Here is a 142,581-nt window from a genome sequence, read left to right as displayed (position 1 = left end):
GCTGAACTAAACTCTGTCTTTATGAGGACAGGAAGGGTTTTGCAAACGCGCAGCAGCTTTGCCGTGAGTGTTTTGTTCTGCAGAGATTTGCGTTCCCCGTCCTCAGCATATCATGCGGTATTCAATCTCAGCAATACCCTCCTCTAACCCTGTCATCTGGCAAAAGCCCTGACCTCAGTGGTTGTAAATGTGGATACAAAAAGGGCTGTGGGGGGGGGGGGGGGGGGGCGACAGGTGTGACTCAGCACCGCCTATGAATGATCCTCCCAACATCAAGGGCAACACATCCCTTGTGCTATAAAATAGGGTATAGGGTCTGGTTTTTGTTCATGTTTGTTTTTTTGGTATTTCCATCTCCAACATTGCTTGGACTAACTCTGATGGAAGAAAGGCTGTCAACAAGGAGGATTTGGTAAACATCTCATTGGGAGATTAAGAAGAAGGGAGTCTTTTCTCTGTGTGTGCGGTGCAAGAGAGGGAGGGAGGGGGGGGGGGGGAGAGAGAGAGAGAGAGAGAGAGAGAGAGAGAGAGAGAGAGAGAGAGAGAGAGAGAGAGAAAACTTCCCAGCATGGGCCAGAGGGAGGGGGTGAGCCTGGTGGAAGGGACTGAAATGTCCTTCATATAAACCGGTGACAAAGTGGCGAGCAGCGGCCCCCAGGAAGCAGAGATCACAGCCAGCACAGAGCGAGAGCGAGAGCGAGAGAGAGAGAGAGAGAGAGAGAGAGAGAGAGAGAGAGAGAGAGAGAGAGAGAGAAGGAGGAGGAGACCAGAGTACCGCGTACAGGCGCTGGATTCACAGCAACACATCGGAGAGACGCGGAGAAAACACTCACCGACAGAGAAGCAGAACAAGAGGAGGAACTAATCCGGACGGAGCATCCTTCATCCCAAAGGTAAAAAAATGAAAACATCCCAAGCTGCGTTAAATGACGCTTAGAGTAAAAATGAGACGGGTCGATATCACAGCAACATTGCGTGCATTCATTTAAGAATATGCTCTGCTTCAGCAGATGAAACAAAAAATAGCACAAAGTGCCTTGAGGTCAGTGTAAACTCAATAATGAGCTCCACCAGACTCCATAGGGAAAACTGGATATTTTATTTCCCCCCAACTGCGTGATTTGAAGTTGCAGCTTTTGTAAAGATGTTCCTGATATGTTGTCAATTATAAAGGCTGCTGTCTGAGCGTTACTTGTACATGTTCTGTACAGAGCTACTGATACCTTTTTTGGTGATAAATTGCTTATTCTTTTTATTTTATTTTCAAGATTAGGTCAGCTGCTTCACATTTAATACAACACCAAACATTCGATTGGTAGAATATTGTGGAAAAACTGCGACAAACTAACGATTTTGTTATTTTTAAACACGTGAGCAGGCTATAGTCTGTATGGTTACAACTGTAAGGTGAGAGTAAACTAAAAGTTTCCCACATTTTCTGCCGATTTCTTATTTATTTATTTTATTCAATTTATTTTCTGCATATCTTAAAACAAATCAGTCAATCATGTTGAACAGCTTTGTCTAATTCGTGTCATGTGGGGCTACACATCGGCCAGCCTCTTGTCAGATTAAACAACTACGCATGTCATCTCATCTCAGCACGGTGCCTCTGTCTCACCTAATTAGGCTCAACCTGTCTACTAGGTCACCACATGCGGAGCCCGCGCGGCGCTTAACAGCCCGCGCTGGACGTCTAAATCACACACACATATGCCACGAAGATTGAAACTATGGAGCCCTGAGGATAGCTGCGATTAAGGATTTTACACCCAACGTATTTATTTCTGTATCATCAAGAATAATTTATTCTGTCGACGTAATGTATGCTTTATATTAGCCCATATCACACTCATTTGTGCGTGCATTGCCGTTGATTGCTTGAGATTCAGGTGCGAATATGTTGTCTTTTGTCTGCCGCTGTCCAACGTGCTGAACTCTTTCCCCAGACCTGTTTGCGGCTGCAGAGATGGGTGTCACCTCTCTCCCTCTGCTATTGGTTTGCACGTATTTGGCGGCGGCGCTGATTGGCGGGACCCGCACGGAGGGCGTGTGTCTCCAGGACGGCAAGCACAAGGCCGCGCCCGGCCCGGAGCCGCACCTGAGGGAGTGCGGGCTGTACGCTGACAGTGAGTGACCGCCGTTTGTCTTGAGACGCTGCGTGTTTTAACGGTGTGAAAGACAACCTGTGATGGAAACGGAGAAGTGAATTTCCTGACTGACGGCTGGCTGCAAATGTTTGTCCTGTCCTTGCTGCCCACAGATAGCTGCTGCACAGAAGAAGACATCCAGGATATCTCCCATGTGCCCTCTGATGTCAATAAGAACGAGCCCTGGGACAAGTGCGGGCCCCTGAGCTCTGAGTAAGTCTCACCCAGTAGGTGATCCGGACTCACCTTCAATTTCACCTGAAATCACCTGTAAACAAGATTTTTTATAATAACAATGGATCACTCAGCTACATGTCTGTACGTGTCGCTCGTAATGACGAACCCACAGAGAATAATCAATCTGCAGTAGGCCTGTCACGATAACTACTTTTTATTTTTTTACCAAACACGCATGCAAACACAAAGGGCAATATCGAGGTCAGCAAAAATTATCAATGTAAAGTCCACATATTGTGAAATGAGTTGATGAATGATTGAAGTCGTACAATAAGAACGTACAAATTAACGAGATCATATCCATATATAGTACGATAAGTCGATAACAACGTAAATACGATCGAGGTCATGTCCATTTTTGTTCCGATAATACAATAACGTTAAATTGATCGACGCCATGTCAGTATATTGTAGACCTAATCTGTAGTTCAACTCAGCTCTACGGATAATTACATCAACTTTCAGCTTGTTGTGTTTGTTTTATGGCCGGCAGCTTTACTCTCGGAGTCTCATATTTTTTACGAAAAAAAGTTAGAAAAAATCAACTGTACTTTTCCTAACTAAAGTAATTAGTAAACACCGTGGAGCATTTAGCCGTCAGAAGGTCTGATATTTCCCTCAGGAGTTGGTGGAGACCAAAAACAGAGCTAATAGCAGAGTGAATAGAAGACTTACATTTGTCAAGTGTCCGGAAAAAACGACGGCAAATAAATTCTAATGATGCTGTCTATCTGCTATGTAAACAGGCAATATTTATGTTTTGTATAGTTACAGATTCCATTGCCTCAAAGAGGCCAAAACTCAGTTATTGCAGGTTTGAGTAGCTTCAGTGTAGAATCTTTTCCTCCATAGCAATATTGAGTGAAATATTTAAACCCACAACAGAAAATTACTTTGAGATTTTACATCGTTCTGGGAAATGAACAATGCAACATGCCATTGTATAGCGATTCCAATGAAGAAACACACCCACACGAGATATTAGACAGCATGACAATATCAATATCAACTACTGTGTCGTGTCAAGGTTTAATTACAGATGTCATCATGTTAGTCATCATGTTAGTACTAACTGCTCTCCTCTCTCCCCTCAGGTGCGAAGGCTTCCTGAAGCGCGTGTCGTGTTTTTACCGCTGCTCCCCCGATGCCGCGCGTTGGCCTCACCCCCACCGCCGCTCCTACATCCAGGCCGTGCCGCTCTGCCACAGCTTCTGCCGTGATTGGTGAGTCTGCCAAACACATCTAAATCAAGATCAGCATGTGTCCCCCATCACCTATAAGGCTGTCAAGAGCAAGATGACTATCCGGCTTAGCGTACTGTGCCATCCACGCTAAGACTGAGTGTCCAATAAACTGCTTTTTATGTGTAGCCAGAGGATTCCTGAGTTTTCTGGTACACAACATGATCAAATATTCAAATGAGAGAATTAAAGTTGAATGTTTTGCCATTTCAAAAAATTTACCCACCTTTTTCCCAGGTTTGACGCCTGCAGGATGGACATGACGTGTGCTCGTAACTGGGCCAAAGACCCCAGGGGACAGAACTGCACCGGAACATGTGTTCAGTATCAGCAGGTAGGCTGTGATCTGGCACATCTGTGATCGGCTTTGTGTTGTTGTTTCGAGTGTGTTTAGCCACACTAGCAGCACGGCTTCATGGGTGGTAATTTAAGTCCCTCCAGCACTTTGGACCAGACGGAAATATCTCAACAACTCTTGGATGGATTGGAAATTTGGTTCCCTTGAGGACAAAGTGTAGTACAGTTTGTGATCCTATTATCATTCATCTAGTTCTGTCATCACCAGGTTTACATTTTTTTGTATTGTCCAATACTTTTGGTTTATGACCAAATACCAGCAAACCTAGTGGCGTTCCCTCAGCTGTACTTTATATTTGTGCTAATTAACAAAGTTAGCATGTCAAACAAAGATCAACTAAAGCCTTGATCATACTGCAGGACGAACACGGACAGCGGCCACCATTCGGATAATTAGTCTTGTCACACAGTTATATAGAGCTTTCAATATAACGGCTGCTGTAACAAGCTCTTTTAGCATTATTAAGAAGATAAACTGATGCATTATGTGAGCAGAGTGCAGTCACGCCTTAGCTGAGGAAAGCAAACTACGTGTCAGAGGTTTGAAATCCCACTGATGTCATTTGAGCCATGTGCTGCAGGTAGAAGGTCAGATACTGACTGTGTGTTGGTGGTCAAGCGAGTGTGCGGTAAGCGAAGGGTTAATAGCGCTGGGGCCGGCTCTGTGGGCTGAAGCGTGAAAAGGTTCGGTCCTGCTTCAGCGGACAGAGGCCAGCTGGGTGATTTAAAAAGAGGCAGACTGACCGAGGGGCCGGTGTGACTGTCACACACCACATGCCATGGCCCTCTATCCATCCATCCATCCATTTATTCATCCACCCATCCATTCATCCATCCATCCATCCACTCATCCATCCATCCACTCATACATCCATCCATCCAACCACCCATCCAACCACCCATCCATCCATCCATCCACCCATCCATTCATCAATCCATCCATCCATTCAACCATCCATGCATTCATTCATTCATGCATTCATGCATCCATTCATTCATTCATTCATCCATTCATTCATTCATTCATTCATCCATGCATCCATGCATCCATTCATTCATTCATCCATGCATCCATTCATTCATTCATCCATGCATCCATTCATTCATTTATTCATTCATCCATGCATTCATCCATCCATGCATCCATGCATCCATGCATCCACCCATCCATTCATCCATTCATCTATCCATTTTCCCTCTTTCTTTCCTCTTTTCTCTCTCTCTCTCTCCACCACAAATGAACACAAAGCCCCAGACACCAGACCTTTTAGTAAGGCTTTGTGGATGATTACTGGAAATGACCGATTTGTAGTAAGAGGGAGACAATGTATCCTCAGAGGGTGCTTTTTGCGTTTGTATCGGTCCATTTTCCTGTAGGGCGACACTAATGGCGCAAAAAAAAAAAAGAGGCTCCAATGAATTTAAGTAGTGTTTGAAACAGTTCCCGAATACAAAGAAACCGCATTCAGCACATTCAACCGATCGGGCCCTTGAAGAGAGACTGCAAACAAGTGCTCGCCTCTTGCAACAATTGTTTTTTTGGAGGTCACAGCAATAAAGCTTCGTTCTCTCGTTTTCTGTCGGCCTCCTCAGGGCTGTGACGTGCTGCACAGGGAAGCAAAACTGCCAATACGCACAGACAATCTCTGTGACTGAAAACCGCTCACAACTCTGAATTTAGAGATTTCTAAGCTTTACATTCAAATGGCTTAATCCACACATTCTCTGTGAGTGGAGAAAATCCACATGAAACATTTTCTAAATCCTCGATGGATTCCCAGTTCCGGGAAAGTTCACCTGATAGATAGGAACGAAATGCAGGTGTCTATGTGTGTGTGTGTGTGTGTGTGTGTGTGTGTGTGTGCGTTGCAGAATAAATATGCACACATACAGTGAGGATTTGGAAATGCTGACTGCAGTAGGTGTCAATTTGCATAGAAACAAGCTAATGCATTTAAAGGCACACATAGGCACACACACACATCCACTGCATAAGAAAATCCCTTCTGGCACTCTGTGTCACACTTTGTCTTTGTACTCATTGGTAACATTATTTGCCAGCCAAGGTCTGATTTATCGCGGCATTAGACACTCTCTCCGCTCCGGGTTTTGTGGGAATGAGGTTACATCTGCAAAGAGAGGCCATGTCCGTGCCAGGCGCTGGCACAAAAACACACCTAGAGCGGCATCTGTGGATCAGATATAGTGAATTAATGGTCTTAGTATGGGGACATCCGTCGGATGAGGTTACTGAAGGTTACAGCCTGCAAATTACTATGTAAATATTGTGTACATAAGGTGTACCAATCAGATACTTACTGGGTACTTATCTGTAGTTAGGGAAGAAGTACAGAGAATGAGAGGGTAACAAATTTGCGATTTGGCTTGACGTAGAATTAAACAGCCCCAGTCGCCAGGAAAAAAGACATTGTACATTTTTGCTAACCAGAGATGCGTCGAATGTGGATGTTTTTGCTTTCGGTCAGAGCAAGCGAAGTAGGACAACGAGCGATTGAAGTATATTGAAAGTTACGTGGTATAAAAATCATGTGGTATAATCAAGTAGTAAATTTGTTAGGTTCCGTTGTTAGGCTACGTTGTTAGGCTACGTTGTTAGGCTACGTTGTTCCGTTCCGTTGTTCCGTTCCGTTGTTCCGTTACCATGCTCCGTTACCTTGTTCCGTTACCTTGTTCCGTTATTAGGTCATTTTAAATGTGTGTGTTGTTCAATATATCCCTTACTGTAGTCTTTTGTTCTCAAATCTGGATCCTTTCTACTCAGCTGGTGCTACATAATGAAACTGACCTTTTTCTAATTCTAATTTTGACCCCTGGCCAAAAGAATCATTGCAAAAGACGATTGCTATTCTGCTATCTTCAGTCAATGTCGCACAGATTTAAGTCCTCTCTTTTCTCTGTCTTTCCTTTTTCACAACAGGTGTTACGTCGTAGAAGGGCAGAATTGAATAAGATAGGGAAGGGAAGGACAGGATAGAGCCTCGGGAAATTTCTGTATCTCACTTATTCGATCACACCATGTCGTCTGGAGCCACTTGTGCTCGTACTGAATTAGCTTTGGCAGCAAACCATGTCTGCCTGGGGAAGGACAGAAAATTGTGTGTGTGTGTGTGTGTGTGTGTGTGTGTGTGTGCAGCCCTGTGTGTATAATGAGGTCGCTGCAATAAGACCTCAGCGTCAGGCAGAGAGTATATGTAGTGGAAACAGCCGCCATCCTCTTTGTCCTTCGACCACGGTAAATATATTATGGCTTTTTCTTCTCTGAGCACCCTGTGTGACTTAGTCTTAATCCCCCAACCGACAGCAGGATGAAAGGAAGCAGACGTTGGGGTGGGGGTGTGCTACAGAGAAACAGGGAGAAGAAGAGAAACAAACAAACAGCGAGGGAAGCAATAAGAAAGAAAAAAAAGATACGATAGAGCGGAAGTTAGGTGGGGCACAAAGTGAGCTGTAGACGTGGCAGCACGTCTTAATGACTGCTTATGAGGCCGACAGTGAAGAGAGAAAACACAAAAACATCCTGTTTGTGTTTGTCCCTGGAACTTCACTAATTAGCTCCCCAAACTATTTCAAAGCGTGTAGGCCCCGCGCCATTCACGTTAAACAGCTTAAATGTTGAATTGTGATTTGTTTTTTTGCTGCGTTATGCACAATCCCTTTTTAATCCGCGCGTCTTACCGTATTAGAGAGGAGTATAATTTTTCATGCTCCAGAAACCATAAAGCCGATGTCAGCAGTAATTGGAGTCTTGCCTCAAAGTGTAACTTTGACCGAGCGTTGTGATGCGTTTCCTGTCAGATAGCGTACACAAAAGGTGCAAAAAGTGACCTTTTCTGATTAGTTTAGATCTGTCCGTTGGCTTTGCGAAGGCTCTGCAGAATCGTCGTTCTACCGTAAAGACGCCACAGAGATGGATTCTTTCAGATACCACTGTGAGCTTTTTCAAGGTCATCATGTCTTGCTCTCAAGGCTGGTGGAGACCAGGTGAGGCGAGCGAGAAAGAGAGAGAGAGGCAGACAAAAGCCGTTTGCGAGAGCAGCTGCCAGGTGCCTGCAGCTCCCTCTAACACCTGTAAGAGGGTGTTTGTTTTCAAGGCTATAATTCATGAATGTTAATTTTTTTTTAGATTTACTCCAAAATACCATACCAGTTTGGACTTAGTCCAATTTGACAAGTCATTAGCAGTTACTGAATTGCTCTCCTGACTCTAATAATAATTATCAGTGGTGGAAAGTACATTAGTGTCTCTCCAATTTATGCTACTTTACACTTCTACTCCAGTGCATTTCGGGGGGATATATTGTACTTTTGAATCCACCATGTACAGCTATAGTTACCAATTGATTATGTAAGAGATAATGTACAGCGCGCAGGTCATTTCAGGCACAGACGGATTATTGAATGGGTCTACTGGGCCCCCTGGCCTTCACCTACAAAATGTCAACTCCAAGAGACATGTACCAGCCAGGAAGAGACTAAAATAACAACATAGAACATAAAACAAACCAAAAAAAGAGACAAAATAAAACTACAAAGAGATACAAAACAGCTGCAAAGGAACAAAGGGACCACAAAGAGACTTACAACGACTATGAGAAGGGGAAAAACAACCATAAAGAGACACAAAGTAACTACAAAGAGCAAGATGCAAAACAGCTGCAAAGAAACCAATAGACCCCAAAGAGACTTGCAACAACCACAAAAAGGGGCAAGATAACTACAAAAAGACTACAAAGAGACACAAAGCCGCTAGACAAAGACACAAAACTACTACTAAAAGGCGGCAAAACATCCACAGAGACACAAAACGGCTACAAAGAGACTAAAAACAACTACAGAGAGACACAAAATGACTACAAAGAGACTCAAAACAACTACAGAGAGACACAAAATGACTACAACGAGACTCAAAACAACTACAGAGAGACACAAAATGACTACAAAGAGACTCAAAACAACTACAGAGAGACACAAAATGACTACAAAGAGACTCAAAACAACTACAGAGAGACACAAAATGACTACAAAGAGACTCAAAACAACTACAGAGAGACACAAAATGACTACAAAGAGACACAAAACAACTACAGAGAGACACAGAATGACTACAAAGAGACGCAAAACAACTACAGAGAGACACAAAATGACTACAAAGAGACGCAAAACAACTACAGAGAGACACAAAATGACTACAAAGAGACGCAAAACAACTACAGAGAGACACAAAATGACTACAAAGAGACACAAACTACAGAGAGACACAAAATGACTACAAAAGGTGCAAGGCTGTACTAAGATTTGTGTGGGCTGTGAGGTCACCATGTAATACCAGGGATGATACATTTGTATCCTGTCCTGCAACGAAACTAACAGAAGTATTATGTTGTTAAATTTGTATTATCTTGCGCATTAGACTAAACAAGATATATACAATTTAGAGTATTTGTACATTGTGGTCAGAGGAGGAGGTAGAAATCTCTTTATTTACAATAAATATGTTGTGTGTGTGCCTGTAGATGTACCAGCACGGCAGGGACCTCTGCGAGAGCCTGTGGGGGGACGCCTTCATGACCGTGGAGGACGAGCCGGAGGATGCCGGAGAGGCCGGCGAGGTCGGAGTGGAGGGCGCTGGCGGTCGCCCCTGCGGCTGCCTGACCCTCAGTCCCTCGGACAAGGACGTGATCGCCGCACTCAGGGCCCAGCAGGACGACCCGGAGGAGCTGGACACCACCAAGGCCGGCTTGCCCCAGTACCGCGCCCCGTGCCAGACCAAGCTGCCCCTGCAGGCCAGGAGCGGCAGGAAGGGCAACTCCGTGCTGCGCAAGCGCTCCATCATGTACGACGTGGAGGGGAGTGGGAGCGGCGTGTAGGGCGGAGCGATAGGCGACAATATATTTAGAGATCGTTGTCTAGATCCTAATCTATCTCTTCAAACAGAGTTGTAACCTCGATCATCTAACTAACCTTACCACACAGACCTAAACTGGCATTATCATTATCGTCACATTCTACATGTAATCTCTATGGTTTTAAATAGCACATCTGGTATAAGATAGACTGACAAGCTTGCAACACTCTCAATAAACACCTGGTTATTTATTTGAACAACCTAAATTGCCAGGATTTAAAAAAAAAAAAAAAAAAGATATCACTAATATAGGCAACATCCTTAATTCTGCAAGGGCTCTGACTTCAATAATAAATATATTGATTATATCCCATAACGGCTGCACAAAAGTGAAGACTTTTTTTTATTTCAGAAGTCAGGTATTTGTTTTGCTTTGTGAGGCTCTGTAAAACGCATCGCTGACATTTTGATATGAGGCTGTTAAAAGTCCTAACAGCGTCAGCGCGTGTGCATGAATCAAACGCGTCGTCAGAGGACTTTTCACGGCAGTATCGTAAAAACACAATGTACCCGCAGCCAGTTCACCGACCCCGCTTCTCTTCTCAATCATTCTATAGGTGACTTTTAATCTGTGCGCTAGTCAGTTGTTAAAAGCAGATCTCGCCGTTGTGATGCCGTATCGTGCAGTTCTACATGTCTTAAGGTCTATGGTAGCGGAGAAGGCCACGCAGAGTAAAGATAATAAAAAAAAAATGAATGTAGCTTTCTACCAGAGATTACTGGTACCGGAACGCGGGGGATCGGGTATGATAACGACTATGGAGCGGCACGCGTAATACCTGAGCGGAGGTTTAATACTCAGAAACACATCTGCCCGCCACAGTAGATCCGCAGAGGCAGCGTTCATACCAATGAAGGTTGCTGTGGTAGTTTGGAGCACGTTGTATGTCGCCAATGTATCGTGGATGTTTCTTTTATAATTACGGCCTGTATTCTTTTTTGTTAGAGCGAGGCACTGTTAGATGTACGTGTTTTGTAAAAAAATAAAAATAAAAGGGAAACTGAGTTGTCAGATTTACGGTAAGCTTGCTGAGATGGGTGTTTGCTGTGCTTTACGTTCTCAATAAAGACAATATTTCTAAATGCCAACCTGAGCCTGAGTCACAGTTCTTCTGGCTGCACTATTGCAGTCGAGCCCTTTATCATCGGAAAGTCCCACACAGAGAGCATGCTGTGATACAATGGTTACCTTTCATTTCTGATGTCCCCTTACAGGACTGTCATGTTCCAAATATGTTCCTTTAAATGGAATTTAACTGGACTTTATTAATTATATAGACATGATTACAACATTTCCATGGAATTTAACTGTGACTGGTTTGGTTGGTTTGACTATTTCAACTGATTATCTATTACTTTATTCAACTATTTATTCATTGCTTTTATAACAATATCACGTGTTAATCCATAACTAATTATTTCAACTTCTCTTGCTATAACTAGTTTGCACACACTGGTCTTCATTAAGCGTAGGTCATGAGGATACCGCCACTGCCTGGTTTGTTATCACTGGTGTGATTTGTATGGAAACATTTCCACAGTTTTATCGAGGAAAGTTTGGAAATTAAACAACCTTGTTTGTAAAGCGGAAGATTTCTGCATCTTCTTTTTTCTTTTTCAGAGAAGGTGGATTTTTGGAAAGGAGTAGCCTTGGTTAGAAATGCTTCTGTAATCCTTTCTTCAAACACCAAAACCCCCAGAGCAGAGCTCAGCACAGTACGGAGTTGTCCTGCATGCATCAGAAATATATAAACAATGTAGTTTGATGATCTACTTGTTCAAAACGAATGAAATCAAACCCTTATCAACCCTATAAATCAGAAGGCCACGAACTGTTGTCATGCTGAGAACCATTTGACTGCAGTGTTGGCGTCTCAAAACAACATGGCCCCCACCTCTGTTTACTGGAGCAGACAGTGTCCATGCAACGTCTTCTCACCGCTGTCAGCCCCAGTATTACTGATACAGCCTGACAAGCGTGTTTACCAGCTGTCACTCAGTCTCGCCCCTTAGCCGACCATCGCTTTAAGGGAGATATTCAGATGCCCTTATATTAATAAATGCAGAACTTTTAACAGTGTCAAAGTCAGGTTTAATTAGACGGGCCACATTTAAAATGAACGCCTTTTGGGTTTGGACAGATTTACAGAGATTCAGCTTTGCAGCAATTGAACTGACAGCGAGGCTACGTCACCTGAATCCAACAAATCGACATCCCCCATAAATCATGACCCGTGAATCTTTAAATGAACCGTCAATATATAGTCTTTAAAAAGAATCTCATTAAAAGTGACTAATACTTGGAACTTAACACATAAGTCGTCTTGGTAATGTGCTTCTCAGTGGAACAGTGTGTGCCCTCTGCAGGTGAGATTGCAGCGAACACACACGCTGTGCGTCATGCTGATAATGCCACGCACCATTTGACAATTCTTTTTTTAAAGGATAGACAATGAGGCACAGTGTGTGTGTGTGTGTGTGTGTGTGTGTGTGTGTGTGTGTGTGTGTGTGTGTGTGTGTGTGTGTGTGTGTTTGAAGCTATTTCTGCAGCCAACTTGTGCCTTTTTGATGATGTTAGTTAATAACGTGTCCTTCGAATAAAAGTCATCATCACAGCAAATGACAGAGCTGGACAGAGGGGGTCACAAATGAGTGTCGCTCCGCACACACACACTCAATTAAGCTGATGACGGCGACAATGTGAGCGCTTCAGTGATAAGACTAATTGTAACACAGAAGAGAATGAGGTTATCTTTTTAATGTGTTTCAGCGTCATTCCGGACTTTGTTCAAGGCCAACACACACACACACACACACACACACACACACACACACACACAGTTCATCTGAGCGATGAGTAATGTTGCCTGCGTGTGTCTGTGTTGGATTTCATCCTCTACTTATGGATTACCTTCACATCAAGGAGGAAACATCCTTATGGATAACACAGTTCATACAATACTATATATACTATACAAAAAGGAAAATACAACGCAGTCATTTTAGGGACTGTATAAAAATTACCCTCCAACTAAAAGAGGCACATTTACCCTTAAAGCTAGGGTTTGTAATCTTGACAAACTAGAAAGAGTACGCTAGATACGAAAAAATTGATTTAACCGAAAACCCAGCCCAATGTTGCCAACTCTTTTCCGATGAAAGTTGCTAGCAGTGCTAGCTCCAAAATGCGCTAAATCTAGTGCGAAAGTTATTGAGTCAGCAACACTGACAGCCCGTCCTTTCAGGCCTCCCTCAGAAGCCACTCCCCCAAAAATTATCATCATTCAACTCTCTAAAGTCAGAGCGTGTTTAAGTCCCGCCCACACCGGAGGGGAAAACAATTCATTGCCTCCTTATCACTATTGTCAGCTAGCAAACAACAGAAAAAATGCCTAATGGCTGCTGTGTGGTGGGATGCACTACCGACAGGGTAAAGAACCCAGAGCTAAGTTTTTAAAAGGTGCAGAACCAAAGAACTGAGAATGCAGGAAATAAGTTGTGAGGCATCAACGTGTAAAATGGGGAAACTGTGTGATCCTGACACTCAGTAGCTTAACGTTACGTGTGCAGCAAGCATTCTGTCCAAATGTCAGTTTTAGGCTAACTATATTTCTGTAAGTTACGCTAACGCATTTTGACAATTGTAATATAGTGGAATGTGGATACATCAAAAAGCTATGCAGTTTTATGTTAGCAAGTGCCTCAGCTAACTACAGTAGCTTGCCATCACATAGCTAACATTAGCTTGCTAACCGCTAACTCTTCCCAGTCCACCATCATTTTGGATGCTAAATAAATCCTTTGACATGCTAAAATCTGAATTTCTTAGCTAGCTACAGACATAAGCGTGAGCGTGGTTGCATATTGTAGCACTGATTGTTTACCCCCCCCCCTTATTTTTAGAGTATGACATGTGCCCTGTCCCTGCAATGAAGAAAAACAACAAACATGGCTGTTGTTAGTACTGACGTGCGATTAGTGCATGGGCAGAGTGCACGCAGGTAGGCAGGCAGGTCGCCCTTTCAATTATTTAATTAGGGCCCACCACACCTTTTCAGCAAAAGAAAACAAAATACGTAACCCTCTCAATTTTCTGACATTCCCGCCCTGATCATTTTCCCACAGTTCCTTACTGAAATTAAATACTGAATTGTGATCCTAGAGGCTGCGCAGACAGAGTAAGATGAATAATGTACGCTCTCTTCCTGCATTAGGGAACTTCTATGAAGATTGCATGATTTCCACATTATCTCCTGTTAAAGAGGAATGTTTCATATTCAAACAATATGAGGAATAATCTGAATTTTAATCATCCCATCTGACTACACAAAGTAGGACAGCTATTACGGGCGCTAAAGCTCTCCGGCTTGCGGCTCAAGACTTTTGGCTGCTGTTCCAGTGTTAGTCCACTAGATGACGATGTGCGCCTACAGAAACCCTTCAGACCGCGCTGAATCACTGGCTGGTTTACTCTGTACAGTACTGTATGTGTGAACCTAAAACCTGCTTTCCAGGCCACTGCTCTACTGTAGTGTTAATACACCAACGTGACCATATTTCAACAAACGATGTCTACATGCCAATTCATTGTATATTCAGTCACAGTGTTCAGTATGTGACAGCTTTATCATACATTACTGTTACTATGGGCGGATTATGAGACAATGGGCACAGACATGCAAAAGACCCCACTATCCCTCAGGAGGAGGACACGCATACATATAGTTGTTTAGCCTCTTTTTGATGTTGTTTTGTATCATTTTTTTGGCATTTTGCATTTCTTTGTATAATTTTGCGTGTCTTTGTAGTCATTTAGAATCTCTTTGTAGCCATTCTGCATCTCTTTGAAGTAATTTTGTGTCTCTTTGTAATCATTTAGAATCTCTTTGTAGTTATTCTGCATCTCTTTGAAGTCATTTTGAGTCTCTTTGTAGTTGTTTTGCCCCTTTTAATTGTCATTGTGAATCTCTTTGTGTTTCTTTGCAGCTGTTTAGTGTCTCATTGTAGTTGTTTTAAGTCTCTTTGCGGTTGTTTTATGTTCTTTGTGGTCGCTTTGGGTCTCCTCCTGGTTGGTACGTGTCTCTTTGAGTTGACATTTTGTAGGTGAATGCCGGGGGGGGGGGGCTCTGACACTTTGGGTCCCAGGGCTTGTGCACGGTAGTCCTGTTCACTAATCCATCCATGACTGTTTCTGGCAGCATTGTGTCGAGAACAGTTGGTGTCTGACTACGACAATGTGTTGAATTAATGGGACGGATAATTAATGAATCATACTTATTTAAGTGTAAACCACTTCTATTGTCGTCATACATATGGCCTATAAAGAGTCATTCATATAGGCTTCCCACACTTGTGATACTGTACTATGATCAAAGTGAAAACACATACATTTTACGGCCTCAATACGCGCAACAGACTGAATAATTTCTTATGTATATGGTTCAAATGTTTCTTTTTATGACTACAACAAACATTTCCCAAACAAGGTCACATGAAAGAAAACATCCCCTTCCCTGAATCAGTTCTCTATTAGCCGTCTAAAACTTGTGATCCAACTTCTGTGAGAAGCTCAGATGGCTGCGGCAAGGTGGGAGGAATATTCATGCTTTTCGTAAAGTTAACAGAAGACTGGAGAGAGGGAGAGGATGAGTGATAGAGAGCCAGGCCAGTGTGTGTGTCTGTGGGAGGGGATGGGGGCTCGTGGAGAGGAAAATCAAACCCACCCAGAGCTCTTCATACGTCACCGTTCACATCACAGATGTTCCAACAGACACTCAGTGTGGGTTGTGGGCCGAGGCGTGTGGAGAGCCAGTATGGCTTCAATTGGCTTGTTTTGTGTGTGTGTGTGTGTGTGTGTGTGTGTGTGTGTGTGTGTGTGTGTGTGTGAGCGCATAATAATATGTAGGCCTGCTGTGTGCGTAAATGGAGACTTCAATGCTGCAGTGATATTTAAAAAGTATTCCTTTGAGTAGGAGCTGTTCTGCTTGATGCTTGTGAGTGCAGAAGAGGTGTTATTGGGTTAATGATACTCCATATATTCATGAATATTTGAGAGAAACTAAAATATTCTGCCATGCTTCAGAGCCACTGCCATTCATTCATTATCATACATATTTTAAACTGTTGAACACGGCAAAACAGGCACTGAGATAAGCACAAAAATAAAATAATGTACATCCCCTGAAATCTAGTCTTCTTGATGAAAAGGAGAACTTGTGTGGGCGTGCCCGGTTCAGTTTCCACGTCCATGGCAGAAAAGTTAAATAGGGGAGTTGTTATTGATGGAAATTAGGCTATTTAAATACGTCAGATGAAAAAAAGAGGTTAAAACCTCTCCAAAACAGCTTGAGGTGAGAGTGCGCGCCTAACCGCAGCCCTCACTCCTTCGCTCTTTTGAAGTGGTTTTCGTGAGTACCGAGAGAGAGAGAGAGAGAGAGAGAGAGAGAGAGAGAGAGAGAGAGAGAGAAAGAGATAGAGAGAGAGAGAAAGATCTTCCTTTCTGAGTCCATGCCGGCTGTCTTGTTTACTTGCACGTCACAGACTGCTTTAACAGGACAGAAATCCCCCTCAGTTTTCCTGAGACCAGCTTTGCGCACGACTTCATAAACGCATCTATGGTGTTTTTTCACACACTTTATTGGCTTCACATATTTCCCCGATAATAAGCTCCCAAATGGTCCCCTAAGTCACTTTAGTGCACAATTAACCCTCCCTCCCATCACATCCCCCCCACTTTACATTATCATTGTTATGTGCGTCTGGGGCCCCGGGAAGAACGTTTAGTGACCCCTGGGTAATAGCGTGAGTGCTTTAATGACTCATTCACTTACACCTAACGCAGGACCCCCTCCCCCCCTCCATCCATCCATCCATCCATCCTTTGAAACCCCTGGTGCCGCACATATTTGGCCTCTGATGCGTCCCACAAGAATGTTGTCCTTGGCAGCGCGCACATCTCCGTCCATCCACACAAGATGCTCCCGCGCGCTCCGGACGCCCACTCTCGCCTACCGCTCTGCCAAGCGGCGTGGCATCTCGAGACGCCCCCGGCATTCCTGGAGCCACTGTCACTTCTCCTCCTGCCAATCTTTTTTCTTTTTTTTTTAAAATCATACTAACGCCTCAAATATGTACTGCGACGGCGACGAGTATGTGCCAACAACAGGTTGCTCCCGACGGATTTGAGAATGTAATTAACGCTTTATATTGATCATTTTGTAATCACAGTTCGCGTTTCACGATGAAAGCGGTACTTTAAATGCTTACTTCCTGCTGTCATTTAGCAAATTATCTGAAAACAACAAGCTTGTTAAGTCTAAAGTTGCATAATAACAAAAGGAAATTCCGCCACCCTCGCGGAGCTCGCAGCCTTTATCGATGCAATAGGAGGGAGCGGAATGGAACTAGTGTGCGTTACCTGGGCGGGGGTTCCCAGAAACCCTCCCATGTGACGGAGTTTTCACCAGCATGCCCGTATATGGTCAAGCCCGTGCGTAATAAGGAAAGGCCTACGTGCGCGTGCTACACGCTCTGTGCGTAAAAACGCGGAAACCCGAATGTGCCTGTGTCAGGGCTCCTCACCGGGAGCTATGGCAACTGTTATTGTCACAATGTGGTAGTACAGAAACCCCGTTTGTGATCGTCTATCCCCCTCCACTCTGTATGTGAGTTGCGTGTTGTACTGATGTGAAAACAAACACTCAAGTCCACCATTTGTTCGTTTCATTTGGAGACACTTTACTTAAATACACATCACAAATAAAAAACAAACAAAAAGACAGTGTAAACATTGGACGTCATTGGTTTGCCCGGATCAACCGGACAAACAAAAAAATAATTTACACATTGAATAAATGCAGCATTGCATGACATTATCGGTTGCAAAAAGTACAAAGAAATACACTCATCATTCCCACTTTCTACCATTAGTAAACCCCGACTCGTGGGTCTGTCTGTGCACGCGACGCTGCTCAGTGTCTGCTCGGTCTGGATGCTGCCCCGCGGTGTTAGGGGTTGAATGGTGCTTTGAGCGATGTCCAGCATCCGGAAGTACCATTTGTAGTCAGTCTTTTCACCCCTAAAGCCTAAAGAGTTTATTCAACGCACAGCCTGGCGGGCCTGTGCTGCTGTCCGTGCTGACAGCACACCAGCCCCCGGTGTCCCGGTGCTGCGCGTGCAGAGCACGACTCCAGTGTTATTACTTCTCAGTCAGTTAGTAGTCTCTGTCGTTTTAAAACGCCTCCAACTTGCTCGTGAGCATCAGCTGACAGCCGCTGCTCACGTGTGTCAGGACCTTCTGCTTGAGCTGCGCGACCTGATCCCGGAGCACCGACGCCGTGTTTGAGAGCCCCACGTTGTCGTTCTTCAGACCCTTCACCTTATCCTCCAGCCGGGCGATGCGCTCCAGCTTGCGCCGCCGGCACTTGGTCGCCGCCAGCCTGTTCCTCAGCCGCTTGCGCTCCGCCTTGATCCTCTCCTGGGTCTCCAGGTCGATCGGGGACATCGGAGGCGAGCCGTCGCTGCTGAGCAGGTCGGGAACGGTCTGGGGCTCCTCTTTCAGTGAGACGAGCCGGTGCGGATGGAGCGCGGAGCCCGGGAGAGCGTGCTGGAACGGGTGCACGCCGTGCGGTGCGGACTGCGGGTGGCTCTGCTGGTGCGGCGGCAGGTAGCTGATGGTGGCCGTTGGGTAGCTGGACGCGGAAGAGAGGCTCGTGTTCGGGCAGTAGGCGTTCAGTGTGGTGTAGATGGGAGGCTCTGGCTGCAGGGCGGAGCCGAAGACGCCAGAGGCCGCCGCTGCCGCTGCCGCCGCCGAACACGTCGTAACTCCGCCGGCTCCGATGGACACGTTGGGAGGGGGCATCTGGTTCATCTTGTGCAGCTCGTCCAGGGCTTTCACGAAGCCGTCAGCGAAGCCCTCCTGCTCATCGGTGATGCCCCGGTTGTAGAAGTACTGGCCCGGGGTCGGGGTGGTGATCACGCCGTTACTGTTCTGGATGATGAGCCTCTCCAGCTCCGGGGACGCGAGCTTCAGCGACCCCACGTCTTGGTGCCCCCCTTGGTACGGGTCTATCTCGGCCCTCAGCTGGGATTTCAGGCTGCGGTAGGGCTCTGTCAAGTTCAAATTCATATTCTGCTTTAGCAGTTTGTAGTCGTGCATGGCTGCGTCCGACTGACCGTAAGCCGACAGAAAAGAGTCGTCATGGTAAAAGGGCTGTTCCATCTTTGTAGACATAAAGTCGTAAGGAAAAAAAGTGAGCTTACCAGCTGCTTTTTTTATTTTTTAGAAACACAGTCTCTCGATAATCAATACAATGTCAGTGTCAGCAGAGAGCGTGCACCAACTCGTTGTCTCTCTCAACAGTGTCCCGAGTTATTCAAAAAGGGAATTTCAATATCACTCCCAAAAAAAGAGTGAAAGTCCAAGGTCCAACAAACAGCTCGGTGTCAGAAGTCTTTCTCCAGGGTCTGATTGCTGTTGTCTTTTCTTCTTCTTCGCAATCCCGCGGAGGAAAAAAAAGTTAATAACTCTGTTTGGAATTCCTAAATTTTGCTGATGCTTGGCTCTCGGGCGCTCGTTGAGGTGTGTTCGATCGGGTCGGAACCGTGCCTTTTTATATAGGCATACAACACGCGCTCTCGCTGCCTGGGCAATGCGGCGTCGCGATTGGCCGAGCAGCTCGGAGTCCACGCCCAGCGAGTGCGACGTCGAGTGACGCTATTGCCGGGAAGAGGCGACTGTAAACAAGCCTGTAGGCATGAAAGGGAGAGAGAGGGGGAGAGAGAGGGGGAGAGAGAGCGGCATCGCAGCGGAGACCGTCAGAAATAGAAGAGTCCGCTTTATTTATCTTTATTTATACAGCCCTGTAGGTTGAATAAGCGGCCCGTTGGATAAGCGAAGAGGTGAGGTGTCTCTGTTAGATTTCAAACCAGTGCTTTTTAATTCACCCGTCCGTGTTGTTACATTGTAAAAAAATAAATAAGAGCGCTTATTATTTGTTTGAGTTAATCTACTTTTACAAATGTCACATTGAATACGTTATCGGCTCTTGTGCGCGCGATGTTCGCCCCCATTAGATATGAATTATGTCCTCTATATAAAACGCCGGACTGCTGTGCTGTTTATTTTGAATCCACGCTGCGGAGGAAGTCCTAAGTCCTTATATGGGCACGGTGACGTTCCGGTTTCCTCTCCGGGAGAACCGGGAAGCCACGCCCAGCAGGGCCTCATTCCAGCGGCAGTCCTGCTCCAGCTCCTGAATAAAAAATAAAAAATCCATGTGTTTGTGACACAATCGGGGACTTTCTGTCTTGGCACACACACACACCCACACACACACACACACACACACACACACACACACACACACACACACACGCGCGTGCCCACCGCGCACACACACACACACACACACACACACACACACACACACACACACACACACAGACAGTATCCTGACAGGTTTGCGAGGTACTGCTGATGTCGGGCAGTAACCTGAGTGGCCCTGCTTTGATCACGCGTGGGAAATACAGGAAACTTTGTCCCACCACGAGCCGAAACACAGTCAATTATCTCAAGCAGGAAGATTCATGTTCGATAATTGTTGCCTTTTGATCTATAAAGCCTGTTTCACAAAAAAAGAAAAGGAAAAAAAACAACCTTCAATTGGTTTTGCTTTTCAGGTAATTTGGAGTTTGCGGTTCTCTCTCTCAGAGCGCAGAGAAAGGAAATGCGATTCCTCAGTCGCACACCTGTTTCAGTTGCGGAGAAGGGAACCTTTGTCTCCTGTTTGTAATTCTTCCAACGCCCACGCACAACACAAGTGCCTCCGCCGATGTAGCCCACATCGCCGCATCAGACAAAACGAGTCAGGTAGGATGCTTCGCCAGGCGCTGAATCCTCCGGCTGCACCTGAAGGATGACCAGGAAACACATCAATAACAGATGACTTATTTACAGGTGTCGGCTGCAGACGAGGCCAGAATACATTCACTGAGTAATGAAACATGGAAACAGGCAGGAAGCCAGACTGGATCAGTGTTCTACCTTTGTTGTTGTTGTTGAGACATATCCCCGCAGCTCTATCAGAGGAGCTCGAGGCCCCCATTCAGCGACACTGACATGTTCCAAATATGTTCTCATGAATCTGGATGTTAACACTATTAATTATACAAAAGTGGCAACAATATTTTCATACTATTGAATTGTCAATACCACTTAGAGTAACAGTAGCTGGACATTTACATTTAGTTATTTCAACTGTTTATTCACTCTACTGCTCTTTAGTTAAAGCTGCTACAAGGAACTTTTGAATTGCTTTGATTTTGGCAGTCCCTGTGGGCTTAACCGGTAGCACCAGAGACCCTTTAGAAAACCTCTTTTTCTTTACTGCAGTAGGGTCTGATGGTTTTTGCCCAGCTCGGTCTTGGTTCTGGTTCTCCCGGGGCTCCCATTCCCTCCAGTGGGCCCAGCGTGGTGTTGGTGCCCAGCGGGGACCGGCGGTGCCGCGAGGCGAAGCTCTGCTCCCGGACCGAGGAAGGAGACGCTGCTGCCGGGGGGCGGAGCTCCGACTGCAGGTTGAAGGGCTGGATCTGGGTCTGTCCGCGGTGGGCTGGGTGGTGCTGGAGGCCCTGATGGAGTCTGAGCTGAAGGAGTTTCTGGCGAACATGCATGATTTTGTTTGATTTTGGCAACAATCCAACCCGGTGGTTTCGTAGACAAGCTAAAATAACTGAATAGCCAATCTTCTCACCCATGGTCTCGTTTACTTACATTGGTAATATAGAGGCAGCAGTATTACATTGAAAATGTTTCATAACTAGTTAAAAGTTCCTCACATAACTTTAAAATATAGTTAATTACAAAATAGAACCCAGCAAACTCCCAAATTAAACAAGAATAGCATCATATTTTAAAATATTACAAAACAAGTGCAGCCCCACCCTTAAATGTTTAACCATTGCCGTTCTCATCCACCAAATTGTCAGTCGGTTGTGGATCCAACCTGTGCCGGAGAAGGGGGGGGGGGGCGGGGGGGGGGCTGGATCTAGCTTTCAACAGCTTTTCCCTTTGGCGCTGAACAGGTACCCTGTGACAACATGTACTCGCTGTAAAAAGCACATGCAGAGATATTTGCTCAGACAGACCCTGTTATCATGTTAAGGCTTAAAGAGGGAAACACTCCTGTTAGGACAGAAGTTACTCAACGTCTTTTTTCTAATATGACAGCGAGGAGAAGACAACTGTTTACCATCTTCGCGACGTGACTCGAAAGCTGACCTGAAAGTCTGAAATCCCCACTTTTAGGGCCTGATCATAATGACCTAATGTCAAGTAATTCTCTGGTATTCTGAGCGACTATTTTAATTCCATGCCTTTTTGTCCGTTTCCATGGGAATATGAATAAACAGAGGAAAACAACGGTTCCTGGCAGTGTTATGCCTCTACTTTGCCACCTCCCTTATAAATTCTATTCTCTGTGCAGCTGCCTGCTTCTGCTGCTGCCCTGCTGCTGCTCGGGTTTACGTTTTTATTCAGCGCTGCGGTAGAGGCTGACCACAGTCCCAGTGACATTTTGGCAAAGCACAACAGTATAGGGTCCACAGCGGTGAGTGTTTACGGGAACACTCGTGAGGTGGCACCGTGCCATCCTGCCAAATGTTAGTCGAAAAACACCAATGTTACCCAACCAGTGGGAGGGACAGACGTGTGAACGTTTAGACAGATGTACGGCGTGTTCCAGATAAATATGTGATATTGTCTTTGTCCCGAACAATCTCTGTTGATCACCACATCGCGAACAATGGTGCTGTGAATTTTGGGCGGATTCGGCTCTAAACAACGACATGTGGTGATTAGTTGAACATTTCAGTTATCAGGTTTCAGCTTTTGCGAAAAAAAAGAAGAAAAAAAAAAAAAAGGTGTCCGACGTCTTAGTCACATCTTGATTAGTCACGTCTCTGTTTAGATTTAGAGTTCTTCTGTGTACTCAAGTACAAAAATTCCTTCCTCTGACTTCTCCTTTTTTTTTTTTTCATCTCCTAAATAAGCCCAAAAACTGCGCCAGGCTTTTATGTTCATGTTCGTTATGCATATTTTTTTGGGCAAACTTTCAAAGAGTTCCAGGGCAGGACAAGCTGCTTGGCAACAGACTCGGTTTAACAGTCGGGATCACATGGACGAGTGCCAAAACCAACTGAGTGTTACCTGCTCTGGTTCCTGGGTGAGTTGGGGAAAGGCAAGGCCTGAGGGTGGAAAGAAGCTGTTTACCGTAAGATTAAGTAAAGTGTGTGTGTGTTTGTGTGTGTGTGTGCGTGCGCGTGTGCGTGTGTGTGTGTGTGTGTGTGAACAAGCACGTATATCACTTAGGGTGGAGTATTCATGAGTGTAGAATTTGTTTGACCACAATGTGAACATCTGCTTGAAGGGAAGAGATAACAAAGATTCAATGAAATGGTTATCCACCATTTCCCACATCTCCTTCTCTGGAAAATATTTTTAGTTCTCATTAAAGTGGGGCTTTTTTTCTGACCCCCATATATGTAGAATGAACTTTTGACATTTTGTGGCTTCATTCCAAAATCAAGTAAGTAAAGGAGGGGCATGTTCGAAAGAAATGCAGCCCTCTCTGATGCCCCTATGGTAGATAAACATAATAAAGTGACCTTTAGAGTGCCCTTCCAGTGGAGAAAACATGATAAAGTGCCCTGTAGGATGCTCCTATTGTAGATAAACATAATGAAGTGCCCTTTAGGATGCTCCTATTGTAGATAAACATGATAAAAAGCCCTTTAGGATGCTCCTATTGTAGATAAACATGATAAAAAGCCCTTTAGGATGCTCCTATTGTAGATAAACATAATGAAGTGCCCTTTAGGATGCTCCTATTGTAGATAAACATGATAAAAAGCCCTTTAGGATGCCCTTCCAGTGGAGAAAACATGATAAAAAGCCCTTTAGGATGCTCCTATTGTAGATAAACATGATAAAAAGCCCTTTAGGATGCCCTTCCAGTGAAGAAAACATGATAAAAAGCCCTTTAGGATGCTCCTATTGTAGATAAACATGATAAAAAGCCCTTTAGGATGCCCTTCCAGTGGAGAAAACATGATAAAAAGCCCTTTAGGATGCTCCTATTGTAGATAAACATGATAAAAAGCCCTTTAGGATGCCCTTCCAGTGAAGAAAACATGATAAAGTGCCCTTTAGGATGCCCTTCCAGTGAAGAAAACATGATAAAGTGCCCTTTAGGATGCCCTTCCAGTGGAGAAAACATGATAAAGTGACCTTTAGGATGCTCCTATGGTAGATAAACATGATAAAAAGCCCTTTAGGATGCCCTTCCAGTGGAGAAAACATGATAAAGTGCCCTTTAGGATGCTCCTATTGTAGATAAACATGATAAAGTGCCCTTTAGGATGCTCCTATTGTAGATAAACATGATAAAGTGCCCTTTAGGATGCTCCTATTGTAGATAAACATGATAAAGTGCCCTTTAGGATGCTCCTATTGTAGATAAACATGATAAAGTGACCTTTAGGATGCTCCTATTGTAGATAAACATGATAAAGTGCCCTTTAGGATGCTCCTATTGTAGATAAACATGATAAAGTGCCCTTTAGGATGCTCCTATTGTAGATAAACATGATAAAAAGCCTTCAGGATGCCCTTCCAGCGGAGAAAACGAGATGCAGTGCACTAATGGGTGCTGTCAAATGTAGAAAACTTGGTGCAGTGCCATATAAGCTGCCCTACATGCTAGACATCTTTCTGCACACTGGTGCCCTTTTTATTAATTTTTCCGCCCCAGCCACTCAGACAGCCTGAGTCCTCCAATGTTTCGTAGTACTTCTTTTTGACAATGTCACCAATGCCTACACACAGCAAAATCCCCTTAATTTCTTCGCCCTATAGACTCTGTCTCTTAAACAAAGCAGGCTTTCACAATAAGGTGCTTATGGTGGGGATTGAGCTCTCCTCACCTCCTCCTCTCAAACCGTCCCATTGTGCCTCGCCACCTCTGCACAACTCGCCTTTTGTCAGCGCCGGGCAGCAGCCTGCTTGTCGTCTGCTTCTCCACAACGCAGGGCCCCATTCGGTTGCTCCATCTCCGTGACTCAGGGCGGCCGGGGCCAATCCGAGGTCAAAGCCCCGAGCTCAGTCCTCACTTCAGAGTCTTTCCCCTGACCTTCACAACTCCTCCAAAACACCCACTCAGCAGAAAAGTGTCGGGGCAAGCGCAGGGAGAGCGGGTGGGCAAGGGGAAAAAGAAAGACAGGCTCAGTCAGATGAGGTTTGTTTGTTAAGTGCCCTCTTGACAGAGTGGCTGACTCCTTCATTTGGACATAATGGGGCCTCTCATCCATAGCGTCGCTGTTCTCCTTTGTGACTGCGGTCACTGTGTTGCCAGGTCTATTAATAGAGGGATCCATCATCGTTTACATCATCATCATCATCATCATCATCAGCAGCAGCGTCCTCGTCAACATCACATGACGGCCCGATGGTGTTTACCTCCGTTCCCCTCTATTAATCCCGAACTGACAATGTGGATCTATTAACATTTAAGCCTGCTGATGTTGCTGACAGCTTCAACTTCATTTTCGCCTTTGCGCGCCAATAATTTGAAGGCTAAAGTTCATGATCTTTCTAATCAGAGATGCTTGATTGATTCCTAGCCTGACATGCATCAGTGCGTCTAATATTGGAGCGTCTTTGAGGCCTCGCATTCGGCCTTCCCATGATCTAACTGTACTGGGACTTGTTTTCAAAAAGCTAATAGACTAATTATAGAAATAATCATGTGTTATGGGAAGCATCTTGAATAAATAATACCAGAGAATTTCAGTTTAGTTTGATTATGATCAAATGTATTTTTAGTTACAGTAGCAGCATGGCGGGATGGCGATGGCAGGCTGTTTGGTCGGTCTGCTGCTTTTGGTCCAGAATGAGATATCTAAACAGCTATTGGATCGACTGCCTTACAGACATTCATGGTCCCCAGAGGAGAAATGATCACTTTCGTGTCCCTCTCAGGATGATCCCGTCATTGTTCGTTAAATGTCATCATCAGGCCAATATTTGAATTTGTAAATTTTTGACCAAATATGTGCAAAACTGATGACATTCCCATCAGCCTCGGCAGTACTTTGTTTTTTAGTCCAAATTAAAGGTTAGCATGCTAACACTCTAAACTAAATAAATTGACACGTTAGGGACTTTACAAAATGATTTGTTCTAATTTTGAAATAATTATATACTTCAACTTGTTCAAAAGCAAGGCCCTCCCCGTCATTATCATGTTTTTGGAAACTGCTTTGCCCTTCACCCACTATATTTATGACAAACGCTCTCTAATTTTGAACAAAGAGGACTTGTAAATAGGATTTATTAACATCATTTAAACCCAAGTTTGACAAATTGCTGGACTGAAATCATGAACGTCAGGCTTAACAGCAGACATGTACCAGAGACAGTGATGGACACATATAAGACTCAAAACGCTGCCAAAGCAACTAAAGAAAAAAAAAAATCTTATGTGAAGGGATTTGGAGTTGGAGGGAAAAAGACTGCGCCTACGATCATGGCAAAGTACCGAGGACGTGCACAACGTGGTGGAATCCAGATGAGCTGGAGTGTAAATTCTGTACATCTAGAGACGCATTTGATATGTCAATCTGCTCATCTGTGATCATTTCAGAGTAAAAAAAAAAAAAAGGACAACTTGTCTCTTACTTCCCTGGCGGACTTGTAACCTCTGCGTGCATCAGCGAAGGAGGTGGAGGGCCGGGGTTAAGAAGCCTGGTGGGGGTGAGACGGTCTCACGCGCAGTGCTGTCCGTGGCCCTGCTGATCTGGTCCCACGTCCATCCTGCTCAGTGAACCTGAAGCTGCCCTACGGGAGCCGTGAGTCAGGTAGCGGACCGGAGCTTCTGGGCGGGGGGGGTCAGCCTCGCTCGCGGGCAGTGGGCCACGTTCTGCAGAGAGACGGCGGGGAGAAAGAACCGTTAGTCAGTCAAAAGTGTGGGTCACCGATGTCAGCGCCGGAGGTCAACATGTCTGGCTTTCCCGTCCTCCGCCTCCCTTCGCTCTTTCTCCGTTTATTGGTCTATATAGCGCACGCACATGCAATCATGGTAATGAATGCAGAATGTGCTCTTAATGGTCTTGCCCTGTGCAGACTTATAAGTTAAAAAGCCATGGAGCCTGTAGCACAAGAGGACATTTAGCGCAGCAGAGGGGAATGCGGGGGTTGAGGGTGTTGTGGCATGAGAGAACAATTGGCTCCAGATCTTTGTGTGAGAGTGTGTGTGTGTGTGTGTGAGTGTGTGTGTGTGAGTGTGTGTGTGTGTGTGTGTGTGTGTGTGTGTGTGTATGTGTGTGTATGTGCGTGTGTCATGAGAGTAGGGCAACTAGAGGCAGGGATTTGAGATAGCACACATTTTCTCTGCATAGTCTTGAAGTGGCAAATCATACGCCGCGCCAATTCCTCTTCTCCACCAAAGCCTTTCGCGCATTCGATCCCGGCGACTCGCTCCCGCCGGGCTGTCGAGCGACTTTGACGTTCCCTTTGAGTGGGTCTTCTCGGTTATGGTTTGGCTCGGTCACACAGCCTCAGCCGCTCGGCGATGTGTGTGTGTTTCCTTTTCCTTCTTTATCTGCCACATGGTCGAAACTTAGCTTTGGCTTTTAGAGCATTGCCATGTCAGCCTCCATGGAGCTCATTATCTGTTTTGTTTTTTTAAGAATGATATAAATCATCCACCCCAGCATTTGTTCCCTCTCTACGGAGGTTTTTTTTAGCCAACACAGCCTGATTTGAAAGCAGCTGCTGCTCTCATCGCAAATCTTAACTCTTTGATAAACAATTAAATCTTGTTTATTAGAAATGTGTGTGTGTGTGTGTGTGTGTGTGTGTGTGTGTGTGTGTGTGTGTGTGTGTGTGTGTGTGTGTGAGAGAACAATCACATATGCTCTGCAAAACTCCCCTTTCCTCTTCCCCTGTCAGCAGTTGTTTCTTGCCTGTGTTGAGTCTCATCCTCAGTCTGGTCCACTTCCTGGTTTCCCTCCTAGTCAGAGTCCAAATAAATAAAACGGAAACTTTGCAGCGCTAGACAGCAGGACGTCATAGCGTAGGTAAAGCCAGACCAGGGAATCCCTTCAGGGGAGAGGGGTTGGGGGGTATTAATGATTGTGGAGGTCATGACCTTGACGGGAATGACGTCACTGGTAGGCAAAAGTGATGAGGCGCAGAGTTCGAGCCGATGACAGGGGAGTGAGTAAGTTTCAAGTCACACACACACACACACACACACACACACCCTCGAATCCTCATTACTATAAACAAACAGCAACACAATCAGTCACACAACACACATGTGCTTTGAGTCTGCTCGCGACAGAAATCCGCTGGGATTTTTCTCAGGTTTTTGGGATACTTCAGAGAAAAGCTGCGGCAGCAGTTTCTGGGGGCAAACGCTCACGGACGAGCCTTTTTTTTTTCTCTTCAATTTAAAGAGACCGCAGATTCTCCGGCTTTTGTCTGCGTCGGCAACTCCTGTTCAGCCTCGGGCAGCCTTTGCCTGATCCCGTAACCCGAGTGCCATTCCCCGACGTCCGGGACCAGGCACGTCTTAAACAGGCCCGGACACGGACGCCCCTCGGGGTGAATCAGTGCCTGTAAAAATCATCCGACTCCCCCGCAAAACACCCACATATTTCCACCACTCACACAAACACTGACACTGCGCTCCGCTCTCGCTCACAGTCACACTCTTGCTCACATATGTAAATTTTCCTTTTTTTTTTTTTTGCTGGTGCGCCACCTCGTAGGCAGCTTGAAGTGATGAGACACACACACACACACACACACACACACACACACACACACACACACACACACCTCGTAGTGCCCCGTGCCTCTGCCCGGCCTGCTATCAGACATGTTTTTGTGTCTCACCTCAGCAATTACTGTTTGCGTGTTGTGCGCCCCGGACGATGATCTCGTGCAGAGCAGATGCCGAGGTTAGCATTAGGAGCCGTCTGCAGGTCCTGTTGGATGGAGGCAGGCAGGGACAACCACAGGCAGCACAATTAGCAGATCTCGGTCTGGTATGCGGCGCGCTAATTACCTCACGTTTAATGTAGTTTACCTTAAGTAGTGCATTTAGGACGCTCGGCTCCAGATATAGACTCTCCGTGGGCAATTAAGGAGTCTTGTTTGTTCACAAATCTCTAATTGTTTGCACGGCAGAGTTGTTTACGAGTCTTTCAAGAACAGAAGGTATCTGGCTGGATTTGAGATGTTTGAAGGTCGTTACAACTTAAGAGATTTAAAGGAATAGTTTGACTTTTTTGAAGAAAGACTCTTACCAGCATTTGTTTTGCTTGCCAAGAGTTTCATATACTTTCATATCTGTACAGTAAACTTGAAGCTACAGCTAGCAGACGGTCAGCTTAGATTAGCTAACCCCTGTTAAAGCGAAAGTTTACTTTTTGTCCTCCTGATTAAACAAATAAGATATAACCAGCTGCTGGCAGTAGCTTCATATTTACTTACTCTTTCACCCAGAAAACAAAAACCCACAACTCCCCAACTGTCCATCTATTCCTTTAATCTTACAATCATGTGTGAGACGTTTTTATAACGTCCATACAACGTGTATCGATTTTGCACAGCTCCCCAAAAAACACAGGAAACAAACGTGTGCAGCATCAGAAGCCTTCAGGCATTTTTTTTTCTTCCCTGAAGTCAAGAACAAACACGTTCCCCCTTCATATCTCACTCTGAAAGTTTGGACTTAGTCATCTTCACAGTGCCTGTCAAACAGTTCACTGATTTGTCATTGCTCATCACCGTGTCAGTCTGGGCAAAGTCAGAGGTGTCCTCGTTCTTTTTTCTTTTTTTTTTATCGCACCCACCTCCGTGCTGAAGAAAAGTTTGTTAGGCTGCGTTTTTTGTTTTTTTTGCAGAGCTGCAGCGTTTAACCTCTGTTCTCGTCAACAACAAAAGAAATAACACATTATTTTGTGAAAACGATCTCGAAGAGGTTCAGAGTTCGGATGTTGCCTCAGAAAGCACCATTCGGTAACGCCTTCTTCACATGAGCAAAAAAAGAAAAAGAAAAAGGAGAGTCTGATGCACAGGGTCCGATGTTTCCTGTCGTGGCTGCTCGCGTTTTTCGAAGCGTAGCTTTTAATGGGGCTCTTGCTCGGTGTTTTACTGTAAAGCGCGAGGACAGAAATAGCGGAAAAACAAATGCCCGGCGGCTAGAGGCTCGCATCCATAATGACCCCAGCCTTGTGATTGAAGAGGCCCCTCTAAAAGGCAGAGCAGGTGGAAGTGTAGGTGGTCTCCCCCCAGCACTCTCCTCCACAACCTGCACAACAACACACGCGCACACACACACACACACACACACACACACACACACACACACTGCTGATAGATGTTTTTCACTTCACTCCCTCACTTTCTTAACACTCACTCATAGATTTCACTGGTTCCTTTCATACCCTCACAAGTTTCAGCTACCGGACCCCCTACACACACTGAGCTGGCTAAAGAGTACTTAATTCTATTTCTGGGTCCCTTAATGGCCTTCATGGGTATTTTAATGTGATTAGAATCCCTATGAGCCCCTCTCGAGAGACTGATGGTAATCACCTACTCTGTATGCACTTGTAATCCATGTCCCTCTCATTTTATTCAACATTTTACAAGCGCGTCTTGCATCTGACGATTCCCTCCGTCAAACAAAGCGTCTGTGTCAACTTTCTCTACTGCTGAGTAATAAGGAGAGTTGTGCTCCCATCCCATCCGCAAGTGACTGTTTGAGAGCATCTCTGTTCTGCCTATTTGAAAGTGCTGCAACGCCCCCATGACGCTAAAGAGGGAAATGAGTTTCGGTGTCGGATGTGAACGGAACTTTAAAGCGTAAACTTTGGCCGGCATCTGCGCATTCAGTTGACTTCGTCTTTATCCCACCTCGAGCACTCCGTAACTGACTTCTCAGCTCAGCCTTTGCAGTTACTCACCCGGAGAACTGTACCAACTGTGTGTACGTGTGTGTGTGTGTGTGTGTGTGTGTGTGTGTGTGTGTGTGTGTGTGTGTGTGTCCAACTTTCATTTGATGTTATCTGGCTGTAACCCCTGCCAAGACCATGAGCATTCAAAATCTGTGACTCACAAAACACTCTTGACATCTGATCCTGAATATATGGACACGTGTATGCTGGTTCTGATCTGAAATGGAAAAGTAATTTATGCCTTTAGTTGTGGTATCGGATGAGTAGATCGGTTTCTTTGTGCTTCTTAACAGATAAACGCGGATGTTGTGTGCAGATGATTGCATGCAGGTGGATTCACGCGCAGATGTTTTCTCCCTGCTGAGTGGGTCCGAAAAACACGCACATGCACACTCATAGTGGCTTTCTCTCCCCAGCTGCTCCCCCCCCCCCCCCCCCCACCATCACATATACACATATATCCACTCACAGTCACTAAAGCCCGAAATGACAGACTGGCAAAACGTTAGCAATTAGCTGGTGAACATAGTGGAGCATTTAGCAGCTAAAAAGACACATTACAGGAGTTGGTGGAGACCAAACCCGAGCTAAGCAGAGTAATGATTGGACTTCTGATAAAGATAAAGATAAAGATAAAGAGGTTTTTATTGTCATTGTAGTGATACAACGAAATTTCGTTTGGTAGCTCTCAGCAGCAAACAGTAGCAATAACAACAATATACAATATACAAGATTATATACAAAAGGAAATACAAAATATAAAAGGAATAAAAACATTACAAAGTAATACAAGTTAAGTAATAAAATCTGTGCAAACAGTGCAGTGTAAACATGTTTTGGCAGTGCAAACAGAGTTTTTAGCAGCTTGATGGGGGGGGTGGTGTTAGCTGTTCAGGTCTTAGTTACAGCTCCAGTGGTGACTGTGTGTGTGTGTGTGTGTGTGTGTGTGTGTGTGTGTGTGTGTGTGTGTGTCTGTGTGGAGGGGGGTGATGGAAGCTACAGCTCTGGGGAAGAAGCTGTTCCTCAGTCTGCGTTTGTAGATGTTTCTGTTCACCAGGTGACCAGAAACATATTCATTCTAATCGCTCTGTATCTGCTGAATAAATAAGCAACTGTTTGCTAGCAAATTCAGAACTGTGTAACATTACTATGACATTCAGAGCATTAATATAGCATAACTATTTGCTGGGCCGTGCACGCCTTTCTGTGAATGTAAGGGTGCCCCACTGGCTAGCTCACGGCCGCTACGTAGCACTGCGCTGATATGGCGGTTACAGCTGACAACGTCGTCCTGACTGACGTGTGTCATAGCATAGCCTCCGGGTTCCCCCCCCCCCCCCCCCCCCCCCCCAAGTCTGTTAGCTCTGTCAGCACTGTTGCCGTTGCTAGCACTGCTAGCGCTGTAAGCACCGTTAGCTGCCAGTCGCCGGCTCAGCCGTCGCCATGTGGAAGCACAATATATGCTCTGAATTTCGAATGTAGCACCTTTGAACATACCTTTAGCATTCGCCACTACTACAATCTTTTTCTAAACATACCGTAGTTGCGATGCGCAGATATTGCAGAAAATACGAATCTTTTAAACTTTGGCATTGGCCTCTATCTATGCGACCCTTTCCGTTGTTTACTGTAGTTTGTTTTTCCCCTCTTCCCTATCCTCATTTCACCCTTCACTATCCCTGTACAACGTGCACCTGTGCTTCAATAAAAAAAACCTAGCCCACCATCTCTGGTCCGCCCACCGGATAACACAAACCACCTTGCCAAAAGCCTTGATCAGGGGCACCGTGTGCTCGCAACCACGTTTGCTCACAGCAGGAGCAGCGCTTCAGACTGATGCGTGCGTGAGTGCAGCCACTTAAAATGGGCCATTCAAAGCCATGTGGACCCAGCAGGTGCCTCTTCTACCCTATTTTCTGCATACACACGCCCCCTCTTTTTTACTCCGCTTCTTCATCCCCGTCCCTCTCCCCACGCTAGCTTGCCTTAGCCATCCACCCACGTCTGTGTATCAATTAGGAAGGATCAGAGGGCAGAACGTTGCCCTGAGGCAAATCATCTGCAGCATCGAACCTAATCACATTAGCAGTGACTCTTTCACACTGGTTGTTACCCTCGTCAGCTGGCTGAGTGTCTCCCGTGGGAATGAATGGATGTTATCTAACGCCTGTGCACGCTTTTCATCTCCCAGCTTGCATATGGCAGCCAGAAGGAAGTTGCATTGAACACCTATATTATGGATTGCAATATTTGCGTGTTTTTTTCATTGAGCTCAGATCGCTGTAGGACGTCCCGACTAACCCTTGTGTCCTTCCTCGCAGACGTGGCTTCCTGTGCTGCCTTGGTAGAAGGGGTTTCACACAGGATGTTGAGGGGGCAGAGAGGATGTTCAAATTCTGATCGCATCCTGTGGTAGTGTGTGTTTGTGTGTATTCTTATCAGGTGTTTATTTCAGTGAAGGACGTAAATGACAAATGGCAAACGTAAATGCTAACGTGACAACTGATTGTGTGTGATACGTGCGTACTGACATCAAAGGACGCACAGCTGTACAGATTAATAACGACACATTTTCCGCAGGTCAGCCTTTTTCCGACTCCTTCCAGTTTAACACAACCGAGGTGTTGTATTTTTGTGGGTGTATGTTATATCTGACAATCATTCGACGCAATGATTTTTAGACGTTTCAACATTTCAACACTTATTCCACATTTTCTCAGGAACTAAGCAGATAAGCATCGGAGCACTTGTCCAGCTGTGTGCCTTTCTCAGAACAGAGTGTTCCGAGGTGTACGCAGATTTGGGGACAAACCTGAAGGCCAGCCGAAACCTCCAAAAAAAACTTCCACCAGATCGTTTAGTCTTTGACAGTCAGGTAGGAGCACAAACCTTTCGACTGAGTAAATACAATAGGCGACACAGGAATCTGACGAGGACAGCAACGTCCAAGATCCAGCTTGGTCCCATCAGTCCCAAATCGCATCCAGAATTGCCCAATGTGTGTCCCTGCCAAGTTGTATGGGAAACAAAAAAAAAATGGCTCACCTGGTATCATTCAGCAAGTATTCGTAATATACTTACGTCTGCACTTCAACTTCTGTTTTAACATCGCAATGGTCATATTTTGTTTTCTGTTTATTAATTGTGGTAATAGAATACTGTTTGGTAATACACACAGGTTACTCAGGTTGGACCCAGTGCTCTACCAGTGAACTGAATGCTCTCCTCCCAGCAAAGTAGTTTTCTGGAGGACGAAACAAATGTACAAGTCACTTTAGTTCTAATCCAATAAACAAACTATCAAATCGTAATCGGACCATACGGCCCCCGGATGGTGACACAAACACACAGATGGCTAAAGTAACTAAATAAAATAGAAGATTATCAGATAGCAGTGTTATTTTGTGCGGCTCTCAAGAGTTTCAGCAGATTGGTGGAATTTTGCGTATTTTTTTCCCTGCCGCTGCTTAGTTGTAGGCTTTTTATTTTCTTATTTCTTTAGAATTTATAATGGCGTGGTATCGTATGGACCCACAGAGGTGAGATGTCGCACCTGTCATCGCAAAGACGACGGCTTTCATAAACCTTGATGTTTCTTAAAGTAAAGCATTATAAACCGTTATACGTGCTTAACAACAGCATTTTCATTGTTAGCTTTTTATGCAAATACATTTTATGCCTATTCATGAACACCAAATTAGCATGCGGCTGTGTAATAATGCCGACAGGATAAAATAGGTAGAGAGAGACACACAGCCGTGATTATTGACAGAGAGCCGATAGAGACCAGCAAGAAGCCAGACAGACAGGCAGGCAGACGGGCAGAAATGCAGGCAGACGGGCAGAAATGCAGGCAGACGGGCAGGGACCCAATGAGAGGAGGCCGACAGGAAGGATGCAGGGCCACAATGCCTCGTCTGCCAGAGTGCCAGAGTAACGGAGACATAGGAAGGAATGCCATGAAAAGAAAGGAAGAACAGGAGCCACGGGGTCAGACAGCACACAAACCTCAGACTGGAATACTTTACGCAGTTTCCATTCTACCAGCCTTTCTCTTTCCACCGATGCCATTGTTATGGAGTGTGGCCTTGAGACGACAGGGCTGAAACTCCACAGACGGCCTCGGTCAAAACAGGAGAAAGGTCATGTTTTCTTTTCCCTGACAAAGGGCTCATTGAGTCAGAGGTGATCATAGAGCGTTGCCTGCTGATGATACCAGAGGGATTTACGGGAATGTCGAGAATGCCTGCTTAAATGTATCGCTGGTTGTTTGTGTATTTCTGCGTGTGTGTTCAGTACTGCTTGTGTGTGTGTGTGTGTGTGTGTGTGTGTGTCATGGGGGAAAACGTGCGTGGGCGTGCTCCAGGCCCTAGGAATAGCATTTGCGTCGTAAATGCTCTGTTTAAAGCAATCAATATCCACTCCGGTTGATATGCAGTAAAAAAAAAAAAAAAAAAAAAAAGTGCATGAAGTGTGTGGTTTGATGTGTGTGCGTGTGTGAGTGTGTGTGTGTGTGTGTGTGTGTGTGTGTGCGGCTGATGGGAGCCCTGATGCGGCAGGGTGAGTGTGCGTGAGCGTGTGTGTGGGCTGCGGGGCCACCCTCTGATCGTCTCCTTGGCAGCCGCTGTGCTGAAGTGCTCTTTGGGTGCTGAAGAGGCCTCCCAGAACGAGAAGAAAACGCACGCACGAAAACACACACACACACACACACACACACACACACACACACTCCAAACTCTTTATCCGGGCTGACAGCCTCTTTTTCTTCCCCGCGCTTCTTTTTTAGTTTTTTTTTGGAACGTCGTAGCCCAGATGCATCTCGGCCGTGTTGTGCCGTGTTGTGATGCGCGCACGCCGGGGCGCTCACACGCACTTTCGCGAGCATGCGCACACTTGAACCCAACCCAGCTCCCTCCCTCCACCCCATTCGCCCCCCCCCCCACCCACCCCCCACCCCCCACCCCCTTGTGTTTGATGTGGTCTTTGGAGAACCCTGTTTAAAGAAATTCTTCTCCCAGCTTTGAAGTCGCTCTGTGTTTCCCACTCTCGCTGTGCTGTGTTTCTTCTTTTATCTTCTGACAGTTTTTCGAGTTGGGAGGGAAACAGGCCGGTATGTGGAACAAGATACTCGCCCCACATACGCTATGTACCATGTGTTGTACCTGTGAACTTGAGAAGTTTCTTGAGTAGAAGCTATTGTTTCATGTAAGATATGGGTATACCCCGCCACCCCCCCCCCCCCCCCCCCCCCCCCCTCCCCGCACCTTCTTGCCAAAACACCGCGGTCGCCTCCGACAGAGCGCTTCTCTTTGAATAAATGCCTCGGGAGCAAAGTTTTGATGTCATTCCTGGCATTTATCGAACCACATTTGTGAGGGGGAAGCGGCACTCAGCCACATCTGGTATGCTTTGACAAATATGCCGGGTGTCAGTACGGCTTCTTGCTCCACAAAGACACAATCACTTCAAAGCATTCATCCGCAGCTGTAAGACTCTAAGCTCCACTCACTCACTCACTCACTCACTCACTCACTCACTCACTCACTCACTCACTCACTCACTCACTCACTCACTCGCACATGTAAAAATCATTCGCAAAGCGGGGATTGACAGCACGGAGCGGAAAAGTCCCTCTCACAGACGGGCGAGAACAAACGATCCACCGATGCTGACGTGACCTTTGACATGAATTACAACACACACTTTGTTTGGATAGGTTAATGAGGAATTAAATACATCTCATGTGATGCAGATGTTGCAACGCTGAGATGACTGTTCCTATTGAACGAGGTTGTTGTGCAAAAGCCCAACTGGATAAAGACAGCACAGCTGCAATGAACCGTTCGAGGTTGAGAAATCTGCATCTATTCATTCTTTCCCGAAGTGTGACATTTTGGGAAATAGCCAATCCTCATGGAAAACCGAATGTACAGGTTTTTTTTTATACATCATGTCTCACCATGCAGGTCTGTATCATCATGTCGGCTTGCAAAAGCGCCCTTAATCGTGTACCCTGGTCTGAAACACAGTGGCCTAGTAATTACAGAAATGGTCTGTGCACTCTCTGGGACTCTGGGGTCTAATTTGCTCCGGCTGACTCGCACTGACCTTCATTTCCACAGGTCGACGGTGCCCACATCAATGTTTACGGAGCCCATGCCGCAAATTATTAATTATGCCAGCGATCCGCGCGGGCTTCATGAAACTTCAAACTTATTACTACGAGAATATTATTTACAGCGCACGTGGCAGGCTGGAAAACAGGCTGCCTTATCAAAACTGCGCAGCTTGGATTCTGTTTTTTAATGAGAGGAGAAATCTCAAACCACCGTCCTGTAATTAGCCGTCAGTTACAGGACGTCTTTTAACCCTCTAGATCAGGTGGGGTCCTGTGATTTCTAATCTGTGCGGATATATTTAGGATTCCAAAAAACACAACAAGGGACGAAAACGGCATCATTTTATTAAACTGTGGGTTGAGGCCTTCAGGGTTGTGAACAGAAATTCACGTGACAATTGAGCGTTCCCTCTACCCCTCCAGTGATTGTCCAATCATAGCATAGTAACTGTGACTTGGCACAGTAGGTCTGTGTACCACTTAAGGGGGACTGTAATAAGAGAGGTTTTAAAGAGTTTGTTCATAACATCCTTTTACAGTTTTCCCGTTAGCATTAGCTTAGCTACAGCTGATACAACCTGCCAGCGCCACAGACACCGGATGTCCACTTCAGGGCCGCATCATTACCATTCGCCAGCCTGTTCTGCCACCATCACGGCCACCATCACCCCTACCCCTGCTCTGTGGCAACACAGACAGCCAAACAGGAAGCAGCTGTTGCCAGGGAAACAGCCAGAAGATCTGCTGTGCTACAGAGAGTGAGAGTGAGGTAAGAAAAAAAAAAAAAAGACAGAAAAATGAGGAGGGGAAAAAGGATTGCTGTGGTGGTGGAATCTATTTAGGCTGTGACAGAGGATGAAAAGGGATATTTCCAGCTTGCGTTGATGGAGTGAGAAAATGTTTGTTTCGTGCCTGCGAGTTATATACGCTCCCATTTGCGCAAACACTGTACCTGCGTCTGAGCCTCGGAATAGGCCGACTGACGCACGGAATGACAGACAAGCTTTGGAGTCCTGGCAACCCTGCTATTTCTCTCTCCCATCGCCCTCCTCTCCCTCTCCATCTCTTCCTCCTCCTCGCACACCCCCACACACCTCCTCCTCATCTCTAATCCTTCTGTCTCCTCTCTGCCATCTCTCCTCCACGTCTGCCTTTTCTCCCTCGGCATAAAGCGATTGCATATGGATCGTCACATAATCCGATTCCGTGGCTGAGAATAGCTTTTGCCGCGTTGGATCACTTATCCGTGTAAACGAACAGGTCGGACACAGAACCGCTACCTTAGTATTCACCGCGCCGCTGTGGGGATTTTTTTTTTGTTTTGTTTTTAACGGAGGCTGACACGGCTCTCACCTGTGAAATGGCGTTACGAAAGTGGATAGTCTGGTTTCTGGATCAACATTAAAGAGCCCGCTCCCTCCTCCGGGCCCTTACTCGGCACTGTCATACAATGCGAACCCCCTACGAGCTAATTTAAAGGCCACCTGACTTTGATCTCGTGCCGAGAAAACAAACAGGAATCTATCAGGAGCTATCCACTTTAAAGCTTTTTACGGTTGAGTAGACGCACACATGTTTCGCACACACACACACACACACACACACACACACACACGCGCACACACACACACACACTCAAGGATAACAAACAATGGATGTGTGGAGTCAGATAGCACAGGTTGGAATGCCAAACACAATACATAATTTTTCATCTGATCTTCATCTCACCATGGTATGTGTTACCTCCAGCCATTTAACTGTATAAATTATAGGTTTACAAAAGACCACCAGTTATATTTCAATCTGGAGGCGAACACAATGCTGTGTTTTCCATTGAAACAGGAACATAGCTTCTGGATTTTCCCCTTGTTATGGCAAAAAATCCCTTTTCCTGTGTTTGTATCTTTCCGTCTTTCCCTCAAAGGGCAGCCGACCATACTCTCATTCTCGCTGTGAGAGGCCTGGGCAGCGCCCCGATGCTTTCACAACTGATTTACGAGAGGACTCCCGAAAGCGGCGGCTCCTGCGGCACGGTGCCGAGTTCAATACACTCTCACAGTGCCTTCGGCGAAGGTGGTTGCAGCGCAAGTAGTTTTGGGTGGATAGATTCAAATGATGTGCAAAGGGTTGGACGAAATAAATGAAACACCTGGCAATGTAGTGTAATACCAGCACAAGTTACAACTACAACAACACTGAAGGGCGCCGGTCAGAAGTGGCCAACTTGTTGGACAGTGAACCCGATTTGGAAACCCTCCTCCTCCCACACCTTTCCGATGTTTGATTCACACCGATTTCCCAACGTTATTGGCCAGCTGTGCCGAGGTAAGAACGTAGGCACTGTTTGAGATTCTCAAGCTCTCTTTCTTCATTTGTTACACAACAATTTCTGTCATTTTTCATGTGTACAGCCAAGTGCAACAGCGTGAATGCCTTCAGGATATGAACTACTTCTTTTCCAGCATAACCCAACCCTTATGCTGTGTTCAAACTATGAGCAACACAACAACAGGCTAGTTATTGAGACCTTTCACTCAAAACCACAAAGGTTAACCTCATGGTGGTGCTGGAGGGAAAGTCGGGGGATCACCAGAGTCAGGAGGATTTGTCCTCTGGGGGCCACGAACAAAAAAAAATAAAATGAATCGCAATCTATCCAATAGTGTGTATCCAAACAAAGTGGTGGACCGACTGACCAACCAACATTAGCATTGCCGCTAGCAGTAGTTACATCATCATTCTGTAAAGGAGTTTAATTTTGTTCATTTACTCTGTGGTGTATTTATCCGTTTGTGGTGTTCATCTGATGCAACACAGAGCCTCAGAGTGTTATCTGAAACAATTTGCCTCTCCAAGGCCCTGGCGGACTTGACGCACGCACACACACACACACACACACACACACACACACACACACACACACACACACACACACAGAAGGAGTTTTCAGAAGTCGAGTCATCGAGTTTAAGTTTGTGTACGTCAATGGATGTTGTTGCTCAATCATCTCACAAACCACAAATCGAGGAAGGTGTGACCTTACTAGCACTCAAGTTTGCGCAAATTAGCAGAGACAAAGTGCAAAGTTTAGATCAATATATAACATTTTCCAGCAAGTAATAGAGTAATAACAACAAGAATTGCCTCCTTATGTGAGTCATGCCACTATGTTTGTTTTTTTTTCCGATCAGAAGGTGGTGTTAAATATTTCTTGATAAACTTCCACTTTGTGAATGTATCCAATGATTAATGGCTCCAGTTTGTATACTAGTAGATACAGTACATGGAATGTGTGAGTAATCCTTTTTGACCAATCTGAAAACAATCGCAGTTAAATGAATAAACTGTGATGACATAAAGCAATGACAAGTCACTCTATCAACTTCTTTTCAACATGCACGGCCTCTCACACCTCCTCAACACGCAGGGACCTTGGGTGGATCTGACCATAACAGTGTTATTTTTGGCTGAATTCCGACTACGTTTGCTAAAAATAATGCAGAAAGGAAGTGATTCTGTTTTAAGCTCAGACGTCAGTATCAAGAGGAGGTCAGCTGTGACATGAGATAGATGTCCCGCACGCAAAGAAAAAAAAAGTCTACCTTTAGCCTGAATCCTCCCCGAGTAAAGAAATGACGTGATGACATGATCATATTCATGTTCCTGCCTGACAGAGGTGGAACTTTCCTCTTCCTATTAAAGAAAATCTTACAGTTCTGATTTGTATTTTTCCACATTTGTCATTGGGCAAATGGCAATAGAAAACAACGTAACAGAGAAAAACAAAGACTATCTTTTAAAAACTGATGTTACAAATAGGTTTATATCTGAATATAGATACAATATAAACAGATAGTAGCTTTGCGTTACACCCCTACTTCTTAGAGCACTCTCATAAAGTACTGCAGTTGGTGCTTATATTTCACACCCAATTCGTGTTTGTACTTTTGCCCCAGTTCTTCTTCAGTGAGATGCTGCAGCGACCGGCAGCAGTGGCGTGGAGTTTGTCGTTTCTGTTTGCATTGTTGTTGTTAATTTTTATCAGGTTTTATTGTTTAAAAAACCAATTAGCATCTTTTTTTCAGATTTTGCAGTGCTGTGGGTTTCGTGGGGATCTTCTGTGCGTTCCATCTGGGGACTTGACTGATCGATATCTCAGCCTCAAACTTCAACGATTTTTCATGTTCCGGTCCCTCGCCTACAAATTTCCTGCTTTCCAGAGAACTTGCTTTCAGTTCAAAAATTGTTATCTCCAGCAAGTTTCAAGTGTCTGCAAATTAATTTTAACGCTGTACTGGCGTGAGCCTGAAACAAAAAAAAACGCCCTTGATCCTAATCTAGATACTTGGGTATGCTTTGATAGCGGTGATGTATAAGTACACAAACACACGGGGGGGGGGGGGGGGGGGGGGGGGGGGGCATACTGGCAGAGGTAAAAAAAAGCCCCTCTCTCTTTCTCTGTCTGTGTGTTCTCTGACCCGGTTAATGTCTGCGTTCCCCTTGTTGACCTGGAGGACCACACGGATGTCAGACCACCTCAGTGATGATGTCAGACCACCAGAGATGTTCAAGAGAAGGAGGAGAACAACAAAATAAAAAAAGGTGAAGACAGGAGAGGAGTGCAGGGAGGTGGAGGAGGGAGAAGCTCTTGGTGTGATTGGATTAGTGCAACTGAAAATCAACCAGGCAGAAAGAGGTTTGGTTGTCTTGGAGCGAGCATGTGAGATCTAGATTCAAGTTCAGGGACAGACCCAACTTTTCATGTTGTACGTCACTGAACAGTGCTGCTCACTAGAGATTATTTTAGTGTTAATTATTTATATTCACTACTGTGGTTAACCAAGCTGGCATAATACAGTACCTTGTGCCGAGCTAGTGAGCATTCGCAAATAAACCTGTGCGTTAATGTGTCTAGCTTGTGTGGATTATAAGCTCAGGCCTATGACAGATGGAGAAATCCCCCATCATCAGGGGAAGTCATATTTTCTTCCTCACATGGTTGTCAATCACTTCCCTGGATTCCAAATCCTGGCGTCACTCAAAACACAATATTTACATCCATATTTTCCGTGTGTTTGTGTCGCCGTGTTTGCATACCTGGCTGTACATGACAAGCATCGGCACCTTAAACACATTTGCATCATATCAGAGTGTGTGTTTGAGTCTTGGATGAGTCGTGCGATGTGCATCCTTGTGAGTCGCGTGAATGAGTCACGGGTGGAAAAAAACCCCCCCGGAGCTCCACTGTGGTCCCCGTCTCATACCAGGGGCCTCTCTGTGGACTTTTCAAACAGGATATGGGAGAGTTGAAATCGCTCCCATGGATTCTGACTGCTGCTTTATGGCAAACTTGTCTCACTTCCTCTGCCTGGCCCCAACCTGAAACTTGACTCACATGGATGCAGCAGAAGATTCCTCTGTACCCATGGACCAATCACTGTGTAGAATATAGCTTATCTTAATCAGAAGATGTCACTGTCTCTACAGTCGCTACCAGGTTTTACCAGCTTGCTAATGCTAATGCTAAAATTAGTTGGTTGAAAACTTCACTACTGGCTTTTTAACGCCTCCAGGTGATTTTCTAAGATTGGACAATAGCTGTTTGGTGGTGTGGTTTAGCTAAGCCCCGCCCCCCCGCTGCCCATCTGTCAAGCTGCCGTAGAGCCCACACTGCCACTAACTGCGCTCCAGGATGTCAAACTGATTCACCAGCGAAAACATGCAATTACGATAAAGATGGAAGCTAAAGGCTACGCAGATCACAGTGTAAAGTGAACCTTCACGTCACCTGGCTATCAAGACAGAAGACAAGGAAATTGAGAGACAACACCTTTCCTGTAAAACCGGTTTGGTCTTTATTCACTATCATTTAAAAGCAAAAACAGCATGTGTTGACATTCAGTATACCTCCAGCTAGCGAGGCATAGTGCTAACGCATGTTGATAATGTGCTAACCTACTCTGCTAATGTTAGCTCCAACGCTTTTTACGTAGAAACATAACGTTTTAGAAAAGTATGTCTCCTTCCAACCTCTCCGGGTAACGATTATCACTACTACACAACTTTGAAACATGACTACAAATCCACAAAACCAGCTTGAAAAGAATAGGCCTATGGAACAGAGCCAGACAGTGGTCAGACCCTGGTTGGAGCTGGCCAATGCTACGCTATGATTGGCCTGTCTGCGTTTGAGGGCTGGACTTAGTTTAGGGTCCATTTCACCTATATTTTGACCTTGAATGACTCAGTTTTTCCTCTCTTTTGGACTATTCTATACTTTACTATTCTACAGTATATTCAGGGTATAGAGGTGGGTGGTTGACAGAGAGAGCGAGAGTATGTGTGTGTGTGTGTGTGTTGTAGATTCTCACTTACCAAGAGAGGAAGTATGAAAGAACTAGATAACAGCTTAGAAAGGATGGATAAACAGCCAGATAAGACTTTATGATTCTCCAGGGGAAATGCAGGCGGAGCAGTAGGAGTTGTCAAGAGAGCTTTCAGACATTACTTTTTACGTTCTTCATCTTCCCTGCTGCTAAATCCCAAGGCTCTGCATTAATGACCTGCACATGCACAGATATTAAATTCATCATGGCAATCATGTGCCGTACCCTCCCCTCTCTCTCTCTCTCTCTCTCTCTCTCTCTCTCTCTCTCTCTCTCCTCTGAATCAACCACTCCAGGCCACAGCTGCCAGCTTCTAATGGCTTCCAGATCCACATCTCACCCTCCCTTCATTCCCCTTCCTCCGTCTCTCTGTTTTTCTGAAGCGTTTTAGATGAACGAGCCAAAGTGGAAGTGGAAATCCGCTGTACTTCTGCCAGTGAGTCAGCTAGCAAAGCACCCGTTTGAAGGAAAACCACAGCCAGGGGTTTGGAGAAGTAATGGATTTTGTTTTTCATAAATCACGGTAGAGGTTGTTGAGGGTTTTTTTTTTCTTCGTCTATATTTCAAACGGAAGGTCTTTGATGAGTGCATTAGTCAAATATGTGTGTGTGTATGCACAAGGGAAAACATTCACAGAAACGCTGTTGAAGTTATTTACCTTTACTGGAAACGGATAGAAGCTTGTGTGTAATTGCCATGGGACAGGATTTGTGCTTTTAATTCAGGCTTATTAAAGTGTCCATTTGAGTAAGTGTGAGAGAGTGTGTGTGTGTGTGTGTGTGTGTGTGTGAGTGTGAGTGTTTGTGTGTTACTAGGCCTGAATTTACTTTCAGTGATGAGAAGAGCGATGTGTTTTAGGCTAAATTTGTGTGTAATGGGGATTTTTGTGTCTGTTTATTGCAAAATCAATGAAGCACACACACTGGAGGGAGATGGGAGGGGGGGGCACCATGTTGCTGTTGTTATGACGATGGATATGATGATGGACAACAACTGGCACGTTTAAAATGGAGCCTGACAGGTGACACCGAGCCGATAAGGCCCCTGTGTCACATCCAAACCAGCCAACATGGAGCACACACACACACACACACACACACATATTCCCAGCCACATATGTGACTGCGTGCATGAACTGCTTTTACACAACACAAGCAGGCTGACCGTCCGCCACAGCTGACGAGGGCGAGAGCAAACACTGCCTTATATCAAGTGCCCGATGGCACTTTAATGGTAACGACCATCTTTGTGAAGCAGGCCAGCTTCTGCGACTGTTTTGATTACTCACTCTTAGTCATCAACAGCAGCAGCAGCAGCTACAGCAGCAGCAGCGTCAAGGCCTCATGTGCCACATACCACGACGGCCGCGCCGGCACAAAGAGCCCAGTAAGACTGAGGCCTATCAATCAAGTGAGGTCACTGCGGTCGAACTAAGAGGCGAGCGGGGCCGGCCGGCCTTTTGTTGAGCGTTGTTGTGTTGCGGCCGGTGACATCATCCTTTGTGAAGTCTGTCATTTAAAAGTGATAAATATCCTGTGTGTGTGTGTGTGTGTGTGTGTGTGTGTGTGTGTTTGTGTGCAGCACCAAACGGTGGTGAGAGAGAGAGGCTCGGTCCCTGGAGCTAAATGGCCCCTAATAGAAGGTTTGAGGGTGTTTTTGTGCGGCGTGCAGGGGGGCCCCACTGGGGAGAGTACCTGACCACAAAGTGATGTCGAGGATCAGTTTGTGGAACCGGGCTCTCAGGACCAATGAGTGGTCACACAAAAGAGCTGACACAAAAATAGGAGAAGAAAGTAGAGCAATAAAATCTGCGGTGAATCTAAGCACTTTCCATTATGAGGTGCTCCTAAAACTGCTGCAGGAGCTCCTATATTTGAGCCCTGTCATCATTTTACAAGCATTGGTCAGCATGTTATTGTCACACAAGATGGAGTTAGCAAGTAATAAATTCTCAGCGTGGCATCAACTGACTCATCTCACCCACTGTATTTGACCTGATCACAGAAAGTGTTGAACGCACACTCTCACAAGAACAAACCTGAGTGACAAACCGAGGATCTGAGCCAGCAGCGGTTCAAGTCTTTGCATGCTTCTTCTTCTTCTTCTTCTTCTTCTTTTTTTTTTTTTAATGCTGTAAGTCTTAACTTGTTATCTCCTCAGGTTTCAAAGTGAAGGATCCGTGTGTGCGCCAACAAAGAGAGCTTATGACTGTAACAGCCGCGCAGACAGCTGCGACTCTGGCAGCAGCGTTCAACGCGAGAAGCTTGTCGGACCTCCAGAGGGCCCGTTGAAAGCATGACGGGGCAATCGGCCGTGGAGGTAGATTGGAGAAAAGAAAAAGTGATGACTCACTAAACTTCCCAAAATCCCCCCTCCCTCTGCTTTCCTGGTTTACGGGAAATGGAATGCTGTTTTTTTTTTTTTTTTCTCTCTCTCCAGTCTCAGACGTTCATCTTCTTGACAGGCTGCAGGGTCAGGGCCTGGGTTAATGTTTGTCTGTGGGATTGTTTCATCTCTCTCTGAGGGGGCCGATTCCGGCGTACGGGTCTAATTATGCGAGGCGGACATTTGAAAGTTTGTTAGCAACGAGGGGGAAGACATGAATAGATGTCACTCATGAAACAGATAAGCCTTTGTTCCGCATCATACCCAGGCCTTTTATACTGGCGGTTTGTACTGGTGAGGCTGGGATTTACCAACTGCCAAATTAACTCACTGGTAATCTAAAAGGGATTAGAGAATTGTTTCAAATGAGCTGCTTAGTTTTATGTTTCCTAAAGAGATTTTAATAGACCACACTGTTTCAAGCCACTTGAACAACTTCATAAGCTGTTTTCTTTGGCCTGTGTGCATTTAAAGACACTCCTGGGGGCTCAAACAAGCCATTTACTAAGTAGTTAAAGTGTGATTTTATGGCATTTAACCTACATGGAACCAGTGTGCATCAGAGTTAGAATCAGAATTGTTTATTTGCCAAAGTACGTTGCACATAAAAAGGAATTTGACAATCAACACAGTGCATAATACAAGGCATGTTGTGTGGGACACAATAAAAGAAACACCCAAGCGATGTAATCCAAAACAATAATAGGCGTGTGTGAAACTTGTGATGTTATTACAGTATGTGACATAATTTCAACTCGAGGGCCATTTCCAGTTTTTTCAGAGCTTTGAACCGCTTCTCACGGTCTTGTTGTATAAAGATGCCCTTTTGCTTCCCCTGCAGAGGAAGGCCTTCTTGACCTTCCTCTGGCCATCCACTGACTCCTCGTGACCTTTGACCTCTTCACGGCTGACGCTGTGAGCATGTTTTGGTCTGGTGATCACAGACAGCTGATGTTGTCGGTTGCCGGTGTTCATTCAGCCTCTTGTCCAAAGTCCTGGCTGTTTAACTGACTTTTTTTCCCCCACAGCTGTTTCATGTGATGTCATAATGATGTCACACACCACTTAGGTTCTCCTATTTAGGGTGGATGCCTTGAGGGTGTGCGGTAACCAATGTCAAAGTAATGAATCAACCACTAGCTGCTGCTGTAAATAAACATTTCAAAGAGGCAGCACATGCTACCTACCTAGCTGGCTAACTAGCAAGGCGGGGTCGTGAGCTTAAATTATCACTCAGTTTCGTTAAGTTTAGTTAATGTCAGAGGCTAACGTTAGCCGGTTAATTCAAAGTTACCTTGGCAGAATTTGAAATCTAAAGTTGTTCCTCAGAGAAAGACACACAACTCTGAAAAGCAGAGAATAGTGTCTTTCTCTGGCGTCACTTAAACCTCCGGGAGCTAGCTAACGATGTCTCTTCACTTTAATGCTGAGTAATGCTCCTACAACATGGCCCAGCTAGTTAGCCTGCTAATTAGCATGTGTAATCTGTTTTAACATTAGTACATACAGCGGGTCGTTATGAAAAGTTAAGTTATAAAGATTTCGCAACTAAAATAGTATTTTTAAATTCAAATTAAATTCAAATGTTTATAATTGAATAGAAAGAAACCCCCGACGCCTAGGATTCTGTTATTATTATAAAGAATGATGCAGATATATTGATGATATTTAGGGACAGTTTTAATCATGTATTTAAAAAAATATATATTTTCATTTTTAACTTTGGGGCTCAATATAAACAGCATTTATAACCAGAAACCAAAAACTATTTTTAAAAAGGCAATAACTGTGTAATATGCTCAACTATATAATAACAATGATAAAAAAATTATTTTATTTTCTATTATGAATATTAAGGCTTCTAAAGTTATTTTATTTACCAACTGAAATAACTCTTTGACTGTATGGAACTTTTGAACTTCACCAAATGCCTCACCTTAAAATGTCAGTGAAGATAAGAAAATCTGCTATGATTACAGACAAGTTATCCCACGTTTGGTGCAACTGTGAGCTGGGAGTGGGAGTGAGATCATCCGGCGCTCTGCGGTTAGGGAGAGCAGCGCTGCAGGCGCTGTGCTGACCCTACAACAGGAGTTGAAAGGTCGTGGGAGTTATCGCTTCAACAGGGCTCTAATCCTGCATGACAACTCCCTTTTCAAACACCTTTCAAACTCAACCTTCATTCACTCTCCTGTAATTATCTCCCAAACCACAGGTGCTATCGCTTCTTCTTTGTGTGTGTATCTCTTTGTAGCCGCTACATACCTTTTACTGTGTGTTGACCTTGTGATAGCCATCGTAACTTCAAAGTGTTCGGCTTCTCCATCACCGACTGGGTTTTGGCTCAACGGAGATCAGAGACATGACAAGCTCAACGCAAGTTTACGTCGGATGATGGATCCTTAGGAAATGAGACAACATGTGGGGTCAGCAGCTTTCACTCTTTCGGGTTCACCGGCCGGCTGTGTCTCTTGGCGTGTCAGTCAGCGGAGGGGCCCTTCCATCACTCGCGTGCGTGAGCACCTGTGTCCCGATCAGTCACTTTAGGTGCTTGTCTGAATGGATCCGTCTCAGTAGGACAGTCCACGCTAGCTTTGTGCTGACACTGCTAAAGACAGATTGGTGAGCAACATGTGAGCAAGCGGCACAGTGCATGCATGCAGCCATACATTATTTAAACATATAGACCAAATCAGCAAGAAAGTAGTTGATAAAAAATTATAAATGATAAAAAAACAAACACACATGAGATATATTTGTGTGCTTAATCATCTGCAAATGTGAGCACTCAATTTATTTTTTCTGCAAGGTTATGCTTTGCAAAATGTACGCAGGCCTAAATACATATTTAATTTTCATTGCAACTACGTCTATAATTGGAAAATTGAATCATAATTGGATTTGCTGTGCATTACGCGTGGACACGGGAACAAAATGAAACTGCAATTCAATTTAGCGAGATAATTCATGCAAATGCTTCCACTGTGTTTCGCGGGAATAATTGTTTGCACTGTGCATGTGAGCCTACGAGTTGCCCCGGGTGCCCGACTGTACGCGCCCTGATGTGGATGAGGAAGGACAAAGAGGGAGGGAGATGAGCCCCCCCCCCCCCCCCTGGCCTCCCCTCTCCCAGCAGTGATGAGATTAACAGCGGAATAACAGCCAGGCCAGATGCAGGCGGTGTTGATTGCGGTGGACAGGCCCAGTAAACAGTGCCTTCGTGCTGCTGAGTCAGGTGGAGTGTCACTCCGGGTGAAGGGCCGCGGCTTCACTCAGGCCACACTTGTTGACAACCCGCTCTCTGCCCTCAAAGCCCGGCCGTGTAATTTAGTGCAGTTAGAGAAGGGCGTCAATTAAGTCCGGCTTGCTGCAGAGGGCTGAACGAGGGACTGACGGCTGAACGTTGTTTTGGGTGTGTTTGCCGAGAGAGTGTGCGGACCAGAAGAATAGGGAAGTTGTGCAAGGCTGAAGGTGTGGTTGGCTTTATTTTTTGGCATGTGTAGACAATCCATTAGAATCTGGTGTCACACCCAGCAAACGGTCAAGAAAGGCGTTCTCTGCCAACACTGACGCTCACTTCACGGGATGACAGGCCCAGTCTTGTTAACCACACACCCTGACCCAGTCAATCCTGGCAGCCAACACCAGCTTTACCACTCCACCAAGTCCTGTTGCACATGCAGCGCCCCTGTAGGACACAGTATTCTTTTAAAGGGTGTGTATAGGGTGTGTGTGGAGTGTATCTGAAAAGGCAAACAGGGTGGAGGAAAAGATACACCTGGCTTCTGACGGCGAAGTAGAGCAGGCTGCACACTCCGTCATTGTTCCAGTTGGCCGTGGGTGTATGAAGTGTGTATGCTGGTTTGTGAACATGTGCTGGGAGGAGCAGGCTTAAGTATTGTGCCTCCAACCTGCTATTAGTTCTGTGCGATAATTACTGCATTCACCAACCACTAAATAACAGCGTATTCAAACACCTTAAAGCCACACTTCAAGAGGTGATATTTGCAGATATTATAAAGTACTTGCAAGGGTTGACAGCAATGAGCTGCTCCCGTTGTGGCAATAAAATAAACAAACGTGTATTAACAGGCCTCGAAGTGCTTTTACAGTATAAACAGCTGGTGCGTAACTATTGCGACTCAATTCGCAATACAGGCCTTATCTATAAATTGTGAGATAAGGCCTCACAATTCCCTCGCGGTTCGCTCGACAAATAGCCGATGGAATTTCTCCATTGAATTACGGCTTATTGCAGGAAATAAACTCAGTGGCAAGCAAATGTTTATGAAACTTAAATCTTTACAAATGTGTAAAGATTGTGATTTTTGATGCGTGATTGGCAGAAGTAAAAAGCTGGCGTGAGGCTATACTAAAACCAAAACCACGGTTGCATGATCGCAAGTGTACACAACGAGGATGTGAAGGCGGACTAGTCGGCGTGATGGAGTTTTGTAGTCTCATTCAGCCACTTGTTAGCAACAGCCTTTTTTAAGACACATAAAAGCTTCATGGGAGGGATATTTACAGACGTATTTTGTATTGTGGAACAAAACGTTAATACGGTATTGTGTTAACCACAGACCTTATTTCAGGCATCTAACCAAAAATCCATTGACTTCAAAACGAGGGAACCGGAAGTGCATAAATGCTAACTAGTTTCCGGGTTTTAGGACTCTTTCCTGCGGCGCTCTATACCCGCAAAACTAACGACATTCCCATCAGCCTCAGCTGTACGTTGTGTTAAGTGTTAATCAGCAAATGTTGGCATGCTAACACTCCAAACTAAGACGGTTTACATGGTGTTAGCGTTGTCATTTTGAGCATGTTGGCATGCTGATGTAAGCATTTAGCTCAAAGCATTGCTGTTTAACTAAGTACAGCCTTACGCGAGCACGGCTGCAGACTTAGTCTTGTTGTAAAAAAGCTACAACCATGTTCAATATACTGTGTTTTTATGCATCAAAAGTGTTATCTATTTATGAATCCACTGACTACTTTTGATAGTTTTGAAAAAGTACGTACAGTTCAAATCATTATAAATATTATAGCCAGTCTGTCTCATCACACTGCAGTCACATTGTGTATTGTGTGTAGTAGGCGGGCACAGTGCTGGTTGCTTCCGGGCAGGTCGACCCTCTCTACAACACTAGTGTCTGTGCCCATGTCAGAGAGAGATCCAAGTAGCTGCATCCACTTGAGTCCCAACGTCTCATAGAATTCACTTCAGTATTTCTATTTTTAGCTGCACGAGTGTCATGTCAACGATGTGCCAAAACAACAAACGGCAGCGAAACGGCTACTGCCGGCGGTTGGTTTTCATTAAAAAACCAACAGACAATGGAACCGACAAGTCTCACGTTGCCCAGAGGAGTAGTGCACCTGATACACTCAAAAGGGGGTTGGCCCTAATCCCAAGGACACATAGAGGGACTCTCCCTGAGAGGAGGCACTTGTTAGCAGACCACTGTGACTCACTCACGCTGGCCATGTGCTGCCTGTTTGTGTGTGCGAGAGAGAGAGAGAGAAAGAGAGAGAGAGAGAGAGAGAGAGAGAGAGAGAGAGAGAGAGGCATCGAAACAGAAAGCGAGACATAAAGAGAGAGCGGTAGAAACTGAGATAGGGACTTATCGAAGAAAAATGTTTGCACAGTGAGACTATAAGCAAGCAGAGCACACATGTTCTGCACATGACAGAGATGGATGGTGTTGGGGGGGGGGATGCCTGCCGCCACATCACAGCTGATCCCTCCTCATCCTCATCCTCTTCGGCCTCTGGTTTGATGCTGCGTGGGGTCAAGCCTGAGAAAGAGCACAGTGGGGTTTGGCTGCTGCAGTTTCCTGCTGTTGCCATGAGTCACGATGAGATTTATATCAATAAACATGAGGGTAATTTCTAGCCTGTTGCACAACGTGAGTAAAACTTTTGCTGTTTTATAAAGTGGCACAGTCACAACAATCCCTGAGTCACCAGCGGAGAGCTGAGCTCACCGGCTGCATACTCTGTCGTGTTGGTGGCATGTGTTCAACAGGCGCCCGGTGCTACAATTCAACTGTGATTTCAGAACTGCTTTTTAAAGGCAGACGATGTCTCTATGGGTCCATAAGCTGTCTGTATTTGCGTGCGTGTATTTGAAAATGAACACTCCCTGCCGGGTTCCAGAGGTGATTATTACTATTGACTACCTGTCCTCACCAAGGACATAAATCTGTGTGTGGGAGAGGGAGGAGACAGCTGATAAGGCAGATGGGGCCATAAATCTCTGTTTTACATGTCCTGACCCATGTGAGGTGACCTCATGTCTAGAAAAAGGGGCTTTCTGATCACACCCCTGGGTGTTTTTCCCATACGGCTCCCACGCCCCCTTATTTATTCGTGGCCTGTCCATCTCTGTTCCGCGGTTTTGTTGTTTTCCTTTCCCTGTCACACCTGGGAAAGCTGTGTGTGTGTGTGTGTGTGTGTGTGTGTGGGGGGGGGGGGGGGGGGGGGGGAATAAACCACTGCCAGCTTTCCAACACATTCCTGCTCCAAATGCCTGGGCACAGCCGCACATCGCTGGCATTCTTTCATTTAAAGGTGCAGCATTTGTTTGTCTCTTTACAGCAAATTATTCATTCCTACATAGGCATGTAGGGACCAATAGGTTTTCACATTTGTCAGTGACTTTTATGGCTGAACTATAACGAGGACATCAGGGACAAAAGTAATGTACTTAAAGATCCCCCTCCAGACATGTTTTGAGACATTTAAAATGACTCAGCTTTGAATATAAATTTCTATCTGGTGAGATTTTATTCATAAGGGTCATGACCAGTCATCTTCTCAATCAGCTTCCTACTATAAGTGATGTGATCCAACATGAACACTATTTTCTGCCAAAGTTAGAAGAGTTGTAGTTGTTTCACACGAGAGATTTTCTATATTTCTGTTCGTCTTCGTGCTCTGCTATTGAAAAGTTGATTAGAAACTGATGGCAGTTGGTGGGTTGTCTGTTTGCTGTCAATCAAATCTAAGCAAACCACACCCACACAGTCCAGATGAAGCCAGCAAGCTGAGTTTTTACAGTCTTAATGCCTGAAAATTAGGAATTCAGTAGTTGTGACGTCACAAAATCAAGCTCACACATAAACGTGTTCAACTGGGAATTAAAGAGAGCGCAGGGAAACTCTCCTCCTTCAGCAAATGAACGTTGAACCCCTCCAGAGTCAAACTCTGCACAGCATCATTATGCAGCGTGAAGCTCAAACATCCAGTGAAGTAACAGCGAGCGAAACACATGTTTGAGTGGATGAAAGCAAATATGTGAAACATGTAGTTTCTGTCTATACCATTCAGAAGAATTTCACAAAACTATGCGACCTCGTAGGGTGCAGAATGCAGTAGATAGTTTGCTCTTTGCACTCAAAGAATAAAAACAGGAACTATCCAAACAAGAAAACCGCAGGCTTCAAAAAATGGAATAATTGCTCAATCTTAGCTGCTGGTCCTCCCACCTCCACCCTGCCAGTTCCCCCCCAGAGGGATATAAGTGCGTCAGTGTGGGCTTGGAAAAGAGGAGAAGTAAAGCCTTTTGACTTTCAGGAAGGAAACACATCTGGGGAATAAGGAAAGAGAGAACGGGTGAAAAGAGGAATTAGCGTGGAGGACGAGGAGCCGGCCAAAAATAGTCAGCCTCCGCTCGAGCCTTGCCTCCGCCAGAGCCCCTACCAAACCTCCCGCCGCTCGAGCATTAGTCAGCCCTGACCTATCCCTCCGAGAGTGACTAACTTCCCCGCTGAACCCCCACAAGTCATGAACCTCACTTCCTCCTAGGTGTCTTAATCTTAGGTGTTACTCAACTGAAGACCCCCCCCCCACACACACACACACGCCACACACACACACACACACACACACACACATTTGTAAGCAAACAACTGCTCTAATAGGACCACAGATAGTGGAAACAAGATTCCCACTGACACGTTGTGGGCATTAACCACCATGTACAAACAGATACAAACTAAAAGGAGTTATACAAATACACCATCACCGAGAGATAACGGGTGGGTGTGATTGAGGTATGAGTTATAATGGCCAGTGCATTCCTCTGACTGTAAGGCCATCTTGACAAACAGGAACTCTGGACAGACTGATAACGGTAAAGCCAGATGTAAGGCAGCGGTGTGATCGGACTCGTGCTGAACGGAAACAGCCAGAAGTGCAGCAGATATTTCATCCCATGCAGGTGCTCAACAAAGCACAGTGGGCTTGGTACACATAGTTGGGTTTGCCAGAGTAAACAGGAAGTATGTGGGCAGCGTTGAGCTGCGATTGGTCACCGCAGTTTGATTTGCGACGGGTGACAAAGAGCGCAGGAAGGAGACGTGTGCACAGGGAGCAATGCGGATTAGAAGGGAAAGGGAGTACGTGAGTGACATCATGTCAATAATACAAGAGCGAGGCGTTTGACAGAAACCTGCTAAAGGGTTTTTTTCTGAGCTGTGTCATCGCAAACCTGTGTGACCTGGTCAGCACACTCCCACTCTGGAGGTCTTCTGATAATGCTCAGGACAGCCTGGTGGTCCTCAAGGCCAAACGAGAAAGACTTTCTGTGGAACATACATTCACAGGAGGTGTCACATATTGAACTTGTTCAAACAAAACAAAAAGCCAATACAACTAAAGGATTGATTTATGTTGTCCCTGCTGTTTTAAAACTCACATTTTGGCTACTTAGAGAACATGTCTTAAGACTTTACAAAACATCTGTCATGGGCAGTGAGCTTTGGGGCAGCCAGTTGTGCGTCAAGCTGTTTGTCAACTAGAGCCATCCAGTGGTGCTTTAAGGAACTTTGAATATAGCAAAAAGAAAACAGTGAGGGCCTCCAACAGAGATATTGGCCTCTATTCAATGTTGAGATTTTCTTCATTAAACAAATACATATCTGAATAGTAGCCTATAACTACTGTTCTTTCTTTCTACTAAGGTGAAAAGATGGCAGGTGTTTCTTTGTAGGACATTTCTCAATTTCCCCACCAGTTTTGATGTATTTTTACTCTCTCTGCTGGCTGCTGATATTTTAGATTTTTTATTAGTCTCATTAGATAATATTGGCTTTTAGGTGGTTCAGGGGTTTCTTTAAGGTGCCCTTTTGGTGGATGTTTGGTAAATTCATGTTCATATTAGAAATGTTATTCCTGATTTTATAGTGATATTTTTCTTTAATTCTGATTTTGAGGGATGAATGTATCCGTGATATCTGTTTCATATTTATCTGTACCCCACTGTCACATATATTGTCCATAAAAAGAGCTTTTTCATATCAATAAGGCTTCCCTGGCTAACGTTAAATTGTGAATAAATGAAATCAAAATCATGAAGTTCATTATTGGGTCGCCAGCATTCAAGCTAGCGGGATTATGAGAGCTTAAAAAGACAGCAGGCTATTCTTGTCTTCGTTATTATCATTTCATATCATGACCAGACGAGCTGACCTGAAACTCACAAACAACATAAGCCGTTTCCATGAGAACGCTCTTAATACGGAAGCCCGCTTGGATAACTGGAGCTGAAACGCGAAGGGGGGGTAGGAGCAGCAAGAGGCCATGGCTGAACAATGACTGACGTGGAAAGTGTAGGGAGAGAGTAACAAACTTTGGTGGGTAAAAAGTCGTGAGAGCCAAATTCATCGCCTCCCCTAAGCTGCTGTGGGCTTTGACTGGGCACAGCACAATGAGTCTGGATAAAGCAGAGCTGTGTGACTCACTGCTAACCTGGGTAAGTTTGATGTTAGCGAGGTGTCCTAGCGAAGGCTAACCGCCTAACAGGTGACAGCAGGTGTAAGCAATGTAGGAGGAAACATATCGTATATTTTGTTAGTGAAGGCCTCGTTAATCGATAAATAGCCGTCTTGTCGACCACGTAGGTTAACGCACAAGCTAGAAAAGTTGAGTTTGGAAGCTAACTGTCGCTAGCCAGCCAAGCTAGCTAACTAGCTAGCGTTAGGTAAACCCATTGGAAGTTTGCTGTCGGTGGTCTGTTCTAGCTTGTTATCTGTACCAAACTGACTGTGGTGTCAGCAACGTTGACTGCCCCAGAAAAACAAAACCAAAACAGCTTAGAGTAAGCTCAGACACTCATGCAGTAATGTTAGGTTATCCAACATAGTCACTTCTCAAGACCAGGGAAAACCCACCTGTTTGGCACTTTTCCACTCAGAGGCCAGTCTAGGACTAAACTAAGACTCCAGCTAATATTAATAGCTTGCTATGTAGGACTGTACCCATCTAACTTCCTAGCATCTGTCGTATAAATAGCGGAAAGAAAGACTGAATGGGTTTAGACAAAACCCCTGTTTTTGCTTCTACCTGCATTATTTGACAGTTTTGTAATATCTAGGCCTCTCTAATGTTTGTACTTAGCTGTTGCCCAAAGGAAGTATGCGCCCACTTAACTATTTGCAACAATGGCCGAGAGGAGTTTGTGTTTGTGGAGGTTTTTCTACACACCGAAAGATTAAACCCACATTTACACGTTCATCAAAGTGTATGCGTTTTATCTGGTGTAGTTTTGGATTACCGTTGAATGAAATATGGCTGTGCATCAAGCGTATAAGCAGCTTCTCAATGTCTTCATTTTCCAGATACAGACCTTTCAGGTGCCGTCATGCAACAGCAAGCAGGACCTGACCAGTGGAGTGGCCATTGGACACGTGCTGCACAGAATGTAAGGGCTCACATGTGTATTTCTAATTATTTTTGATTATCTAAGTGCACGGCGTGAGCTTCATTCAGAGCCTTCTCACTGATATTTGCTTATCTGTGGGATTTGCACTAAATTGCTCTTTTTGAATTGCACAAGGCCCTTATCTATGCAAAACTTAAACCGCTTTAAGACAACGGTCTGGATTTGTGAGGTCGGCTTTGTTAAAACATTGATCTACACTAAAATAAGACCTCTCTGTCCAGACCCGATCACCTTTGTAACTTGTCGTGGGACGTTTGTGTTCCATGCAGATAAATAGACATAAACATAACTGTTTAAGAATCAAACCAAATATTGTTTTTGTTATAATCACTTAAACTTAGAACCCAATGCTCAATGGTTGTGTCTCAATGGTTACCCACAAGTTGCGAAAACGTGCGAAAGCTTTCGTGAGACTCGCCGCCCGACTTTCTTAACTATTCAATGTCAATGTCTAACCTCAACCGTCTCGCGTCTCGTGGGTTTTTCTTCTGACATGTGATGGTTCTACTTAAATGTCGTTGTGCTTACCGGATCAGAACCACGGGGCCCTCAATGTCCCGTGGTTTTGTGAATCTTCGTGTCCAGAGATGTGTCGTCCTTATCGTCACCGGAGTTCTCTTGTGCTCTCATTAACAGAGACCCCTCTTGGTTTAATGAGACGTGGCTCGGCAGGATCAAGGAGGAGAGCGGGGACAACTGGCGCCTCAAGGTAATTTGTGAAACAGCGGGATGTGACAGAATACCTTACGGCAACCTAGAATGACCAAGATGCCGAGGCTTTTCTTTTTACTTCCTTTTCCTCATTAAAATGAGGATCAAGATTGTGACTCTAATTATTTCATTCTTTTTTGTTCTCTCAGGTCAGCAACTTAAAAAAGATTCTGAAGAGCATGCTGGACTATTACCATGATGTAAGAGGACTATTATTCTCACTAACTTTGGCACTTTTAGTACACTTTTAAATTCACCGACTCCTAATCCTCACCTTCCATGAACAGGTGCTCGGTCACCAGGTATCAGAGGAGCACATGCCAGACGTGAACCTCATAGGAGAGATGGGAGACGTCACTGAACTGGGCAAGCTGGTGCAGCTCGTATTGGGCTGTGCTGTCAGCTGTGAGAAGAAACAAGGTAAAAAAGGGGGGGGGGGGGACTTGGATGCAGCCGTCTGTGAAAATATCTCACAGGATTAACTCACATCACATGGTTCTTGCTTTATATCAGTCATGGTCTGATCATCACAAGTTGATAAACTGATTACATGCCCCCCCCCCCAACCTAAAGACAAATTACAATTCAGAGAACAAAAACTGATCGTTTGTTTATTCAAACATCTGCTTGATGAGCACTGGTTCTCTGAAAATACTGATAAATGCAGTGCTGGTTCGGTTTTTAGGAGAGTATTTGTGTAAATCCGCATTTGGCTGCACCGTCACGGCTCTCTGTTGTCTTCTCCTAAACACAGAGCAAATCCAGCAGATAATGACACTTGGGGAATCTGTCCAGCACGTCGTGATGACAGCCATTCAGGAGGTAAGTGCGGCTCTCGCTTATCCTCTCGGTTTCTCGCTACTTTGCATTAATCCCAGCTCTTAGTCATGGTTAATTCACAATCAAAGAAATCCGGATAAGCATGAGACTGAACAGAGTCCCAGAAACCCTACTCTTGAGGTATTTCAAGCATATGTTTAGTGTTTCATTGGCACCCATAAGGGCTGGGAATGTTGTGAACGTGGGAAAAAAAAACACCTGTCCTGGGATTTTCTAAACAAAGTTAGAAAACCCAATAAAACTGCTTTTTTTAGCGGGTATTTTGCCTGTAATTTGAGCTTTTCATTGACTTTGTTGTGACTGGTTATGTTTTAGCTATTATCAAAGGAGCCTTCATCGGAACCAGGAAGCCCAGAGACCTATGGGGACTTCGACTACCAGGTGAACCTTGCAACACTTTATTTCCCCCTCTTTTTTTTTTTCCCTCCTTACTCAGCAGATCTGTTACATCTTTCTTTTGTGTTTTGCCTCACCCTTTTTTATTAATGTTTACTCCCGCCCACTGGTATGTCATCTCCTCTGTCTTCATGTTCTGTTGGTTCTGTGTTCGCAGTCCAGGAAGTATTATTTTCTAAGCGAAGAGGCAGATGAGAAGTTGGACCTGAGCCAGCGCTGTCGAGACCTAGAACATCAGGTTGGTGCGCCAAAAAGGCGTCTACGTATTACTTGGCAAACATTTTCCTGAGACATTTACAGTTAGAAGTCTTGTGATTTTAGTCCTGTTTGATTTGGCAATGCACACAGTTACTGATGGTTACACCAAGTGCATTTTAATACTACAGGACCCAGAATTCTTAGGGCAGCAAACACTCTTTTAACAGAAATATACTAGCTAGCAGTCTGATTACCGTGCAGTCAAACAAACCAACATTGGTTTAGTAAAGAAATCAGTCAATAATTGGGCTTTTTCCATCATAATTTGAGGAACCGCAATCTGATTTCATGCTGTAGTTTTCCACACAACTGCAGGACAAAGTAATCCTTGCTGAGGAGTTGGAGGTGTGCAGCCTGCCAAAAAAAAAAACGCCCAGAATTTCTGTTGTCTTGTGTTGTAGACACCTTTTTTGAAGAACAGTCTCTGTCAGCAGATCTCTGTGATAACTACACTGCATTTCCTGTGATTGTGTCACGTCGCATGTGGGCACAATCCAGACAATTCATCAAACTTGGTCTCGTATCATCTCCCCCCCCCCCCCCCCCCCCCCCCAATGGAAATGGAGAGGGGGGAAAACCGGAGCTGGAGCACAGCTGAGACCGGCTGTCTGAGTCGTGTTGAGTTACTGCTGATGAAAACCCTGACGCTTCCTGGTTTTGCTGCTTTTAAATAACAAAATAACGGGACTTCTGTTATAAAGAATTTAGTTGAAGTGAAATGTATTCATCCCCTGTTTGACAGCTGCTCTTTGGACCGCGTGATATGTCTGATCGATATCCAGTCAGGCAGGTCGCATTGAAGTGTGGACTCACAGCTGTTCCATTCTGGTGCAGCAGATAAAAAACAGACAAGTGTGACCGTGGCCTCTGATACGGTGTTGGTACAGTGAACGGTGAGGATGATATCTATGAGATACAAACGGTAGCACTGGATTACATGCTGCGTCATTTCCTGCGGGAATGGCGGACTCCGCCGCTCACAATTAAATCTACTGCATAGAGGGGTATCTCCTGAATATACGTACTTTAAATTGCTATTGCTGCAAATCTGCTGACAATAAATAGTATCAGAGACGGGGATTGATTTAATTAAAATATCAAGGATTTTAACTCTAAGGTGGCATATTGGTGCTTGGGTTTGTTTTTGTATTATTCTGATATGATGCCCTAATATTGCGTACATGTTGTCTTTTCCTGCTTTTAAAGGCTGCATTACAGTAAAGTGATGTACTTTGTGAACTGTTCTAGCTGGTCTACTATTTGCGTCACCCTCTTAGTCATAGTACCCACATGATCATTACTGATGAGTGTTGACCAAAAGTCACCAGTTGTCAATATGGAAGGTTTTGGTCAAAAATGTGATATTTTCTCATTTCATCTCTGGAGGTACCTGACCTTCAGATCCTTTTGAGGCCTAGTTCTGCTGTGCTGTGGCAGCATGCTGATGAATGCGTGTGCCTGCAGCTTCTTTTTATTTCTTTTTTTTTTTTTGCTCTGACCCTTATTGATTATTCTGCCATATACGTTGTTTGTGTTCCCACAGCTTGTTTTTGCACCGCTGACTGAGAGGGGACTAATTTTGTGCTTTTCAAAGACACATTTTAGTCAATAGTTGCATAACATCAAGATAAAACTGACACGTTGCCTTGGGATGGAGCGGTAGCCAACAATAATTTGTACCGCTCTCAGCCCACCTGTTTGTTTACTTACTCAGCCCACGCGTTATGGATTAGTCATTTGTGTTGTTTTGGAGGCTATTTACTGTTGCTGGTCCTCTGCTAAAGCATGCAATCTGTCCTAAAGTTCAGTGTAGGGTTTTGCTGTGTTCAAACTGGAAAGATGTCCAGCAGGTAAGTACACGCTCTGCCTTATTTGTAATACCGGAATGCCAGCTTGTCTAACTGTAACTTCACTTCAGCTCGACTCAAACAAACATAATATAACTCCTTGAAAAATGGAACATTTCTCCCCCCTCTGAACTAAAACAGTATAACCAATATTAATAATGGTCCCACTGAGCTTTACATATTGGTCCTTTTAAATCATGAGAATCTGCCTTTTGACCCTGAGGGTACTGCTAACAACTTCCCTATTGAGAAAGTTCCATCTGCCTGAGACCGTCGCAAACCAGCTGACTGACTAGCTCTAGCATGTGAAATGAGAACAAAGCATGTGTTCGAGGTCCTCTAAGCATGAAAAGTGGTGAGTTTGTCGCCGTGTATCTTATTTCTTTTCCTTCTGTGGATCCGTCGTGTGCCGGTACTCTGGCTTTTGTCGTGTTTTTATTCTCAGAAAGACGCCCGTTGCTCATGTCGGCATTCTTGATATTTTATTCTTTAAATCAGCGTTGAGGACTTTTCTCTCTCTCTCTCTCTCTCTCCCTCCCTTTTGTTCGGCTGTATATTTGTCACTTTGTCGCACCTTCATCGCTCGCCTCTCCCGGTCTTCTACACCTGCTTTCACGGTGGCTGTCCTCTCTGCGCTTCTCTCTCAGTTGTCGGTGGCTCTGGAGGAGAAGTCGTCCCTACAGGCGGAGACGCGCTCTCTGAGGGACAAGCTGAGCCGCTGCGACTCTCTGGACGTCTCCACCACCGCCATCACCGGCAAGAAGCTGCTGCTGCTGCAGAGTCAGATGGAGCAGCTCCAGGAGGAGAACTACAGGTACAAGTGTTCACACGGCGTAGTGTTGGCACCGGCCCATGAAGCCCAGGGTTTCCTTCTAGTATGCAATGCGTGAGCAAACACTACTCAGGCCTTTACATAATAGATGTATTTAGTTTGCATAATTTACATCATGTACATATGCAAATCAAATGCTTTTGCTGGATCATATTGCTTCCAGTTAGTATCTCACAATGAGCCCACAACTGCTCTGGTGTCGTGTATATATATCTATCTATCTCTGTCAGACTGGATAACAGCAGAGATGACATGCGTGTGCGGGGAGAGATTCTGGAGCGCGAGGTGATCGACCTGCAGCTACGGAACGAAGAGCTGACCAGCCTGGCGCAGGAGGCCCAGGCCCTCAAAGACGAGATGGACATCCTCAGGTGAGGCCGCACTTTTGGCCTTCTTACAAATTCCCCGGCCCAGTCGTGTTGAGCTAATTGTGGGGAAAACGGCGTAGGCCTTCTCACGAGCGAAACCTCAGAAAGTCACGCTCGGTGGGCGTTGAATCACGCTGGACACTGAAGGCTTCTGTGTTCTCTGCTTTGTAGCTTTCCAGCAGAGCGTTTTGGGATTGTGTAATGTCAAACTAGGGAATACACAATACATTGAGGGCTTTTTAAAATTGTTTTCATTTCAATTTTAGTCAACATTGCCTTCCATGCAAAAGATTTTCCCTCTGTGAAAATGTGAAATATATTGTAAATATTGGCTGACAATAATTGTTGAGCTCTGGAATTGTTGTTAATAAAAGCACAAAAACTTAAATCAACCAGCTGACGCTTTACCAGCGTTTCTAACTGACAATATATCTCTTGTCTCTTTTAAAGGAGAAGTCTGGTGATATTCTACATTTCTGTAACCATCAATAAAACCCATGAAAATATCAAAACCCACCGCCATCAATACTCACTAGAAGAAAGAAGTAGAAAAGTATTGAGGGACCAACTGGCACATTGTTAGTTTTGATCTTTTCAAGGGATTTTTCGAGAATGCAGAACAACACCAGTCTTCTCCTTTAAGCAGTAGTTCATCTATTATCAATTTACACTCACAGAAACACAACTCCCACACTGCCCACACACAGACGTCCATTCAGCTCCTCTCTGACATCTGTGTTGAGAATACGAATTTCATGCATTGACACTGGCCTGCGTCAGAGTTGTTGCTTTTCATTAAGCGCACACACACACACACACACACACACACACACACACACACACACACACACACACACACACACACACACGCGGATGTATTGTGTTTTAGCTAAAAAGTCCCATTTCTGAGCTGGTACTCAACGCCTCCCACACGGTCCGTCCCCCGTCCCTCAGGCACTCGTCTGACCGGGTGAACCAGCTCGAAGCGGTGGCGGAGACGTACAAGAGGAAGCTGGAGGATCTGGGGGACCTGCGCCGGCAGGTGCGCCTCCTGGAGGAGCGCAACACGGTGTACATGCAACGCACCTGCGAGCTGGAGGAGGAGCTGCGCAGGGCCAACGCTGTCCGCAGTCAGCTGGACACCTACAAGAGACAGGCAAGCTGTGGGAGGAGAGGGGGCGGGGGGGGGGGGGGGGGGTGGGGGGGGTGATGTAAACACAGTCTGGTTTCCGCACGTGTTTGGAAAACCTTTCAGTTTTTTTATTATACCCGGCCCTTGCCAACACAGACCGTTAATGTGCTCTCCTCGACTTGCAGGCTCACGAGCTCCACACCAAGCACTCGGCGGAGGCCATGAAAGCTGAGAAATGGCAGTTTGAGTACAAGAACCTTCACGACAAGTATGACGCACAGCTGAAAGAGAAAGAAGTGAGTCGGCGAGCATCTTTGGGAAATAAAAAGTTCAGTAGTGGAGACAGAGTGAGCACTTTACGAAACACTCTTACAGGGTTTTATTTAAGGCTTTTTATCAGTCAACTGAATTCACGGTCACACACTCTACATGCGGAGATGTAGGTTTTTATTACTGCGGCCTTTTGTGGATCAACATTTGTTGTCCAGGACGCACACATCCCTGCAGGAGGAACGGGTTGCCAGGCAAATATCATAGTATTCTTCAGTGGACTCCCACGTCATGTGTCAATTCTAGCACCTTCTGCAAACTGACAGGAATGATTAATGTCCTCGGTTACTGGTGGGAGTAAATAAGGAATACATACTGTACTGACATGAAGTGTACATTTACTTTGTACTACTTCGAGGTGGTGAGCCTAGATAAAAGAAACTCGACGTTCAGAGGGGTTTTGTGCGGTAAATGTAAATGTGATTGCCCCCAATTACTGCCCTTTATAGTCTGAATGTAAAATGACATTGAGTCAGTTTTCATGTGCACAGCTGCTCCAACAAAACCTAATTCCACAACCAGGAATCAAACATGTGGTTATGTGGTTATGTGGTTATGTGGTACGCACCTTAACCGTTAAACTACCTGGTAGTGCTTTGTTTTGAATTTTCCATTCCACACATGGCAGTTTCATACTTTCTCGAATTTATAGATTTCTTATGACGTACAAAGTGAAGCAGTCTGAAATCACGCTGACGGTGTCTCGTTGTGCTTCGTACCTCAGCGTCTGATCTCAGAAAGAGACACACTTCGGGAGACGAACGACGAGCTCAGGTGTGCACAAGTCCAACAGAGGTGTCTCAGTGGATCTGGTGAGTTGTAACTGCGCTCCATTCAGAAACCAATAACTGACCTACAAGATAAGACAAAATAATCTAAAGTAAATATCCACTTGTGGTAGAATACATTTTCCTTCAACAGCATGTTTAAGGATAGCTCAGATTTGAGCTACTCACCCATAGTCGGCGTATTGCCTACAGTAACAGGAAGGAGTAACAGACACGGAAGCTGAGCAACGTGCTGCTGTGGACCCGCAAAATGTCTCTTAAGTCAGCTAAAAAAATGTGTACGCTATATTTAGAATATTCTCACCACTGAAGCCGTTATCCTCTTTTCAAAGCCACAAGACTCCTTTTTGACAAAAACAGTCATTTTAACTCGTGGGACACGGGAGTTGCCGGTCTTACCGCTGCCTCCATCGGTTAGTTTGTTATGGTGGGATTTGAAGATCTGTAAGACAGCAAGGTCAAATATTCTAATATAGCGTACACTAAAACTGATATTCATTTCTTTTAGTTGTCAGCATTTTTTTATTTTTTTTTCGGATTAAAACAAAGATATGCAAATTGGGGGTATTTAATGAGATAAAGCTACCCTCAGACACTTAATCTCTCTCTCTCCCTCCCTCTGCAGGAGGCTTGTGTGACAGTGGTGTCACAGTTGGAAACCTCGCTGCTGAGATCATGCCTACTGAGCTCAAGTACGTCTGCATGGGTTTAGGGGTTCACGTATTCGAGCGTAACCGATGAGATTTTCCCTCTAAAGCCGTCACCGACATCACGTCGGAGTCACTATCGGTAGCTCAGTCGTGCCCTACATTCACCGGCTCTAGTCTGAGGCGCAGTCGGCCCCTGAAATAGCAACACATGCCGGCGCTTCACATTTGGCCCGGGTGTTGTCGGACAAAGGCGCGGCCGACTCGCCAGACCTTATTTGCCTCTGCCGCTCTCTGACCCATTTCATCTCTCCTCCACTTTCCCCCCCCCCCTTTCCCTCACCTCTTACTCCCCCCCCCCCCCCCCCCTCGCTTCTCAATGTTCTTTTCCTCGGACAGGGAGACGGTGGTGCGTCTACAGAGCGAAAACAAGATGTTGTGCGTCCAGGAGGAGGCCTACAGGCAGAAACTAGTGGAGGTGCAGGCTGAGCTGGAGGAGGCTCAGCGCAGCAAGAACGCCCTGGAAACTCAGAACAGGTGAGGGGGGGGAAGGTTAAGTAATACTTTGTGGTTGTTAGGCAATCGTTCCCTTTCTAGGTCACCATACTGTGTTTTCCTGGACATTAGGCTGGTTGTTTGGCTGATAGTAGGAGTGATATCTGCCTAAATGTCAACTCACCCTCTGGACTCTGTGCTCAACTGAGCTGTGTGGGCTGGACTGGAGGACAGACAGCAGAAAGCCAGATTGTCCCTTGACTGTGTGTGTGTGTGTGTGTGTGTGTGTGTGTGTGTGTGTGTTTACATGCCTGTGGGCATGTGGACATGTGGGTGGACTGCGTGTGTGTGTGTGTGTGTGTGTGTGTGTTTGTGTGTGTGTGTGTGTGTCCATGCAACACCAGGCCCAGGGTGTGGGAAGCATCCTCAGCAACAGTAACAGGAGGAGAGGAGTGGACTGAGCATGCTCAGTAGAGCAGAAGCAGGGAATGGACAGGCCGCACACTTGGGGGAACGGATGAACACTGCCTCCAGCAGATGTACACAGATCCACACGATGCTTTGCATACATCTTCCACCCACAGCGCACACCTTTCCTCTGGAAACAGCACAGCCATGGCTGGAAGTAGAGAGAACTCAAAAATGTCGTTTGTGGAGTATAACAGTTATAATGCCATGAATTATAAAGAAAGAAAAGAAAAACAAGTTTAATGTCTTTAAAAATGTATTTTACAGAAATGGAGGCTCTACGTGCTTTATGTATTGAACAATTAACATTTTTAGAACCTCTACTTGAGGTTCTAAATGAGGCATGTAGAATAAAATGTTATTTGATGCAATACCACAATTTTAAGCTTCGTTTTGGCTTCTTTTTCTGACGGAAGGGTTCGTCACACGGGTGTTCAAGGGCCGTCGGCAAGATAAAATATAATATATAATAATACATTTTTTGCTCTTTCTGTTCCTAACATTTCTTCTTGTCCCCGTTTTGTCTCCTAGATTAAACCAGCAGCAGATCTCAGAGCTGCGTTCTCAGATCGAGGAGCTCCAGAAGGCGCTCCATGACCAGGACAGCAAGACTGAGGACGTGAGTCAGGAGGCCTCCTCCTCCCTCCTCTGCCCGCTTTTATCATCCCCTCATTTCATAGAGTAGCTTCCTATGATCACGGTGACACAGTGCGCATGTGAAAACAGTGTTTATGATCAACTAGATGCATGCCACATTGAGTATATTGGAAAGATAGCGGTTGACAACACTTGGCTGTTGACTGCGGTGTTTATTCTACTTTGATACATTTAACCCGTGTTTGCTGTGGTGACTCACTGTTAACTCCTCCCTCTCTGCCTGTCTCTCTGTGCCTGCCCCCGTCGATCAACTCTGCCAAAATCAGGCCATCGTAAGTACGGCCCACCCTCCGTCCAACTGGCCCACGATTTAACTCTCAGCTTGATTATTATTATTTATTTTTTTTGCAGCTTATGCCGAGTATATCTGTGATTTTCAGAAAGCCTTAGTTAGTTTAAAGTTGAATGTGTTTTTTCTCTTTCTCCATGAAGTCCTCCTTGCTGAAGAAAAAGCTTGAGGAGCATTTGTAAGTACTGCTTCTTAGAGCTTGTTCATCCATGTGGGTCCCAAACTAAAGTGATTATTATTATTACTCTTGTGATTTATTTATTTTTTTTGCAGGGAGAAGCTCCATGAAGCTCACTCGGACCTCCAAAAGAAAAGAGAGGTCATCGACGACCTGGAGCCCAAAGTGGACGGCAACAGTGAGTCCTTTCTGCCCAATGTGTCCTTCAGTCGCTGCCTCTTTGAGCGCCCGCCGGTGTCCGCTCTTCTCTTCCTTATCTTTATCTTTATCTTTATCTCTCCCTCCCCCCCCCCCCCCCTTCTCAGTGGCAAAGAAGATAGACGAGCTCCAGGAGAGTCTGCGGAAGAAGGACGAGGACATGAAGCAGATGGAGGAGCGATACAAGCGTTATGTGGAGAAGGCGAGAACGGTCAGTCCACCTAGACGGAACATGTTGTCCTCAGCGTGTGACTCTAAAAGCTTAGGTTACTTTTTTCACTGGTTTAAGGGAAACACGTGGTCTGAAGAAGTTTGAAAATAGAAAAAGAAAAGTGGGGGTTGGAGTTCCGAAGAAGTGAGTTTTCCAGACCTTTGTAGCTCGCTCATCATCTGTGCTCGAGACTACATTAGCTGGCACCTACATTAACCACAATGCAACTTGGCCGCAGACAGTTGGGTTGTGGATTCAGGTGTGTTTTAGGTGATTAATGCAGGTGCCAGATTTTGACATGGAAGAAGAATGTGCGGGGAAAAACAACAAGACAATTTCTCCGGTTTTACTGAATTGATTTAACTCCTTTTTTTTCTTTTTTTTAACTGTACATTGTGAGTCTGGAGTCAAACACTGAATCAGTGGGGTGATCTTCTAAAATAAATGTCCTTCATTGTGTGCAGGTGATCAAAACCCTGGATCCCAAGCAGCAGCCGGTGCCGGCGACTCCGGACGTTCAGGCGCTGAAGAACCAGCTGACGGAGAGGGAGAGGAAAATCAAGCACCTGGAGGTACGAATGTTTTTCACGTAAAGAGACAAAGTAGGTCACTCCGGCTCTTTAAATCTCACTAATGCATGATGATCTGTTGCGCAGCATGACTATGAGAAGAACAGAGCCAGGCATGACCAGGAGGAGAAACTCATCATTACTGCATGGTACAACATGGTAAGTGAGTGTACAAATGCATAAAAACATGTAAAAAGCCTGAAGGATGATTTTTTTTTTATTTTTACGGTTTTCATGTTTTGTTCTTTCGCTACTGTTGAATAAAAATTCATGAAAACTCGTAAAAGACATTCGAGGCCAAACAAGGATTTTATTTATTTTTTTACCGCAGTGAGATGATTTGCATGAGACACAAGTCCTTACTCTCCACGTTGTTGTTCACACGCCCGTTCTTCACTCTTCCTCTTGTCTCTCCCCTCCTCAGGGGATGGCGTTGCATCAGAAAGTGTCTGGCGAGCGGCTCGGCCCCTCTAACCAGGCCATGTCCTTCCTCGCCCAGCAGAGGCAGTCCACCAACGCCCGGAGAGGCCTGACGCGACCCCATCCCAGATAAAAGGTCCGGGCAGGAGAGCAACACTTTGAAAGGAAGCACGGAGAGAGTGAGGTGATCCTCGGTAGACTTCTCCTGAGCTCTCCCTGTAGCTTCGCCTTTTTTTTTTTTTTAAACTGGATCGCTGCACCTCAGAGAGTATTCTTCACGCTGCTGCTGCCCCCTGCTGGCTCTTAATGGTACGAGAATGTATTTTTTTCTCTTTGGAGCCCTGGAGGAGAGAGATACTCTGCTGTTGATTAGATTCAGAGTCAACGCTCAAAAACAGAAATGAATGGAGTGGAGGGAGATGTGGGGCCTGAAAATAGGCTGTCTCACCTTTTAAGGTGACTTTTATTTCCTCTGTAGCCTCGTGGACTGTTTCTTTAAGGTCTGTTTTAACTCTTTTCTTTTTTTGTCTTTTATATTATTCAATAGGATAACTGTTCAAATGCGGTAGACAAGAGTTAGGGGTTTTACGGTTAGTATTTTAAGTGCTAAAGAAGACATAAAGCCACATCTATGGAATGTTATAGACTGAAAGCAGATGATCACATTCAGCCGTTAGTACATCTCCTTGGTTTTGTTCATTTCTTTTGGATTTTCTTATAGCTTTGTTGTCTTGACCATGTGTTTTGATGTGAGTTTGACTTTTTTTTATTTTTTTTTATTTGACGGACCTCAAAAAGATGTAAAGACCACTAGTGTGTGTTATTGGCTTTAGTCTTTGTGTCTCTTTTGTATCCACTTGAATCATTTTCATAATTAGAGTTATATACACCAAAGCACTTTCCTAGAACGGTGGGTTTATTTAGTGCCTCGCAGAAAACTACAAATGCTTCCTCTATGGATGAGATCTGTCGACCTCCGTCTCATTTGGCACAAATCTATTTGACTTAAACACCGCATCACACTGCAGGCCCACTTTCATATGGATGGTGAGACTGTGAGTCCTGCATATTATTTTTCTTAACGATGTTCTCTAATTATGAATTTGATAATTACTTTTTTTTTTTTTCATGCCCTTCCTTCTTCCCACAGTTTGAATCAGGGTGAGGACCTAACTGCACTCAACACTTTCGACTCTGAACTGAATATAGGCAATTGAAGGCCTCCTACTTTATCACAAATACTGTAATACACGATGTGATTGAGTCCATAACAATAATAATTATAATGACTCAGCTAATGCTTGGTTACCACTGCTAGACCTCATGTACAGTTTAATTGAACTGGAAGGAAATACTTTATCAATAAGCTGGAATCTTTTTTTCTTGTCTGTTGACAGGAAGTCTGAGTTTTCGGGTGTACTAGACGGCACCGTTATCAACACTACGTCTGACTGTTCACTACTGGTTCATTTTCCTTTCGACGGACGTAGTCGTTAAGATTCCGTCCTACATCAGAGCTGCTGTTTTGTGACTTGTTCTTCATCCCTGTGAATGTTTGTGCTATGGACCACGCAGACCAGAGTCCTGCTGTTTGGTGTTTCATTGTTAGAGTTGATATTTACGGCGTCACTGTGCTTGCTGCACATTTGCATGGCTTGAAGGGGTTCACTTTTAGGCAGTGTTTGTTTGTTTCATATAACGGTCTAGTAGATCATAGCATGGTGTACTTCTCACAGGGATCTGAGGCAAGTTAAAGGTCTGTAGTACTGTCTGTTCTACTTTTGCACTACAAATAAATGGGATCTTAAGATAAGAAACAGTGGGCTGGTGTTTTCTTTTCAAATAAGAAGTAGCAGGACTACTTACCAGTCCTAACATACTGACTGAAACATTTATAAACACGTATCCAGAGAAGACTAATTATATGTACACTTTACTTCTGTCATGACCTCAAGGCCAGACTGATTAGTCAGACGTCTCGCATCCTTTGTGCATTGGCCTGAGCATGTTGAGTGAAAAGGGGAGTCTATCACAACACTTGATAACCAGCAAACCCAAATCTAATTAAAAATACATTTAAACAAAGTCATAGTAGTATGCCATGAAAATTGGATTATAATCTGGTTTGTGAAAACCTATTTCACAATAAGCAGGATTCTGACTGAGAAAAAATATACATAAACTATACATAAGCCCTTAATATGGCTTACTGCACTGTGTTGTAAGAAGTCAAGTAGAAACGTTTTTATTTTTTTTAAAAGGCCTTGTATAGGATGTCAAAGTCATAAACGCGTCATAGAATGACGTAGCAGTAAGTTTTGGGACGCCGTCAGGATGGCGCCGCAGACCAACTTCTGGTTCAAGCGAGGAGCAAGGAAATGAATAAGAGACTTGGGATGTATCCGATAACGTCTGTGTTTGTTCTACATCCAATACTATGACATATTTGTTTATTTTAGGACATACAATACTTTGCCTTTTTTCTAAACCACTCCTTTGACTTTTTTTTTTCAACATAGGTTTATGCAACAGTGTTTCATTGGCCGACACACCTCCTCATTGTTCATCAGTTATTTGATTGGACGCTGCAGCTGATTGAACTGATCTGATTGTTCTCAACAACACATCAGACTGAAGACACATCACAGATTAAACTCAAGTTTTAGATTTGATTTGTTTTCTGATTTCACTACTTGATTTAAATATATGTTCATTGTAGGTCTGAACAACAAAACCAGAAACAACTTTCTTCATTTACTAGAAAGTTTTGTCTTTTCATGATCTCATATTTCCCTCAATAACTTTTATTATGGATACAAGTAAAGTCAGAGAGCTGGAGAGACGAAACACATTTTACATAATTTATCATCATTTCATTCAGTCATGTGGGAATGATAATTCCTGCACGTCGGTTTTGATGAGTTATATCATCCCAAAACATGGAGCCTAATAAATGAATTCCAGTGTTCCAAAGAAAGCACAATCATATTCTGGGTTATTCCATAATGACTTCACAATCAGACTTTCAAAACATAGAGACACAAACATGAGACAACCGCATTCCGCCGGTAGAAATTGGTCCTGTGCATATAAACAGGACACAAAACACAGTATAAATACTCAATGCAGTTTAACAGGCTACAGAGACGATTACTGTGTCTTTATAGGTACAGTTCACATGTGTACAGACTCAAACTCCGTCAAAACTCTCTCCAGCTGTGAAAGTCGACTGACAGCTGATCCAGCCGTCATCAGAAACAGATGTGGCTTCACGTGATGCAACTGAGGAAAGGACGTCTCATTTCCGTTAAAACATATTTCCTTGTTTCCTCTCTCTTCGCATGGTTTCCTTGGACTAAGCCACAAGGAAATTACACAAGTGAGGGAAATGGGGATGCAATTAGGAGACTTGTGATGTACCCATAGCAAAGCTTGTCCAAAAAAGTCAAAGAAAGTCATAAAAAAGTCATAGTATAGCACGTCGAAAAAAGTCCCAGTATAGCATGACGAAATAAGTCATATGTGTCATAAAAAGTCCCAGTATAGCATGTCAAAGAAAGAAAAGAAAAAAGTAATTGTTTAGCTTTTTTCAACAGGTAAAAGCCATTTCTACCTACATGGGGAGCAAGTCCTCTTCTCTGGGGTCCGCTATGTTTCTACAGCAGCCTGGAGCAGACAAACTCATCACGACGCAGACCGAAACTCTGTATTTAACGAGCCGCGGTGCTACATTATTAAAGACCGGAGTATTGATGAGCCCTGACATCACTGGTGCTTTTTGTTTTTTTCAGTACTTTTTGTTTCGGTGTAATCTATTTCCACGCTGCAGCGCACGTCTCTGTCGGGCTGAGCTGCTCAGCTTCACACACAGTTCAGTGAACCAGATGAAGTGAAGATGAAGTGAAGATGAAGTGAAGATGACTCGAGTTGACGACGCTCGTTAGTGCAATAAAACATTTGGGAGTTAAAAAAAAAGCCAATATTTTATCAATACATCTGTTCAAACAAGCACGAACATGTCAACAGAAGTGAAAGTGAAACCTAATTCAATAGGCTCAGTCCGCACCCTTCGTTGGGTTGTTTGCTGTCCAGGGTGCTGAAGCCTGCAGGGCAACTTCACTGAAAGCGCTGAACTACTTCCAACTACTACAAACTACTACAAACGTCTTCAAGCGACAACCACTGGGGATTTTGACTCAGGGTCTCTTTTATTCCGCCAATTTTTTGGAATATGCAATCATTTTAAATCATTAAATGGTCAAATTTCATCCCTATTTGTAATTTGAAATAAGACTCTGCGTCCCTCTACTGGTTCAGCCTATTAGGAGTCACAAGGGGGACAGGGAGGGGAGAGCAAGAACATTGTAAAATATGGAAACTTTTAACATGTTTAGATTGTAGCTTTTGAGTTTGTAAATCTCAATCTCCAATGATTTCACCTACTGCAATGCAAGTCTCTCCAATTCATATTTAATTCGCTTATTAAACAGAGTGCCGAATATCTTAAAGTTGTACGAGAACGTTGTAAAATCGTCTTAATGATTTTGCCAGAGATCAGATTTAAAGGGACAGCGCTAGATGAACTGGTTCTTAAAGAGTTGTCTGCAGCGTAGGTGGGCCGTAAGTAGTTGGCAGTGAGGGATATTGTGGAGATTAACACAGATGGGGGAGGGGGAGAGAGAGGGGGGAGTTGTGTGCAACACTTCTCATCAGTCAGTGGTGGTGGATTTATCAAGAGCACATTTGGATGCAGAACAATAAATAAAATAAAAGCCAAAAGAACCGAGAGGGACCGGCACTAAATAAGGTGAGTTGCATTCTGTTTTCACTTTGTAATTACAGTTTATTTAAAGTTAACAGTTCATTTGTTACAATAGCTAAATGATTTGTTTTAAAATAGCTTATTCCAGACAAACTGTCAAACGCATTAAGGTGTTCAATTCACAGTGAATGGAAAAAAAAGAAGAAACGCAAGCGAGCCATTGCATTTAATAAGCTGGAAACAACAAATCTTTGGTGCTCTTACATTAAAGTGACAATCATGAAAAATGATGAATGTTCAGTAGATCCATTCAGGACTAATTTCAGCTGCAGTTTATTTCCCCCCTTTTCCTTTCTCTGTGTATTTCAGTCATGCCATGAATCTGTTAAGAAGCAGCTATGCTCCCAGCGAGCAGAAGGTTAATGTCGATTTATTGGATTTGATACTCTAATGCTAATCTTTATGTCATTTGATTAATGCACTTTGCTGGGAAGGTTCCCGCATGAGAGAAACATTTGATTTTACGCAGAGTGGAGGATGTTTTCCAAACCTGGCAGAGATTAGTTTAAGTGGATTAAGGGAGGCTAATACAAGTCTATTTACAGAATCTGTGTTCACGCGCAATCCCAATACACCTCCACAGTACTGATGTTTACCTCTACAGCATATATGAAGTTTGTTGACATTGTGTCCGGTAGTATAACCTTTAGATCCATCAGCTTGATGTTGGAGGGATGAGTCTAGTGATGTTTTTGGGCGTTTTTCAGATCTACAGCAAATAGTAAACTAAGGGAAAAGTTTATCATGTTAGGAGATATGCTTATTCACTTTCTTGCCAAGAATGAAATAAGAAGTGTGATACCTCTCTCCTGCAGTGTTGCCAGATCAGATTTTAAGACACCGTAGAAGCATCACATGCGCAGTAGAAAACACATAAGCACACTAAGCTTTATCAAATAACCTAAGGTAACATTTTAGATAAATAGACTATCGCAACCTATAAGGACTGTATTCATACAACCAAATATACCAATCCTCACGTCAATGTTGATGATGATGACGTCAAGGTAGCTCCTCCCTTATCTCTAACAACAATTGGATACAACTCCATGTCAATAAAATATTTCTCAAATTAAATAAGTCAGTTGTATGAGTGAGTGGACATAACAAAATGTATTTAATTTAGTGTCAGCGTTTTACCGTAAAATGACAGCTTGTTTGGTAATATTGTTTTCACAATATTTTTAAAAACCTGCCAAATGTGGACAAAAGCAGTCCTCCTGATTCCGACATGGGAGTATCCATCTTCTCATCCAACTCAAGGAAGCAAGGAAGCGAATAAATGTATTTCCCAAAATGTCTAAAACTATTTATTTAAACTAATATGATGGATCACCTAGCTGTATCTCTTTAAAAGAAGTTCAAAATTAACAGAATAAATTAAATAAATAAAATCAATATTATAATAATAAACTTTATTTCTACAGTACCATTCATACACAGAACGCAGCTCTAACTGCTTTGCGAATTGTCTAAACCCTAATTAAATGAACGGTGTGTTGGTTTTAGTGGCATCTAGTGTTTTTTGGCCGGTTGCAAATCACTCGTCGTCAGTATCTTTCCTCTGGCCGATCGTGCTGCTGTGCTCATGTAAACAAAGCGGCGGTGGATGAGACTCTGCAGATGCGAGTTGCAGTACGATATCAATACTACCATCTTTAATAAATTAGCACCGCGGCCCGTTTAATACGGAGTTTCGGATCCCTTCCTTCGGATAATGTAGAAACGCGTAAGGCTCTCGCCAGAGCAGTGTCCTTTCTGGGCTGCTGTAGAAACATGGCGGCGCAAGATGGCGGACGACCCGCTCCCTACGTAGATATAAATGGCTTTTTCTAAGCTGAGGAAAACACCATTCTTAGTTTCGGGTGATTAAACAAAATTGTTATGAATATTATATTCAATATCTTCCAATAAATCCTCCCAAATGTTACACACTGTTCCTTTAAGATATTCAAATAAAATTTGAAAAGAAGAAGAATTAAAATGCTCACTCCTTGTTGGTAGGAGCCCCTCCCCTCTCCAAAAACACAAAACAAAACTAATTAAGTTAGTTAATTAAACCCCTTTTCTACATTTTTAAACAGGAACATTGTCTTGTCTTTCAGACCTGCATTATAAGATGTAATTCGGGCTACAACGTACGTTCTGAATGCAGCAATATTATGTTAATATTGACCCTAACGTCGTTTGGGTTTACGTTGTTTGCCTCAAAAATAAAACACCTTTGTATTAGTCCTTTTCTTCACACTGCTAATAATATAATGGCTTGGTTTTGATATTTGAAGTTGTCAACAAATGCCAAAGTTGCTATTGTGGGCATATAGTCGTGCAGTGTGTCAGACGCCTAATGGCGCCTCGAGTTTAGTTCAGAGCCGTGAGCTTTGAGACTGACAAAATCCCTCCACCGGCTGTTCACCTCCAACCTGTCTCATGGAGATCAGTGGTGGAAAGTAACTAAGTACATTTGTTCAAGTACATCCCTTGAATATTTCCGTTATTTTCCTTTTTACTTCCACGAGGGGAATTTTGTACTTTGTACTCCACTACATTTATTTGACAGCTTTAGTTACTTGCTATTTTTAGATGAAGAAATGGATAATATAATAAGCTTTTTTAAATAATACAGAATTTTAAAGACTAAAGTGGTTTCCAATCTTTATGGCTTCTGACGTCAAGCTGTAGAGTTGGGGTCACATTTCAGATTTATTTTTCAGAGTTATTAACATCTCCATTAAATATATATTTTTCCTCTAAACTTCTCCCGTGGTTTAATTTCAATGAATTAATTAATTAATTAAAAAAAACAAAGATTACATAAAAAGTCCCAAACTTGCAAACTTGTATTTTTTCTTTTTCCTCTCCCATAAATCTTCTCACGACCACTCACGTATATCTGGTGTCCCTATAAAACTATTTATGAAGTGGTTGGAACTAGCTCCACCTCTGGCAGCTAAAACAGTCCAACCCTGTGCTTCAGTATATATCATTGTTGATGTCATATATAAAAATATATCAGTTAGAGGGGCCAAACAAGTACTTTATGTAGGATTTGTCATGCAGGACTTTTACTTGTTGAAGTATTTTCACATAGCGGTATTGGTACTTTTACTTATGTAAAGGAATACTTATGAATACGTCTTCCACCACTGAGGAGATCATACCAGAGAGCCTTAAAAAAACAATACAATGCAAGATCTGGTTAAGATTCAGCTCAAACTACTATGGCTGAAATATTCAAGGTGACATGAGGCCTTATATACTGGACATTTATGCTCAAATGTACTTCAAAATCATATTGTAACACTTGATCACAGTAAATCACAAACAGTTTAAGTATACACTAGTATGCAAACTATTCTCATCATTATTGATTTATCTGCTGATTATTTTCTGGGGGTGGGGGCATTTTGCTTGAAACATTACCTACATGATTAATTGATCATTAATTGATTATCAAAATAGTTGCATTTCATTTTCTGATGATTGATTAATTGACTATTGTTTCAGCTCTCAACCTAACGATTAGACAAATTACAAATTAGCAAATTTAAACAAATAACACACTATTGAAGATACACACTATAAATAACACACTATTGAAGACAGTATTTCTAGTATTGAGTATTGAAATGACCTGATTCAGATAACACACACGTGACACATTTTGTATCATGCCTTCCTCTGTGTTCACAGTAGTATATTTCCCACTATTTGGCTTTTGGAGACAATGTGGAACTCACGGTGGTTTGAGCTAAATGCTAATGCTAGCATGGCCATATGCTCTCAACAACAATTAGCACTAAACACAAAGTGCAGTGCTCTCTTGCTCCTTCAGGAACGACATTTTGGTTTTGCACTAAGTGATGTAAGATATAAAGACTGAGATGTTGCTGAAAGCTTCCAATCAAGCTAAGATTTGCTCACTGTACTGTGACTTGCTCCTAAAGGTCAGAAGTGAACATTCTCAGTGCTTTAACCAGTGAAATGTCTCTCGCTGAATATGTTTAGACCACTGTAGTCTGTGTTCGGGGCTAGAAGATAAAAGACAAAGTATTTATTTTTATGTTTTCTTTTGTCAATTAAATAATAATTGAATTTTCATCCATAACTTATTCTCTCAGCTTTGTGTGCTGTTACATTGCAAGCGTTGGTGGTTCTTTGCCACACAATGACTGACGTTTTATTGTTGATGATGTGACTTTTGTTCAATATGACAGACATTGTTCTTTCCTACAGCATGTTAATATAAAGGGCTGTTGTCATATTGTGACAAACCATGTCTCTGTGGACAAGATTTCTAAAGACCGTTTGTCCACCGCGTTAGCTGTTAATCACTTTATATACTAGCCTTCGCTTTCTAGAACTTATAAATCCTCCAAATTTTGCTTCAAACCAGTTTCTGCTGTTGTTTGTGGAGCATTTTTTTTACCCCAGAGCAGCCCCACCACATATTACTCAATAATTGGTTTCCAAAACTATAAACCTGGAGGCCAAATTGTATTTTTTCTGGGAGTTTTTTTCATATCAGCATGATTCCCTCATCCTGCAGTATCTGGACAGAGACACGTATTACTAAATCAACCTGACCAGGTTTCACTGATGTTAAGTATTTGGCAGCAGTCCAGCCTAAATCTGCTGTGGCCCAGATAACAACTGTGGTCATCATCCGGATTTTGGGGTGTTCTGAACTTCAGCTAAAATGTCATTATGCAACACACAGAGCCCCTGCAGAGACAGCAGAATGACGCAGTGCTTTTATCCAAAGTACTTACAGCACCAGTAGGCTAAGACTGGGGTTATCAATTGTGCTTTCACTTTAATTTACCTGAGGTCATTGGCTATTTTCATTCTTTTAACTGTATTTTATTTTGTAAATTGGCTGCTCCTTTCGAAAACCTCATGTATCTCATGGCTGATGTGTGTTTCAATGAAAAATAGTGTTTAGGAGCTTTTACAATCAGACAGTTCTGGGTGGACAACGGTGCATAATCATTGGTCATGAAAATGATCAGATTGAACAATATTTCACTCCCAATATGGACAGAAAGAGACAATGCTATTTTGATCGTCCTACAATATAGGCACAAAGTAGTACTACAACTACTGAATTGAAAACAAAAAACAATTCCTTATCAGTCAAACCCTCATGTTGGGAGTAACTTATCTCTCTATCTATCTATCATCTCTCTCTCTCTCTCTCTCTCTTCACACACTGAGGTCTCCCTCTCTAATCCTCTGCTCCTGCAGTCCAGGGAGATGAAAGGGTCAATGTAACACAGCTCGCCACCTAAATCACATCTCATTATGGAAATATGATGTGTGTGTACATCTGAGCGTGTCTTTATCTACTCCAGCTGTCACGAGGGAGGATGAACAACAGACAGAGGGGGACAACAGAGGGGAGGGGTGAAGGAGAGACGATGGGCGGAGAAAAGGGGCGGAGCCGCGGAGAGGCAAACTGTCCTTAATTTGTTTAAGCCGAGGGATTTTTGGATTACCTTTGGCAATTAATCTTGTTACGTCGCTGAGCAGCGACAGAGGGATGTCTACTGCGGGTGGGGCATATGGATGTGTGTGTAAATGTCAACAACTGACCTCTTAACAGGGCACAATACAGATTGTCATAATTACCGGAAACTGATATTTCTTCTTACTTTATTGCTTACTTTACGATCACAGGCAGGGAGTATTTGGCAAACGGTAAACCCAGTTTTCTAGTTGCACTTTATACACTTTTTAAGACTGCATCTTAAAAAAGGTGAATTCACAGTGTGCCTCATTAAAAGGGTTAAACTGATATAAACTCTCTGAACATGGGGTTTTGGAAATAGAACAAAGCAGGAACTAATGACTTTAATAATTATATCAGGCAGAAGACATTTTGACATGCCACAGCAGGAAAAGCACAGGTGTGAATATCAATTGCTAATGTCGTTAGCAACACCATGTGCTTTCCCTGCTGTGACCAGTCAAAATATGAAAGCAAATGAGATGTCCTCAGGGTACGTGTGGGTCTGTATGTGCGTATCCACCGGCCTTGCTGTCACAAAGTCGGAGGGATTATTATGTGCAAGCAATGAGCTGCTGAGCTCAGGTTTTACCCTTTCTTGACACACTGTCATCATGCAAAGGAAGCAGGGAGGAAGGAAAGGTTGAGGAGGAGGAGAGGAGGAAGGAAACAACTAGGGCAGTAGGGATGAACATAGGAAGAGGAGGAGGACAAATGGAAAGAGGAGGGAGAGGCGTAAGAGAGGCAGAGAAAGGTAATTCTTGTGTTTATGTAAAAGAGAAATATTGTAAATTGTAAAGCCTGAAATTAGTGCGTGGGTCTGATTTGTAGTTATGTAAAGGTCATTTTTGGAGCTAACCTCATGATTGGTATTCATATCGTCACATAGAAAAACTAAATTTGAATATTGATGGTAAAAGTATAGCACATAATAAAAATACTCAAGTAAAGTATCTCTAAAGTTTGCTGAAGCTCTGTACATAATGTACACTTTACTTGACTGGTTAGCCAAACAGCTAACCAGTCTGTGAGTACAAGTTGGAGGCTGACATGAATGTTTGTTTTTTTTTTCCCTCTCAGCTGATCAACATTAGCACAAAAAAGCAATGCATTGAACATTGAATTACTTTCTACTGAAACGTTTGTTTAAGTAGGCTAGAGTATGCTAATGTATGCTAGTAGGTTAAAGTATTTACTTAAGAACTGTATTCAAGTAAAATTCTAAAGGCCCCTGACTTTACTTGTGTAATTCCATTTCATGCTACATTATACTTCTACTCCACTACGTTATATAATATTGTACGGCTATAGTTACATGTTACAAATATTTGATTAGCTGTCCTCTGTTACAGATTAAACTACCCAGCCGTGTATAAAGCAGTTAAAATCGGCTCCATTGCAACATTTAAACATGATTTGATGTTATTTTGAATGCAAGAGTTTTACATTGTGGTATTACTACCTCAACTAAAATAAAGGAGCTGAGTACTTCATTCACCACTGGAATTTTACATCATGATTCTACTTCTTTTAATGTACAAACTAAATCAAAATAAAGCAGTTGTCCACGATGTGGATAGTTTGTTGTCGTCTTTGTGAGATGCTTGAAACTAGAGAACAATTGGTGGGAGGGAGGGAGGAGAGGGAGGCGAGTGAGAGAGGATTAAAGAGATTAAGCCCAGGTGAAAGGTCAAATAGCGTGAAGTTTGAATGAAGGACACGTCTGAAGAGAGAATAAATGTGTTTTCAGCTCTGCGGGGTTGAGTGTTTTGTGGAAGCGTCGTTTAACGTCTCAAAAAATTGATTTGGAGATTCCGAATTCGCTGACCGATGGTTGTCTGCTCTCCTTCGATTTCCCCACAGCAGCGATGCGATTGGTCAGCGTGGCCGGGGGACGGCTCCGCAGGGCGGCCGAGGAGGAGGAGAAGGAGCGCCCACCGCCTCCCTCGCACCACTCCAACCACCAGTTCACCAGCATGAAGAACAAGTTCTTCAATGAGCTCACGCACCTGCCAAGTGAGCAAACACACTCAACTGCATATATATGTATACTGTATATATAATAAACACAACAATTTGGTGCGTTCTCGAAGAATATGTCCTATATTGAACATAAATGATAAACAGGAAAATGAGCTGTACTTGTGTGGCAATTATATTTCAATGTTGTTCTATAGGCTGTCAAAGACTGAAGCCAGTTCGGCAGATAAACCTGAGAGACCCACACACACACACACAAACCAAAAAAAATCAATCTATAACCTGCATACCATCATCTAGCCATCATGTCATCTTCTTATTAATCCTCATGTTTTTCATTTCTTCATTCTGTCCTCTCTCATTTCTTCATGTGACCGCTCTGCTCTTCAAGATCATAAACTCAAGAGTAAGTCCATCTCGCTTCTTGTACCATTCAAGCTTTTCTTCTACAGGTGGCAAAAGAAACAGCTCCGCACTGACTGTTCAACCAAAGTTATAGTAGAGAAGTGTTATGGAATTATGGAGACACATCCTTCACTAGCTAAAAAAAAGTTTGGAATAATAAAAATGTAAAATTACTAATCATAAGATAAGGTCAGCAGTCAAGTTAATTGTATAATTATGGATGAGTAACATGCAACAGTATACATGGAAAGATACATCAGGCATTAGAGCGAAAATAATCAATATTTGTACAATAACAATGTATCAAATGACAATGCGAAAAAGGGTCGCTCATAGTGAACTACAGAGAATTGATAAACAAATCTGCAGCTCCCCTCTCAGCGCTCTTGTAGCATCGCTTTTATCCTTATAGCAGGTTTGATGCTCAGCACCAAACAGCAGACAGATTCAATTAGCTGGTGAACATAGTGGAGCATTCAGCAGCTAACGAGGAGTTGGCAGAGACCAAAAACAAAGCAAAGAGAGTGAATATTGGACGTAGATTCACAAGGTGAACAGCAACACAACTCCAAATTAATTCTAATTTAACTCCGTATCTGAAAGGTGTGTAAATGAGCAACTGTGTTCTGACACGTTCACTATGTGAACTTAAAAGGTGACGATGTGACATTGTGTTCACAACATGTTTCTGCTGCCCTGAAGTGGCCAAAACATCAGTTATTGCAGGTTTGAGCATCAAACAGGTCAGCCATGCTAACCTCAGTATGCTAACAGGTTCACTATGAAAATGCTAACATGCTAATGAAAAGCAGGTTTACCATGCTCACTGTCTTAGGTTAGCGTACTACTATTCCCTAACTAGCACTAAACACTAAGTACATCTTTGTGTTTAGGGTTTAGTTAGTGCTGATGGGAATTACATTATTTTTGCAGGCATTTGGTCATAAATCAAAGTATTTGACGTTTCAAAACATTTAATTATTATAGAATGTATCCTCTTGGAGCCAGGAACGGTCCAAAATCCTATGCTAATCATTTAAATACTTCAGACTGGACTAGTGATGGCCAATCAACAGTGACCAATCCATATAGCCTTTTTAACATATTTACAACCATGGGAGGTTTTTGCATGACACCAATCTCACACTTTAGAAACATTTACCTGTAAGCTGTAGCTAAGGTGCTTAGCTTAGCACGAGAAGCTGATTGGTGTGCGAGTCAGTCACACTTTGGCGAGAGCAAATGAAAACGTCGGAGCTGGAAGCCCCGCCTCTGGCTTTAACAGCACGAGAGAGAGAGAGTTGAGGTGGTTGTTTTGGCGTGGGTTAATGTGAATGTTAACACATCCAACATGCTAACATACGATTGACTGCATTACCCAGATATCACCGGGACAAAGAAAGACGAACCTTGATACGCAAAAAAAGAACAGGATGAAGCAATTACAGAAGTAATGGGCATTTGGCATATAGCCATGGTGGAATTAACTTCAGTGAAGCTCCTCCTAACGCACACGTTTCATTTATTCTTTTAATAATTCTATGCATTTCAGTATTTTCAATTTCATTGCATAATAAATGCTAACAGGTTAATAGCCTATTGTGAGCTGCAGCCTTTTGGGAAAGTGTTTGTTCAGTGTGCTACAGAAGTGTTTGAAATGTTCCTTATTTTTATAAAATAAAAATGGTTCACCAAAGTTGACAGTGAAAATGATACTTCAGTCAGTGTTGGTAAAGATTGTCAGTGTGCAATAAAAATAAAAATAGTGTGTCCTTGTCACCTTTTCCACATCTGATGACTTTGCATGCCTGTCTTCTGCCTCCTTCTTCCAGTGCCCATGTGGGCGGTGGGAGCCATTGTGGTCGTGGTCCTCGCCCTTATCGCCTGCATGGGATTCTGCATCTACAAGAAGTGCTGCAACAAGGGAAAGAAGCCCAAGAAGGTCCGTGAGAGGAAGGGAGGACGAGGGCGCAGGAAGAAGGATAAGGATGGAGAGGATGGAGAGGACAAGAAGGTGAGAGAAGGATCAGAGGGGTCATGTCCTGTGTGCTCCTGAGATGTCCCACGGTAATTCTGCTACCAATGCAGTTGCAGAAGAATTTTGTCAAATATTTACAGATTTTCTCAAGTAAGCAGAGTTTCTGTGGTTTCAGTTATTCAGCTGGTCTAAAATTCAACAATTGAAGTAAGTTATTCATAATTTAAATTATAGGCAAACATTGTGGGGACTAGAGTTCCTATTGTTTGTTTTAAAGGTATAGTTTCACGTGGGAAATACGCTTGTTCTCCTTCCTGCAGAGAGTAAGATGAGAAGATTGATTCCACTCTCATGCGTTTAGGATAAATATAGCTGCAGCTAGCAGTTGGTTAGCTTAGCTTAGCATAAAAACTGAGAGGAAAAAAAGAAAGCGATAGACTGGATCTGTCTAAATGTAAAAAATACTGGTGCTAGTTTGCGGATTTTGCTACCTTCAGACAGAGCCAGGCTAGCGGTTTCCTCACCCACCCCCGAGTCTTTATGCTAAGCTAAGCTAACCAGCTGCTTGCAGTAGCGTCGTATTTAATCTACGGACATGAGTGTAGCGTTGATCTTCTCGTATAACTCTCGGCAAGAAAGCGAATAAGCATGTTTCTCAAAATGTTGAACTACTCCTTTAACGGCAGGTCAAAAGATGCAACTGATGTACAATGGCTGACCACACTCTCCACAGGCCAACAGATGGAGGTAGCAGCAGTAAGAGCTGCACTGTCCACAGCTGTTTGGCTTTCATCCAGGTTGAGACTAGTAATGGACGAATTGACAGCTTAAACTGGGCACAAAAGCCAAAAGGGATGACGGAGTCACAGCTGCTGTTCCCTTTTGACCGGCAAAGCTTGTGGTAACAAGCATCAATATAGAAAACAGAATTAAGTTGAAACTTTACATGTTGGAAAACTAAAAGGATAAAATGATCTGTATCTTTTTATCTATGCTTTTACGCCTGATGTTTGTTCGTGATAATCGTGAGTATGATCTTCACGGGGTATGGGGGAAAACCACAGTGGAACCTTAAAGGTGCCTTTTGGAGTTTTCTTGGAAACAAACAAAAGTAATACTGAACACTGAACACTTTGAGAACAAATCTCAATCATAAAAACCTTGCCTCAAAACTCCACAAGGTATGTTTGAGACCAAGGCCTCTTTAAAATATTTGAAACTCTTAACCGAGTCTTTTTTCACTGTATGGTCAACGTTGACTCCTTTAGAGCTGAATATATGTGCCTTAAAGCAGGAATCACAGCGCTCCGCAGAGACGGCAGAATATCCCGGGAGCGTGTTAGCTTAATAACATTGTCTGTTAACCGCTAACCACGCTGCATGTCTTCCAGGAGGGAGAGGATGGGAAGGAAGAGGAGGAGAAGGAGAACTTAGGCAAACTGGAGTACTCTCTGGACTATAACTTCACTGATAACCAGGTACACACGCCTGCCCATAGTATTTTGCAAGCATACACACACCAATATCCAACCTCTGAGAGAAACACAGAAACAAAAAGTTAAGCTCCACCTCATGATTTGGGACCCCGGTCTAACTTGTTTCCACCTCCTTCTCCAGCTGATAGTCGGCATCCTCCAGGCACAGGACCTCGCTGCCATGGACGTCGGCGGGAGCTCAGATCCCTACGTCAAAGTCTACATGCTGCCGGACAAGAAGAAGAAGTTTGAGACCAAAGTCCAGCGCAAGAACCTCTGTCCCGTCTTCAATGAGACCTTCACCTTTAAGGTCTGTGCAGCGATACTGGAGAGAGAGAGACCGTGTTGAACAGAAGACATTACAAGGAAACCGTTGATCACATTATTAGTATCGTTTTTTGAAACGATCCAGCATGAACATCAACGCGTCTAAAGCACTTTAGAGTTAACCATTTGTGTCTATACTCCCTCAGATACCCTACAGTGAGTTGGGTGGTCAGACTTTGGTGCTGCAGGTGTTTGACTTTGACCGTTTCGGTAAACACGACGTCATCGGCGAGATCAAGATCGCCATGAACAGCATAGACCTCGCCCAGCCAATACAAGAATGGAAGGATCTGGTTGGAGGGGAGAAAGAGGAGGTACATGATTTTTTTTTTTTTGGGGGGGGGGGCAACCACTGAAACATACAATGAATTATCTAACATTAGCATTCGCATAGTTTAAAGCAATCAAAGCAGCGTGACAACTCATCCATCATGTCATGTCCCCCGACAGCAAGAGAAGCTGGGTGACGTCTGCATCTCCCTTCGTTACGTCCCCACGGCCGGTAAGCTAACGGTCAACATCATGGAAGCCAAGAACCTGAAGAAGATGGATGTTGGAGGACTGTCAGGTGAACACACACACACACACACACACACACACACACACACACACACGCACACACACGCATGCTTGTACTAAAGAAAGGTAATGGATGGCGGTTAGGGGTTTCCTGCCGGCTCTTCTGATCCCCTGTCTGATGTCGTGTCTCTCTCTCTCAGATCCCTTTGTCAAGGTGGTGCTGCAGCACAATGGGAAGCGACTGAAGAAGAAGAAGACGTCAGTCAAACAAAACACTCTGAATCCTTACTTCAATGAGAGCTTTAGCTTTGAGATCCCCTTCTCCCAGATCCAGGTTCGTACACAATACAGGGAGCACGTTCCTCCAGCACGGAAGAGCAATTTCCTCCTACTTATCGGCCTATACTTCAAATACATGGAACAATGTGGTCTAACTCTCTCCTCCTCTGCTTTCTCCACTGACAGAAAGTCCAAGTGTTGATCACTGTATACGACTACGACAAGCTGGGCAGCAATGACGCCATCGGCAAGTGCTGGATCGGCTACGGCGCCTCGGGTGTCGGGTTGCGCCACTGGTCAGACATGCTGGCCAATCCCAGGCGTCCAGTGGCCCAGTGGCACACCCTGCAGATGGAGGAGGAGGTGGATGCTGCTCTGAAGGCCCCCATCCGCTAAACACACACACACACACTCTCACACACACACACACACACACACATATGTATACACCATCATCTGCATATGAGGGGAATCCTTTCTTTTGAAACAAAACCCCTGTATGTTTTATGAAATGACCTCTCACTCGGATCGTAATCTTAAATGTGCTTCACTTTGTTTCTTTTTGTGAATTTTCATTTGGGGATCGCATGTGTGCTTTATATTTATTTATTGTATTAACATTTTGTCTACATACTAAAGAAATTTACACAAACACATAATGTGTACTTGCAACCCGCTCAAATTGATGCAGTAATCACGATGCAGCTAAATGTTTGTGCATTGGCTCATGCATACACTGAAAAGCTACACTTACTAGTTAAATCATTTATGAATACATCAGAAGGGTTCTCCAGCAATTTAGTTTTGCATTCCATAAATTTGGGAGACCCTCAAGAGACAGATACAAAAAAAATAAAGTAAAAATCAAAGAAGGACATCCTGACAAAACACCCTGGATACTACACCTCCCATAATGCAGCGTGATTGTCTTTGATAGTCTTACTTTATGCCCTTCCTGCCTGGTGAATGTCTTAATCTTTCAAACTCAGTGACCCTTGTTCATAAGACAGGCTTTCTGTTAAAGACAACATTATATGGTTAACTGTTTCCACTGGCGGAGAGTTCTCTGATCTTCATGTGTAATAATGATGGAGTGCCCCTTTAATAATAATAATAATTATTACCATTATGTATCACCTTTATTTTGATGAGCCACACCTTCTGTCATGTAATCAATGCCCTGGTTGTCTCAATGTTAAAACAATCTTTTTACAGCATAGGTACACTGTAGTATTGTCAAATACATTTTGATACTATAGTGAAGAAATAGAAAAACCCACACATTCTTTCTGTCGGAGTAACTTTAAACTGCTGTCTGCAGAGCTGAGGTGTGTGTTTTCTTCTTTAAGTTCCCTTTTCCCTCATGTTTTCCTCTTGTCTACCCCGATGAGCTCTTATCTTCCAAACCATCAGAACTTTTCCTGTGAAACGCATTGTATTCAGTCACGTATTCCTGCTGATTATTGGTCCGTCTCTCCGTCCGTGCTTGTGTTTGAATGAGTGGAGATCCTGTTTGGAGTGTGTGGTGAGTGCACATATTGATGTTTGTGTGTGTGTGTGTGTGTGTGTGTGTGTGTGTGTGTGTGTGTGTGTGTGTGTGTGTGTGTGTGTGCGTGTGTTGCATATCATTTAAAAAAAAAAATGGAACGCTGTTTCGACTTTCAATACTTGCAATGTCATTGTAAATAAATAGCTGAACAAATAAAGCGTTTCCAAACAATGACAGTTGGTCTGACGGACGGATGGATTTGAATGCAAACACGCTATGATACCCTCATGTGCCAACATGATATCCTTTCATTTGCATCACACAAGCAGAAAGTCTCTCTCGCGTTCATTCATGCACACACACACACACACACACACACACACACACACACACACACACACACACACACACACACCAGCAGAATCAGTTAAATGAGTCATTGAGGGTTAAAGAACTAAAGAAAGATCTATTTGAACCATAAACTATGCATGACGTATTATGCCTCAGAATGGGATTGTAATAATAATAATAATAATAATAATACAATCAGGGGTTTTGTTATCCGAGCGCTCAGAATAACTGTACCGTTTACAATCATTTTCTGAGGGTAACTGATCCTCCACCCTGTCATTATTGCTGCCGTTTTTTCCCAGTCATCCAATTTTGAACGTGGAGGTTTTTTGTCTACAAACTGTGGTCTTCACATTCAACGTAGCGCTCGCTGCCAAATGTGATCTCAGTGAGGTCAGTGTGTGTGTGTGTGTGTGTGTGTGTGTGTGTGTGTGTGTGTGTGTGAGCCCTGAATCGATGCAGTGAGTGAAAGACTGGATTAACAGTGTGTCTGTCCTCTTTAGTCCTTGTCTCACGCAGTGAGCCAAACATGTGAGGCAGGAATTAAAGAGAGGGGGGGGGATTACAAAGAATTTGTAATTATGTTTCATGAGGAGGCATAATTTCTCATCAGTTGTTATTTATTTTACACAGTTGTTCTATCTGTTGTAGACTTCATTTTAAATGGTAATAAACAAGGAAATCAGATTTCTTTTTTCTGTAAACTTCATGACATCCAGAAACTAAAAAGTAAATTTTGTAACTGAAATTCCAGTTACCAGGAGATTTTTTTGTTGTTGTTTTTTAAACAAACAGTTGCAGCACTGGACAATAATTACATTTTAAGAAGTTAAAGACATATGCCACAAAACATTTGGTCAAAATAACCATATATTGTTTTCAAACTCAGGTCATAAATTTACTAGATTTTGTTTTGTTTTTCAATCCATGACCCAACAGAAATATGATGATGTTATTACTAAATGTATTTATTTGTTCTAGAATACCCCCAAAAATGTGGTTTAAACATTGATTACATTATTACTCGGTCAAAATAAAAATATATATATAAAATAAAATAGCCCAATAGAAATATATAAATAAGGCACCAACACTGGGCCAAAACAACCCATTGCTGACCATATGTACTGATAATTAAACACTATATTCTACAGAGTACCCTCTTTTACATGTGTGAAACCCTTTTACCCAACTGATGGGTTTCCAGTTTCATCAGGATGCGATGACAGCGTTTACCCACCTGAGGGAGCTCTTCACTGCAATATTCTAATAATATATCATGTTATGACAACATGACACTGCAAGCATTACTTCAAATTTGGTTTACCAAATTTAACTTGGTTACCCGATTTTAACAAGTTATGTACCAACACATCTACTGAACCTTGTGGGCGTATGGCTTCCCCCTACCTCGATGGAAGTTACATTTGTAGAAATAAAAACCCAATTCCTACCTTCATCATATTGCAAAATACATACTTTACTGATGGTGTGTTCTGGGCCCAAACTGTCCCAAATTTTACACCCTAAACCAGACCAAGATAAACCCCACACAAGCCAGAAAACCACTCAAAACAAGGTTCATTTCCTGTAAGTGCTCACCATCTTGGCACAAAGGATAGACAAACATCATGTCCTGTGTTTTTTGATTCAATCTGCGAAGCTGGGTATTAACTGCACAGTCAGCGTTACAAACAGCGGGTTTCATGAGGGGGATGAACTCTGATAAACCTGAAATCAATGCTAAAGCTGCAAGACGCATACCTCAACTTTCACCGCTCACCATTGGTGTTACGCAACAGTGTGTATCCTCTGGGGTCTTTTTTGAGGCCTAAGCAATTATTGTCTAGTTTGCCAGTGAGATAGTTTTTACATAGGACAGACAAAAAGACACCTGAAGCATCGACTCTCTGGACGGCAGCGTATTAGAGATGTTGCAGGTTCAAAAAAGCATTATAAATAAATTACATATCCAGGGTAGGGGGGTAATATTACCAGAAAGACCTCAGAATTTACGAGAGTAGAGATGTAGATTTACAAGAAAGAAACTTGAATATTCTCTGTGATTACTAATCATAAATGTGCAATAAATGTAGAAATTCTAGTGAACCACATCGTTTTACTTCGCACAGTTGGATCAACCTCATCACACCACAGCCACCGGCGTTAAACACTGCGGCAACGTGAGCCGCCGAGGGCAAAATATATCAGTATTTATTTATGCCATTTTACCAAAAGAACACTACTTTAGGTGCAACAAAATTCAAAGAACAAATTTACCACTTTAATATCCGAGAATATAGAAAAAGGGACTTTTTGCAGTAAATCCAGACCTAAATGAAAAAACTGATTGCAGACTTTCTTTCCTCTAAGCATGACAGCCTGAAAGTAGCTTTTCTGCCATTTTTGGAAAAGATTTTAAACCCTTTTTCTTCAAGAACAACATAGCTTTTGTTGTAAAATTGGGTCATTACAGACAAAAAAATTCAAAGCAGATGTCAACTGGCTGCAGTTTGAGTTCTCGGATGCCAACACATAATGTGCCTAAACCAGAGTACAGCAGCTAAAAAAAAAGAGACAGATTTTGGGGTTGTGATCCACACAACAACTCCAAACTGAGTGCATGTCGCTTTATTAATCAAGAAACATCAAACATCTCTCTCACACACAGGAAAGGCCTACAGAGCGGCTCCGGCACCAGAAGACCATGGAGGGGAAATGTGTGATTCCTTCATTCCTAAACTGCCTTTTTGTTATCAACGTGTTTTCTCTTTTTCTTCTTTGCCCCCCCTTTTACTTCCAGCGGCCGCCAACCTTCCCTTTGCCATGGATCTTTTTACTGTGAGGGGGAGAGAGGAGGAAGGAGGAGGAAAGTAAGAAAGGATGCGACAAGGACTGTAGGAACAGATAGACAGTATCGTATTCATAAAAGTGAGTACTCACAATTTCTGAGCATGTTGGATTCTGTTCAGCAGCACGATGATCTGCAAGCGACAAACAAAAGGAATTCAGGTCATTATTTTAATGATCAATTCATCACTTTTTGAACATGTATGTAATATTTTTTGTCTATACGAGTTCACGTTTTCAAACTCTTTACAGTTCTTTGTCGCTCAGAATGTAATTTAAAGAGTAACTTTGGTATTTTTCAACCCTATTTTCTCATGATTTGTGTCTAGGCAACCAACTAAGGGGGATTTATGCAAATTCAATGTTGAGCAGGAACGCTGCAGAGAGAAATAAAACGTTTCACCTTTAACTTGACCCTGTCTGTTTGTTATCGTGTCATGTGTACTTGTTGCCTGAAGGCAACGGAGGAAACGTGACTGATGTAGCAGATTTCGACAGTGCGGATGCTACGCGAGATTTCCCGAGACTTCTCCTTGAGCGATACAAAAGTTAGACACAATAACAAACAGACCGGATAAATCAAAAAGGTAAAGAAAAAACTTTTATTTATTTATTTTATTGTAGGGTCCTTTCTATAATGCTGTCAGCGGCAAAAACAAGCACTTGTAGTGGACTTACAGTGACGGTGAATAGTTACCCCTACAGATGTTGTGTCTGCAGCGATGCAATGTTGTCAGTGATTCTGACTCTACTACTTTGTCTCTAAACAGCTAAACAGCAGTACCTCGTATTTCTGGTGCTTCATGTACTCAATGAAGTCAAACTTCTCGGACTCCAGCTGGTAGATGCAGTTCCACATCTCCTGGGCCTCTTGCCTTGGGATCGCAAAGGACTACATTTAGAAAAGGATCTGGCCTCTTATTTTGTTAACACCTTTGACAAAACATTTCGGGGAGACTCACTTGAGCGCGTCCTCCCTCAAGTTGTCGATGCTCAGCGGCTGCCGTCTCTCAGATAGAGTCTTCTTCTTGATCTCTCTGCCCGTCAGACGCTTGCCCTTCCTCGTCTCTGCCTGGGACAGATAACACACACACACGGTCCACAGTCGAACATTATCATCATCATCATCATCATCATCATCGTCATCATCGTCATCATCGTCGTCATTGTTATGATGAGCTCTACTGAGAGGAACAGCAGACCTTAGCCAGGAAGCCTCCAAAGTTCGCTCCAATGCCAGACAGCACTTTCTTCTTCTTGAATTCATCTTCAGCCTTCTTCTTGGCTTCCTCCTCCTCTTTTCTGTGACGTTCCTCCTGAAAGACGAAGAAGGGTGGTCGGGATGAGGGTGGGCGAGAAAAAAACAGGTAAATTGTAGAGTTGTTCAGATGAAAAAGAGATTTAATGCAGTGTTGTATTGAGCAACTGTTTGTAGGAGTAAACATTGGTTTCACATAGTTTGAGGAAATAGAGAAAGAACTTGAACCTGTAAACAGCTTAGATAGAGTGTATCACTGTGTGGACTGGGTGGTGAGTGTGTGTGTGTGTGTGTGTGTGTGTGTTACCGCAATCCTGTTCTGTCGGTCCTTCTCCTTCTCCGCTCGGACCCTCTGGATCTCAGCTCTCTCTGAGCGACGACGCTCCTGATGGAGGGCAAAGTAAAGAAGCCATAAAATGTTTTAGCGCAATTTCTTAAACATAAAGCAACATTTTGACTTTTTATCTCCTTTAAAAAAAAACAACTGACAAACACATTTAGTTATTAATTAACATCCATCCCTCACACACCTGTGTGGCAGATGTGGAAGAGGTATTCAGATCCTTTACTTAAGTCAAGGTACAAACACAACAACGTAGAAATACCACAAGTAATAGTCCTGCATTTAAAATCCTACCCAAGTAAAAAAGTGCATAAGTATTATCAGCTAAATGCTTTTATTCAAAGTACAGCATAAGTACACGTTTTGCAGATACATGGCACCTGTGACTGATATATTACTACTTTTGACATTATTATCCCCTATCTAGTGGTCGGGTCCTCCAAAGGCTCAGAAAATACATCTGAGGGATCGTGAGATGATTGTTGGGGTAATAAAGAAGAGAAGTTTCCTCAATAACAAAATTGCTTGAACTTCTTTGAATATTTTTACTGTAAAATGTTGGATGTTGTTACTGCATGGAAATTCAACCAAACGAGGCGTAAAAGGGCCCTTAAGTAAACTTACAATTCGGTCCTTGAGGCCGATGAGCTCTTCCTCATCCTTCTTCCTCTGATCAAAGTGGACGTCGATCAGAGTATGCAGCTCCAGTAAGTCCTTCTCCATGCGCTTTCTGTGGATGTCCTGGTGGGAAAAAGGGAGCGTTTGAATCCATACAACATCTCTATAGAACTCAGTATGGCTGAACTGAAACTGATTATTTTACCACTGAACCATCTTTAGGATTCTGTATGTATTTAGGCCTCCATCATGTCAAACTCATAAAATCACTATTTCAACTGTAACCCAGTTCCCTTTGATTACTTCAACTTCTTCAATAGAAATTCTTAGCAATAATAATTTATGTTGTAAAGCTGCTTCTGGTTTTTGTCAGGAGGATGCTATGATTAGGTTAGGAGTAATAAGACAGGAGATGTAGTCAGCAGGAGGATTCTAAAAGCAACTAAAATCATCTGCGGTCAAACTTCTTTGATCTTGTACAGATCAAGACTCGTTTGGAGAAAATGAAACTGATCCTTTCACGACTTACATCAAAATCCACCCTGTCCCCCTCGGGAATCTTTGGAGCGGCAAGTTGAGGCACCATGGGTCTGAGGAAAAAAGAGAGGCACAGAATGACAGTTTTGAGAGACTATTTGAAAAGATTAATATAAGATTGAGGGAAATTGACATTGTTGACAGAAACAGAACCACTGCAACCAAACAATAAAAAATGATGTAAACCTACTTGGGTTTGGGGCGCTCCTCTGTTGATGAAAGAGAGAAAGACAAGCAAAAATAATAATTACAAGCCTGAATAAAAATGTCTCCCCAAAACATGTGGAAGGACAATTTGAAAATTGTTAGTAAATGAATGAATGTGACTGAATGCAAGCATGTGAGAGAAAGGCAATCAAGCTGTGTTTTTAATTGGTTATAATAAAAGAAAAGAGCAAGGACATCATTTATAAATGACCAAAACACTTTCCTCACTAATCCAGGGTTACTCTTACACTGTCACTTTTGACCTTTTGAATGTTTTTCAAAATCATTTTGTGGAGTTTTGTGGAAGATACAGCTTCTGTGGCTTTTTGTGGCTTCTAAAGGAGCAATTTCCATCATTTCACAATGTCAGTAATTGTGGGAAGTCTACCATGGATGGTAAGGACAGTATGGCTAACAATCACAATGCTTGATTCAGAATATGACTGGCATTTTCACTTCCGGAAACTCACCGTTGAACTCTACATGTACCGACCACTGTGGCTGCAGGGAAATGTAGTTTTGTGGAACATTCTGTGACCATTCCTTATTACATAATAGATATGGTCAATTGTGTGCATGCAGATTGGAGTTGACTATTCGTAGATATATGTTTGCCCTATCGTGTGCTCTAAACCATGATGGCCTTGCTCACTGCAGTTTAAGTCCTCAGAGGACTTCTTGTAGAACTAAAACTCACACCTGGTATGTGCATGGGTTTAATTGCGAATGTCTGAAGTTGCATAGCAGTAAAATAATTTCTATTGTTTTGGACTGGCCACTTTACATTTGGCGTGAAAAAAAAGTCTCCAAAGGTTAGTGAAGACAGCTGTAACTTTCTGATATCTTCAAGACCTGAATCGCAAAGTTGCTCCAATGAAAATGTAAAACTTAAAGACACAGAGCCAGGAAATATTCAACAATCTCATAAATGTACACATCCAGCAGACACAGAGCAACATTAGCATTTGTTTGGAGATGTGTTTCTGTTCACGTCATCGATGTAACTTCAGTCTTCACTTTCCTTTTAGCCTTGTTTTGGTCTCCACCAATCCTGAGAAAAACTGTTTTTTTTTGTTCTCAATAGGAACAATGTTCACCAGCTAGTCTTAGTATGTTGCTAACTTTGTCCTGTTTGGTGCTGAGCAGGTATATATGCTGCTGCTTGTTGATGAGAACAGAGATTGTCAAACCTTTAACAATTAGCTAAAAGAAACTAAAACACCACATGTTGCTGAGGGGCACCGCAGTTAGTTGATATTTCTTTGTCACTACAAGCAATCCTTTTCACATTACACATGGTCATTTTATTAACATTAAAAAAAGTAAAGTGCATCTTTAAATCTTTCCTCATATTAAAACTAAGGCGGACAATATCATGGAAATATCCACATTGGATTTAGTTTCGATTGTTTATACTTTTAAAACAGTAGATGCAAAAGCAGGAAATGGGGAGAAAAATAAGCGGTAGACGGTTTACAACACCATGAGACACGATCAACATGTCAAAGTCATGTGATTTTATCACTACATGTGGAAAAGTGCTGTATGAGTAATGACGACGTAAATCACCATTTATGTTTGGTGAGTGAAATACCAATCGATCAAAGGTGGGATTCAAATTCAGGTGCAACTAAATGTATCCTTCTAAAGGCATATCTAGATACAACTTCCACCTGCATTGGGTTTTAGGGCTCGTCATACATGGTGTCTAAAAGTGTGAGTGATGGCGGGTGTTCTGTCACCGTACCTTGGTACCCCTGCTGCTCTGAAAGCCCGAACCAGCACAGTGTCAGCCAATGGGAGAGCAGGATCGAGGGGAAGTTGATAGGTCAGAGTTAGCACAGCGTCACCCAAAAGAAACTCACACTTATGAGGATGAAGAGGAGAGGGACTGATTGCTTGGCTCTTTGAGAGCTTCTTCAGACAACAAGGAAAGACATGTATCTATCGTCACAACCATTTCTGTCTGTCTTACTGTTTACATGTATTTGCGTCAACAGGCAGTTGTACTGTTCGTCTGCTTTGCATTCTGGGAGTCTTCCTGACCTTACCTCCTCCATCCTCCTCTACCAACTCCTCCTGCTCCTCAGGCTCGTCCTCCTGCTCCTCTTCAGCCTCTGGGAGAAAGGAGACCCGGAGAAATAAATACAGTTTCATGTCTCGTAAAAAAAAAAAAAAGCTTAATTTATGTTGTTCATTGTGTTTGAGAGAGACACAAAATGTGTTACAAATATGGATGCTGAACTTACCCTGCTCCCTGGAGAGATGAGGAGAAGGAACAGAGAAACATATCTATCAGTTAATTAAGGGATGAATACGTGCTGAAATAAACAACTGAGGGATGGTGCTCTACTCACTCGTACTCCTCTTCTACATCTGACATGGCTGCAAGTAGGAGAAACAAATGGCAATCAAATCAAGACGATCAATGAATCAGGAGAATAGAATCATCTCAAGAACAAGAGAGCCATCAGGAGGAGAGAACTGATGCAATAAATTATTCAGATGATTCCACATGGTGCATTAAATACCTTAAGGCTTTGGCTTCTTTGAAACCATTAGTTGCATTATTGAAAGAATAATCAAATAACAATAACAAACAGTTAGTTGAAGCCCTGTTTTTTGACAAATGAACTGTCTTTAAAAAGTGATGTTATTTTAATTCCTTTGATCAGATCCTTTTATTTTTGAGTTTAAAAAATGAATAAAAGTTTATTTTTTGATTTTAAAAATGACTTTGACTCTAGGGATGGCAATGGCTGCCATTCTGTTTGTTGGTTGGTCTGTTCACTGGTTTGGTCCAGACTGAAATATCTCAAACATTTTTGGATGGATTGCCAGTTCAACATTCCTGGTCCACAAAGGAGCGCCTTTGGTCCTCTGACCTTTCATTTAGTGCCACCATGAGCTTGACATTTGAATTTTTATTGTAATTTCTTGATCATTTTTGGGATAAATTGCTATCAAATTTGGCAAAGATATTCGTGGTGCACAGAGGATGAATCCTAAGGACTTCGGTTAACCTCTGACTTTTCTTCCTGCACCACCAGCAGGTGAAGGCTTTCACTTATTCAGTAAATTACATCAGTAGTCAGGTTTCCATCAAAATGTATCTCAAAGAGACTGCCCTCCCCCAACGTTTGAGTCCATAGTTTGTTGGTACAAGCAGCTTATTACGAATGATATCTATGTTTATTGTTGTTAGTATGATGTCCTACGAACAGCTACTCCTCATTTATTGTGCGTTTTCCTACTAAAGCCTGCAAAACGTGTCCATTTCCGCTCGTTACCTGCATACGAGCCTAAACTTCCGTCTACACGGGAAACTCAGTTAGGTTTTGGCAAAAAAAAGTTCTTGGTTACGTTTAGGAATAGATCGTCGTTTGGATTCAAATACTAATGGAAGTGCCGTTACTGAAGTACGCAAGGTCCGTAACAACATCACCATTGTCACATTTGTTTCACATGGGAGATGAACTGCAGTCTCCTGGCTAAAAGATATTTGTTTGTTCAAAATTGTACTTGTATCATAATTTGGTCTATGACCAAATACCTGCATCATGTGGTTAGTAACGTTATAAATGAATATAAAAAAAAAAGATACTGCATTAAGAACACTTAATACCATATCAGGTGTTTTTAAAATACTGACGTAAATGCAGGCTTGGCTGTGCATACGTTTGTGAGTGAGTCATCATTGCTAAATCACACAAGTCCCTACTCTCCTCAGATTAATCACTTTGGAGACAGAAAAAACACACAGATAAGCAGAGGCACAATGCACGCCGACATGGTTTTGGCTATAAATTGTCCCTCTGAGCTGCCATTGTCCTGGCGTGAAACCACGCACAGACACTGTGGGAGTGTGCCGAGTGACGCCCTCCTGGCAGGGGACGCAGGGAGATTGATGGAGCGGCAACAGGTGAGAATGTGACATGGGTTAAACGCAGAAAGACCAGGGGAGATAGAGTTTCTCTCACTTTCGTGTTTCCGCCGCCCCACCTCTCTCCCCTTTTGTCCTCACTCACCCTTTCTCCCTTCTGGTGCTTCTGACAAATAAGAGGAGCTGATGACTCAAAGGTCATGTGGCCAAACTTATTCCTACGCTGTGTTAGACATTCTGACATTTTTCGAAAACCTCAAACAGCTTGAAAATCTGATTTCAAACAAAGAGAAACTTTTTCAGACGTCCCGATTCCTTCCTATTGTCCCTCTCCACACCGTCATGCGCTCTCCTCCTCTCCTCCTCCCCTCCTCCCCTCCTCCCCTCCTCTCCGTCCATCTATCTGTCATCAGGAGGAATTTACGATGGCCCTGTGACTCTCTCCCCTGTCTGCTGTCATACCCATCGCCATGCCAGACCCAGCAGCATGGCATAGCTGGACACCAACAGTCCTTTCGACTGCAAATCTACAAGCTAAGCTCAAGTTAGCATAAAGACTGGAAAGAGGAGAAAACAGCCAAACTCTGACCACATTTTTTTTTACTTCTGTTCTTTTATTGATTGAAGCATTACAAATATGAAAATATAAAATATTTTATACAAATATTTTGTATAGTACCAATGTATCAAATGACAACGTGATGAACCGTCAGAATTATCACCTGAATCCCCTCGGCTTTACAGAGCTTCATAGTGAGTTTCAGCTCCTTGTTTATCTGTCCAGTCAGCAACTTTACAGTTCTGCAAGCAGGAAGCTGTTTGCGTAAAAAAAAAAAGGCTCTGATAAATCCACAGTACCTGCTCACTAGGCAGAAACACAACTCAAAATGAATGATTATGTTGCTCCACAACCGCTGGATGTGTAAATAATAATGTTTGCTCACAATCTCCCAACTTACAGGGCGATACAGTGTGTCAATGCTGGACAAAGGACTTTTCACTCATAAGAATCACTCTAGTGCCTCGCTCAAAGGCTCGGGGCAGTGTAATCTTAAATGGAGAGGGAAGTTCTAACTCAAAAGGTATGTGAAGGTAAGACCTATGAATAAGTACATGATGGATGGAGAGATGGACGGAGGCGGGGGGCTGAGTGACTCAGAGGATTTGGGAGAGGATTCAAGTTCCAACAGACAACAGGCTCAACCCTTAGCGGGGTTAATTTTAGTCAAGGGCAATGTGTGTGTGTGTGTGTGTGTGTGTGTGTGTGTGTGTGTGTGTGGAGTAAAGGAGAATGAAACAATACCTCATTAGTGTTAAAGAGAGGCTATTGTAAGCTATCACAATATCCTAGAGTGGAGACAGAGCTGTGTACAGTTAGCTCAGGAGAGTCAGTTTAAGTTGTCTAGTGTATTTTTATCTCTTAGAGAGACTAATTGGTAAAGTAGCCGTTATGTTGCTTGACATGGAAATTGATTTAGGAATGAATCGGCGAGTTATTAAAGGTGTGGCAGGCTAAAAATAACACGCAACGTCATTTCTAAATCGATTTCTACGTCATGCAACATAATAGCTATTTTCCCAATTAGCTTCTCTAACAAATTAAAAGACATTACACAGTTTAAACTGACCTGAACTAGCCACTGTAAATGTTCTACACACACACACACACACACACACACACACACACACACACACACACACACACACACACACAAGCTTAATCAGCTGTCAGACCTTTGACAGCTAATTAAGCTAATGAAGGACATGCAAGCTGGTGATTTTGACCATTTGCTGAATGCGTTGAGAGCTTTTAGAGCTAACAATATGGAGACAGTTTGGTGCAGGTAACCAAGTGGGAACCTCGTTAGAGTAGTCTTAGACCTCATCCTGTGTCTGTGCAACAGAATGAGACCATAACCTGGCCGCTACTGGACCACATTGCATTGTCAGTCTGAGTACGTGCTACGCTAACACAGACACACAGGCGACAGTTCACATAAGGCAGCCAAATGTCTATCAACACATGTTTATTATCAATGTTTATCTATTGTTTGCAACAAGTAAAGCCTTAATGTCTTTAAAGTAAAAAGGTTGATTTGAAAAAAAAAAAAATAGCAACTTGGGAAATTAAATCACATGCTATAAAAGGGTTGGTTCACTCGAATTTACAAAACAATAACTCATTAATTCATTAATGAACAAATTCCCAACATACTTTGTCACTTACTAGTCAAAAAAGAAACATCAAATTAAAAGTGCTCCTTGTGATATCGACTCATTCAGACTGTTGCTGGCTTTATTCGCGAACATTTTGGCAACATCGACCAATAGATCTCGGGGGAATGCAATTGTAATGCTGCTCAAAGCAGGAAAAATGTGATTTGAAAAAAAACCCACTCTTTTCAGACACGCTGTCCAGCAGACTCTGTGTAATCCAAAGAGCACGCTATAAAAACTGCTGCAAGGGAGGTCTCTGGAATATTTAGGGAGAAATGGGCTGTTTAACACAAATTAAATTCCATTCACATTCATTGTGTCGGTGTAGCGGTAAACGTTTCAGAAGCAGATATCTAAAATCCTCAGAACTTTAAGCAGAATGTATTGTCGTGGCTAGATAACTGTAGGAGTAAGTCAGAAAATCTGTTTGGGTATTTTTATAATTTGGGTGAAAATACCCTTTAACAGACTGGTAAAACAGCAGCTTGTTGTTTTGACATTGCACTGATTTGAAGTGTTTTCAGAGAGAAATTAAAAGGGAACTGATAATCAAAAAATCTGTAAAAAGTGTCATTTTGTTACTGAAATCTGCTTGATGCTGATTATGTCCAAGGTAGCCATTGATTTCCATTCATTTCACAGTATGAAATGAACTTGCTGAGACGAGAATCTTGTTGGAGATAGATAATTTGTTCATTATCACTCATTGTTCCTTCGTGGCTATAGATGTTTGTTTTTTGAAAGAAATACTTCCACCGTGGTGCATTCAGGGATGCTCAGACACCTGAGATTTGAGACTTCCCAAGATATGACAAGCAGTGCACTGACAAATTATGCAACTGCAAAATTAAGTTAACACACATATTGATGGGCAGGTTTTTTTTTTTTTCTTCTTCTTTTTTGCTGAATGGCTAGTGGGTCGCAAGGAGGAGTTTTCAAAGTACAAAAAACAGAAAACATGCAACAAAGTGTCCACTATGACGGTGAAATTGTCTCATTCTACTGTCTTCCTATGAGAACAAAACCTAGAGAGGACACATTAAAGGACAGACAGACGTACCTGTATGAAGGTGTGGTATCACCCGACACAAGAGACAGAGACAGACAGAATGGCTAATGTACAGACGGAGGGTGTTTTATATCGAGAGGTGGAGGGGCACTGTGTGTGTGTGTGTGTGTGTGTGTGTGTGTGTGTGTGTGTGTGTGTGTGTGTGTGTGTGTGTGTGTGTGTGTGTGTGTGCTGTCTGAATGAATATGTGTGTATGCATGCTGTGAGAATTACTGAGTGTCCGAGTATATGATACAAGAATAACCGTGAGTCCGTGTGTGCAAATTTGTGTGTGTGTGTGTGTGTGTGTGTGTGTGTGTGTGTGTGTGTGTGTGTGTGGTCAGGGCTGGGGGCCACAGGCGGATTAAGCGAAGGCAGAAAGACGAGCACCTCCCAGGATTAGGGAGAACAGAGGGATGACCTCACCGGACAAATGGAGGGGTGCCACGGGGCAGGCGGAGAGGGGGGTGACAAGATAAAGAGGGAGGGTGTGACAGATGGAAGGGGAGAAACATGGAAGGGGGAGAGGCGAAAGAGGAGAAGCAGTTTGATAAAAAGACAATGGTTATTAAACTGTCGTTCATTAAATCTACCACCAGACAAGCTGAGGTGAGTATAGGTCATGAGTCGGATAGAGCTGAGGGAGGGATGGATGACCAGAGGAGGAAACAGGAAGCGAAATGAGGAAGCAGAAGATGCATGTGGGCCTACTGACCCTTCGCTAAGCCCTTACCCCTGCTGCTACTCCGTCAAGTTACCATGGAGCCCACACTGTCACAACTTGCACTCTCTTAATAAATATGATGTAACTTTTGACAAAAATAAAAAGCGACTTCAGAGAGAAGCAGAAGGTTCTACAATACGCCCAAGGAAAGCAGACCATCGTCTATGGAGAAACAATATACAACATTATAATTATAATTTTTTACTTTTGGACACACCTACTTCCTTACTGTATAGCAAAGAGAGACGTGTGAGGGCAGAGCGAGCCCAACAGATGTGGATGCTCTGTAACAGCAGGAAGGGTGACACAAAGGAAAAGTAAGGGAGGGGGGAGGGGGGAGGGGGGAGCGGCAGGCAGAGAGACGACCAGAGCAGATCCAGAAATAGAAGAGTGAGAGTTTTTTCCCATGAAAGGGGAGGTTTCCAGTTCACAGAAAGAGCTCCACGTAGAATGAGCACACACTAAAGTAGCCAAGGGACATTACAAACGGAGTTTTGGCTACAAGCATCATGATTGGGTCCGACCTCATGTTGTGGAGGGCACTGTGCTTGCTACATGAAAGTTTAGGGAGGTCATATATAATTAGAACTCAAATGCTCCTGTGTCTAAAGATTTTTTAGACAATGTTAAAAGTCTAATTGGTGTAAGTGGCTTCATTTAAAAAAAGGTGCAGTAATGTATAAAGAAGAAAGATAATTGACCCTTTGCTAAGCTGCTACTCCATCAAGCTGTTACCATGGAGCCCACACTGTCACTAACTGTACTCCCTGCAACACTGTTTCTGCAAAGCCGGGTAGGTCTTTATTCACTATTTCAATTAATTAAAAAGCAAAAAGAGCATGGGTAGAGATTCAGAGTGCCTTCAGTAGCTAGCATAGCATTGAAGTGCTAACGCTAGTTAATGTTGTGCTTGCGTACTCTGCTAACGTTAGCTCCACAGGTTTTTACGTAGAACCGTAACGTTTTAGAAACGTATATCTCGTTCCAACCTCTCCAGGTAACTGTTACACAACCACAAACCTGAGTCTGTGGTAAAGAGCCGTTTAGACGTCGGACCCCGGTCGGAGCTGGCCAACGCTACGCTACGATTGGCCTGTCTGCGTTGGGGGGGCGGGACTTTTGCCAAAATGCAGGATGCACTCCAGTTTCATTTTTTTCCTACCAGAATAATGTGTTGTCATTGACTGGCTCATTTGACTGAACTACAAAGACTCCGGTGACCCAGGAGAGTTTCATTTGGAACGGTGAAAACCTGGAACCTGTCGGTCACTGTACCTCTGCAGATTCTGGCCGCTGAAGGCTCAGGCTTTTGAAAAATCTGGGTGTGGAACATGAAAGAGAGCCGCTCCCATCTCCCCCAACAGCCACAGCATCTGAGGTTCAGCAGGGCTTCAGTAGAGCTGCTCAGTGGCCAACTGGCCGACAGCAGATGAGGGGAAATCTCCAACTGTCACTGTGGGAATGTTAGGTACCCACATTAGCCTGGCTAGGGATTATGCAAGCTAATATTTAGATTTGACTGAGGGATTTAAATTGTGAATAAAATAACACAGAGAAATGTGACTGAAATTATTTTTTTTTTATTATCACAGCATCATTTTTGTAACAAAAAAATAAATAACAGGACATTCCTTAGTTTCATGAGGACACCACGGGCATCGTGACTGTAAGGATCTAGGAAAGAGGAAACAAGAACAAAGTGTACAGTATGTTAGAGACATATGTGTGTGTGTGTGTGTGTCTTACCCGTTTAGTTTTCTAATGTGTTAAAAGGGATAGTTTGGATTTTATTAAGTAGGGTTGTGAGAGGTACTCCTCCATAGTCAATGTTTTACCTACAGTAGACGGCGGGAGCAAACCAATGAACTGCTGTGGATGAGGTACCAGCAAAACATATTTTAGACAGCTAAGAAAAATCAATATCAGCTACACTATATTAACAATATTTACACCGCTTTACCTTGTAAGACGGCCCTTTCTGGCGGGGAACTGAAGGCGTTTTATCCAGACTCCATTGGCAAACAGTAATTTTACCTCACAGAGTACAGGAGCTGCTGGTCTACTGCTGCCTCGTGTGTTATGCATTATGTGACTCTGGTGAATCCTAACTAACCCTTCTAAAACAGCAAAGGAGTCTGGTGGCCTTGGAGAGAGCATGAATGGACACGTTTGTGCCCGTTGGTCTGCAGTGTGTACTCGTGTACCTGAGTGCCGCTGTTGAACTGTGCCACGCTGTCCTCCTGGTCGACGAGGAAGCCGTGGAAGACGTCGAGATAGAAGAGCGAGGGCCGAGCTGTCAACACCAGCCGGTCCTCTCCGACGTCCAGAACCAGAGAGCGAGACGACGGCTGCAGGGGGAGACAAGTTCACTCAGCTGAGACGCCACCACACTGACCGTCTCTGCGTGTAGCAACGATGCACTCTATAGGATGTGATGACGTATAACTAGGCGTGGCAACATCGTATGATGCAGCTGCTCGTCTGACTATATTTTGACTCGGATCAATGCAGCGTTGGCAATGAGAAGACTTCATCTGAACTGATTGTACGTGACACAACACCTGTTAATACTGGGCAAGCCTCAGTGCATCAGACAGTCGACACAATATTATGGTGGTATAAGCTTTGATACAGTAGATGATAAAATCTATTTCTACATTAAACACGCAGACTGTAGACAGGAAGTGGATGTAGTCGATGTGACGTCACCCGTTGGTTTGTGGACTGTGGTTTTCAAACCTCGAGTTCAGCATTTTGGGTCGTCGCCATCTTGCTTTTTTGCAACCAGTGAACGGAAGTGACCATATTTGGACTGGGGAGGAGTGACACCGTGGTAGAGACGCTGTATAGGTAGGTAGCCCCGCCCTAAAGCATACCCTGTTTTATGGTCTGTTTGACTCTAAATGGATCATAATTTACTAAATGAACATCATGCTGTATTGAAGAAGACTTGAAACTAGAGATTGAGACCAGAAACTCATGTTTACAATGTTTACTGAGGGAATAAATCAAGAGAGAAGTAGAGTCATTTTAGACTAGACTTCTATACAACCAGAGGAGTCGCCCCCTGATGGACACTAGAAAGAATGCAAGTTTAAGCCAATTGAACATTGTAAGTAAGAGTAAGTAATAAAATGATCAGAATAACAAAATATCTCCTACATAGTGGGGCTATGACACTCACAATCACACAGTGACAATTTAGTTGCATTCCTTTTTGTCCTGTTATATTATATTGATTTTTAGGCCTTTTCCGTTTATGTCCTGCTTCCATGTCATATTTCCGCATGGTGAGATTTAAATGGTTCAAAATAAAGAAGGAAGAGAGGACAGGGGGGAGAGACAAGAGTGTGTACATGTGTGTGTGTGCATTGAATGTCTCACCACTCCAGGTAGCTTTATTTCTGCAATGAGGTACTCAGGGTCACCAGCAGGGGGCTCCACAATCAACGTGAACTCTGGTCTGGAGACGAGAAGAAAACAAGACAGAAAAGATGTAAAATGGCAAGTTGCTGTGACTTTACATAAAACGTGTAACAGGAAAATAAGAGGAGGTTTACCTTTTGGCCGTAGCAGAGGAATTCTCCCTGCAAGGAAAGGAACAGAGAGAAGGAGATGTGAGCGTCTGATACAAATCATTAATTCACTGTCCGTGCAATTTCTTCATTTATTTTTTTCAAGGCATGAAATGAGGAGAAATGTACACTTTTCAGCCCTTTAGTGAATACACTTTCAGCACTATATACAGTATTTATATAGTGTTCATATTGTTGAAGACTTTTTAGATCACCGGAGCCCTGCAGGAAGTAAAACTACAACCATACGAATGCAAAGATCTTTGATGGAGCACAGGAAGGTCATACTGGCAGAGGCCGACTTTATCTTTTTAAATAGTCAGTTTCATCAGCTGCTGCTGATTAAAGGTCCTTTTATGAAGAAACTACAAGAAGAAACTGTTTTCGAAGAATTGAGACAGAGACTGAGGGACGTACTGAGGCTGCAGCTCTTGAATCACCGGCCTGCTCTTCGTCCGAATGTTCTGCTCGCTGACAGAACCCAAGAACTTTCGGTTCTTCAACACCTTCCAGTCTGCAGAAACAAAACAAAAATAAAAAAATGTCAACATCTGGGGCCTGTTGTTCGAAACCTAGATAAGGGATTCAGCCGGGATATGTTGGTTATCCTGGCTGAATTTAGCCTGCAGTCGGTTGTTCGAAAACTGGATAACTTTATCCTGGTCAAGTTACCATGGTGATTTATTCTCTGCAGCTAGCCTGCTCCAGACCAGGCTAAATGCCAAGCTTAGTTGATTCTGTTGTCTTATCTTTGGAGTCAGCGGCTGCGCTGATCAGAAATGAATGTGTTTTATACAGTCATTCCATGTTCTGATGAAGGCTACGCATTGGCCTTGTTTTTAAACAAACAACACGTAGGCTAAATTATTATTTAAAAAAAAAAAAAATAAAACATAACATGATCAAATTAAAAAAAAAATAAAGTTAGCCTATTACGATAGTTCTTTTTCATAATTGGGGCCTATTCGTGTGTTCGTCATTGTAAATAAACAAATTAGTTAGACCTGGCTTGACAAAGCCGCCCCTCCTCAGCCTGGCTCGGCGTTCGAACAACCAATTAAGCCAGGATGAACTTATGAGACTTTGTCCAACCTGGCTTTCCCACTTATCCTGGATGTCTTTATTCTACTTTTGAACAACAGGCCCCTGCTCCCAAGAATACTTACTCTTCCCCCCCCCCCCCCCCCCCCCCACACACACACACACACACACACACACACACACACACACACACACACACACACACACACACACACACACACACACACACACACACACACACACACACTGACCTCTACTTAGCTCCAGATCGTACTTATTCTCCAAACCCTCTAAAGACACCAAAATAACAAACTGCTGGAACAAGGGGTCCTTCTGCAAAGACACAAACATAAATTTCACAATGTTACAGGACATTTGTTCGTCTTCCCTCAGCATTCAGAGCGCAGCCAACAAGGTCAACCTATCCTGTTAAGCTTAATAGAACTACAGCATCAGGATGCCCTCTGATGGTGGAGGAAGTGTGGACAATTACAGAGGATCGGCACGACACAGACGGGCTAAGAGAAACACAACATAGCAGCGATCAACGTTTCACATTTCACTCAGCATATGAGAAACAGGCAGCTGCCAAAATTCAGATTTTTCAATTCAGCGTGATTTTAACTGCTGACGACATAAATCAGAAGATTCCTCTGTTTGGAAGAACACATTTACATAATATGCTCGAAGAAATATATACACACACATATATACAGTTAGGTCCATAAATATTTGGACATTGACACAATTTTCATCATTTTGGCTCTGTACACCACCACAATGGATTTGAAATGAAACAATCAAGATGTGCGTTAAGTGCAGACTTTCAGCTTTAATTTGAGGGTATTTACATCCCAATCAGGTGAACGGTGTAGGAATTACAACACATTTTATATGTGGCCCCTCCTTTTTAAGGGACCAAAAGTAATTGGACAAACTAACATAATCATCAATGTAATTGTCACTTTTAATACTTGGTTGCAAATCCTTTGCAGTCAATGACAGCCTGAAGTCTGGAACCCATAGACATCACCAGACGCTGGATTTCATCCCTGGTGATGCTCTGCCAGGCCTCTACTGCAACCGTCTTCAGTTCCTGCTTGTTCTTGGGGCATTTTCCCTTCAGTTTTGTCTTCAGCAAGTGAAGTGCATGCTCAATTGGATTCAGGTCAGGTGATCGACTTGGCCATTGCAGAACATTCCACTTCTTTGCCTTAAAAAGCTCTTTGGTCGCTTTCGCAGTATGCTTCAGGTCATTGTCCATCTGCACTGGGAAGCGCCGTCCAATGAGTTCTGAAGCATTTGGCTGAATATGAGCAGATAATATTGCCCGAAACACTTCAGAATTCATCCTACTGCTTTTGTCAGCAGTCACATCATCAATAACTACAAGGGAACCAGATCCATTGGCAGCCATACATGCCCACGCCATAACACTACCTCCACCATGCTTCACTGATGAGGTGGTATGCTTTGGATCATGAGCAGTTCCTTCCCTTCTCCATACTCTTCTCTTCCCATCATTCTGGTACAAGTTGATCTTTGTCTCATCTGTCCATAGGATGTTGTTCCACAACTGTACGGGCTCTTTTAGATGTTTTTTGGCAAACTCTAATCTGGTCTTCCTGTTTTTGAGGCTCACCAATGGTTTACATCTTGTGGTGAACCCTCTGTATTTACTCTGGTGAAGTCTTCTCTTGATTGTTGCCTTTGACACAGATACGCCTACCTCCTGGAGAGTGTTCTTGATCTGGCCAACTGTTGTGAAGGGGTTTTTCTTCACCAGGGAAATAATTCTTCTGTCATCCACCACAGTTGTTTTCCGTGGTTTTCCAGGTCTTTTGGTGTTGCTGAGCTCACCAGTGCATTCTTTCTTTTTAAGAATGTACCAAACAGTTGATTTGGCCACACCTAATGTTTTTCGCTGTCTCTCTGATAGGTTTGTTTTGATTTTTCAGCCTAATGATGGCTTGCTTCACTGATAGTGACAGCTCTTTGGACTTCATATTGAGAGTTGACAGCAACAGATTCCAAACACAAATACCACACCTGAAATGAACTCTAGACCTTTTATCTGCTCCTTGTCAATGAAATAACGAGGGAATAACACACACCTGGCCATGGAACAGCTGAGCAGCCAATTGTCCAATTACTTTTGGTCCCTTAAAAAGGAGGGGCCACATATAAAATGTGTTGTAATTCCTACACCGTTCACCTGATTGGGATGTAAATACCCTCAAATTAAAGCTGAAAGTCTGCACTTAACGCACATCTTGATTGTTTCATTTAAAATCCATTGTGGTGGTGTACAGAGCCAACAAAACAAGACCTCACACACACCTGACACTTCTGGAAGAACTCCTGGTTGACGACCACATCGTATGCTGTGCAACCCTGAGAGTCTGAAACGGAGGAGAAAGACGTGAGAGTTCAATCTTTCAGGACACAAAGACCAGCATGGGAAAATGTTGACCCAGGCTAAACTCATTTTGAGCTAAATGCTTCCTTCTGTTAGTGTAACACTTGGAAACATGTGGGAAGCAACAAATATAAAAAACTCCAGCCGTTGGACTAAAGGATCCAGGATCCCCCCATCCTTAAGCCTATAGCGCAGACTCCGATTGGATCCAGCCACAATTTGATGAGCACCAGCTTTCAGTTTTAACAACTCAACACTTGGAAGAAAACAGGAAGTTCGCACAAACGAGTTGGCCTGAACTTGCCGGCTACGTCATCTCTGACTTGTGTCACTGGAAGTTTGCTCTTCTCGCTTGTAGTGCAGCGCCTCCGGGAGCGGCGATGCCAAAGTTTGCTACCACTACCACGGAATACGTCGACACACGACTCCATCACCTCCTGTGACAGGAGTTCAACGACACCATTGAATATCTGAACCCGCAGGCCTCAACAAAGAAGGCGTCGCCACGAGACTCTGACCTAACCTCCAGTGAGAGGATGTTTATTTATCGCCGTAAACCACCATGAAAGTCACCGTCACCGAGAGTGCCGTCTCTGAAATATGGCTTAACATGAAAAACTCCCTCTGAAATGTGTGTGGGGTTTTCTTCATCAGTGATTCACGATGCACTTAAAACAGTTTTGCCGCGACAGTGACTTTGTAGAAACATGTCGGCACTAGTGGGGCACTGAAGCATTTTCCGTTTAGAAGTGAAAAGTTCCTCGGTTTGAAACGCTGCCTGCTGGTTTTTGTAAGAACAGGTCAAAGTTGAGCTGCGTGACAACGGACTATGAGGGAATGTTTCACTTCAGGTTAGAACTGTTACAAAAAGAAAAAAACAATCTCCATTTTTTATTGTAATTATATCTGGTTTCCATTTGCAATATTTTGTATTTTTTAGGAGGAATACAACACTTGCTGCGTTAACTATTGTTAACGCAGCAAGTGTTCATTTATTTTTATAGTTACATACATAACTTAAGTTTGTTATTTTGGTCTCTTTAGAGGGTTTGGTGAAGAAGTACAATCTGGAGCTAAGTAGAGGTCAGTGTGTGTGTGTGTGTGTGTGGGAGTGAGTATTCTTTGGAGCAGATGTTGAATTTTTTTGATTTATTTCTGTGTTTTTGCGAAAGTTGTTGGGTTCTGTCAGTGAGCAGAACCTTCGGACAGATTCATTACATTACAGTCATTTAGCAGACGCTTTCATCCAACAGCTACGGGAGCAATTTTGGGGTTAAGTGGGGTCTTGCTCAAGGACACACATTGACATGAGACTAGCAGAGCAGGAGCTGGGGATCGAACCGCCGACCCTCTGATTGAAAGGCAGCCCCACTCTCCACTTAGCCACGGTCACCCCATCAGTTCAACCGATTCAAGAGCTGCAGACACGATAATAGGATCCCACCCACCATAACTGTTTTGTCGATGAACAATGAAATAGTTTTTAATGTTTTCTATTGTCTGTGTGTTTGTCTCTATCTCTCTTTCTCTCTCACACATACACACAGTGAGGAGGGCCACCGTGTTGCCATGGTTCCCCATCAGGTCAACACCGTTAACTCCGTCAGGACGGTGGATGTTGTTTGCACTGTTAGCACTGTTAGCTGCTAGCCGCCGACTCAGCTGCCTCCATGTTGAGAGCCGTGTGGAGGCAATCCCTCAATCACAGATACGTTCTGAATAAAAGATGCATCACCTTTAACTATTTTAAATTGTGGATTGAGGAGTGATTGTCAAACAAAATGAAGAGCAAAATAGCATCTTTGGCTTTGTTCACGTACTGTTGTCTACTTCTGTGTGTGGCTCGCCGAGGCTCATGGGAACTCTGTAGCCGCTGGGATCCTCTGATTGGAGCAGCTCCACGAGCTCATCTCTGGAGATTTCCGGTGGCAGCGGGACCGAGTTTGACTGACAGATGTTGACGAAGACCTTCTGCTGGCCTGGCTCCGAGAGAGTCTTCACACACATGCCTGAGAGAGAGAGAGAGAGAGAGAGAGAGAGAGAGAGAGAGAGAGAGAGAGAGAGAGAAAACATGCACAATGAATCTTGTCCATGAACAAACTGTGGCACCGTCTTCCAAAGTTGAGGATTTTGATATAACTTGTATTGTGGAGCTACTCACCAGGTTGTGGTCGGATTACTTTGGAGTCTGAATTTTGTTCAGCCTGCATCTTTCCCATGGTCTAAATAGACAACCAGCAGTCTTTTTAGGTTCAGGGATTTACATATTGAACAACATCAAAAGAAAAGCTATCGTTGAGTTCAAAGCTTGAGCTTCTTCCTCCTGTTCACCCTAGGGATAAAATGGATTTTGGAGAGCCACAGAGCAGACGTTGCCATCCAGAGCTGTTTACAGACGCCATAGAGGCGGTGGTCATCTTGTTGCCAAAAACAAAGCTTGTTACAGGAATGGGAAAATATGTTTAGTTAAATGGAAAGATCGAAAATCAGACATGAGCGGTATCCATCTAACGCTCTGCAGTAAAGGAAATGAACATATTTCCAAACACGATGAGCGATTCCTTTAAAGTGAGACTATGTCACCTTTTTTAATGAAGAAATGACACATTGGTCCTCTTAAAATGAAAAGTTGAACTCAGGGGTTTTGCTGCTACATGCCTTACTTGGTCCCGTATGACCAGCTGGTTGTTGATAACCCTCTGAGGTATAGTGTAACCAGGGACGTCCGGTCAGGGGAGGTCGGTGGGGCAGATCGCAGCGCACACGCTCCCGGTGGAATCAAATATGTACCTTACCTATGTGTGTGTAAAGAATGCTGATATGAAAAACAACCAGTAGTCAACGTGCAAGCTGCCAATTGAATGGTGATCTAAGCTACTCTATTGGGTTCATATATTTGTAAATCTGACTTATGTAGAGTCAGTGCCTCACCAGACACGAAGCTCACCGCACGTCACTGAGTGTAACTCACATCACTACAGAACTACTTTTGCCATCCTGTAACCGTGACTCGTGGTCACAGTGATCGACTAAAGGTTCACAGTCTCACTTGAATCCAGTTCCTCAAACAGCATCGTTACCTGTAACAGCAGCTGTTGATAGAGCTCCTCCTGCTGCTGCAACTCCAGCTCGGAGCTGAGGAGCGACGAGTCCGTCGTCATGGCTACGGGCAAACAACGGACGAAATTGAACAATCAATGGCAACTGGTTCTCTTGTAAAAAATGACTTTTATTTGATTTTAGTCGTGATTTTAGGGTTTGAGGGTCTGGGGAAACTCAACACCTCGTTTATCTTGTGAGTTGGAAGTGTGATCACATACATTGTTGTTTTCATGTCTCTTCATTGTTTCATAATTTGTCTTCTGTGTGGCATCACCTGAGCTGAATCTTGCATGTGGGTTCATGTAAAGTAAATTTCTTGAGTTAGATATGTGTCATTTTATTTGACTGGAGGCGATGTCATTCATCAGGCACTGACTGTCCAGTGTTTTACAGAGCTTTGATCCAATCATGTGCGTGGAATGCAGTCTGACAACCACCACGGCCATTATTACTGTTTCATGACCGTTGATGAATGAACAGAATGAGACAGACGTCCTTTGTTTGGACTTGCACTTTCCCCAATCATAACGTAACTTTGGGACTCATGCAAGAACCACTCATCTTACAACCTATTATTATTATATTATTATTATTATTATTATTATTATCGTTTTTCTTTTTTTTGTGGTTTCTCTTCAACACGCATGTGCGAACATCGGCGCAGAACTTCATAAAGTTACATATCGTACAATACAACAGCATAAACAGGAGGGTAAATGTTGTTCTATTTCTCTCAGATAAACCCGCACCGGGCTGAATACACTGGGTATTTGAGAGTCGTTGATACTGGAGAGAACTAACGTTAGCTAACTTAGCCGGTTTGTTTACGTTAGGGTAGGTCGTCATTAGCTTCCGAGGCTAGCCACTAGCGCGCTGAGGCTAGCAACTCACTGGAGAAGCTAATTGCTTGGCTGGTCATTAATAGCCGTCGATGCAAAGCCCGTTGTAACCTCAGCCGCCGTCTTGAATGAGTTGCTCCTAAAGTAACTTACTATGGTAAGGATGGTCTCTGAGGTAAAAGTCGTGAAAGATATGATAACCCTACACAGTCACTCCTAGCTTACTAGCAGTGCATACTAGCCGGCTGACTCCGCCATTTGTTTCCTTTATTATATAATTTCACTATTTGCTGTGTGCCACGTGTGTTTATCGTGTCCCTCTTATCTCCACGAGTAAATCAAAATGTGTTTACCTTTCTCCTCCGTGGTGCTGTTACTGCTGGGAGAAATGGTCGCGCTGCCCCGGTGTTCAAAGCAGAAACAACGCTTGCGGTACGGAACCTTCAAAATAAAAGCGCCATCTATCAACTGACATGATAAGAGTCTTGGAGCCAGTGGTGGAATAATTACTCCGATCCTTTACTTGACTTAGAGTACCAACACAAGACTGGATTTACGTAATGTACGAATTCTGTATTCCAACACTGGATTGATGGTTATTATGTGCAGCCTCTGTATTTTGAAAGAGGGAGGATGGAATATCAGATTACACAATGGTGATATAATAACTTAAAAAAATGTCAGTGAAGGTCAATGTATCTCAGTTGGTGGGTGGTTGGGCTCAAGAGACAACTACATAAATACCACTGCCACCAGAAATATATATATATATATATATATATTGAAAATGCCACTAAATGCTGTATATGTGGACCTATTTTTCAGCCATAGTTAGTAATGTAGCCTAATGTAATGTACTTGACAGTTTGCTGTTCATGTCTTTACACACCGAACACCAGAGCAGAAGACATTTTTAATGATTTAATGGTTAACAAATGCCTACAACTTGACAGACTGGATCAGTGAATAACGGGGAAAACATAAATTCAACATGCAACAACTTTCATACCAAGGTTGTATATTGCTGGCTGGAAAAACAGCACCGAGGAGACTTAAGACCTCATCTTCTGTTTATAGCAGAACACATTGCGATGTGGAAACATTGTCAGATCAGAGGGACGTCAGCTGGCTCAAATCTGCTGCTGCCGTGCCAGAGAAGCCTGACATGTGTTGCAGGGTTTGAGGTTCTGGGGAAACTCAACACCTCGTTTATCTTGTGAGTTGGAAGTGTGATCACATACATTGTTGTTTTCATTTCTCTTCATTGTTTCATAATTTGTCTTCTGTGTGGCATCACCTGAGCTGAATCTTGCATGTGGGTTCATGTAAAGTCAATTTCTTGAGTTAGATATGTGTCATTTTATTTGACTGGAGGCGATGTCATTCATCAGGCACTGACTGTCCAGTGTTTTACAGAGCTTTGATCCAATCATGTGCGTGGAATGCAGTCTGACAACCACTACGGCCATTATTACTGTTTCAAGTAATTGAACAGAATGAGACAGACGTCCTTTGTTTGGACTTGCACTTTCCCCAATTATAACGTAACTTTGGGACTCATGCAAGAACCACTCATACTGGAAAATTGGGACATTTTATGAGAAGCCCACACATTCCTCTCGACAGATTCTTTTCTTTTAAAATACTTTTTTTTTTTTCCACTTGTCCCACACAATTACATTACAGTCATTTAGCAGATGCTTTTATCCAAAGCGACTTACAATAAGTGCATTCAACATAGGTAATCAAAAGAACTACTAGTCACCAGAAGTCATAAGTACATTTCCTTTTCCAAATGTGAGGAATTTTAAGTTTTAAAGCATTCCTAGTGCTTTGATGGCTTTCTGACATGGACTTGTTTCTTCAGCATTGTCCACATGTTCTCAATGGGATTTAAGTCAGGACTTTGGGAAGGCCATTCTAAAACCCTAATTCTAGCCTGATTTAGCCATTCCATTACTACTTTTGATGTGCGTTTGGGTCATTGTCCTGTCGGAACACCCAACTGCACCCAAGACCCAACCTTCGGGCTGATGATTTTAGGTTATCTTGAAGAATTTGAAGGTAATCCTCCTTCTTCATTATCCCATTTACTCTCTGTAAAGCACCAGTTCCATTGGCAGCAAAACAGCCCCACAGCATAATACTACCACCACCGTGCTTGACGGTAGGCATGGTGTTCTTGGGGTTAAAGACCTCGCCTTTTCTCCTCCAAACATATTGCTGGGCATTGCGGCCAAACAGCTCGATTTTTGTTTCGTCTGACCACAGAACTTTCCTCCAGAAGGTCTTATCTTTGTCCATGTGATGTGAAGAATTTAAAGTTAAAAAGCAATGTTAATGTGTTTAATAATCACTCCTAGTGGTGGATATAATGTTATAACATGTTTGTTTGGAAAAGTGTTAAATCATAAAAGTATAATCATTCTATGTATCAAACTATTAAATACAGTTACTGAATGTTTTGAGGGAAAGAGAGAGACCTTTGAGACAGGCTTTTCAGATCCGAAAACAACTGTATGATAATGTGATGAGTTTGGTGAGCTGACTTCAGGAATGTGGGGTGTTAACAGTGGGGGAAGGAGACGTATTGATCAAACAGAGATGTAGATGAAGACAGCCCTAAGAAAACATGGGGGTCGGGTAAATGCAGTTTTATGAGGAGGAGGACAGGTCGGACCAGAGGACACTATTCAGACATTATGCGGATCACTTAGACCAATGGAGAGCATTGTCCGAGGACAGGAGGAGACAATCAGATTCCAGCCAATCACAAAGCTGATAATGGACTTTTGAAAGTAAACTACTGACTTTTGGGTATAAAAACATTGTTCGGAGAGATGTTGTTCAGTTCTTGGCGATCCTCTTTACTGTAAACTGGCGTTTGTAGGCCGGTAGGGGGGGAGAGTCTTTGAACTCGGTTTCGCGATTCCTTACTGTCGACAGTGTAATTCAGTTTGTAATTGTCTTTTAGCATTTGTGAATTATAAATACTTTTTCATTGTAAGCCGGATCCAGCTGATTTTTCTTAGCGTGACTTCGTTGCTCAAACAACAACGAAAGAGCGAGAGGTCCGCGGCCTCCTGCGAGCAGAGGTCTCACTCCATTACAATTTGGCGTCCCTGGGTGGGCATCTCTCAGTGGACCTCAGAACACGGACTGGACGAGGCGTTGACCGGCGATACCTTCAGGGCCCAATGGACAAAGAGGAAGGCAGAATTTTTTAATGAATTTGTTAAGTTAGATAGAGAGACTTAGCGAAGGTATCGGGGGTCGGCGATTCTGACAGCCGGATAAGAGGAGAAGCTGCAGGAGGCCGGTGAAGTATAATAACTTGAAATCTAAAGTGATGAGACTGTATTGAGTGCGGAAACACACTTACAAACTGATTACAAATTTGAGTGTGATGCATGTTTGTAAATACCGTCCAGACACCGAGCTGGACGAGAGAAAATATACCGGGACGTCCGTCAAGAGAACGGAGCGATCGCCGAGTAAAAAGCCTGGGGCTTAAAAGCACCGATTGATTAAACGATTAACAGTGAATTGCGGATAGATTACGCTCAACAGGTGACGATCTCTGAGTAGTCCTATACTGGCGTTCTGTGTTTAACAATGCGGGGGCTTATGTACTGGGTGGGAACGAATTAGTAACAGACGAAATATTGGCTGAGACTAGCGAAGCTAAGCCAACGAGGATTCGCCGTAACTCTGCCCGCAAGGGGGGGGTGATTCTCGGGTGGTAGTTCGCTGGTTTTGACTTGGGTCTAAGGAGACTGAATTCCGGGGTGGAACAGGGGAAAGTACATTGGGGATTTGTAGTTTAGTATCGTGTTTTCTTTTCAGAGCGAAGTCATGCTAACAAGTCAGGCTATTCTCCACCCGTGATGGGAGAGAATACTGATTGCTGAAGTGTGGTTTGCTGGTGTTGTATTCTCTGAGAGTGTCGCTGTGTTGTTTACATCACGTGGTAAGAGAGAGTATAGTATTATAAATAAGGCTACTGAGTAGCTTAGATAATATAGAGTAGAATACATGGTGATTGAGTAAGGCGTGGATGAATTGGTTGTACTGGAGGCTGCAGGCTCTGGTGTCTAACCTTATATATTCAGATAAAAGAGGAGATTATGAGAAATAACCGGTACGTTGGTGAAAAGCCAAGTCCCGGTCTAGTGAAATAAAGAGTGTGTGTGGAGTACTGAGAAAAAGGTGGCTGAGCCCTTTGTTCTGTGAGTGGGCTTCAGGCACATGTTTGTGGCCGGTAAGGTCTTTGTGTTAGCATCAAGATAGCTTGCAGCACATGTTCCCGGCTAGTTAGGCTTTAGCTATGTGTTAACTACTGGCTCAGGCTAGTAATTAGCTTAGCCTTTTGTTGTAGCCACGAGACACGTGCTGTGAGCACAGGGTCTTTGAAAAAAAAAAAAACTACAAAAATACAGGTAGAACTACAAAGGTTCGCCCCCTGCTGTCCCGGAAGCAGAATTGAAATAAAACTACTAAATAGAATATAGAACTACAAAAGTTTGCCCCCTATAGTCCCGGAATAGTAATTGCATTTAAGTTGCAAAATAGTTAGAAGGAAGTACGTCATCCAGTAAATTACAATAGAGTGATTCTAGAGTGATTTCTTATTTTTGAATTTCAATTATCTTGCAACTTTATTATTTTAATCCTATAAACTTAAATTTGACACTTTGGCTTAGTTGCTAAAATTAGTTCTGATTTGACATCTTAACTACCATTGATACATTTAATTGTAATTCAATTTTAATTCAGCAGGTGTTAAGTTTAATTGTAATTCCATATTTAACTTCCATTGATAGTTTTGATTTAGCAATTCAATTGTTACATTAAAATGAATCCAGCATTTTAATTTAGATTTTGATTGACATAGATTATTGTGATTTGATTCAGTGTTTGAAATTTTTGGATTTTAATCTTGGATTTAGTTTTGATTTTAATTTAGATTTTTGGTTTTACATTTGGATTTCGATTTCGTTTGGTTTTGATTTTTGATTAAAAAGAAAAAATAGGGGAATTTTAGTTACAGAATTGTTAATATTCACTATAGATTGATTTGCATTAGACATTTCGAAATTTCCATTGTTTTATAAATTTTCATTATTTAGATTTTTTATACAGTCAGAGCAAAAAGTACAGAGAAGTAGAAAGCTAAAGAGAAAGAATAGACATGGAACAGTCCATGTGGGAAGGAATAGAAAAGAATGAAGAAAGATTTGAAGAGAAGGGAAAGAGACAAGTTGGTAGATGGGAAGAGGTATGTTGACGATTACAAGAGGTGAGATAGAGAGGACAAGCATGTAAGGGAGAAGGACAAGGAAAGAGAGAGAGAGAAGGAGAAACGAGGAAAGTGGAAAGTGGAGAACGAGATCGGATGGAAAAGCATGTAGAGAGAGAGAGAGACGTAGGTAGAGAGAGAGAGAGAGGGGGACACAAAGATGAGTATGAGGACAAGAGGAACGACAGAGAAAGACGAGAGAGACACGGAGACAGAAAGCATTCGGAAGTGAAGGATGAGAGAAGACATAAAGAGGATGCCAGAAAGGGGGGTATGGAAGACCCAGAGGTGAAGATGACTGCTATAATTGTGGGCAGAGAGGACATTGGGCAAGAAACTGCCCACGTAGCAGCGAATGAATGCAGTCCAGTGCGCCATTGTGTTGCGTTCCATCCCCACCCAAATATCAGCAGTACCCAGAGGCAGGTCCATCAGGACCATCTGCATCTCCCCTCAAAATCAATAGATGCTCATTCTGTCACTAGGACTATGGGACGATGCTGGCCAACAAAGTCAGTACTGAAGAGATTCAGAAGAATTTCAATTAGGAAAATTAGAATAATTTAGAGCTATAGTTATACTGTTTAGATTTTTGGCTGAAAACGGAAATAAAACTATCCGTCCAAATTGTAAGGTGCTCTCGATAAAGTTTCACATCTGGGACATGTGATCACAGCAGAGGGTAAAACCCTCCCTCCCAAAATAATATAGACATTTAAAATGTGCCTAAACCACAATTAGGAAACAATTTATGAGCTCTATAGCAATGACGTCACATCATAGACAAAGGATCCAAATTACTCAGAAAGAGAGGTATTCCTCTCTTCCATGATCATGGTAAATATCTTTACGCTCAGGACAATCTGACCCGGACTGACTGGAACTGACTACTCTACTGTCGACTTCGACACTTTGACTACCTGAACTTGACACACCGTCCACAACACCATGACCTAAGAGACGGTTGAATGACATTAGCTATGACTCAGAAACATGGGGGAAACAGAGACCTGTTTCCTCTACTATATGTACTAACATTACTAATGAAACAATGTATCACTATGACCCTAACATTCTCTTTTTCCATCTCCTGCAGATGAAGCTGCGTAATGTGTTGTTTCTTTTGAACAGGTCACACTGAGATCGGACCTCACAGACACTCCTATAGAATGCTGATTTTCGACTGTTTGTGGAGAGGTGGGCATCCGGCTCGCCAGACATGAGAGAAAGGTTGGTTGGGTTTTGGGCAGCGATAAGTAGCCATTCACATTTTCTGCTCAAAGCTGCAGAATTTGTGGCTCTTACCTAAGTTTGTAAGCTCGCTGCCAATAAAACAGTTAACATGTACACAGTTTCTTGCTATACTTAGACGTATAGCACGACTTTGATGCCCTGTGACAACATAGAGCCTTTCTGACATCATCCGACAAACCCATTTCTCACCACCGTCTCGTGGCTGACTTGCTGGAAGCCAGACTCCTCCCTGAAACTGTATGTGATATGGTATGAAATGTGATGCTCATACTGACGCTTTTGATCCCGTTTCTATAGGAAACGCTGCAGCTGAGGCGGCAACTAAGCAGGCGATTTTTAGATTACTCTTTTCAGCTCAATAAAATTATTAGGTGTGCCTACAGAAACATTCCTCATATAACGTGTTCGATTATTGCAGACAGTGACTATCCCTGCAGAGAGAAAGTGTTGTACCACATCTGGTACGGTTTAAAGAAATTAAGTATGAATGAACTTAGATAATTGCCATATGATCTTTTCCATAGTTATGTTAACTTAGCTCACAGAGGAGAGAGTGTAATAAAGGGGGGATAGGTAATGTGTAATTTGGTTGTAGAGATAGATCCACTTTTAGTATATATGTTATCCACATTATGTATTAGTATTTAGGAACGTCATAAAAGACCACAACAGTTTTCAAAATCCTAGTCCTATAACTTTTAAGATTAAATCTCATACTTTCACTTTGGTAACTGTACCATTCAGGTTATAATTAATTTTTTCAACAGGTTAATAAAATATTGATGTATCACCAAATAGAAGAACAGAATTCAAATACCATTAGTATAGTATACATGTTTTAGAACATTTTACCTTTTATGCTAGATCAGAATCTCATTTCTCCATGCATACAGCTCAATAAAAGATACAAGAGGATGTCCAGACTAGAGGGTCATTGGACGACCATGTTTACATAGATGCCATAGAGGTACCAAGGGGGGTGCCTAATGAGTTTAAATCCAGAAACTAAATATCAGCAGGTTTTGAATCTGCTTTCTTCTGATGGGTGTCAATTAATAAAGATGTCAATTGGATCAATGACATATAGTATAACCAGCAGCGTTTTGTAAACTTCATTTGTGATGTCATAGCAGGACTCCATGAACAGTTAGATAATACTAGATTAATAACCTGGCAAAATAGAATGACATTAGATGTGATTTACCAGAAATAGACCTGCCTGTAGTACTTTCATTCTAAACAACACAGCCTCTGATGGATCGGTGACCAAAGCTCTGGCTGGATTGACAGCACTCAGCCAAGAGCTAGCAGAGAACTCAGTCCTGATCCTCTGTGGATGCTGTTGCATCCCTTGCATCCGTGGACTCCTACAGAGGTTAAGTGGTATTACGCTTAGTGAGACAAACATACAGGGCAAGCTGTTACGTGTAGATGATGAGGATGGACTTGAAATATTGTTGGATATGACTGTTTAGTTAGGGAAAAGTACCCTCGGACTAATAAGTGAAATAAAGGCTTCGGCGGTTGAGATACCCATGCAAGCTTTTTACGAAGAGGGATTGCTTTTCCAGGGATTTGGTAAACTCACTGTAAACAGTGAGTTAGGGGGGAATTGTGAAGAATTTAAAGTTAAAAAGCAATGTTAATGTGTTTAATAATCACTCCTAGTGGTGGATATAATGTTATAACATGTTTGTTTGGAAAAGTGTTAAATCATAAAAGTATAATCATTCTATGTATCAAACTATTAAATACAGTTACTGAATGTTTTGAGGGAAAGAGAGAGACCTTTGAGACAGGCTTTTCAGATCCGAAAACAACTGTATGATAATGTGATGAGTTTGGTGAGCTGACTTCAGGAATGTGGGGTGTTAACAGTGGGGGAAGGAGACGTATTGATCAAACAGAGATGTAGGTGAAGACAGCCCTAAGAAAACATGGGGGTCGGGTAAACGCAGTTTTATGAGGAGGAGGACAGGTCGGACCAGAGGACACTATTCAGACATTATGCGGATCACTTAGACCAATGGAGAGCATTGTCCGAGGACAGGAGGAGACAATCAGATTCCAGCCAATCACAAAGCTGATAATGGACTTTTGAAAGTAAACTACTGACTTTTGGGTATAAAAACATTGTTCGGAGAGATGTTGTTCAGTTCTTGGCGATCCTCTTTACTGTAAACTGGCGTTTGTAGGCCGGTAGGGGGGGAGAGTCTTTGAACTCGGTTTCGCGATTCCTTACTGTCGACAGTGTAATTCAGTTTGTAATTGTCTTTTAGCATTTGTGAATTATAAATACTTTTTCATTGTAAGCCAGATCCAGCTGATTTTTCTTAGCGTGACTTCGTTGCTCAAACAACAACGAAAGAGCGAGAGGTCCGCGGCCTCCTGCGAGCAGAGGTCTCACTCCATTACAGTGATCAGCAGCAAACTTCAGTCGAGCCTTAAGGTGCTGCTTTTGGAGCGAGGGCTTCCTTCTTGCACGGCAGCCTCTCAGTCCATGGAGATGCAAAACACACTTGACTGTGGACACTGACACCTGTGTTCCAGCAGCTTCTAATTCTTGGCAGATCTGCTTTTTGGTGGTTCTCGGTTGACTCTTCACCCTCCTGACCAATTTTCTGTCAGCAGCAGGTGATAGCTTGCGTTTTCTTCCTGATCGTGGCAGTGACAAAACAGTGCCATGCACTTTATACTTACAAACAATTGTTTGCACTGTTGCTCTTGGGACCTGCAGCTGCTTTGAAATGGCTCCAAGTGACTTTCCTGACTTGTTCAAGTCAATGATTTGCTTTTTCAGATCCATGCTGAGCTCCTTTGACTTTCCCATTGTAGCGTTTGTGGGCGTTTGTATCCAATGAGCCCTATTTAAATGGCCTCAGAGAAGTCACCAGTTGTAGTCACTCATAATCACTCACAAGAAGTTAAGAGGCCATGCTATGAAGCTCATTTCATTGACACAACTTTCTAAGTCACCAAAATTGCTAATTCATGTTGCTGTATGTATATTTTTGACCCAGCAGATTTGATCACTTTTTCTGTTAACCCATAATAAAGTCATGAAAGAACCAAACTTCATAAATGTTTTTTGTGACAAAGAAGTATCTGTTCCAATCACTCTATCAGAGAAAAATCAGAGTTGTAGAAATAACTGGAAACTCAAGAGAGCCATGACATTATGTTCTTTACAAGTGTATGTAAACTTTTGACCACAACTGTATATATATATCTGTGTATATACTGTATAAATCTAGCCGATATTTTATCATCTGATAATACGAAGCCAAATTGTTTCCAAACGCAGCATGTACACACTCACTGCAATTTTATTCCAATAAAAAATTTTTTATGTACTTAACTATAAAAATAAATGAACAATTGCTGTGTCAACAACAGAGCTGTCACATTTGGTTGGGGCAAAGCTATGAAATATGAAATCATCCATCTTTGCTCAGTGCATCTGAGCCGCTTGTGCCCTGAGGTGTGCATGAACTACAGGATATGAACTCTAAAATGATACATAGGAGCACTTAAATACAAACCTCTTCACATTAACCTCTTCCTTTTCATAATAATAATGACTAAATTAGATAGCTGTACTGAATGGACGACAAAACAAGACCTCACACACACCTGACACTTCTGGAAGAACTCCTGGTTGACGACCACATCGTATGCTGTGCAACCCTGAGAGTCTGAAACGGAGGAGAAAGACGTGAGAGTTCAATCTTTCAGGACACAAAGACCAGCATGGGAAAATGTTGACCCAGGCTAAACTCATTTTGTGCTTCCTTCTGTTAGTGTAACACTTGGAAACATGTGGGAAGCAACAAATATAAAAAACTCCAGCCGTTGGACTAAAGGATCCAGGATCCCCCCATCCTTAAGCCTATAGCGCAGACTCCGATTGGATCCAGCCACAATTTGATGAGCACCAGCTTTCAGTTTTAACGACTCAACACTTGGAAGAAAACAGGAAGTTCGCACAAACGAGTTGGCCTGAACTTGCCGGCTACGTCATCTCTGACTTGTGTCACTGGAAGTTTGCTCTTCTCGCTTGTAGTGCAGCGCCTCCGGGAGCGGCGATGCCAAAGTTTGCTACCACTACCACGGAATACGTCGACACACGACTCCATCACCTCCTGTGACAGGAGTTCAACGACACCATTGAATATCTGAACCCGCAGGCCTCAACAAAGAAGGCGTCGCCACGAGACTCTGACCTAACCTCCAGTGAGAGGATGTTTATTTATCGCCGTAAACCACCATGAAAGTCACCGTCACCGAGAGTGCCGTCTCTGAAATATGGCTTAACATGAAAAACTCCCTCTGAAATGTGTGTGGGGTTTTCTTCATCAGTGATTCACGATGCACTTAAAACAGTTTTGCCGCGACAGTGACTTTGTAGAAACATGTCGGCACTAGTGGGGCACTGAAGCATTTTCCGTTTAGAAGTGAAAAGTTCCTCGGTTTGAAACGCTGCCTGCTGGTTTTTGTAAGAACAGGTCAAAGTTGAGCTGCGTGACAACGGACTATGAGGGAATGTTTCACTTCAGGTTAGAACTGTTACAAAAAGAAAAAAACAATCTCCATTTTTTATTGTAATTATATCTGGTTTCCATTTGCAATATTTTGTATTTTTTAGGAGGAATACAACACTTGCTGCGTTAACTATTGTTAACGCAGCAAGTGTTTCTCTCTCACACATACACACAGTGAGGAGGGCCACCGTGTTGCCATGGTTCCCCATCAGGTCAACACCGTTAACTCCGTCAGGACGGTGGATGTTGTTTGCACTGTTAGCACTGTTAGCTGCTAGCCGCCGACTCAGCCGCCTCCATGTTGAGAGCCGTGTGGAGGCAATCCCTCAATCACAGATACGTTCTGAATAAAAGATGCATCACCTTTAACTATTTTAAATTGTGGATTGAGGAGTGATTGTCAAACAAAATGAAGAGCAAAATAGCATCTTTGGCTTTGTTCACGTACTGTTGTCTACTTCTGTGTGTGGCTCGCCGAGGCTCATGGGAACTCTGTAGCCGCTGGGATCCTCTGATTGGAGCAGCTCCACGAGCTCATCTCTGGAGATTTCCGGTGGCAGCGGGACCGAGTTTGACTGACAGATGTTGACGAAGACCTTCTGCTGGCCTGGCTCCGAGAGAGTCTTCACACACATGCCTGAGAGAGAGAGAGAGAGAGAGAGAGAGAGAGAGAGAGAGAGAGAGAGAGAGAGAGAGAGAAAAACATGCACAATGAATCTTGTCCATGAACAAACTGTGGCACCGTCTTCCAAAGTTGAGGATTTTGATATAACTTGTATTGTGGAGCTACTCACCAGGTTGTGGTCGGATTACTTTGGAGTCTGGATTTTGTTCAGCCTGCATCTTTCCCATGGTCTAAATAGACAACCAGCAGTCTTTTTAGGTTCAGGGATTTACATATTGAACAACATCAAAAGAAAAGCTATCGTTGAGTTCAAAGCTTGAGCTTCTTCCTCCTGTTCACCCTAGGGATAAAATGGATTTTGGAGAGCCACAGAGCAGACGTTGCCATCCAGAGCTGTTTACAGACGCCATAGAGGCGGTGGTCATCTTGTTGCCAAAAACAAAGCTTGTTACAGGAATGGGAAAATATGTTTAGTTAAATGGAAAGATCGAAAATCAGACATGAGCGGTATCCATCTAACGCTCTGCAGTAAAGGAAATGAACATATTTCCAAACACGATGAGCGATTCCTTTAAAGTGAGACTATGTCACCTTTTTTAATGAAGAAATGACACATTGGTCCTCTTAAAATGAAAAGTTGAACTCAGGGGTTTTGCTGCTACATGCCTTACTTGGTCCCGTATGACCAGCTGGTTGTTGATAACCCTCTGAGGTATAGTGTAACCAGGGACGTCCGGTCAGGGGAGGTCGGTGGGGCAGATCGCAGCGCACACGCTCCCGGTGGAATCAAATATGTACCTTACCTATGTGTGTGTAAAGAATGCTGATATGAAAAACAACCAGTAGTCAACGTGCAAGCTGCCAATTGAATGGTGATCTAAGCTACTCTATTGGGTTCATATATTTGTAAATCTGACTTATGTAGAGTCAGTGCCTCACCAGACACGAAGCTCACCGCACGTCACTGAGTGTAACTCACATCACTACAGAACTACTTTTGCCATCCTGTAACCGTGACTCGTGGTCACAGTGATCGACTAAAGGTTCACAGTCTCACTTGAATCCAGTTCCTCAAACAGCATCGTTACCTGTAACAGCAGCTGTTGATAGAGCTCCTCCTGCTGCTGCAACTCCAGCTCGGAGCTGAGGAGCGACGAGTCCGTCGTCATGGCTACGGGCAAACAACGGACGAAATTGAACAATCAATGGCAACTGGTTCTCTTGTAAAAAATGACTTTTATTTGAATTTAGTCGTGATTTTAGGGTTTGAGGGTCTGGGGAAACTCAACACCTCGTTTATCTTGTGAGTTGGAAGTGTGATCACATACATTGTTGTTTTCATGTCTCTTCATTGTTTCATAATTTGTCTTCTGTGTGGCATCACCTGAGCTGAATCTTGCATGTGGGTTCATGTAAAGTCAATTTCTTGAGTTAGATATGTGTCATTTTATTTGACTGGAGGCGATGTCATTCATCAGGCACTGACTGTCCAGTGTTTTACAGAGCTTTGATCCAATCATGTGCGTGGAATGCAGTCTGACAACCACCACGGCCATTATTACTGTTTCATGACCGTTGATGAATGAACAGAATGAGACAGACGTCCTTTGTTTGGACTTGCACTTTCCCCAATCATAACATAACTTTGGGACTCCTGCAAGAACCACTCATACTGGAAAATTGGGACATTTTATGAGAAGCCCACACATTCCTCTCGACAGATTCTTTTCTTTTAAAATACTTTTTTTTTTTCACTTGTCCCACACAATTACATTACAGTCATTTAGCAGACGCTTTTATCCAAAGCGACTTACAATAAGTGCATTCAACATAGGTAATCAAAAGAACTACTAGTCACCAGAAGTCATAAGTACATTTCCTTTTCCAAATGTGAGGAATTTTAAGTTTTAAAGCATTCCTAGTGCTGGATATTATGTGTCACAGTGTGTTTAGGAAGTGTTAAACCAAGGAGTGTGGTCATTGAATGTATATTGAGTGTCTGTGATGGGGGTTTGAGGAATGTCAGAAGGTGTAAATCTGCGGGGGAAGAGGGTAGTTGACGGCGGTGTCTGCCCAGGACAATGGGTCAGGATCCAAGGGGGAGCTTATCAGATTTCAGCCAATCGTGGAGCAGATCGATAGGCTGAGGAATGTGACTCTTGGGAGACAAAGAACTGTAAATCCCAGGAGAGAGTCAGACCTTCTCCTGACCATGATGCAGATATACGTATCTGTCTCGTGGCCCGGACGGGGGCCTCAGAATCAGACCTCCTTCTGACCATGATGCAGACATGCCTCGTGGCCCGGACGGGGCCTCACTTTCATGAAATGTATATGTTTGTTTTGTTATTATTAATAGTGTAATTCAGTTTGTAATTGTATAGCTTCTGTTTGTTATTAAATATCTTTTGATTTGATTGTAAATCGGAACCAGCTGGTTATTTGATACGACTCTGTTGACGCAAAGTACAGTAGAGAGCGTGAGCTGCGGCCTTCCATAGCGGGAGAGGTAGAATCCCAACACAAACAAGCATCTAAGAGCATGAAGCAGAGCATAACTCAGAGCCAAAGTACAGGGCAGAAACAAGAAAAACAGTTAGTGCTATAAGTAATACGAATACAATAAGTGCAACAAGCTAGTATGAAAACAATAAGTGCTGAGTGGAAGGCTCAGGGTAGCACTTCCTGAAGAGGTGGGTTTTCAGCCTGCGCCGAAAGATGGGCAGCGACTCCGCTGTCCTGACGTCAGTGGGGAGTTCATTCCACCACTGTGGGGCCAGGACAGAAAACAGCCGTGACCGGGTTGATCGGCCACCAGGACCTCTGAGCGACGGCAGCAGCAGCAGAGCGAAGTGGTCGGGCGGGGGGGTGAGGCTTGACCGTGGCCTGGAGATAGGAAGGAGCTGTTCCTTTCAGTGCCCTGTAGGCTAGCACCAGAGTACAATTCCAACTGCTCTTGTGCAACCATCGGCCTGCATGCAGCAACGTTCTCTCAAATTTCTCTCATCTTTACTCGTCATTTGTCTATAAAAGCTACTTGACTGAGCCAGGCTAGATTAGCTTAGAACAAGAGAGGTCTCCTACCAGTTACGAGCAAAGTAACAATGCAAAGGCACTCGATACAGACGAAAAACGACACTTAAAACTATAGTTCGAAGCTCTCCTGCTCTAAATTTGTGTGTTCAGCATATTTCATCCTTGAGGTGGTATTCTTAGTCTTGCCTTTTTAAGAAAATTCACCAGGGTATTTAAAAGAGAAGGTCAAGTAATTTAATAACTGTAAAAGTAGCACCCAAACATGACGTCATCGCCCAAACTGATTAACCAGCACGTTCTCGTTCACAGCGCGTCAAAAACAGACACTTTGTCACGCCCCTCTGTTTCTCATACTGACGCACCAGATGCCCTTTAGCATCTCTATGAGACACACCAACTCCAATGTAAGCCCATCATTATTAGACGGACAGGTTGGGAAGATGGATGGGTCAAGCAAACATTTACACGTTCAACCAGGAACCTGCCTGGCCTTATTTTTAAGCCACATTTTTTCAGAATCAGAATCAGCTTTATTGGCCATGTATACGTACTCATACAAGTAATTTGACTCCAGGTTTTTACGTTGCTCTCAACTACATACATAGAATATACAAATAAACAAAAAAATATAAAAATAAAAACAAAGTCAACAAAGTAGAGCAGAGGTAAGCATAAACATTTAACTATGTACAATATAAATATATATCCGTACTTATGTTACCTTGCTTACGTATTTTACTTAGTTAAGCCCATCCATGATGTTTTTGTTTGAAACGTTAAAGTGACGACCTTTTATTTTGTGTTGATTTTTGGCGCTCCCTGTGAACAAAAGTGGTAGTGTTTCCGAGCACCAGATTCCCTTTTTTTTTTTTTTTTTTTTTAAAACCTTTCATTTTACTGCAGCAGGGGTCTGACCGTCTGCTCCGCGCACGAGCCATCCGGCCTGTGTACAAATATCATCTCTCTATTAACGTACAACTGAACAAATCTCATTTTCAAACAAATTGGTGTTTTGTGACAATGTTGTAACCGCATTTCAGCCAAGACTGCAACAATAGGTCTTGACGTTCAGAACAATATCACCGGAATCAACGTTTATATCCCGGTTGGTGCTCACTGAGTTTTGGACATCAATAACTATAACTGTGAAAGAGTGAATGAGGAAATGTCTCCACCATGTCATGGCAATATGTGACAAAACATGGCTTTTATCTCTGATTATTCCTCAGTAATGGAATGCAGTCTTGACAACCATTTCCATTGTAACTGTTTAAAGTCTTTGTCAGCCTCATCATCATAAATAGTCAGTGAGCGAAGTGAATGAAACAGACGTCCTTTTAGATTTTCACTTTCCCCGATCGTAATGCAACTTTGGGACTCATGCAAGAACCACTCGTACTGGAAAATCATGACCTTTCTCTTGATGTTGTCCACACGGTGCGTCCATAAAAGCTACATGACTGAGCCGGGCTAGATAAATTTAGAACAAGAGAGATCTCCTACCAGTTCTGGCAAAGTAGAGAAAGTCATGTAATTCAAGAACTGTAAAAGTAGCACCCAAACATAACGTCATCGTCCAGAGTTTACAGACTTAACTGACCTGGTTCTACCTACCAAACGTAAACAGAGTTGAGTATACACCGTTTTGCTGCGCAGTTAGCGCATTTCAATTGATTTAGCTCATCCGGCACAACTGTTAGCATGTTTACAACAAGCGGTCTGACCTCTCGTGTTTCTGGCCCCCCTCTTTATTTTCTCTAGGATAGTTTCTACTTTGCAGCATTCGCTTTGGGGAGTTCAATGTTATCGTGACCTAAAATGGAAAAAGGCCATGAGACGCTCATCTATTGATGTGCATTCAAGTCGAGGTTGTGAACTGAGGAAGGAGAATGTGCCAATATTGATTTTTTTTCTTTCAAATTAGATACTCATTATGTATTAAAAGTCTCTTAGCAAGCATTGTCAAACAAATTACTTTACCAATCAAACTTAATCTGTGTCATTTAAATGTAAATACACCTAATGTAAACATAGTTTTCTTTAAACGGACAGTGTCACTATGACGATATTTAATTCATCAGTGATACTTGTTTGGGGACTATTGGGCCTTTACTCTTTTGTATCTTTATATCTGATATGTGTCTGATTTTTTTAAAATAGTTTGCAGGTATGCCAGGTGTTCACCGCTGGAAAATCCACATGAGTTTTGTAATGTTTGACTGGACAAACAGTTTGTGAAATATAGATGTACGCAATCACACTATATTGTCACCATCTATCCGATATAGGCAGCTGGTCGTTCTGCTAAGTTGCTCAAAGAACTACAATGCTTGAGCTGAAAACATCATTAAAATAAAAAAAGTTATAAAGTACACTTTTGTTTTAGGCAAAATGAATGACCACCAAACAAGCAATGTCAATTTGGAATTACTTTATTTGTTAAGCAATGTCACGCTTTATGCATATTTTAAAGCTGCTATGTGCATAAATTCCACACTCCATCAGAGAACAATGGCAGTGACCCCGGTTCATTGAATGGATTCGAATCACTGGAAGCTACACAGACAGTGTCTCATTTTTCTACAAACCAAAGCGTATGCTATCGGAATAGACAAAGAAGCTATAATCACTTAACAATCCAATAACTGTTAATAAGGTTACATTTCTTCACATTTTGACAAAATGCATACATTGCAAAAATACCACAGAAGACACGTTTAATGGAGTAGTAAAGGACGGACCCAAATGCAGGGAGACACGGGGAAACAGAGGGTTGAATATAGAGTAGTAGTAGTAGTCAAGAAAAATGTTCAACACAAAATTCACAGAACCGGGGAGTCAAAAAATGGGTAACGAAATCGTCCATTAAAAGAAAAATCCCAAAAACAGGGAACACGGTAGGGAAGAGCAGAGATGAATCAGGGAACATACCGGGGTTGCTCAGCAGAACAAGTAACAACACGGACCAGAATACACCAGAGACGAACCGACAGTGAGACGGGGGACACACAGGGTTCAAACACACTGGGCAGGTGCAGGTGATGAGACACAGCAGGGCGGGGCAGACAATCACAAAGACGGGAAATAGACATAGTTTAAATGTTCTGTTTAAAATTCACACAATGTTTCACAAAATATGCTGCCACAATGATAAATACTCAAAAGTCTCTCAAAGTTAACCATGAATCAGTATACAAACATATTGACTTATAAGTAGTCCTACGCACTTACAGGACTGGCTTCATGGAACAATTACAAGGATGGAGGCTCAGATTGGAAGCTAACGAACTGGCCAATTTTCACTGAAGTTTTGTGTTGTTTTAATTTAGTAATTCTAATTTGTAGTAACCTATAGGCTCCAACTACTGATTTATCTCAAGCAATGAGATTATTGCTATCAGCACTGTCTCCTCAGCTTTCAATCCATTCATTAATCCTAACCTCTACACACACACACACACACACACACATGCCTAGACATACTGTCACAATCCTCTTAGGCTGTTAAAAAAAAAACATAAATATGAAATACATATCTTTATATCTATATATATATATATACACAACAAAAAGCACCAGTAGCTAAATGGTGGAACATGAAGTGCAAACAAAAGAAAATGCACCATACAAGCATATTTCAAATATGATGAGATAGGGTGTTAGAATAAAATGTGTTTTCACAGCTTATGAAAAAGTAGAGAACTTCCTCTGCTGCTCTGTCTGACTGTCGGAGAGGAAACCTGGTGACATTTTTCTAACCTGCATTTAAAAACTTGCAACCAAAAGGCTGCAAATGGCTCACTGAGCAGAAAACTGATGAGTGGAGAGTTAAAAGTGCCAATGATATAAAAATAAAAAAAAAAGCCTTGAGCACTTTGGACAGTTGGACTGGATTGAAGTAAACACACATTATCAACTGAGACATCAAGGCTGTACTGTTTTTATATGGTTTGGATTTTCATGGATTCATACTCAGTATACCAAACTGTATAGAGAACTACTGTAACACATAAGCTGCATGCACATTTAAAGACTGCCAGAAGGGCCAGTCAGTCAGGTCTTACATGTCCTGGTTGGTAAAGCCAGTGTTGGCTGTGTGCATCACATCATCATTTTTTTCCATGCATCGAAAAAAAAAAAATATAACTACAGCGGTGTAAGACTTAAGAGGCTCTGGCAACTTTTGCTGTGGTTCATTCAAATCCTGCAGAAATCCTCCAAGAGAGTAGCTTAGTCAACCTGTCTCAATACTGTCCCATTACAACGGTTCCAATTCAGCGTTGAGCCGATCCACCTGGGATCCAGATACTTTGCTCCATGCACACAGATGTGTTGCATTCAAGGGCAAACAGAGGCGACGTGGTGAGCGGGAGGGGGGGGGGCCCTTAAAGCTGCGTTTGGTCTTCACCGATAACGCAAATGTCCCTCTGCATGGCACAGGTAGAGAGAAACGAGTGTCAGTCCGCTATCGAGGTCTACAGCAACGCTAACAACATGCTGATGAGTTGGCAAGTAACTTTTCTGCATTTTCACAGGCTATATAGAGTCAATAAGACACAATGAATGACTTGATAACAAACAATAATGACCACTGCATGCAGAAACAAACTCAAGAGAAGGCAAAGATTCAATTGTCAAAGACTGACTGGCCAAAAAATTATCATAATAAAAATGAAATAAAAACTCCAAAGTGATTCTCATGTTGCTGTCTGCTGAATGTGTCAAGAGTTGAGATATCATGCATTCATATTCATAATCACCTTCATTAAATGTGTGTTCTCCGCATCCTTGTCTAGAGATGCCGGCGGTGCGTCTGGCTGAAAGAGAGGATAAGTGTAGAACATGCCCATCAATTCTAGTCCGGTGGCACAGGGTCGTGGGTTCAAATGATCCCTGATGGAAAACCAGGTTTGGATCACACAACCGACCCGCCGCACAGTACTGGTCATTACTCACAAAAGGCTAGTTAAAAACATGAAAGACAGACACAAAATGAAACGCAGAGAAAAGATCCATACTTGATGGAGGGGATTAGAGGGGATTAGATTTTAGTGTTCCTTCATCTGTTAATAATTAAAGGTATAATATGTAACTGAATACGACTTGACCTATGTTGTATGCTTTGGTTGAGTTGTGTACTTGCATTATCCCAAAAGTTATCAACGACGTTCAAACCCAGAGAAATGCGTAACTTTAATCAAGCTAGTGGTCCCGTTAGTAGTCCGTCATACATTTCTTTATTCAATAAAGACATTTTATCCAGTTTTAAGCCACATTTTTAAGTTACACTTTTTATGTCTTGGTCATTTCTAATTATATATTTTAACCGGATGAAGGATTTTAGTCATCGGACGGCTGTATCTTAAGTTATCAGATAAACAAGCTAAACAAACGTTAGCGGCAGCTCGCCTCGCTGGGACGGCCTTTGATCGCCAGACAGCATCGGAGAAACAGATTTCTTTTAAACATTAAACTGCTTTATCCAGCGTTTCTACCAGGTTTAATCACCTGGTCCATTTGTTTTGGAGGAAGAGAAGAAGAAAAAAGCCTCCTGAGCGATGAACACTGCAATAACGGCAATGTTGGTGACTGCGTCATCGCCCATGATCCCACGCTACTTTGCGGCGTCACCTAAATATTGTGCAGTTGTTATGTTTTTGGCCTGGCGGTTTCATCTCTACGCCTCGCATTTAGATGAATTATCCTAAACGTGCACATGCAAACCATATATAAAGAAAAATGGTGATCAACTGAAGAGTAGAGCCGTACATCGTCAGTAAGAATAGCATGGCTCAAACAGCAAAAGTGGGTCTAGTATATCGCAACAACTGGGGGCCTAGTAATTAGTCCTGGACTCCTAATAACAGGAAAACAGAGTGTGTTTGGTTGGAAAAGAGCACACACAGAATATCTTCATCCATAACGGCAACAATACCTCTTTCATTGGCAGGTCGCCTGTTAAGTTCCCATTGGACACGTGGGTTGAATCCTGAAAAAGAAAGGACACATTGAATCACTTTCATGCTGCAATATGCAGACTGCTGGAGCGCACTCCATGACGTCCCAGTAAATGTCACTTGAATATCGTCGGCTGTTACGCTGACAGTACCCACGACATCCTGTCCCGCCTCCACCGGTGGCGCATGTAGAGGAAAAGAGCCAGTGGCACGATCACGTGCAAGACCAGAGACAGCCATAACCACGTCTTCAGCTCCTCTGGTTGAGGAGAGACCAGGGAGAGTGATTAGGAGAAAACATTTTACTTTTATCTTTGTGTGCTTTCCACATTTGACATTTATCAAACAGCGCTATGAGAAAACAATTAGGCCGATTTCAGTAAACGATAATGGCGTTTTTACATTGCCGAGCTAACACTGTGCCAGGGACCAAAAATAAGACCGTTATTTTACAAATTACACTCTGGGTATGCAGTCCAACACGCAACCCATTCATCACCATTCATTTTTAATTTATGATACAAAATACCAAATGCCTATGGATTTTTATTCACTGGTGCACAAATCAATATTATTTAAACTACACACATGGAATATAGTAGGACAGTGAAAATCAAAAACCTGGAAACATTTGATTTCTTGGTGGAAATCGGTTCCCTAAGCGCTCATTTGCTGTGATTTAACTCAACTTATCAGGTAAGTTCTGCTTCCAGAGCAGCTATGTCTCTCTGAAATATTTCTATCTAACAAAATCTGCAAATTGCATTGAAGTGTTTTTAGGTTCTGTTTTTTGTCATACGAAAGCTAGTCATGCGAAGGTAGGCTAAGACTTTTACAACCGTGCATAACCTTAATTTAAACTAAACGTCTCCAGACAAATAGAGGTGTAAAATACATCTATTAAACCTATTTTCAACGTCAAATTTGGGGTGGGTATTGTCTACGGAAAGATTAAAAAAAATAACAGCAGTACCAACGCAAACTTTCAGACGAACGCTGCCTTTATCTGAACTACGCCGGTCAAATGACGCCATCTGCTTTTTGCTCACTTTTCATCAAATACAAAAGCAGTAAAAATAAGTTATATCTCAATATGTGTGTGGGTTTTCTTCTAGTAGAGCAGAAAACTATATTTTTCACTCTTTGTAACATTTTTTAAATAATCACATTAAAACATAAAAAAAGAATTAGCATCAGTTAATAACAACAAAATCCCGATGTGAGGCTGGGCAGTTTCTCTCTAGAGAATATATTTGGGCTTCGGACTGTCAGACAAATCATTTGAAGACATAAAGTTTTGTGACATTTTCCACACTAAACTCTCTGACAACGACAAATTTGAATTAACGGAATAAGCTTACCTGTTTTTTCCTGTGTGTTTTTCAGGAGTCTAACATTTTCTATGGAAAGATGAAAAAAACACATATCATTACAATTGCAAACTTGCAGCGTAAAACAAGAATAACACTAGCATTATTTAAAAAATGCAGAAAATCCAAGAGTAAAAAAAGATATATCAAAGCAAGGGACTTCTTCCAGAAGAGCATTGAAACAAGAAAATGATTATCATTCTTTTACAAAATATTATTGTGAAAAATCACAAGAAGAAAGCAATCTGGCTTAGTGAACGGTTAGACATTCTCACAAAAAGCACCATTGTTTGCCGCATGCCCTACAATGAAAAGCAGGGCTTTGCAGCTACAAGGGACCTATTGATTGTTGGTGACGTATCTTGTTTCGACCACTGGAAAACCATGGTCGAAACAACCATGGTCCACAGCTTTGGATGCACGACGCGCACATACAGTAGTGCGTAAATAAAGGTAAACGGTTATGTGACGTGTTTTGCTTACAGATAGTGTTTTCTAACCGTACGTTTCTGTTGAATGAGAGAAAAGACACCAAGGATGACGAGCAATGAATTTAAAATGTAATCTTAACTCTTGAAGGGATCTACTGTAGGTATGTATGCAAACTTCCGTGGACAGTGAAAGAATATTTTCCATGGCCAGGGTATAAGTAGCTATTACCGAATCATATGAAGTGCCATTTACATAGCTTACCATCTTCAACTTGTGGGACTGATGATCCTGGTGCCAGTTTTGTTGCTGTTGGCTTCAATGTTGCTATTGTTGCTGTTGTTGTTGTTGACGGTGTTGTTGTTGACGGTGTTGTTGTTGTCGGTGTTGTTGTTGACGGTGTTGTTGTTGACGGTGTTGTTGTTGTCGGTGTTGTTGTTGACGGTGTTGTTGTTGTTGTCGGTGTTGTTGTTGTCGGTGTTGTTGTTGTTGGTGTTGTTGTCAGATCTGAAGCTGCAGAAATGTAGTCAGTCACTCAGTAATACAGTCTTACAATATGGGGTTTGTAGGCAATAAATGCAATATAACTTATCAACAATAAGAATTATTGTATCAACAAGAAGAATGTTTGTAGCAGTAGTGGGAGACTTGGTCAAATTAAAGGTAGTTTAAAGGTACAGGTAGCCGTGACTGGATACCCCAAAAAGATTGACTGGTAAACAATTTAGTGCAGGAGACATTCTGTGAAGTTCAGCAATAGGTGAGTTTTTGGTATCTGGCATGTCATTGTGAGCATGTTAGCGTGCTGATGTTAGCATTTAGCTCAAAGCAATGCTCTGCCTAACGCCTCATTTCCACTGCATGGTTCGGCTCACTGTTGGTACCAGTTCTTTTCTCTTTTTCATTTTCCACTGAGGATAAGTACCCCCTCGGTGTAGGTGGGATTCTCAAATGATGTGACTCTGCAGTGGCATCATATTCAGTACAACACTTGTTGAATCCTTTCATTGGCTAGCGCACACTGAAGTGTACATTGTAGTGTAAGGTCTAGTGTACGCCGTAGTGTCTGTAGTGTAGGGCGTAGTTTGCGTAGCGTTACGTTGTGTCTTTCACTTTCTACTGCGAATAGTAGCATACATAGTGCATGGTGTAGTGTATGTAGTGTACAGCGTAGTGTATGCAGGGCACGCTGTAGAGTACGGTGTAGTGTACGCAGCGTACGTCATACTGTATGAAGCGTACGTCGTAGTGTGCGTAGCGTACGTCGTAGGGTGCGTAGCGTACGTCGTAGTGCACGCAGGGCACGCTGTAGAGTACGATGTAGTGTACTTAGCATACATTGGAGTGTACATCATACTGTATGAAGCGTGCGTCATAGTGTACGTAGCGTACGTCGTAGTGTACGTAGTGTGCGTCGTAGTGTGCGTCGTAGTTTTGCGAGCTGCCATTTGATACAACCGGAGTTGGGTGAATAAATAATCTGCAGTCGTGATTGATTTCGGTTTTGCTATTTAAAAACGTTGAGTTCTAGCAGGATGTTCTCTCAGTGGTGTGCAGTATTTTAACTCACCATTCTAGTATCAACTCAGCTCACTTGTAACTCTTAGTCAGTTATTACTTCATGCTTTCTGTAACTTCAAGTACTTTGCACAATATCTCACATGTATAAAAAAAAAAATCTAAATTTACTTTCCCGTACCTTTAATGAAATATCTAAAGTTGTACTAAAAACGGTGTTGTAGTCGCAACCATTGATGGAACACAGTTGTTAGTGAAACACACACATGTACAGTATGCACATTTTAGCAGACAAGACAAAGAAAGCCAATGATGCTCTACCAAGGAGGTGGTCCTGTATTACACAAGAATATTCTTCAAATCATGTGAGCTTTGTCATTACTGCACTCAAATGTTAAGGAGGTGGGGTTAAAAAACAAAAGCATGGAAAAAGGGGTTTAAGATTCAATTCAAGATTAAATTAGAGAATGTTTTGTCAGCAGTTCAAAGCAGAGACTGAGGAGGCAACAATGATGAGGTAGAAAAAAACATGACGATGAACAGGAAGAAATTGTGGTCCAAAACTGCAGAAGCCATAATAACCAAAGGTTACATATGTATCCATGGTTCTCTGAGTGAACAGGCTCTCTGTACATTAGAAACTTTGAACTGTGTGCGGAGACCAAGACCTGCAGTTATGCAACAGCAAGCATGATTTCTGTCATTTCCAATGCACAGCATCAACATGTACTTATTAATCATTTCTAAATAAAAGGTGTCACTTACTAGTAGACGCTGTTTCTGAATAGATCTTGCACACGGTGTCTAAACAAAAAGATTAGATCAATGTTACAACAACAAAGGGAACGACTTGTGAGAGCAAGCAAATCGTTTAATAAAATGAATACACAATGTGTCTTAGTGCGCATCACCTACCACCCACACTAACGCTCAGAGCACAGGATGCATACTCACTGTATTCACAGCCTGTGACGCAAGAAAGAAAGAAAAGAAAATGATGAGTTTTAACATTTAAAAAAAACATCTTAAGTATCATGCTTTGGTGATATTTTACTGCAATTTCAAACAATAATTAGAGTCAGAATACATTTTGTGTAAATTTAACCCTTTAAAAACGGACCTCCTGTTTGCATGGTCCTGCCCTAAACGATCTAAAATTAAAAACCGTGATAGCTAGAGCAATCACACTTTTTGCAGCAGAAAGCTATAAAGGCTTCTGGCGTTTGCGTAATCACATTGTACGCTCGTGATGACGTCATTACTTTGCGGTTCGTGCGGCGCAGAAGGTGGTGACAATGTGCGGTGGCCACAGAGTATTGCCGTGTTTTGGCCGCGGGAGATTCTGTTAAAATCAACCTGAAAACCACCAACACCTTTTGCACTAAAAATGAGCATATGTCAAAAACTAACAAATGTACATAGTCCAAATATTAGATTGTTTTGAGAAATATTTTGTTTGTGTTTCTGCCTTCAGCATTGTTAAGGAAAGGTTAAGGAAAGGTTTTTAAATGACAGTATCTGTAAGTGAAGTACCTTCAAGAGAGTGCTCGAAACGTTTCGCCATCAAGCACATGAAGTGATAGATATGGACTTGAGAACTGTTCCCTTCGCACTCTGGACTTGTCTTCTGTGGGAGTGGCTGTGGTTAAAAAAAAAAAAAAAAGAAGCAATACAATAATTTATTAGTTTGGAAGGCAAGTGAGACATGGAACGTCACAATCATTCACAAAAGTCACAATCGAAGCAACAACAAACGTCACACCAAGTTGAAAATGAAAGTTGGCCTCGGTCCACTCACGGTAAAAAGGCAGTGCTCGATCAGCTGACACCCAATCCCGTTGGCTTTCCGCAGGCACTCGGCCTCTAAAGTACATCTCGCTGTCCAGTTCAGTCCCTATTGAACGATACGCATTTACATATATTCACATAGAACCTCAAGAGATCATTTTCGCTCACTGTCTCAGTGAGTTACCTTGGGCTCTTTAGTTGTGACGAGGACGAAGGTCTCCTTTGTCAGATTTGCCTTGAAAGTGGAACATAGAAGTGGAGGACAAAAGACATTGTCAATTGTCTACTGTTAGTGAATGATTTTTAGAATTATTGTATTGAGACCGACTAACTTTTAAGGCTCAAAAACTTTGACAGTATAGCATTGTTAGGGAGTGAGAATCGGACTGCAAAAAAAAGACACATCGGCAGAAATGTTGCTGTAGAAACCCTGATAAAGGGCTACTCAGACAAACCAAGCAAAAGCTCAGTGGAACATGCGTTCTAAGAGGGCAAATCACTGTTAATATCAGCGAGCCCAAATGAGATCCGATATCGCTTTGCGTGCGTGTAAAGGTACGTCAAAATGGCAAATTCCTTTTGTGAGCGTTTTCACATCACTCCAGAATATAGAAGACCGCGAGGAGAAAAACCATGCTTTGCCCTTTCACTGCTCATCTGCTCGCTAAGCCTTCACCTGCTCGCTCGCTCGCTCGTGAGTGTTTTATCTTTCTTTTCTTTTTTTTTTTTTTTTTTTACAGTAAGTGGGCGGACACAGTCAACATTGTATCACTGGATTTAATTGGTTACCATCCTCGTCTTTGGATTGGCCGGATATCACCCCCGACGCAGACGCTAGGTGGCGGTGTAGAGGTGGTTTTCAATGGTTTACTTCACTACATCTAAGAGGTAAATATTGTACTGTACTGTAATAAAACTACAAACATACCTTATAGAATATGATGCATTGCTGTAGATTAAACTAACCAACATGCAACATACACTAATAATTAATGGAGCAATATATATCCCAAAACGTCAGATATATTACTAAAACACTGACAGGGAACATTTTACTGTACGGGTACATTTTGCTGATAATAAAATACTTGACTAAGATTTTGAATGCAGGACTTTTACTTGTAGTGGATTATTTTATCAGAATGGTAATAGTACTTTTACCACAGTGGATCTGAATACTTTTTCATCCACTAATTACTTGTCAGAGATGTAAGTTTGGGAACTCACTTGGCAAACAGTTAATATACAACCAGTGGTTCCAGATCCTTAACCGGGTCCAAAGTTTTGTTCATAGTATATGCAACTACATGTTTTCTTTGTATTACATCAACCTCTGCAGTCTGAACAGTTAACAAAAGCTGTCAGACAAAAGTACAATATGAAATCTGAGATGTAGTGCAGTATTTACCACCAGTAGAGCAGTGATGGAAGTCTTCTGTGCTAGCAGATATAATCTGGGTGGCGTAATGTGATAGCGCTGGCAAGACCAATTTGCGTGTGAGTGGATCTCATTTGTGCTTGCGGATATTGACAGTGATTTGCACTCATAGTTTTCCTTTTGCTGGTGTCCTGTTCAAACAGAACCAGTGAATAAAGCAAATGATGACCATATACCCAGGAATGCATGTCCAGGTAGTCGTAACACTTCTCCTTCGACGGATCAATTGCGTTCAGCAACACCTAACAGAGGCATTAAGAATGAAAAGAAAAAAAAGGGTCGGTTTTTGAATAGTCTGGGTGATTGAGAGAAAGCATGTACACAACATACATAGCAATAACTTATATTGTCAGAGCGATGAGCGCAGCGTGGGGGACACTTACAAAAACAAATATGTGGGTCATGAATGTCCACGATGTCATGCTGCCACCACGACCATCCAGACTTACGCTAAAGAAGAAGAAGAAGAAGAAGAGAGTCTGTTTTTAGGATCATCAGTCATGAGTGACAAACTAAAGGGAAAAAACACAATATCAATTGTTTAATGGATAAATTGGAGTCCACCAGAACAAAACAAACACACAAAAAGAATCTAATGGACTTCTTGGGACACTAATGACAAACTAATTTATCATAGGATCTAAAACTTTCTCCAACAGAATGATCCAGCTCCGCTGTCATAAGGACAGGTACAGGTGAACATTCCTGCCTACTGCTATAAGACTGTACAATAAATCACCTCGGGCCAAATCAAATCGTTAAACCTCTGCACTACTGTTTATTTAGTTGATTTAATATTATTCTGTTCTATTCACTGTGTATATAGTGTGCATTTTTTATATAACATCTTTACTATATTATAACTGTATATATTGTGACATGTATATCTTTCTTGTATTTTTCTTTTTATATAATATTAAGATTTTTTTACCTGTGACCTATTGCTGCTCTGTAACCTATTGCTGCTTGTAACAAAATAATTTCCCCTCGCGGGATCAATAAAGTTAGTATCTATCTATCTAAAAGGAAGTGGAGGCCAAACCATGCCAACAAATCCATTTAGTTTGAGCACTCATAACATGATTTTATCCCGTTAAATTATCACATGGCTACAATGGCGTATCAGGGCCGTTGTTAGGAAAGACATTCTTTACGCAGCCAGGGGAGGGGGGGGGGGGGATATTCCAAGAAAAACTCAAAATTAAAGTAAATTTAGCAGAGAAAACTCACAAATTTACAAGAAAAGAAAAAAAATCTCTGAGATTATAACATCTTAAATTTGTGAGAAAAAAATAGCCACTGTCTGAATTTTGTTGCTCCTGAAGTAGTATTCTCACGGTAAGGATAGCCTCTGAGCAAGACAAGGGTCATAAAAGATAGATTACTGCGTTTTCTTTCATGTTCTCTCTGTGTTACTTTATGAACATAATGCTGACATCTCTATGTATTCTACTTCTATCCTCGTCACGTTAGACCTGTTTATCTTGCAAATGGGTTCTCAGACGTGTACATATCGTGACCACACCCTTTGTGTTATGGGCTGCCATTTTGAAGCATCAATTTTGCCATTTTGGCCGTCGCCATCTTGTTTTTTTTGCAGCCACAAGTGACATGAGAGGGTGGAGCTAAGCCACCAAAATGTTTTCATTAGGTTTAATGAACTAAAAACAGACTGTTTAAGGGTTCAAGTTGTAAGGTATTCACGCCCTAAAGCACTCCCTGCTTCATGGTCTATTTTTACTGTAAAAGGCACCGTCAACTACTAAATGAACATCATGAAGTGTTGGAAGACTTAAACTAGCCATTGAGACCATAAACTCATGTTTACAATGTTTACTGAGGGAATAAATCAAGAGAGAAGTAGAGTCATTTTAGACTAGACTTCTATACAATCACACTTCTTTTTGCAACCAGAGGGGTCGCCCCCAGCTGGACAGTAGAAAGAATGTGAGTTTTTCAGACCCCGAGGTTGCCGCCTGCCCCTGAGCGAGGCGAAGGTCTTGAAAAATACATACATAGGCGTTGTCTTTGATATTCTTTCTGCTTTCTTTTAAGAAGAGAAATACATACAGTTGAAACCAGAAGTTTACATACACTGTGCAAAAAGACACATAACACTTTTTTTCTCACTGTCTGAAGTTAAATCAGACTAAACCTCTCCTGTTTCAGGTCCGTTAGGATTACCAAAATTATTTAACTTTTGCTAAATGTCACAATAATGAGAAAGAGAATTTCTTAGAGAATTTGATATTACTTTCTTTGAGGTCAAAAGTTTACATACACCAAAAGTACTATGTCGTTAAACAACGTGGGCAAGCCCAGATGATGATGTCATGGCTTTTGAAGCTCCTGATAGGTTAACTGACAACATGTGAGTTAATTGAAGGCACACCTGGGGATGTATTTTAAGGCCACACCTAAAACACTCTGCTTCCTTGTTTGAAATCATGGGAAAGTCAAAAGAAATCAGCCAAGAAATCAGGGAGAGAATCGTGGAGCTCCACAACTCTGGTTCATCCTTGGGTGCAATTTCCAGATGCTTGAAGGTGCCACGTTCATCTGTGCAAACAATTATACGCAAATATAAACATCATGGGAACGTCCAGCCATCACACCGCTCAGGAAGGAGACGGGCTCTGTGTCCCAGAGACGAACGTGTTTTGGTCCGACATGTGCAAATCAACCCCAGAACAAAAGCTAAAGACCTTGTGAAGATGATGGCTGAAGCTGGTAAGAAAGTGTCATTATCCACAGTAAAACGAGTCCTGCACCGACATGGGCTGAAAGGCTACTCAGCAAGAAGGAAGCCATTACTCCTAAAGAAACATAAAAAAGCCAGATTACAGTTTGCAAAAAGACACCAAGACAAAGACCTTAACTTCTGGAGACATGTCCTGTGGTCTGATGAAACTAAAGTGGAGCTGTTTGGCCATAATGACCACCGTTACATTTGGAGGAAAAAGGGGGAAGCTTGTAGACCTGAAAACACCATCCCAACTGTGAAGCATGGAGGTGGCAGCATCATGTTGTGGGGCTGTTTTGCTGCAGCAGGAACTGGAGCTCTTCATAAAATAGACGGCATCATGAAGAAAGAACATTACCTGGAAATATTAAGGCAACATCTCAGGACATCAGCCAGGGAGCTAAAACTTGGGCGCAAATGGGTCTTCCAAATGGACAATGACCCTAAGCACACTGCCAAAATAGTTAAAAAGTGGCTTGAGGACAACAAAGCCAATGTCTTGGAGTGGCCATCACAAAGCCCTGACCTGAATCCCATCGAAAAGTTGTGGGCAGATCTGAAAAGGCGTGTGTGAGCGAGGCGGCCAACAAACCTGACTCAG

At 42.9% G+C, this 142,581-nt stretch overlaps 8 protein-coding genes across 13 annotated transcripts in view; 3 read left to right on the top strand and 5 right to left on the bottom strand.

Annotated features, from left to right (window-relative positions):
• The first annotated feature begins 588 nt into the window (after nt 1-588).
• Nucleotides 589-11,012, top strand: rtbdn (retbindin). The gene is made up of 6 exons (XM_068719101.1): nt 589-893; nt 1,950-2,129; nt 2,264-2,363; nt 3,482-3,610; nt 3,866-3,962; nt 9,520-11,012. The coding sequence occupies exons 2-6, from the start codon at nt 1,970-1,972 to the stop codon at nt 9,871-9,873; spliced, it is 840 nt and encodes a 279-aa protein (XP_068575202.1). The 5' UTR covers nt 589-893; nt 1,950-1,969; the 3' UTR covers nt 9,874-11,012.
• A 6,611-nt stretch (nt 11,013-17,623) lies between these two features.
• Nucleotides 17,624-19,510, bottom strand: junbb (JunB proto-oncogene, AP-1 transcription factor subunit b). Its single transcript, XM_068718453.1, has one exon. The coding sequence runs from the start codon at nt 19,141-19,143 to the stop codon at nt 18,142-18,144; it is 1,002 nt and encodes a 333-aa protein (XP_068574554.1). The 5' UTR covers nt 19,144-19,510; the 3' UTR covers nt 17,624-18,141.
• A 35,884-nt stretch (nt 19,511-55,394) lies between these two features.
• Nucleotides 55,395-69,998, top strand: hook2 (hook microtubule-tethering protein 2). Of its 3 annotated transcripts, none has more exons than XR_011103600.1 (23): nt 55,395-55,584; nt 56,450-56,532; nt 57,190-57,262; nt 57,414-57,464; nt 57,552-57,684; nt 58,019-58,086; nt 58,420-58,485; nt 58,658-58,738; nt 61,253-61,419; nt 61,668-61,808; nt 62,760-62,961; nt 63,123-63,233; nt 63,992-64,079; nt 64,681-64,747; nt 65,102-65,239; nt 66,197-66,284; nt 66,755-66,789; nt 66,885-66,967; nt 67,095-67,198; nt 67,663-67,770; nt 67,855-67,926; nt 68,192-68,371; nt 69,585-69,998. XR_011103600.1 is itself a non-coding variant. In XM_068718408.1 (22 exons), the coding sequence occupies exons 1-22, from the start codon at nt 55,540-55,542 to the stop codon at nt 68,318-68,320; spliced, it is 2,133 nt and encodes a 710-aa protein (XP_068574509.1). In that variant the 5' UTR covers nt 55,395-55,539; the 3' UTR covers nt 68,321-69,998. The 3 variants fall into 3 exon arrangements, 1 of the variants encoding a protein (XP_068574509.1); XR_011103599.1 differs by having other exon boundaries at nt 69,338-69,998; XM_068718408.1 differs by having other exon boundaries at nt 68,192-69,998.
• A 2,868-nt stretch (nt 69,999-72,866) lies between these two features.
• On the top strand, nt 72,867-87,188 carry syt5a (synaptotagmin Va). Of its 3 annotated transcripts, none has more exons than XM_068718529.1 (10): nt 72,867-72,994; nt 80,385-80,534; nt 80,890-80,904; nt 82,736-82,917; nt 84,273-84,359; nt 84,499-84,666; nt 84,830-84,997; nt 85,134-85,251; nt 85,403-85,536; nt 85,668-87,188. In XM_068718529.1, the coding sequence occupies exons 2-10, from the start codon at nt 80,387-80,389 to the stop codon at nt 85,875-85,877; spliced, it is 1,230 nt and encodes a 409-aa protein (XP_068574630.1). In that variant the 5' UTR covers nt 72,867-72,994; nt 80,385-80,386; the 3' UTR covers nt 85,878-87,188. The 3 variants fall into 3 exon arrangements, with proteins under 3 accessions (XP_068574630.1, XP_068574629.1, XP_068574631.1); XM_068718528.1 differs by having other exon boundaries at nt 80,382-80,534; XM_068718530.1 differs by lacking the exon at nt 80,890-80,904 and having other exon boundaries at nt 80,382-80,534.
• Nucleotides 87,189-89,911: 2,723 nt separating this feature from the next.
• tnnt1 (troponin T type 1 (skeletal, slow)) lies at nt 89,912-95,297 on the bottom strand. The gene is made up of 11 exons (XM_068718489.1): nt 95,186-95,297; nt 94,882-94,899; nt 93,118-93,136; nt 92,920-92,980; nt 92,397-92,513; nt 91,737-91,814; nt 91,374-91,487; nt 91,134-91,243; nt 90,956-91,046; nt 90,265-90,305; nt 89,912-90,160 (listed from the first exon to the last, which is right to left on the bottom strand). Exons 1-11 carry the CDS (start codon nt 95,289-95,291, stop codon nt 90,115-90,117), a joined length of 801 nt encoding a protein of 266 aa, XP_068574590.1. The 5' UTR covers nt 95,292-95,297; the 3' UTR covers nt 89,912-90,114.
• A 7,273-nt stretch (nt 95,298-102,570) lies between these two features.
• On the bottom strand, nt 102,571-112,475 carry LOC137878368 (PIH1 domain-containing protein 1-like). The gene is made up of 11 exons (XM_068718655.1): nt 112,336-112,475; nt 111,122-111,204; nt 110,203-110,263; nt 109,862-110,050; nt 107,963-108,024; nt 105,874-105,955; nt 104,999-105,095; nt 104,567-104,593; nt 104,391-104,469; nt 103,211-103,354; nt 102,571-102,680 (listed from the first exon to the last, which is right to left on the bottom strand). Exons 2-11 carry the CDS (start codon nt 111,200-111,202, stop codon nt 102,645-102,647), a joined length of 858 nt encoding a protein of 285 aa, XP_068574756.1. The 5' UTR covers nt 111,203-111,204; nt 112,336-112,475; the 3' UTR covers nt 102,571-102,644.
• A 7,376-nt stretch (nt 112,476-119,851) lies between these two features.
• On the bottom strand, nt 119,852-125,105 carry LOC137878680 (PIH1 domain-containing protein 1-like). The gene is made up of 6 exons (XM_068719063.1): nt 125,030-125,105; nt 124,790-124,872; nt 123,871-123,931; nt 123,525-123,713; nt 122,163-122,230; nt 119,852-119,902 (listed from the first exon to the last, which is right to left on the bottom strand). Exons 2-6 carry the CDS (start codon nt 124,868-124,870, stop codon nt 119,852-119,854), a joined length of 450 nt encoding a protein of 149 aa, XP_068575164.1. The 5' UTR covers nt 124,871-124,872; nt 125,030-125,105.
• Nucleotides 125,106-129,153: 4,048 nt separating this feature from the next.
• Nucleotides 129,154-142,581, bottom strand: part of LOC137878239 (uncharacterized) — a 16,969-nt gene continuing 3,541 nt past the window's right edge. Inside the window, exons 2-14 of one of the 2 annotated variants that reach the window (XM_068718456.1) lie at nt 139,621-139,687; nt 139,414-139,479; nt 137,984-138,034; nt 137,810-137,905; nt 137,545-137,650; nt 136,966-136,977; nt 136,777-136,815; nt 134,758-135,006; nt 134,056-134,094; nt 132,847-132,953; nt 132,673-132,726; nt 131,498-131,554; nt 129,154-131,164 (exon numbers count right to left, since the gene is read on the bottom strand). In XM_068718456.1, coding sequence (XP_068574557.1) covers nt 131,123-131,164; nt 131,498-131,554; nt 132,673-132,726; nt 132,847-132,953; nt 134,056-134,094; nt 134,758-135,006; nt 136,777-136,815; nt 136,966-136,977; nt 137,545-137,650; nt 137,810-137,905; nt 137,984-138,034; nt 139,414-139,479; nt 139,621-139,659 — 957 coding nt within the window. In that variant the 5' untranslated portion in view covers nt 139,660-139,687 and the 3' untranslated portion in view covers nt 129,154-131,122. The remainder of the gene's footprint in view (nt 131,165-131,497; nt 131,555-132,672; nt 132,727-132,846; nt 132,954-134,055; nt 134,095-134,757; nt 135,007-136,776; nt 136,816-136,965; nt 136,978-137,544; nt 137,651-137,809; nt 137,906-137,983; nt 138,035-139,413; nt 139,480-139,620; nt 139,688-142,581) is intronic. The other variant, XM_068718457.1, reaches the window with a different exon arrangement.

This window comes from Cebidichthys violaceus, unplaced genomic scaffold (genome assembly GCF_023349555.1).
Source record: "Cebidichthys violaceus isolate CVI_PGR_0920_01 unplaced genomic scaffold, fCebVio1.0.p SCAF_23, whole genome shotgun sequence".
Taxonomy (NCBI): domain Eukaryota; kingdom Metazoa; phylum Chordata; class Actinopteri; order Perciformes; family Stichaeidae; genus Cebidichthys; species Cebidichthys violaceus.
Note: the sequence above shows the minus strand (reverse complement) of the source record. Positions and strands in the feature narration are given on the sequence as shown.

Excerpts from the sequence above, each read along its gene's own strand:
- junbb (XM_068718453.1), bottom strand. The coding sequence starts at position 19,143 with ATGTCTACAAAGATGGAACAGCCCTTTTACCATGACGACTCTTTTCTG.
- syt5a (XM_068718529.1), top strand. The coding sequence starts at position 80,387 with ATGCGATTGGTCAGCGTGGCCGGGGGACGGCTCCGCAGGGCGGCCGAG. Across the intron at positions 84,360-84,498 it reads ATAACTTCACTGATAACCAG|CTGATAGTCGGCATCCTCCA; the intron begins GTACACACGCCT and ends CTCCTTCTCCAG. Across the intron at positions 84,667-84,829 it reads ATGAGACCTTCACCTTTAAG|ATACCCTACAGTGAGTTGGG; the intron begins GTCTGTGCAGCG and ends ATACTCCCTCAG.
- hook2 (XM_068718408.1), top strand. The coding sequence starts at position 55,540 with ATGAGTCTGGATAAAGCAGAGCTGTGTGACTCACTGCTAACCTGG. Across the intron at positions 57,263-57,413 it reads GGGACAACTGGCGCCTCAAG|GTCAGCAACTTAAAAAAGAT; the intron begins GTAATTTGTGAA and ends TTGTTCTCTCAG. Across the intron at positions 64,080-64,680 it reads GAGGTGTCTCAGTGGATCTG|GAGGCTTGTGTGACAGTGGT; the intron begins GTGAGTTGTAAC and ends CTCCCTCTGCAG.
- tnnt1 (XM_068718489.1), bottom strand. The coding sequence starts at position 95,291 with ATGAAACTGTATTTATTTCTCCGGGTCTCCTTTCTCCCAGAGGCTGAA. Across the intron at positions 91,815-92,396 it reads TCGGCCTCAAGGACCGAATT|GAGCGTCGTCGCTCAGAGAG; the intron begins GTAAGTTTACTT and ends GCCCTCCATCAG. Across the intron at positions 91,488-91,736 it reads ACCGACAGAACAGGATTGCG|GAGGAACGTCACAGAAAAGA; the intron begins GTAACACACACA and ends TTCGTCTTTCAG.
- LOC137878368 (XM_068718655.1), bottom strand. The coding sequence starts at position 111,202 with ATGACGACGGACTCGTCGCTCCTCAGCTCCGAGCTGGAGTTGCAGCAG. Across the intron at positions 110,051-110,202 it reads AGTAATCCGACCACAACCTG|GCATGTGTGTGAAGACTCTC; the intron begins GTGAGTAGCTCC and ends TCTCTCTCTCAG. Across the intron at positions 105,956-107,962 it reads AGTTCTTCCAGAAGTGTCAG|AAGGACCCCTTGTTCCAGCA; the intron begins GTGTGTGTGAGG and ends GTGTCTTTGCAG.
- LOC137878680 (XM_068719063.1), bottom strand. The coding sequence starts at position 124,870 with ATGACGACGGACTCGTCGCTCCTCAGCTCCGAGCTGGAGTTGCAGCAG. Across the intron at positions 123,932-124,789 it reads ATCAACAGCTGCTGTTACAG|ACCATGGGAAAGATGCAGGC; the intron begins GTAACGATGCTG and ends TTGTCTATTTAG. Across the intron at positions 122,231-123,524 it reads ACACACAGAAGTAGACAACA|ACTCTCAGGGTTGCACAGCA; the intron begins GTACGTGAACAA and ends CCTCCGTTTCAG.
- rtbdn (XM_068719101.1), top strand. The coding sequence starts at position 1,970 with ATGGGTGTCACCTCTCTCCCTCTGCTATTGGTTTGCACGTATTTGGCG. Across the intron at positions 3,611-3,865 it reads CACAGCTTCTGCCGTGATTG|GTTTGACGCCTGCAGGATGG; the intron begins GTGAGTCTGCCA and ends CCTTTTTCCCAG. Across the intron at positions 3,963-9,519 it reads CATGTGTTCAGTATCAGCAG|ATGTACCAGCACGGCAGGGA; the intron begins GTAGGCTGTGAT and ends GTGTGCCTGTAG.